Source organism: Malus sylvestris, chromosome 4 (genome assembly GCF_916048215.2).
Source record: "Malus sylvestris chromosome 4, drMalSylv7.2, whole genome shotgun sequence".
Lineage (NCBI taxonomy): Eukaryota > Viridiplantae > Streptophyta > Magnoliopsida > Rosales > Rosaceae > Malus > Malus sylvestris.
In genome coordinates, this window is record NC_062263.1 from 24,635,301 (window position 1) to 24,779,479 (window position 144,179).

The following is a 144,179-nucleotide window of genomic DNA, read 5'->3' on the forward strand; positions in this document are numbered from 1 at the left end:
TATATACCTTTCGTTTAAAACATAATTTCATTCTAATTCAATTTCTGGGAAAACGTCAAGTATATAGATATACGGAAAACAAAACTGCCCACTCACAGAATACATCGACGTGTCGAAGGTCCCTGAGCCTCCCTTAGTCATGCCCAACGTTCGTACAAGCCTCGCCTATACGAGAAATAACCGAATTAACGTTATTTAACGCATAATCTAATTCTTAGCTAATAACTCCTCAAATATTGCTCAAATTGGGTATATGAATATACCACCGTGACCTACATAACCTCAGGAACATCCCCATATTTTTAAAATAATTTTTGGAGTCCTCACGCGCCCCCACGCGCCTGACGTGGCACGGACCTACGCGCCCCCACGCGCGGCCACGTGCCAAGCACACTGACGGTGTCAATTGACGCCGTCAGGAATATTCCGTTAAAACCCCGGAATATGCCGTTAACTTAACCTTTTTCCGTTACTGCCGTTAGGAATATTCCGTTAAATATAACGGATTATTCCTTCTTCTTCTCCGGTCGTCCCTCGCCGGACTCCGGTCACCGGAAACTGGGAAATATTTCAAATCCACTATTCTCCTTCGTTTTTCATCCAAATTTCTCGAATTTTACACCAATTTGAAGCCCTAAACATCTACTTTCACGTTGGACTAGTTTTAGGGCCTAAAAACAACGGGATCAAACTTTCAAAAATTCAAGAAATCGGCCTACCTTCGAACTAGGTGATCCCGACGTCCAATTCATGCCAACGAAGCACTCCGAGCTTCCTTGTGACTTCCTAAAGCTCACTGTGAGTTTGGTTTCACCTAAAACAAAGCCAATTCGAAGTTCATGAACAATGCAATATCACGGGGTCCTTGAAAACTAGGGTTTTCCGAAGTAGAACTTACCTGAAATGGATACCATCGTGCTCGTGAAGTCTTCAGGGTTCCAATGGTGGTCTTAGATTCGTCGTTGGTATAGATTTAGGGTGGTTTTGTGGTTGGTCCGTGAGTTCGAAGGAGAGGGAGAGAGAACTGAGAGTTTCGTGAGGGAGGAGAGAGAGAGACAGTATGCAGAAAATAGGGAGAGGATTGAGGGATGTGGGGATCCCTCGTGGTCCTTTTCCAATCCCCAACTCCAAACCACAAAATTTTAACCTAAAAATCTAAGTTCCATCCTTAATAAATTCCATTTTATTTTCAAAACTTAGGAACCTAGATAATTAACAACTTGAGCTTCACATACTTAGTATTTCTTAAGGGCAATTTCGTCCATTCACAGCCACGAATGTAATATTTTGGAACGGGCTGTGACAGTTGTAGACATGTAAATTTCGATAAAATAAATATTTACTAACATATTAAAATTTTGATGTGTTAGGGCTTACATTATATGCATCATGTGTCTCACAAATCGTACACATGACATGTTGCCTCATCAAAATCAGACAAGTCATCAATTGTGACACACATCGACACTTGTTGGAAAGTAATTAAGGAATTATCTTAATTAATTCCATTTTAATTGATTTAAAATGTCAAATCAAGGATGGTCAAATAAAGGATGAAATGTGATTGATTTATTTGATTTAAATCAAAGATAATTAGATTAAATCAAAGATTTTTGATGAAGTGAAAATCACGAATCAAGCCTCAAATCAAATCTTGGTTCCTAAAATAGATTGTAACTCTACATGTACATTAATACAAAATTTATTTTGTACAAGTGTTCTTGTTTGATTGTCATATGAATTTCATGTTTACAAGTTCATTGAATAAATTAGAGGGTTGAAGTTTGAACTAATCAACTAATGGGCATCTATTAGGAATTGAAATTATGATTTCGCTAATTATAAATTGCACCTTTTAATCATTCGATTACAACTGTTTATCACAAGCATTTTTATACATACACGTTTCTCACCTTTTAAACTGGCTTTTGTGGTCAATCATGTTTTACGTATGCATACAAGAAGAAAAATGAGCAACAATTACCTCATATATTTGGTTACTGTTATTGGGGTAATAATGATATTGTCAATAAAAAAATATGTGATAAAAAGTCAAAAACTAAGTAATAGCTATACCGCAAAACCGACGACTGATGCATTAAAATATACTTTAACGTCATTGTATGTGATAAAAGAAAAAAAAAATTAAATAATAAGTACACCGCAACGATGACTAATACATGACAATATACTTTAGGGAACTTTAACGAAAAGCACCTCGTACTGTTCACTTTAACGAAAAACCACATTTTTATACTAAAAAGTCAATCCTGGTACTATTCACTTTACCCTTTATTTTGTCCTTATCATTAAAACTCAAAGTTTTCAAGCATTTTTCGTTAGTTTTCCTTATACTTTAACCTCATTGTTACCCAGCAGAAACACCCAAACAGCCACTATACGGGGTAGTTGTCGTGTCGCTCACTTTTCTTGCAGTGATGTATAGAGGCATCCTCGAGCCACTCGGTGAAGATAGAATGACTAATTTCATCGAAAATAAATTGAACTCTGATTTAAATTAATTTAATATGTTAGCGACCGTTGTTCAAATTAATTTAATATGTTAGCGACCGTTGTTCACGTATAGATTGATCACATGGTAATATTTTGCATGCGTCAACGATGAGGGGACAGACTGTCCGTACCTTGGTTTCTACAAAAACAATCATCATCGATCTTGGAATCATCTGGAACCATTGGCCTGCACCAGCAGCAGCTGTAGTCCTTATACAACCTGTCACCAAGGAAGGAAGTTAGTTAGTGACAATCGCCCGGCAGTCCACCAACTAATTATATATGTGTACCTGCCGTCCAATCACTCTGCCACGTCCTCCCATTTGCAAAGTTACCCCGATCACTCACGCGTTCTATTGGTTCTGTTGGGTGTGCGTGAGCGCAGTGATTCCCACACGGCACGCCAAAACTAAACGCTGCCCTGTCACTCGGCAAAACTCCCAATTCCTCAAAATCCTGTTGTCTTTCCTCCATTTCCAATTCATTCCCCGGCAGAGTCGATGAAGAATCAAGACGATGCACCACCGAAATTCGATGAACAAGAGGTCGGATCACCGCCCCCGGTTGTCCCAACGCGCCCACCGGCCGCTGACGTGGAGAACCAGACCCCGTCCCAGATCAGAACTGCTGGGACGGGGTTTGGGGTCGCGGGGATCCTGCGACGGTGGAAGAGGGAGGACTTGTTGAGGAGAGGGTCTCTGTCTCTGAGGGGACTTGCTCTGGTTTTTTCATTGCTGGCCTTCATCATCATGGCCAGCAACAAACACGGCTATGGGAAGAATTTCGATGAATATGAAGAATACAGGTGGGTGATAATTCAATTAAATTGATCAAGTTCGGTGATTATTTTGTTAATCTGAATATTCATTGTGATTAATAATTTGTTAAATCATTTTTGTGATTTAATTTGATAGGTATGTGTTGGCAATAGCGATTCTGGCGACGTTGTACACCGGGGCGCAAGCATTCCGGCATGCCCACGAGCTTTCCACCGGCACAGAAATGTTTCAGCAACGGACGTCGGCGTTGGCTGACTTTATCGGCGATCAGGTAATTTGTTTTCATATCCTTCATTTTTCAAAAATGCGTTTAGAATAAGCAATTTGTTTAGAATTTTTTTTTTTTGAGTCGAATTTGTTTAGAATTTTAAAAGAAAAGAAAAGAAGCTTCCAATCATGACGATTTAGTATTTAAGAAAAGAAGTTTCTCGTTATAGTCTGGCTATGAAACGGACGTTCGTAGATATATTTCTGATCATGAAATAAGACCATGACTTTTTTTTTATATGTGAGTGTCAACCATGGTCTAAAATATCTATAATATTCCGATATTTCAATTGAAATTTTCGTGTTTTTGGATTACCGATATTTTTTTGGACTACCTATATTTCCGATATCATCGATATTTTAGACCTTGCTAAGTCACTCATGTATCTTACCATGCAATGTATAGTGTAAAATATTGTACTAATTCATTATATATAAATGATTATGGTGTGTTTAAACTTCTTTCATTATGTTTTCCAGCTCGTTATATAATCAACTTAAATCAGTTATATCTATCATGCAATGCATTTCCTTCCAATTTTTTGTGATAAATTAATAGATAATTGACTAAATAAACATCCTGCAAAGTTTCAATAAAAATTTCCAAGTTTTTCTTACAATTTCCGTGGTTTTTATTTAATTTTTATCGATATTGATAATATCCTGATATTTCCATCAAAATTTCTGTGTTTTTAGATTACCGATATTTCCGATATCATCGATATTTTATACTTTGGTGCCAACCAGGCAAAAAGCTAAACCACTACTTAACAAAACTAGAGATAAACCACAAGGTGTGCGATTGGCAATATGCCACCTTCCCCGGTGCCTTTCTGGCAGTGTTTCGAAAGCTGAGGGCACTTTATGGTCAGAGACAAGTCGAATCTCGAGTGGAGATTAGTCCCACCCTCGGGTGTGGGTACATTCCGTGGTCTTTACTCTTTACAATAAAAAACAAAAAAAACAAAAAACTAGAAATACAAATGAAATAATTGACAAAAATTTGATTTGTGAGTTGATGGTGTGTTGCAGATTATGGCTTATCTACTGATATCATCGTCATCGTCAGCGATTCCATTGACGAATAGCATGAGAAATTATCAAGACAACCTATTCACAGACGCTGCAGCATCTGCCATTAGCATGGCCTTTTTTGCTTTCGTTGCTCTTGCAATATCAGCTCTAATTTCCGGTCACAAATTATCGACTCAATCTTACATTTGATAAATTATTACGGGCTTAATTTCTTCGATTTCAGGATTTATTGTTTGTGTGCGCCATATAGTTTCATTGATGGTCACAAATGTGTTGTAATTAGGAGGCACATTAATTCATCTTTGATTGGAGTTTAGATCATCAGGTGATTGTCTCAGGCATTTTCATTAGGGTTTGTAGTGTGAATAATATGATGAGATATGTGTCTTGTTTAACACATCAGTAGAAAGATGTATACTTTTCTTCTGTCAAATAAGAAAGTTTTAGAAAAGGGATTCTGCCATTCTTTTTTTTTTTTTATAATAATCAAAAGTTCTTTCCATTATAAAAGTTTAAAAGATTTGGGGGCTTCTCTACTTATTGACGATTGATTTTGAGTTGAATGCTTGTATTTTTTGTGAAAGTTCGACCAACCATGTAATCAGACTGCTCTACTGAACTTCCTTGTTAAGAGTGAGGTTGAAAGAAGTGGTGTATTTTGTATATGTAAAGAGTTCTTGAAAAACCAATTAGGAAAAAAGAGAGTTGGAATTACATATTGAGCAATGGGAAGCCTATTAGCGCAGAAACAATTTCACTTTTCCATTTATTTGGGCAGCCCTTTAGGTTTGTTTTTGCTTTTTCTAATGAAAAAAAGTGCTTTTGGAACTTGAACAATTCCTAATTCATATCATTCTACCTGTTATTTTCTCTTCAGCTTAGACTCACTATTACAACATGGTGCAAAAAGAATAAACAAATGCAATACTAATTACTCCTTAGACAACTACTTAGGAACTATACAACCACACACTAAAACCCTAATTAATCTTTCAAGCCTCCGGATTTGATCCCAAATTACAAAAATGCGTCGTCCTTCGGTTCCTTGGACCGGAAGACACATCCTCGTGTAACATTGTAACCGATTTGCAGAGCTATCAATTTGCTTTCAGAACTCAGAAAATCCATAACTTCCTTCACTCTGCAACATTTTGAGTGTATACGGCGGTTGGCTTTCAGTGGCTGCTGGCCGCCTTGTGTTCTGAAGAGAGTTGAGGTACCCCAAATTAGAATGGTTGGGCAATGCCAAGGGCCTCACAGCCATGGACACATTGTTGCTGCTATTATCGGCAGCGGGTCTACTTGCATTGCTGTAATTGCCGCTCCCACGAGCTGCGGGAACATCGTGGTTGTGTTTCCCTTCGTACGTGGTGATCACCGCCTTTGTGTCATGCGATGCTCGCTCCACATGCTTCCTCACCGGACAACCCACGGATGTGCATTTGTAGTAGCTCCTGAAGATTGGGAAAACAATTGAAAATGTTAATTAGCAGCTGATTTCGAAAGGGTTTGCTTGTAATTAAAGTAAACGCATTGATAAGGTTTCTACCTCGGATTCGGATTTCCCTTCACTACTTTCTGTCCATACTTCCTCCACCTATACCCGTCATCCAGAATATCGATTTCGCTTGTTGTTTGCACCACAATTCTTGGTTCTTTTACAATTCTACTACCAGAAGATACGTAGGCTTGATCATTTGCATTTTCTCCCTTCCTGCAAAATATAAATTAATAAGTCAAATAAAATTGAATTTATAAAGTTTTGGCTATGAACACATACAAAATTGGCAAATCCCAATCAGAAATTTTCATGAACTTACCATCTTTTCGCCTCAGGCTCATTTTCGTCTTCAGCTCCTCCTGAATTACTTATTGGAGAGTTTTGTTCAAACTCATCTTCTCCCATTGAGGTTGAAGAATCCTCCTGCAGTGTGATGGACTCAACTTTCGGATTGGATAACGTTGGAACGGATTGATCGGAGATTACATACGAAGAACCTTGAATTGCGTTCGAGCTTGATCTTCTTGTAGACTGAGGCTTAGGATGGTTGTGACTACCCTTGTACACAATTTGAGTAATCTGTCCATCCAATGATCTCTCAACCTTCTTCTTTGTCGGGCAATTCGGAAACGTGCACTTGTAATAACTCCGCGGATTTTCGCTACCCTTCACTTGTTTCTGCCCATACTTCCTCCAATTGAACCCATCATCCGATTTTTGTTCTCGACCATATTGCGAAGATTGAGTAGAATGCAAGTAATCGGACTTGGGAGCACCATTAAGTCCATTACTCTGCGTATTCGCTTCAATTGGCTCGAATTCCGACTTGACTCCTGTCTTCTCAGCTGAGGAATCAGCTTGCCTTGTTGTACTAAAGTCCCACGCTTGCCTTTCTCTTTTGAATGGTTCTTCCTGTTCAAACAAAAACAATCATCAAGCTTCTGATATCGCCTAATCGCGGTTGAAAAAACAGAACAAAAAAAAAAGCTTCAAACTTTACAGTTAAGTTGTAAATTTAAACAAAGTGTAGAACTCTTACCACTGAAACCATGCTAGAAGAAGATTGAAGATTAGTTGCAGGCCGCGATTCCGGTTGGAACGAGAAATCGGAGAACATTTTCGGCTCGCTCTCCCTAATTCCTTGCTGGGTGTCCTTGGTATTATTCATCCAATCGAAAACCTGACTCGAAAAAGCTCCAGTTGTTGGAGATTCAAGATTCTGCAGAAACAAAAAACCCATCTATAAACATACAAAAAATAAAATAAAAACCATTGAAATTTTAAGAGCATATGAATTTTGTAAAGCTTACATTTGAGGAGGAGAGGAACATGGGTGAGCTGAAAAAATCGGTGGGACTAAAAGCTGGCGTGGAAGCCAAGTAAGAAGAAGGGGAGACAGGGGGAGGAGAGAGAGGCAGAGAAGGAGGCTGGAGTGATCTGAACTTGGGGATTTCAGTCCCGTTTCTGTCCGTAAACCGGTTCGGATTAGACGAATAGTCCGAGAATTGTCCCCCCCAATTAGTCCTGTCCTGTCCGATCCCGTTGTTCTCCATGTTGCCTGTGAGGAGGTTCGTGAAGGAAGAAGTCATGTTTTTGGCTTCTGGGTGTGAGAGAGAAACGAGAGGGGTGAGGATGGCAATTTAAAGGGTTGAATGGAAGTCACAACCGTAGGAGAGAGAGAGGAGAGAGGGAGGGTATTTTGGTCACTTTGGGATGTTTCTGAGAAGCTCAGGGAAGTTTGACCGTGGAAATTGGGCAAAAGAATTCCGGTCAAAGCTTGTGGGTTTGACTTGACTTCGGAGAGTGCCCACGTAGACGTAATGGTAGGTGGCGGCTCATGATGCACAACCTCTGCAGTTAGAAGAGGCTGCTGGAGATCTTTTTGCTGTATGTGATAATGTATTTAAAATAAAAAACAAAAAATAAAAAGGCATTTTTCTTTTGTCAAAACTTCAAAAATTGAAAGCATGGCAATTGCTGGCACTCATCATAAGGGTTAATTTCACATTTTACACCCAAACTTTTGGGATGTTTTCGATTCGATCCTTTCGAAATTGATCCATAATCTTCAGAAGTGTGTTTAATAAGGATGTAAACTGACTTCGTTAGCTGAATAACACACGTGACTCCCTTTTCAAATAAGATTTTTGGTAACCCAACTATTTTGATCAAAATGGCCTCAATTATGAATGATTAGTTCAATTTACATGTATGTTTTTTAGATGTGTTTCAATTTGAGTGATTTTGTTTCAAGTTACATTGGTTTGAAAAAACATTTCATCAATCTAGAACCCTTGTCTCCTCTTCTTCTTTTCTCATTTAATTTGCACCCACCAATGTCACCCCCTTCTCTGTGTATTTTTTTTTTTTTTGAAAAAAAGAGACCAGCCGGTGGTTTCTCCATGGCAGACCACATTTTCAGTGACCGAGAAGACTTATAGAGACATTTCAGTCTCCCTTTGCACACCATCATGTGATTCACTAGCTTCAGAAGTCAAACCTAGAATGTGACGTGTCCCACTCTCTATGTATTTCATCTTTCTTTTGTGGTATGTAAATTTGTAACAATTTGGTGTTGGTCCGAAAAAATTTCATGAGCGACATAGTCAACACCAAGGTCCATTCCAACAAAAATTGGCCGAATTGAACTATATCCACCACTATTTCTGTTGTAACTGCTGACAGTGTTTATCTCATCTACCATATTTTTAGGGGTGTGCTATCCACACACCCTAAATTACTTCTCACACACCCCTTGTTAATTTCTGTTCGTTGATCTTCTTTAATTCATCCGATCCGACGGCCAAAAATTAGAAGGGTGTGTGAGAAGTAAAATGAGGTGTATGGATATCACACCCCTATTTTTAAAGATTAGGATCCAAAGAAAAGACATGAGGGGCTAACGTGGAACAAGCATAAAATTCAATGAGAAATTACTAAGGAACTCTTAAATATTTGTTTATGTTCTTTTGTTTAGGGGCTAACGTGGAACAAACGTAAAATTCAATGTGAAATTACTAATGAACTCTTATTAAAATATTTGTTTATGTTCTTTTGTTTTTTTTGGATATACTTAAAGATGTTTCGTATGGTAATAAAAGTCCCAAATGCTTGCAAATACTACAACGTAGAGATTTTATATCAATAATGTTATTCTTATCATATTTTTGTACCATAATTGTATACTGACACACCCCGACCTAAATCAAGGCATGTTAGCCGTCACATGAGGGTGACGTAGCCATATGCGCCGTGCAGAAGTGAAGGTGATAAGATAATGTGAGTAAATAAAAACCAAACTAATTAATTTACACTAGACTAGTATAAAAGTACGAGTGGAAGTGTTAGAGTGTAAATACACATAATCAGAGCATAGGTACCCAAGTGCAGTCCAGCAAGCTAAATACTAATTATACAAGATATGAAAGAAAAGCCCTACATTGATGGATGTCTGTCAGAACCGCCGTAGAATCATCATGAACCACCAACACGAACCTCTAACTAGATCCTGGAGGGGCGGAAAACAGAAAATGTGAGTGAGCAAAAATAAAACTTTTCAAAACCATTTCACTTTCAAAACATATAACCCCTCACCGTAAAACCCGTATAATTTCTCAGAAAATAACAATATATACGTATATAGAAATCAAGTTTGAGAGCAATGAAAACCACAGTATGTGCCATGTCAAGTATCTCAATAATAACTATGTAAGCCAGGTGATGTAAATCAATATAAAATGATATATCAGTCAAAGTCACCTAACGTGACATGTATGGCTGAACCTATAGCTCATAACCAATTCCCACACACGAGTCAGAACCACCTAATGTGGTATGTACGATAGGCTAGGTGTAAACAAATATGCTCAAGTGCTACTATCACGTGAAGGCTGTGTGAAGTATCGCAAGTCACCTATGAGTCGGACCACCTAATGTGGTTTGTAAGACAGGCTGACACCTGCCTTGGATCCAAGGTGAGTGTGTGGTGCGGGAGGTGAACGATCACGTGAAGGCTGACCCTAGCTCGGGGTAGAGCACTAACACCAGGGTGCAGGATAATGAGCACTATATGCATCTAAACATAACTATACACTCTGCAATCATTATCATCAGTATGTACTTACCTAAAGCTTACCTGGGCGTCCGCAACACCATGCAATAATATGCATATCTATACTAATGCATATACTAAAATGTAATGCAAATGACATGGCATTTAAAACATAATTTCATTTAAAACAATTTCTGGAAAAATGTAAATCATATATACGTGTATATATATATAACCAAAAGCCCACTCACTTGTCCTCCAGGAACGTCTCACCTATATGTGAAACCACTGATTTAACATTAATTTAAGCACACAATCAAAATCGTATAATAACTTCTCATACGTTGCTCAATTGAAGTGTTTGAATATACCATCGTGGCCTACTCAACACCACGAGCATCCCCATATTTTTAGAATAATTTTCCAACGTCCCACACGCCTTCACTTATTGGCCACGCGCAGGCACGTGCCTGGCACATTGGACGGAAACTTTAACGCAATTAGAGAATATTCCATTAAATAATAGAATATTCCGTTAAATATACCTGACGCCTGTAGTATATTCTGTCAAAGTTGACGGAATATTCTCATTTCTTCTCCGGTGGGTCGCCGGATTCTGGAAAAAATTTAAATTCGCTTTTCTCACTCACTTTTCAACCAAATTCCATAAATCTTATATGGATTTGAAGCCCTCAACAAGGAGAATAAAACCTTACCTATTTGGAGCCCTAAAACTGACTAGTAGTTGTCGGAAAATTCTTCAATATTCTGGCTAAGTCTGCAACTTAATAAACCTGAGTGTCCCGACGTCCAAAACGCTTCAAAATGACTCCAAAGTGCTAGGGAAACTAGAAGAGTACCTTCTTAAGCCTCAAAACCAATGAAATCTCCCACGATCACATCAGAGCAACATAACTCCTCGCCGGAGCTCGAAAATTCTCACGATTCCAGCGTCCTTCCCTCAAACAAAGGGTATGGTTAGGCTCGTGAGTTTGCAATGAACTCGAATGTGGTCTCCAACAGCTCAATCCGTGTTAGATGAGGATGGTTGGGTGTATGGGTGTACGGACGGTACGGACAAGAGAGATTTTAAGAAGGATGAGAAAGGAAGAAAGGTTACGTGTGGGTATGTGTGTGATTCAGCTATGGGATTGGCCAAAGGAAAATATCAAGGCTCCCTATTGGGCAGCCATGAGAGAGAAGAAGAAAGGAAAACCCAAATGGCCCAACATCTACTTCAACCAAATCCTAATTAGGCTCCAAGAAAACAGGAATGATCTCAATTGGTCTAAATTTTATTTTCCTATTTGATTCAATTGAATTCTAACATTCTTAACTTTTCCGTTACGAGCTTGATTCGGCCCTAACTCGTGTCAATGCTCTTTGGACGTCGAGTACAATTTAATTACGTCAGTGAGAAAATAATTTAAAATTATCTATGTACATCCACGTCACAAGGCCAATGAGGGCAAACTAGTCATTTCCATGCATTCGAGGATAAAATATATAATTATTGGGGACGGGTCGTCACATATACCATCTTAGGTGACATCTGATATGGACAGCCACATCATCTAAATTAATTAGCATTTAATTTCAAACTAGTAATCAATAATTAATAATAATATTGTTAATTAAATGATGATTATGATATACGCTAGTTCTTCTTCCTTCCCCTATCCATTATGCTTCTTCTTCCTTCCCTTTTCTTTTTCACGCTAGTTTTTTTATTGATTTCTGTTGATTTCCATGATTATGGTCAAGCTTTATAGACAATCACCATTGATTTCTATCTCCAGACTCATACCCCGTAGCCCCAATCCGCATTCCCCTTCAAGTATTTCTGTCTCCAATCTTCATTGGTATTCCATGGTTGTTCATCTCGTGATCTTTTTTTGTTTTATTTTCAAAATAATTTTTTAGTGGTTTAAAAGAAGGATTTCATCTAATTAGTTCATTTAGTAATGCCTATTAGCTTTCATGCGAATTAGGAGTCAAAATCAAATTTGTCTATCAGATTAAGGTTCATACCCAATTAAGTTACTAACGCCAGAGGGAGATCTTGAAGTATGCAATTTTCCTTATTTAAGTGTTTTAATAAATAAGAAACTTGAAATTAAATAATGTAGTTTGTCCAACTCATCTGTCATCTAAAATGGTAAAGAAATGTGGTATAAAATTATGGTAAGAACATCATTACTCGTTTTATATTGCTTTCTTTGGTTTATTTTTTAAATTTTGCACTTTTCTTTGCTAAGTGACAACATCACCAAGTTAAACTTTGATTATTATTGCCTTCATATAGAGGACAAAATCCCTCAAAAGCTAATTATTGTAGGCAAATCGAAAGAAACATTAATATTATTAAAAAAATGATGAATTCAATTTAATAGTAACTAATGATTGATTAGGTCAAAATATGAAATAATCTAAAGGGCAAATTCAGAAAACTGTTAATCTCTTCCAATTTTGTTTAATTTAGCCATAAATTGTGGTCAAATACAATTATTGCACATGACCCACATCCCATTTGTGCTAGTGCCAGAAAATTGTCATTAGTCATCGTCATTGTGGTCGAAATATTTTTCCGATCGCCGGAAAACTTCAAATCATTATTCAACATTAACTAAAAAAATAATATGTACAATTTTTCATCTTCAAATATGTTTTCATGTGAGTTTATTTTTCCTTTACATATATACACAATAAAATTAGAGAACTTATGAGAAAATTCATTACTCAACATGGTTTTTTAAGATCATTGTTGAACAGTATATTGAGACCGGAAAATTTGATCAACTGGTTGTAGAAAAAAGTTGCCTGGTCGAAAACGTGGTAGGATTGAGCAGCAATCAAGCAATTATTTTGAATTATAGTAGTATTTATATAATTATTTTGATTGACTTTTCCATTAGTACCTAAACAAAAACATGGTATTTAACTAAAATATCTCAGTCGACAATAAAAACACTAAAAGATCCCATAAATATAAATCTGTTTCACTCGAGAAGGGCGGGCAAATTGAATTAATAGGTGCGTCTTGAACGAAAAAGGTTCCGTAGTGTAGTGGTTAGCACTCTGGACTTTGAATCCAGCGACCTGGGTTCGACTCCCGCGGGTCCTTTTGTTTTTTTATCAAAAATTTTTGACAGCAAAAATGCTTCAACAAATTGGTTTCTTTTCACCATACCTTAATTACATGAGCTAAAAGAAATAAAGAATTATTTGGTCATGAGAAACCTTTATGGGAAACAGTTCGCAGTAAATGAATCGTGTTGGTAATGTGTTATAAAAAATAAAGTGAGAACAAACCTTTGTTAGATATTGAACTGCAACGAGAGTAATGAATCATTTTATTTATATTTTTTAACGGTATTAGTAGAGAGAAATGGGAGGTGAGGATGAGTATGAGTATTAATTTTTGGTTTTCATCTATGTATTCATCATGCGATGCACGTTGAAGAAGTCTACACTCTCCTTTAATGCATGTTGAGAAATTATGTACCAAAATAGTAAAAAAATCATACTTATACTATTTATGCTGTATATTTTTTTGTTGACATTTCTAGTTTCCCACTCTCCATCTTTAGCCATATGTGGGTCATGCACATTATCACAATAATAATAATAAGGATAGTATTTTGGGTAACGTTATGAAAAATCATTTTGTACAAAGACCGTATCTCAATGTCATGTCCAAAGTAAATGTCACAAGAAGAAGACATCTCAACCTACAAGAAAGGTGAGAAAGCCGATTGCATGAATCTTTGACTGTATTTTCCAACACTCAGGGTTGATAAACAATCACGAATCATGAGAAATTGAGAGAGAAGGAATCTAGGCACAAGAGATCAAAGATGTTGTGCTTTATTTTTCTTAAATAAGCAAATGATTACGGAGAGTATTTTATTTTTAATATGTGAAAGAAGTGTAGATTTAGTCCTTGAACTATTATCTCAGTGAAAATTAAGTCCCTGAATTTATTTTTCGGTAAAATAAGTTCCTAAATTTATTAAAAATTACTAATTTCATCCCTATTATTATATTCAAAGTTATTTTATCCAATTTTTATTCAACTTAAGTCACTTGACACATTTTAGAGTGTAATATTGTCATTTTCTCGCCTATAAGCCCTTCACATTTCATATAGGTTGCGAATCTAACATCTAATTTACCCTCCAAAGTTAACTCCATACACTATTTCTTTATGGAAAACTATCAATCTACCCTCTAATGTGTATCACATGCAAGTAACGTGAGTTAAATTGATGGAAAATTGAATATAGTAGTTTCGAATATAATATTCGAGATGTAATTGGCAGATTTTTATAATTCAAAGACTAATTTTTCTGAAAAAAAATAGTTTAAGGACCTAATTTTCACTGAGATGATAATTTAAAGACTAAATTGACAATTCACCCTAATATGTTTCACTTTAAACCTGTTTTATTGAAACTCGTTATTATACGATATGATCACCAATACTTATTTGAATGGGATGTCTGAGGTGTCAATAAGATCGTTGACGAGCGGCGATTACAACAAACATATGAGCATGTTGCTTCAAGAACAGATTCGCCAACATGGAGCAAGTAGGAGAAGAACTGAACATATACAAAAGTGGGTCAAGGCCACCCACCGTGGAAGGGTGGCTTAACGCCCTCAAGAGCTTCTTCGAGGTGTCAATACGGTCGGGGTTCACAAAATACGACACAAAATCTTTGTGACCGAAAAAGAGCGCGAACATGTGCAAACACTACAATAATATCCTAAAAACTCGCATTGACCAAATGCAACAATTTCCACCAACACATCACCTCAAGAAACAACTCTTGACCTGTGTCGTTAATTCACATTTATTACCGTAAACATTGGCCACATGACTTTTTAATCCCTTTTTCTAACTTAAACACGTCGTCTTCTTGTCTAATATCACATTGCCCCCCTTTTTCTAATTTAAACGAAAATAAGGAAGAAAGATTTTTCAATGTTCCAGAAATACGGGGTGAAGTGGAGTGACAATTGAAAACTAAAATTTCCCTGCACTTACATAATAATGACACGTAGTGTACTACTCCATAGCACGGGGTCGCTAAAAATTTCTCAAATAAGGAAAACGTTTTACTCACCACTTTCATACATGAATCTCATAAATCAAACTGGTCCAAAGTCGTGCTCCGAATATCACATTAACCAAACTCATTAGTTGATAACGTACGTTAGCTATAAGGAAAATGAACATTTAACATTGCATCCAAACCATCCATCCATTAAACTTTTCAACGGATTTGGTAAGATTGGTGGCAGAGTCAAGAGATTACATAGCAAAGCCCCCGTTTCTGGGTTTCGCAACTTCGAAAAACTTGTAAATGCATCCAGTAAGCTGTGACAACTAAAAGAAAAAACCAGTCCTACACATCGAGCAACCCGAGGACTTTTGCCTTCTTCACAACAGAGTCCAAAGAACCTAAACATCTCAACCGAAATTGTCGTGGGAAAACTCATTGCATGATGTCTTCTAACTGTATTTTCCAACATTGAGGGTCCAATTCTGCCTGTCAATCATACAAACTGAAGTCAATAAGATAGTCAAGTACAATCAACAAACAAATCATATAGTCATATATTATGACTTCTTTTGCGGTGATATTGGATCGAAAGCACGAATCTGAGTCCAAAGAACATGTAACTTGATTATTGTTTGGTATGAAAACACAAAATATTTGCAGTTACGTCCTACATCTTTAATGACATTAGACTAAACAAATTTGTTGGAAAAGTTAGCATCTTCGTGGATTTGATGATTGATAAGTAAAAACACTTACCCTGAAGAATTTATCTCTCCACTGAAACACACAACCGCGCGCTTCTAAATGTTCGAAAAGAGCATGGGGTAGCAATGACTTGAAGGTTGTTTGGAGCTTTACTTTAGTTAGCCCCCCGCAGGCCAATAAGGCAGCTGCCAGTCCATTAGGGCTCAAGCCCTTCAAGTGCAAGATGGTTAAGCTCTGTAGGCAACTGATACTGGCTAAGGATAACAGCCCCACATCTGTAACTGAGCTATATGACAAATTAATCTGCACAAAAATATGAACCGTCTGGTTGAAAACAAGTGTTCTCTATCAAACTGTAGGCTCACATGAAAGTAAGAAATGAGAAAGCGTACTTGTCTAAGGTTCTGAGAAAAGTGAGCAAGTGGGATCATCCCAGCATCATCAATATTTGAACACTTCTTTACGTCCAGCTTGGTCAGTTGCTTGCATCCCATAGCAATTGCTGCTAGACCCAAAGATGTGATAAGAGGACATCCTCGACTTTCAATGGTGTTCAAACTTGAGCATTTTGACAACGAGATTAACGAACTATCAGTAATGTCTTTGCAGTAGGCTATGTTAATCATCTCAAGTCCAGGACAACCTCTAGCAATAGCTGACATGCTTGAGTCTGAAATTCCTGTGCATCTAAACAAAAGAAACACATTCAGATTAATGCCTTGTTCTGTCAGTCTATGAATAGATGTTTACACAAACAAATATTCGAGCACAAACACAGAAGACCTTGTAGAGAAGTTGGGATTTGTTTCCTATAGAAATTAGTTAGACTTTTGAAGACATAGATCAGCATGATTCAAAATCAACGAGACCTTAGACTGAGATTAAGCATTCGGTACGTTTCTGTGCACAAGGGGGAAATGAAAAGGAAAAAAAAAATTACAACAAAGGTTCAAGTTTTGCAAGGATCATGAGTTACAAACCTGTATAGATCGAGCTCTAAGAGTTTCATACAGCGCATGCCAATGTTCACGACTCCTTTGTCAGTTATATTCAGGCAAATTCCTAGTTTTAAGCTGGAGAGTTCGGAACATCTAGAGATGGAATTCAGACCTGCACATAGAAGGTATATAAGTATGCAATTCAAACAGCAGTGCTTAGTAACACTGAGGTTGGACGAGGGAAAAACCTTCGTCGTCGACTTCATTATCTGTTATGTCAATCTCCTCAAGAGTTTGGCATCTCTGTCCAATGAGGACAAATGCTTCTCGAGGAACCAGGGTACATGACTCCATCTTAAGAGAAGTGAGTGCCGTACACGACTCAGAAATCTGGGCAATAGAAGCATAAGTTATCTTTCGGCAGCATGTGATGTCTAGCTTCCGCAAATCCTTGTGCTTTTTCAAAATGGAGGACAGACCCTCATCGGTCACCTCCACACATTTACTTAAGCTCAGCTCCCTTAGTGAAACACACCAGTTTCCGATGGATTTTAGTCCAGCGCAGGTAACCAGGCAACCGTCTAATTTGATTGACTGCAATGTTGGAAGCTTTTCCAAACTGTCAGCAAGAGCAAGAGTTACCTGACCACAAGTGCCACCACAGTGCAATGTGTGAGTTAAGAAATCACAATATTAACTATAAAAAGGACTCGAGGAAAGTCAGTACTTACAGGAGAGCCATATGACAACACGAGTTGCTCTAAACATCCTTCACTACAGCTTGCTAGGGCGGACAACCCAACATGACTAATGTTCTGACAGCTAGATATCTCAAGTTTCTGTCAATGGTAATACAACAGCATATGTCAAAATTTGTCGAAACAGTAATGTAAACTTGACAAGTAACTAGCACGAACTGTCTATTGTACCGACAAGCATCAAATTTAAATTTCGGCCCAACCAAATAATCTCGTGTAATAAGAAGAAATATAATCAAAAGTCGAATTGTTAAACATTTTAATCTCCCACAAGACTATCCAAATCCAATCGAAAGATTTCATGTTAAACCTCACTTAACAAAAGATGCTCAAGACAACAAGCAATCTCGAACCAGACAAGCTAAGCATAGGTACCTTAAGCGACTTGCACCCATGTTTGAAGGTAGAAAGGCTGTCATCGTCGATGCCGAAGCATCCTTCTAGAACCAAATCTTCAAGATATTGTAACTCGAAGATCGACGGCAAGCATTTATCTGTGATCTGCAAATCACCAAGAAAAAACAAATCACTATGCAGACACAGAAAATCATTAGCATACCAAAGTTCAAATTAAAAGTGTAAAAACAATATTAAATTTGACAATTACAATGCAAAAGCAGGGTGCTTTCAAAAACAAAACAACATTAAACCAAACAAAAACAACAATTACCATTCATGGTACAAAAGCTAACTACAAAATCACAAATCAAATCAACAAAAACATGAAGTAAATTAGTAAAAACAAGAATTTACCGGCAAGTAAGAGAGATCCAAACTTTGAAGATCTTTACACTTAACAGCAAGCAATCCGACCCCCAAGTCGGTAACACGGAGGCACCATTTCAAATTAATCAATCTCAGCTTTTTGCAACCAACTGCAATACACCCAACACCCATATCCGTAATCATCTTACACCTCCCCAGCCACAGCTTCTCCAAGTTCTTCGCCTCCGCCAGAGCCGCCGCCGCGGAGTCTCTGAGCTCGGTGGCGTTCGACAGGTTGATCTCCACCAGATTCTTGCAATTCGCAGTCAAACTCAGCAACCCAGTTCCGGAAAAGCAATTCGACCGCGAAAGATCTATCGAACGGAGGGTGGACCTGCAGGCATTTGAGACGGCGGCGAGGGAGGCGTCCGGGACTCGCGGGCAGAGCGTGAGATCAACGTGGGTGACATTTGGGTACCGGCGGAGGACTCTCGGGAGGTGGTCGGAGCGCAAAGGCTTGAGCTTCTTGCGGTGCTTGGATTCTGCGGCGTGGAAGGACTTGCAGACCAAAGAGAAGGACTTTTTGTCAATTGGGTTTTGCTCGAGGCAGTCGAGGATTATGAATATGATTTCATCGGACAGAACATGGAAGACGTTGTTGTTGCCATTGTTGCTGCCATTGTTGTTGTTCATGTTGTTGGTGTTGTTGGGTGGAATGGTCTTTTGCCTCTTCATGCTCTGAGCTTTTTTTCTGCGATTTGGATGAGGAAATGGGTGTTGGTTTTAGAGGTGGAAGAAGATGGAGAACAATGGTGTTTTTGGGAGAGAAATTTTGGTTTTATAGGTGGAAGAAGACGGAGATAACCATTGGGCAGAGGAATTCTGGTTTTCGGTTTTTGGGTAGGTCGTGGGCAGAGAGAGTCGTTGATGGGGGAGTGAAGATGGTGGAGGAAGGGTTTTTTCTCACCATAATGGCCTTGTGCTACCTCATAGTGGTACTTTCTATTCTTGCTTGTTTCCATATGCAATGACTATTTTATCCTTTGTTTCCTATAAGTATCCTTAAGTGACCCAAATGACTTAAACTAATCTAATCAAATGGGTTTTTCTTATTTGACCTTAAGAAAAGAAAAAAAAACTAACGAAAAGTCCGAAAAAACTTTAGTTTTAATAAAAAATTAAAAATAAAAGTGTAGTGAATAGTATCAAGGAAAGGTAAAAATGTGATTTTTTGTTAATATTGAACAGTACCATGAGTGTTTCGTTAAAACTCCCAAGAAAAAAAGGGTTTTTCTTAGGATACTGCTATCCACATACTCATTTTTATTTCTTCCACATCATCTCAATTTTCAACCGTCGGATTGATTGAATTGAAGAAAATCAATTGCCAAAAATTAATAAGAATGTGTGGGAAGTAAAAATGGGTGTGAGAATAACACTATCCTTTTTTTATTTGTATGAATTCTCGGATGGTGGATATGAGAAATTCTACTTTGACCAATATAATGATATGATCATTTCTTTTTAGGTATTGAGGAATGGACTAAGCCTCACAATGGACTAGCAATAATGTGGTTCAAATTCGTCTTTGACGAGAATCGAACTTGAGATATCTCACTTATTAGTCAAGAAAAATACTTTTAAATTGTAGTACTAAGTGACGCTTTTGTCTTAGTTTTTAAATTGAATGAATTAAGGGAGAATTAAAGAAATGTGCAAAGTGTGAAAAATCACTTAACAAAAAGAACCCAACGAAAAAGGCAAATTGGTAAAATGGAAAGTATCAAGGACGGGGTAGTTTGGTCATTTAAGATGGAAAAGGAGACTGTGTACGGGGAAGGACGGTAAGGACGGAAGTAATTAAGGGAAAGTAGGCGAGGGTACTTTCGGAATTGAAAAAGTCGTTTTCTTGTAGCAAAAAGTAGCTTATTTGGTGGAGGACCTATGTGAGGAAGGACAGATTCAAGTGCGGACAGTACGAACAACCTGACAAAACAAATATATAAAAATTATATTAAAAAAATAAAAATAAAAATAATTAAAAAATACAGCAAATAGAATTAAGATATTCGGAATTTCGGAGTAGATATTGCCGTACTTATATAGTCCCATTTAAGGGAAGTTTAATGAAAAGTTTCTGATACTGTTCACTTTAACGAAAAATCACATTTTTACACTAAAAAGTTAATTCTGGTACTATTCACTTTACCCTTTATTTTGTCCTTATCGTTAAAACTCAAAGTTTTCAAACCCTTTTCATTAGTTTTCCTCCCATTTAAGTAGTACCAACCTTACTCAAGTAGAACGGTTGGAGATACAAAAATCAGAATTATATGAAAATAATTAAATATATAATTAAAAAATAAAAAATAAAAAGTTCCAATTGGACGAGGAGCGTTTTTTCAGTTACTGTTCGGGAAGGTTGCGACTCATGCAGGGCTACCTGCGATTCGACATTTGTATTCCCAAAATACCCTTTCGAATTTCAGAATTTACCACCATCCCATTCTTCTTGGGGACACCGTTGGTTTTGTGCATGTAAAAGAGCTGTAGCTATTGCTAGTGCAATCACTATTTGACATTATTTTATGGTTAAAATTAAACGATAGGTGTGGTTCACTCTTAGAGTTGGTTTAGTATTGCTGTGCTATGAGAAAAAATTATTTCTGTTATGCTGGGAGAATAAGCTCATTTTTGTTGCTTCATGTTTTAAGTTTTTTTTTTTCACCCAAAACTATGAAAATAAGTTATTTTTAAGTGTTTATCAAACATCTTTTTAAGCTCAGTTTTTTTTTGTACCCACTTTTTATAATAGCACCTAATTACCAAATCAGTACTTAATCACTCATTATTAGGTATTTGATTTTATCACAAAAGGTTTCGGTTAATAAGAGTGGAATCATACACTTATATGTCGTATTTTATTTTCTCGATTCCTTGATGTGAGATTTATATTCCACAAACATTTGTTCATTCTGTTTATCATTTAAAAAAAATTACCTCTTAAAAATATTAAATTATTTTAATTGTTTAATCGTTCATATGTGTCGAATAAGTCTTAGACAATAATAACAAGTAACGTTGTGAAACGTTAATTTGTTTACTTCACATTGAGTTATTAATATCTTTAAGTTTTTCCAAATCAAATAAAACTATCGGAATGCAATCTTTATATAAAAAAAATGGTACGGATGATAACGTGAATAAAAAGTCACGATATGCAAGGAAGGTTGCTACTCATGCGGCGTTATGCAGGCATCTTCCAGCTTGTACAATACCTTGTGTTCACAAAAAAAACCCCTCTGTTTATCTGATATTACAATCATGCCATACTTCTAGGAAATGCTGTAAACTTTGGAGCATCTCCAGCAGTCTGCAGTCAGCAGTCACTCAATTGCAAAGAAGAAAATTAATAAAAATGATTTAAAATTTTTGAATTTTAATGAAAATGATAAAAATATATTGTAAGTGAATAGTATCAGGAGTGATTTTTTAGAGTAAAAATATAATTTTTCGTTAAAATAAACAGTATCAAAAATATTTCGTTAAAACTTTTATTGCAAGGGCAATTGGGTAACTGCCTTAGCCAAAAAAATCATCTCCAATGGGAAAAAAAATGGAACCAATTGCAAGGACGGGAGGAGCCCTTGTGACTACTCTGCCTCCTGAAGCTGGGACTTGCACTCGCATGAAGCCTATTAGACAAGGGGCCCCCCACGTGAAGCCCAACAAAGATGAATCAGCTAAAATTTGATTCTTTACAGCCGTTGGATTTCTAAAACTCTATTGATCAGGACCGTTGGTTAAAAAAATTGAAAATTTGGCTAATGCATCACGTGGCGCTTTGTGAAACCTCTGATTTTACAAAATTGAAAAATTGACCGTCAAGATTAATCTAACTCTAAAAAATCTAAAAACAATTACCAAAAAAAATTATTGAAAATTTTCAAAAAACTTACAAAGTTCACACTTAAAAATCTTACAAAATTCAACACACATGCCTTCCACAAACGCGTGGAAATGCTCTTAGAATGGCTGGATTGCGGCTGATCTGGTCTTACATTCCTGATCGATTCAGTCATGTTTATTCGGATCATATCTTGCACAACTTGTGTCTGATATGAGAGATCTAAGGAAAGTATTTAAGAAGAAAGAAAAGATACATTGAGGGTGGATTGGAGGAGAAGAAAGTATTATATGAATAAAGAAATAATACAGAATATTATTGTATGCTCTTTCAGATAACAAATAATATTGCAGGATGAATCATCTAGCTAACCTAATAACCCATCCATGTTTTGGTTGAGCTGGCCAAAATTGAATGCATTTGTTTATATTCTTGCCTTTATGAACGTGAAAGTTGATTTCAAAGTAGTTTCTCAAGTGATAGATTGTTTAGGTAATTAAGATTTTTCACTTACGTTTTACGTTCAAACTCATTCCCTTTTTACATTAGTTTATGGGCTCCTTTCTTGAAAAAAAACCAAGGTTGTTATCGGCACTCAAAAAACGTTATTAGGAAGTTTCTGAAGTAAAAAGCTCAATCGTTTTTCTTATGGAATAAGGAAAATGTGAATACCTAGTTAAGCATAGGGGTGTAACTCGAACAGCCTCAAAGCAATCCGAAATTTTTTAAATGTATGACATGAAAAACACTATGCTTAGAGTACATTGTTGGTACATGAAATGATTATCGTCCGTGACAAGTGCTGGTTGGCAATGTTTATATCATTATCAATCACTTCACCCATAATATTAATCTAAATTTATGCATTTATAGCAGCTGTGTGTCATTTAGGTATGTCTCTCTCTCCCCACCAGAAGCATAACAAGCTCTACTTGAATTAAACAAAATAATACAGACGAATTAAGAAGGGCAATAGATAATTCAAACTGTTTATGTCATAAATCTAAAAAATTAATTGGGTTGATTTTTGACATATTGATCTTCAAAAGGTGATTTGGAAAATTGACGAATTTCATCACTAAACAAAATGCAGGAGCGTAAAAAAAATGAGAAGGTCCAAACAAAAAAGTTACTAGCATGTCCGCTTAAAATCTACAAATTTACGTACTTTTCTACATTCAGAAATGAATGAATCGTCCAGTTTGTTATGTATTTGAGGCTGTATACTTTTCAAAACCCCTTTCTAATTAAGCTTGTTGCTGATTTGACTCCTAACATGTTCTTGAGCATATAGAACTTATCCTTTGGCAACACTTTTGTGAATATATCTGCCAATTTCTCCTCATATTTGCAATACATCAAATTAATGATGCTTGACTGCAAAACCTCTATAATGTAGTGATATCTTTTGCAAATGTGTTTTGATCTTTAAGGGTGCGTTTGGTACGTGGGACGGGACGAGACGGGACGGAACGGGACGAGGCATTCCGTCCCGCGTTTGGTACGTCAAAAATGGGTGGAACGCGCTATTCCACGGGACAGATATTGGGTGTTTTTGCGTCCCGCCTCCTCCCCCCGAAATGGGTTGTTCCACGTATGTGGAACACAAAAATTCCATTGTCTACCCTCCCTCTCTCTCCCGCAGCCTCCCTCTCCCGTACCTTCGTTACCCTTCCTCTCTCCTGTAGCCTCCTCCTCCACCACAAACCCAGCAACCCAAATGCTTCGTTACCCAGCAACCCAAATGAATTCGAGCTCGATTTCGGGCTTTCCGGGCTGAGTTGGCTCTCTCTTCCTCTTCTCTTCTATTTCTTTCGTCGGCTCTCTCTCTCTTAACTGAACAAAAATGGACAAGAAGCTCAGGAGCTTACCTCACGTGCCAAGGAAACATATTTTACAGGAACCCCATCAAGCATGCCCGTAGAAATCAAGCTCCTAACATTCGATGGGAAGCTGAAAGCTTGAAAGCCTGAAAGCAGCAGCTCCACGTCCACCTTCCAATGGCTTCCGTCAACCCCTGTTGCTCCTCAATGGCTCTTTCCCCTTCTCCGTAAGCCCCCACCCCCTCTCTCTCTCTCTGGGTTTAAAATTTGTATTATCCGTTTGTTGATTTGAATAATCACAGTGATCTGAAATGTTAATCTTGAAATTGTGAGAGATAAATCGAGGTTTTTCATGTTTTGGAATTGCGGCATTGTGTGTGTAATGTGTGTTTAATGTTAAATCTTCAAATGGAGGAGGTAAATTGATATTACGCTAAACCAGGTAGTGGATGGAAATTGGGAATCCACATTCACCTCCCTTAGCCTTTTCATATCGTTGGTTTTAAATTGGGGAAAAATAGTTTGATTTACTGGAATTGAAGAGAAAGATAATGAAATGAAGAGAAAGTATGGGTTTGATTTACTGGGTTTGATTTTTACTGGGAGATCTGAGCATGCGGGAGAGAGAGAGAGAGTCAAATGGAAGAAGAGAAAGCAGAGAAATGGGAGAGAGAGAGAGTCAAATAAAAAGGGTAAGTTAGTCATTTAATCCAGTTTCGTTCTGTTCCATCTTGCCAGTACCAAACATAACATGAATCTTTGTTCCGTTCCGTCCCGTCCCGTCCCGTCTGCGTACCAAACGCTACCTAATGGAACTGAATTCCTAGTCATGGCAATTGTAGAAGTATTATCACAATAAAGATAAGTAGCTTCAGCTTGTTCCTCTCAAAAAATTTAGAGATAGCCCACTAGTCCACTCTTAACCACACTGATACTATTTTAATTTATTTGCTCATTAAAAAGTGTTGTCTTGATGGTATTGAAAGTGAAACCGTACACTTGTATTGTATTTTCTCAATTTCTCGACGTGAGATTTATATTCAACAAAAATATTTATTTATTCTCTTTATCATCGTTAAAATACCTCTTAAAAAAATTCATTTATTTTAGTCGTTTAGTCTTATAACCAAAGTGTTTCCAAATAAAAATTTTAAAAAAAATTAAAAAAAAAACTTTGAATGCAATCTTTATACGGTAAGGTTGGTAAAGTGAATAAAGAGTTACGATATGTAAGGAAGGCTGCGACTCATACAGCGTTATGTAGGCCATCATCTTCCACTTTGTACAGTACTTTATTGTTCCCAAAATGCCCCTCTATTTTTTCTGATATTACAATCATGCCATTTTTCTAGGAAATGCTTTCATTTTGTACGGCATATTCGCGGCTAATCTGATCTTAAATTCCTGATCGATTCAGATTATATTTATTCGGATGTACAAACTCTTTCTGATATGACCTGAAAAAAGTATTTAAGAAAAAAAGAAAAGATAAAATTTAGGGTGGGGTGGGGTGGGGTGGGGTGGAGTGGAGTGGAGCACAAGAAAGTATTTATGAATTAAGAAATAATACATAATATTATTGTATGCTTTTTCTGGGTAAAATTATATTGCAGGATGATTCATACTGGTTAACCTAATAATCCATTCATGTGTTCAATTCTTAATGTTGATGAATCGCACGACGGTGATAAGGAGATTTTTATATGCCTTTGTGAGTTTTCAGCCCCTAAAAGAATGGATTGCCATGTCAAAACCCTAACTAATCTTTTCTTTTCTTTTTTCAAACTAAAGAATGAACAAATAACCCAACCATGTGTAGGTTGAGCTGGCCAGAACTTAAATTATTGAATTCCATTTGTTTATATTCTTGCCTTTAAATTTTTGGAAAACTAATGAAAATGTTTTGAAAACTTTGAGTTTTAATGATAATGACAAAATAAAGGGTAAAGTGAATAGTTCCATGATTGATTTTTTATTGTAAAAATATGGTTTTTCGTTAAAGTGAACAGTACCAAGAGATTTTCGTTAAAATTCCCTTAAATTTTGGTGAACATGGAAGTATTGGCGGAGGGACCAAGGCTCTAAGACTGCCTAGGTCCATCTTGACATTTTTTAAATAATGAAGTTATTGTCGAGCATCTTAGTTGGTTTTGCTCAAAATCATTTTTTCTCAAACTTCTTTATGTCTGCTTATTATTTTATTTTATTTGGTAAGGATAGAAAAATTAAATTTGTAGACGAAATTTGCAAATTAAATTATGTGTCATCAATAAAAATGAGCACATCTATCAATGCTTAGGTAAATGTAATGCTAGAGAGACAAAATTTATAGATAAAATTTACAAACTAAATTATTTGTCACCAATAAGAATGAGTACATTTATTAATGTTTAAGTAATAACTCAATCATTAATTTTTATGTCATTTAATTTACAAAATTATGCCCATCCAACAATTATAAAAATATTATTGATATCGCTAATACAAGTTCCAGGAGGATCCTCTCTGAATCCTCTTTGTCCTAGGGATCTTCAAATTGTGTCTGTTCACCTTATATCGTGCGGTTGGTTTTCGTCAGACACTATTCATATTTAATTTAAAATAATTTCTGATCGCACGATGTACGATGAACGGACACAATTTGAGAATCTCCATGATCTTCACAAAGAAGATCCGGAGAGGATCCTCATTCATACAAGTTAACAAGGAGTTAGTTTCACATTAAAAAAAAAAAGGATAAAAATGAAAAGTCTTGCACGGTGCTTGATGCAGAGCTTTCTTTCTTGAAATTTTATACATTTTATTATCCAAATTTTCAAATGTTAAAAAATAAAAAACTGCAAAGTCTTGTAAATCTCTTATGTTCTCTATAACTTTTATTGTTTGTTCTCTATCATACATCTTAGTGTTAAAGTTCGTAACTTATATTTTTAGAGAAGCAAATTTTGTTGCTGATGCTATTGCGCATGTCGGCCTTTTTATTTATAACCCTCACTTATGGGACTTCTGTTTGCCCCATGAGGCTTTGACCGTCCTTAGATTAGACACTTGGGCGTCTGGTTGTGCTAGAGGTTTTTGTCTTTAATAAATTATTTGTTTATTAAAAAACAAAAAGATAGGTAATATTATTAAGGGAACTTTAACGAAAACCTCTCGGTACTGTTCACTTTAACGAAAAACCACATTTTTACACTAAAAAGTCAATCCTGGTACTATTCACTTTACCCTTTATTTTGTCCTTATCGTTCAAACTCAAAGTTTTCAAGTCATTTTCATTAGTTTTCCTTATTATTAATGCATATATTATTTTGGATATATATATATATATATATATATATATATATATATATATATATATATATATATATAGGGTTGAGGTTATATATATATATATCTACACATATTATTGTTTGATTGGTTTTTTATTTTTAACATTGTGCAAGGTCCTTCCTAACCCTAAATTCTAGCTTTGCAAGTGATAGATTACCCAGGTAATTAAAGTTTCTCTCTTTAGCTCACTATGTTTTGTGTTCAAAACTCTCTTTCTCCTTGCATTTGTTTACGAGCTTCTTTCTGAGAATAAGAAAAATGTGAATACATAAGAAAAATGTGAATACATAGTTTTTACATAAGGATGTAACTCGAACAGGCTCAAAGCAATCAGAAAATTTTAGGGGATATTTTCATTTTCCAATTAAAAAAAAACTGAAAATAATTACAAAAGAAGTTTGTATTTCTCGTTTTTTTTAATCGAAAATTAAAAATTAAAAAGATTATGAATCTTTAATGTGCATGCCATGATGAACCCTAGAGAGTGATAAAAGGCAGGACTTTGGTGAGATGTTCAGTACGGTACCGTTTGGTACGCAGACGGGACGAAACGGGACGGGACGGGACGGGACGGAACAGAACGAAATGGAGGTTCGTGTTATGTTTGGTATGCATAGGATGAAACGGTTCGGATTTCGTGTTAAATGACTAACTTAGCCTTGTTTGTACACCTTCTTCCCTCCGACCCACCAAACTGTTTCACTCTCTCTCTCCCCAACCTCCCTCTCCAAATCGGGCGACTCCGTCCTAATCCAATGGTCCGGCGCCCTCCTGACTCGACTGGCTCGGCATCTACTCGGCCCCTTCCTCCCACCACGACAACTTTATAGACTATAAGTTCCTCTCCTCTGCCCCCACATGGAAATCTGGGTCGGGCTCCATTTCCCTCCCTCTGGTCAATCTCCGATTCAACTACTTCTTCCGGATTTTCAGCTGGAAAGAGTCCAAGGTCGACCCCAACCACCTCAACCAGGACCACAACCCCCTCCCCGGCATCGCCCACCTACTCGCCACCTCAGATGACGAGCTTAGCTTCGAATCGGGTCGTGTTCCGGATCAGATCCACCTCGCTTACATGGACGGAGATGACGAGATGCGGGTCATGTTTGTGACACCAGACGGCGCCGGAGAAGAAGAGGGTTTACTATGGTGACGTCGTCGTCGTCGGATGGGTTTGCTGGGATTGGGTTAGCAGTTGGGTTACTGGGTTTGTGGTGAAGGAAGAAGAGGGCTACAGGAGAGACAAGGGTAGAAGAGAGGGAGGTTACGGGAGAGAAAGGGAGGTAGACAATGTAATTAATGAAAAATAAGAGGGGTATTGTTGTCCAAAAAAATATAATTTTGTGTCCCACGGGATGGAAAAACCTGTTCCAGGGAGGGGAGGGGGAACCAAAATCTAACCCATTTTCATTATGTGGGACACGCGTTCCACATAATTTTAGCGCACCAACACGTCCGTCCCACTCTGTTCCGTCCTATCCCACGTACCAAACGCACCCTACAGTACATTGTCGGTACATGAAATGATTATCGTCCGTGACGAATGCTGGTTGACAATGTTATTATCACTATCAGTCACTTCCCATTAGCACCCCATAATAATTAATCTAAATTTATGGTTAGCAATTGTGTGAGATCATTTAGGTATGTGTCTTTTTCTCCACCAGAAGCATAACAAGCTCAACCTGAACCAAACAAAATAATAATGACCCGACGTTGAAGGACAAATTGGTGTGGCCTTTCGTGAAAAAAGAGAATCTATTCGGTCAAGTCTGAATATCATTGGGCTTAACCAGGACTCGGCAACAAAGAAATGGTCACCCTCATAGGTCTGCTTTCATCCCAAAACATTTATGGAAGTGTGTATGGAAGCTTAAGGTACCGCAAAAAATAAGATGCTTTATGTGGAAGACCTTACAGGAGGCAGTGGCAAATAAGGCTAATTTGTTTAAGCGCCGATCTTCTCCTTCACCAATCTGCCCTCTTTGCAACTCGAAGGAAGAATCAATGATACATCTTTTTCTTCAATGCCCGTGGGTGGAGAAGGTGTGGCACGGGAGAATGTTGACAAGAGGCTTACGCAGGGGGGAGGTTACATCTTGGGCGAATTGGTTGGGTGTTATGTAAGATAGGAGATATAAACTTATAGACTAACGCATCAGCCAAGAACATAAGGACTAATCAACTAAATCACAACCCTTTGATCGTGTATGTAATGTGAATGTGAAAACAGAAACAATTGCACCAGTACATACCTGAACAAGATCTGTTCTATAGGATCGTACCTTTGTAACCTTGATTTCTAAGGAGACAGGAACTCAAACCTGGTTCTGCATTGTTCGATACCGATGAAGAAGCCATTGCAGCCTCTGTGTTCAAAACCTTCTCCTCTTTTACGATCACAATAGCTTCTCTAATCAATAGGACTTAGAACAACATAAGCTAATATCGCAAGAGCAGTGGTTTGAACCATAAATATATAGTGCTCCTTCGTCCATTCCCTATCAGAATTGGACTAGGATTCAAAGACATACAAACCATAAAGATTCATGAGACTTTATAAAGTTCCAACACAAAGTTCTTTTCCAAAACCAATTGGAACTTCTCTCAAGACTGCATTCCTTATCAGATTTAGACTTCTTTATAATATCAATTATCCCAAGACTTGTAAGAATCATACTCATACTCTTACATTCTCCCACTTGAGTATGATTCATCACAACAGATAATCATCTCAAATTATTATAAAGGTGATCAGATAAGTCATTCACCATCACACTAGTACATAGACACAACCTGCTTACATAAACCAAAACAATGAATTTATAATTGCCTCTGCAACACAAAATACAGATTTAACTTACAAATCACAATGTCCAGTTTATGTTCATAGCAATGTATCTAAGCTCAAGAGTAAACCAAGACGTCTACTCCCACTCATATAGCCCAAATTGATATAAAAATTACCAAATGTTTTGGATAACAAAAGCTTATCCTCACATACAACTTACCTATGCATTTTAAAGTATTGAACTTAAGAATCTTTTCTGTTACATCGCAGAATTAACTCAAAAGTCACAACATACTTAATTTGCACTTTGTAATTATGTGAACCAATATAGCAAAACCAAACCAATTTGCTCTCACTTATGTAGGCTATACTTAACACAAACAAGTTAGGTATAAGTTAATATCAACTGTATTAACTAACAGTCATTGCAATACACTGAATGTCTTATCAATGTGATCAATTGCCATAACCAATATGCAAACAGATTCCATGATCACATGCATCCAATTTGTATTTACAACAATGTGATTTTACTTGACCAGAACAAACACATAAATTGGTTTGCTCCCACTATATCAAGTTTAAGTTTAGTTCCAGCAAATAGCACTAAACTTCTCATTACTTAAACAAGTTAAGTAACATAAATAATTCAACCAATTGCTTCAATAAAACCATAAACTGGTTTTCAAGCATCCAAATGAATTATAATGGCCGGCCTAAATAGCCTTATGCTTACAGTCAAACATATGATTCTCCCACTTAAGCATAAGCAGAATGTACTGCACAACCAATAAAGAAACCGGAGATATGAACCAATTAATTCCCGATTCCTCACCAATTGCATAATCTTAGTTTAGTTATATACACCTAAACCATTATGCAAACAGTCTATGTATCAAAAGATAGTCACAATCCATTCGAAAAAAAACTTATCTCACATAAACCCAAAATCACCAGTTTCAACAATGATCAAAATCAGAATAGCAAGCACAATATATTTGCATTCAATTTGATCTTAATTAGTTCAATATCTAGTTCAATATCCATCGAGCAAGATCAACCAAAATTTGATAATGTCTGGATATATATCACAACAATATGTCTTGATTAAAATGAGATAATCAAGACCACTATTTCTTCTGGAGAACTCAAGGTTCATCTTCCTCCGTATTTGTGATTTCAACCAAAATATAATAGCCGAAGCATGCATCATGAAATCACAAATATACATATACAATAAGCATGCATTGATATATACATGATAAGATTAGTCGACAATAATCCAAATTAAAAAATCTTCATGCCTTTAATTCATTGTCAACACCATCATCAATCATATACAGATTCGCAAGCAAGTCAATGGAGAAAATAATGATAGCCGCATATCATTAATCTTATGAATTTCCAATAAGATGACAAAATAATTATTTGCTTTCCGATTCATAATAGAATATACATTTTGTAAATGGCTAAAAGTTTATTGTCGCAAGACTCATTGTAGGCGGTCAATAAAACATCTACCTTATATATTCATTTGTTCATATATTTTCTTGTATGCATGCATCAATATACAAAGAAACTTATGCAAGTTCTTTTTGATATAGACAAAACCGCATGCCCATAATTACAACATTTATGCACAAACGCTATCTCCATATGCATACAAATTTCATTCATATATGCTATTATATATAAATTACAAAACAATTGACATCCACTTTATATATTCAGTCGAATCCATTCCAAACCAAACAAGCATATCTTGTATTCCATCTACTTAAACCTCCCACATTTAAAGTCCAACTTTGTAAAAATTAATCATGTAGTCGAAGATTTAAGGTTAATCTTGCTAAGAATTAAGAGGAGCAAGGAAATATTAAGAATTGCTTTGGAAGAAATGCTCTCATAATGAAGACGGTACTTACCATTAGCATGCACATAGGCTCTTTAATTAAATATAGAAGAGTATACCTAGACCTACACTAATTTATTTATGCAGCAAAGGATGATTCCTGACATCTCACATAAATCACAAGTTGGCATCTATAGGGATTTCGAGTTTAATCATGCCTTCACAATATATTTAAACAAGCATACTCGAAATAACAAAAGCCCTAATTCATTATGCTCCAACTCATCACACTATAATCATGCATGGAGGAGAACAATTAATCATGCATGAAATAGTGAAGTGGGTTACCTAAATGCATCATTGGACCCGTATTCGTCAACCCGATTGCAATTCCTTGGCTCCAAATCAACGAAATAAATTATCCATCAATGCTTGAGACCCATCCATATGGATTGCCATCACCAAAGTTATCAGCCAGAATCCTGTTAGCACCAATTCCCAGAAAAAATAGGCACACTGGCAAGTTTGAGCGTCTTAAGTGAAACCGAACAGATTCAAAATGAAATCTCAACAGAAGAACCAAAAGGTTCTTGATTTCCATCCATTTGCACTTAACACATAATGCTTATGAATCAATTTAGTCATATATATACAAATTTCTCATGAACATGAAAAACATATATAGATTAGTGGAAACAACCCATTTGTGTATACAGAAACTCAAACATCATGCCAATCATAATTCCAATTGTGACAAGACAACAAAAGAACAGCATGTCAATAACTTTAGATATGGAATCAAACGCATTGAATGAGATGAGGGAAAGGAACATTGAACCTGACAATGTCACATGTAACACATTGATTAATGCTTATTGTAAGATAGGAGATACAAGGTCTGCTGTCAAGGTGAAGAACCTTTGATTTCACGGAAAAGTAGCCTCCCTCATCCTACCTTCTCTACAAGACGCATACATAAGAGAATTATACGTCACCATATCAGGGCTAACTCCTGCTCTTTCCATTCTATCCTGAACAGACAAAGCTTAACAATGCAGGCCCCTCAATTTGCAGACATCATAATCAACGCAGCGGAAACAATACATATACAAGAAATTTGATTTTATGATGTTTTGGAAAGACGAAATTGCCATATCAGATTATGGATCTTTCCTTCAGAGATTGAAGATCGAGAGTTGTTTTCCTTCTTTGCTTCGACAATGGTCAAAAATTTTGAACGTAATTTTAAAAACCCAGTTTGGTTTTTCGAAGCCAACAATCATAATTTTTTATTTTTTTTTTAATAATACTATCAAAAACGACGTCGTATTCTGCAATTTGAATTTAAACAGACTTTATCCTTCAGGTTAGATTGTTTTGCAGATTTTAAAGAACGATTTTAAGATTGAATTTAGATGAAAAATCCATTGGCTCTGATACCACATGTAAGATAGGAGATATAAACTTATAGACTAACGCATCAGCCAAGAACATAAGGACTAATCAACTAAATCACAACCCTTTGATCGTGTATGTAATGTGAATGTGAAAACAGAAACAATTGCACCAGTACATACCTGAACAAGATCTGTTCTATAGGATCGTACCTTTATAACCTTGATTTCTAAGGAGACAGGAACTCAAACCTGGTTCTGCATTGTTCGATACCGATGAAGAAGCCATTGCAGCCTCTGTGTTCAAAACCTTCTCCTCTTTTACGATCACAATAGCTTCTCTAATCAATAGGACTTAGAACAACATAAGTTAATATCGCAAGAGCAGTGTTTTGAACCATAAATATATAGTGCTCCTTCGTCCATTCCCTATCAGAATTGGACTAGGATTCAAAGACATACAAACCATAAAGATTCATGAGTCTTTATAAAGTTCCAACACAAAGTTCTTTTCCAAAACCAATTGGAACTTCTCTCAAGACTGCATTCCTTATCAGATTTAGACTTCTTTATAATATCAATTATATCAAGACTTGTAAGAATCATACTCATACTCTTACATGTTATTCCTGATTCGGTAAATGGACAGACTAGTGCAAGGAGCAGCTTGCTTTCATATGTTGCTATCACTTGTTCGCACATATGGAAGGCAAGATGCAACTTCCTCTTCAATCAACAATCCATCTTTCCACGGCAGATTATTGCAGCTATCACCCATTCGGTGGTTGCTTTTAAGGAAACTAATCAGACCCTGTCCATTAGCTTGTCGATCTTTGTCCCAGGTACGGTTTCTGATGTCCTTTGGTCTCCACCTTGTACGGGATTCATTAAAATTAATGTGGATGCCAGCTGATTATGGAGCTGGGGTTCGGGTTTTGTGGGTGTGGTGGCTCAGGATGAAGTGGGCAGGTTTGTGGCAGCGGTCAGATATAAGGTGACAACCTATACTGCGGCGGCGGAAGCATTGGCTGTGCTACATGGGTGTGAGTTAGGAAGAAATATGGGATGGAATTATGTCATCGTGGAATCTGACTTTCTGAAATCTATTTCCTGTCTTCTAGATTTGGCTACGATGGGCAGTTGGGAAGCTTTCCCAATTCTAGCGCGGAGCAAAGGAATGGGGGAGGCTTTTAATGACTGCCGCTGGTGTTCAGTTTCAAGATCGGTCAATATGGCTGCAGATCTTTTGGCGTCGCGGCAAAGTAGGGAGGTATGTGATAATGTTTGGGTTTATAGACCCTCATGCTCCCTTGTGTATGTTTTGTGTAATGATGGTCTTCATTGTCCCCCTTAATCTCTTCTTGGTAGTACAAGGAGTGACACTTTTAGCATTAGATGCAGTGTCGTTTGTACCTCCTTGTACTACTTCTCTCTAGTTGCTGTTATTTGCTTTTGCCTCGGGGTAGGCTTCTTTGTATCTTTGGCATTTTTGCCTGAATAATATATTATCTCGTTCGCCAAAGCATCTTTGCCTTGATAATATATTATCTCATTCGCCAAAAAAAAAAAAACAAAATAATAATGATAGATGATTCAAACTGTTTATTTTCTGGGTCGGCTTTTAAATATCATTTATGTAAAAACTTAATTACATATGAAATCATTTTATCATCTGACAATTTTCAATAAATAAATGAATCCATGTTATTTAATTAAACACTAAAAACTCATACTGTTGAAGAACTTCTATGTAATTTGATTGATTTTTTACATGATTGATCTTCAAAAGGCAGTTTGGAAAATGGACGAACTCGATTACTAAACAAGATGCAGGAGGTTAAAAAAATGCAAGAGCGTAAAAATGAAATGAGAAGGTCCAAACAAGAAAGTTACTAACATCTCCGCTTAAAATATGCAAATTTGTCAGTACAGTACTACGACATAGTGATATTCATCTTTACTTTAGTAAGAGGTCTTAGATTTGATTATCGCCAAAGACGAATTTGAACCATATTACTGTTAGCCCATTGTGAGGCTAAGCACATCTATTTCTCTTAGTGTAGATAATATCGATTGTTCAAAAAAAAATCTGTAAATTTACATACTTATCTACACTCAAAAATGAAAGAATCCTTATTTAATTGGAAGTTTTAACGAAACATTCTCGGTATTGTTTACTTTTAACAAAAAAATCATATTTTTACATTTCCGTGGTACTATTCACTACATCTTCATTTGTCTTTTTTCATTAAAACTAAATTTTTTTTGAATTTTTCGTTAGTTTTCCTTATTTAATTAGCTTACCTAGAGAAAACGTGCGTTTTATCTCTCTACAAGTCTTTAACATTGATTTTGTTGGTGAAATATTCAATGTCACTTTCCAAGCTATGCTTTTTTCTTTTTTTTTTTCTTTATTATTATTATTATTATTTATGGACTTTCCATGCTATGCTAACAATGAATATATGCAAGTCCAAGCTTTCGGCGGAGAGAGGGGAAAAAGCGAACATCCCGTATGCTATCCCCTTCTCTCAGTTCTCGCTGTCCCTCCTCTCTTCCTCCCGTCCCCCGTATCATCATTTCCCACATCCTTTGCTACAACATCCCAGCCCCTCTCATTTATTCTTTTTTTTTTTTTGGCCTTGGACAACAAGTTCCGTCCATGCTTTTTTTACAACAACAACAACAACAACAACAAAGCCTTTTCCCACTAAGTGGGGTCGGCTATATGAATCCTAGAACGCCATTGCGCTAGGTTTTGTGTCATGCCCTCCGTTAGATCCAAGTACTCTAAGTCTTTTCTTAGAGTCTCTTCCAAAGTTTTCCTAGGTCTTCCTCTACCCCTTCGGCCCTGAACCTCTGTCCCGTAGTCACATCTTCGAACCGGAGCGTCAGTCGGCCTTCTTTGCACATGTCCAAATCACCAGAGCCGATTTTCTCTCATCTTTCCTACAATTTCGGCTACTCCTACTTTACCTCGGATATCCTCATTCCCAATCTTATCCTTTCTCGTGTGCCCACACATCCCACGAAGCATCCTCATCTCCGCTACACCCATTTTGTGTACGTGTTGATGCTTCCCACCCAACATTCTCTGCCATACAACATCGCTGGCCTTATTGCCGTCCTATAAAATTTTTCCTTGAGCTTCAGTGGCCTACGACGGTCACACAACACGCCGGATGCACTCTTTCCATCCAGCTCGTATTCTATGGTTGAGATCTCCATCTAATTCTCCGTTCTCTTGCAAGATAGATCCTAGGTAACGAAAACGGTCGCTTTTTGTGATCTTCGCTAGATTGCTCCGGTCATTAGTGTGGATAAGTATATAAATGGATAGAGATAGGAAAGCAAACACAAGATGTACGTGGTTCACCCAGATTGGCTACGTCCACGGAATAGAAGAGTTCTCATTAATTGTGAAGGGTTTACACAAGTACATAGGTTCAAGCTCTCCTTTAGTGAGTACGAGTGAATGATTTAGTACAAATGACATTAGGAAATATTGTGGGAGAATGATCTCGTAATCACGAAACTTCTAAGTATCGGAGTGTGGTGTCGTCTTGACTTGCCTTATCTGTCTCATAGGTAGATGTGGCATCTTCTCTGGAAGTACTCTTCCTCCATCCAGGGGTGGTATCTTTAACTGGTGGAGATGCACAAGGTAATGTATCAATTTCACTTGAAGCTTACTTGTAGTTTCAGGCTTGGTCAAGCGCGATACAAACCATGTAGTAGGAGTCCCCCAAGTCGCCGAGCTAGGGGGTCTGCTGAAAGAGGTGACAGACAAGGTAAGCAATCAGAGCTCCGATTGATTGTTCACCTTCTCCCCATCTTGCAGCAGCATGAAGGATAAAGAGAAGAAAAATGAGAAGAGATGATATGAGATACTTTTGCTTTTGAAGAAGTAACTTTCCACAGGCTTATTCTTGAACTGAGCTGGAGGGTTTTCTGGTTTCCTCCAGAGTATAAGGTCGACTGAAGAATTTGAGGGTCAAAACAAGTCCATCAAATCTAGAGTACGTTCCACCCTGCTGATATGGGATACTTTTGCTTTTGACAGAGTAATGGATGTATCGGCACGTGTGCTGTTACGCTTGTCTCCACATGCTTCCTTGTATCCTTCGCACTTGCCCTATCTGTTCCTCAAGCAGATGCGGAATCTTCCCTGGAAACATAAGATGATGAAGATGAGTACTCAAGAGCAATGCCAGGTAAGTAATCAGGTAAGGGGTTCCAGGCAGTCAGTTCCTGGCTGGAAGCTTGATTCCAAGTGCTGACTGATTGCTTTCTTTCTCCTTGTCTTGCAGGTAAAAACAAGGCCAAAAGAAAAAACAGGGAAAAAGCATGATATGGGATACTCTTGCTTTTAACCCTGATGATATGAGATATTCTTGCTCTAGTATAGCTTGTTTGCAGAGGTATTATCGGGGGGAAAGAAAACTGAATATTTCGAAAGGCTTTGTTGGGAGTGCCCTCTCAGATATGATGAAGGGTTGAGCATTTTTGCAGGTCTGCCTGTCCGTTGGGGATGGAGGTCGACATATATAGGAGTCTCCCTAACAACAAGTAGTAATGCTATTCCTTTACCCTGCTTGGTCATAGCACGGTAGTGGGAGCTGCCAGTTTCACATGTTTTAACTCTGTCAGAGCACTTTGAAAAAGTGGTCTGTGGTATCTGGCTCTCGAGATTCGGAGAACGATGCCTCTTCGATTTTTGAGAAAGCAATCATGCTGGGGGTCTGACTCTCGAGATTCGGAGAGCAGTGTCTCTTCGATTTTTGAGGAAGTAATCATGTTGGGAGTCTGGCTCTCGAGATTCGGAAGGCGGTGCCTCTTCGATTTTGGAGCAAGCAATCTTGTTGGGAGTGTTGTCTCGAATGTGAGTAAAGGTTGGACATGTTTGCTAGTCTACCTTGCCACGAAGCACAGAGGTTGACACACAGGGACTTTCCAATTATCCAGCAATGGTACTGTTCCTTTACCCTCTCTTCGATTTTGAGAAAGTAGTCATGTTGGGAGTCTGGCTCTCGAGATTCGGAGGACGGTGCCTCTTCGATTTTGGAGCAAGCAATCTTGTTGGGACTGTTTTCTCGAATGTGAGTAAAGGTTGGGCATGTTTGCTAGTCTACCTTGCCACGAAGCACAGAGGTTGACACACAGGGACTTTCCAATTATCCAGCAGTGGTACTGTTCCTTTACCCTTGTGGGTAATAATATGGTAGCTAGACCTTCAAAATTTATGTGTCTAAACTTTGTTAGTGCTGTTTCTTTGCTATTCTTTTACCTTTCTTGGTCAGAGCGATGTAGTGGGAGCTGCAAGCTTCACGTGCTCAACTTTGGCAGAGAACTTTGACAAAGTGATCTGTGGTACCCATGAGTTATTGTTGCGTGTGGGAAGTGGGTGATTAAACAGTAAGATTCATGTGCTTTCTACTTCACCAGAAGTCTTCGACATAATGCCCATAATTTCTGCAAAGCTGAGTGTGCGTGTGACAGGTGCTGACAAGGCTAGAAAAGTAGATGCCTCTTCGATTTCTGAGATCGGCCCTCGTGGTCTCTGAGCAGCCCAGCTTTTGAGAAAGCGAGCGCCTCTTCGATTGATTCGGAGAACGGTGCCTCACCGATTTTTGAGAAAGCAATCATGCTGGGGGTCTGGCTCTCGAGATTCGGGGAGCAGTGTCTCTTCGATTTTTGAGAAAGTAATCATGTTGGGAGAGTGGCTCTCGAGATTCGGAGGGCGGTGCCTCTTCGATTTTGGAGCAAGCAATCTTGTTGGGAGTGTTTTCTCGAATGTGAGTAAAGGTTGGGCATGTTTGCTAGTCTACCTTGCCACGAAGCACAGAGGTTGACACACAGGGACTTTCCAATTATCCAGCAATGGTACTGTTCCTTTACCCTCTCTTCGATTTTTAAGAAAGTAGTCATGTTGGGAGTCTGGCTCTTTAGATTCGGAGGACGGTGCCTCTTCGATTTTGGAGCAAGCAATCTTATTGGGAGTGTTTTCTCGAATGTGAGTAAAGGTTGGGCATGTTTGCTAGTCTACCTTGCCACGAAGCACAGAGGTTGACATACATGGACTTTCCAATTATCCAGCAGTGGTACTGTTCCTTTACCCTTGTGGGTAATAATATGGTAGCTAGACCTTCAAAATTTATGGGTCTAAACTTTGTTAGTGCTGTTTCTTTGCTATTCTTTTACCCTTCTTGGTCAGAGCGATGTAGTGGGAGCTGCAAGCTTCACGTGCTCAACTTTGGCAGAGAACTTTGGCAAAGTTATCTGTGGTACCCATGAGCTATTGTTGCGTGTGGGAAGTGGGTGATTGAACAGTAAGATTCCTGTGTTTTCTACTTCCCCAGAAGTCTTTGACAGAATGCCCATAATTTCCGCAAAGCTGAGTGTGCGTGTGACAGGTGCTGACAAGGCTGGGAAAATAGGTGCCTCTTCGATTTCTGAGATCGGCCCTCGTGGTCTCTAGGGAGCCCAGCTTTTGAGAAAGCGAGCGCCTCTTCGATTTCTGAGATCGGCCTTCGTGGTCTTTGAGCAGCCCAACTTTTGAGAAAGCAAACGGCTCTTCGATTTCTGAGATCAACCCTCGTGATCTCTAAGCAGCCCAACTTTTGAGAAAGCAAACGCCTCTTCGATTTCTGAGCAGGCGCCTCTTTGATTTCTGAAGCTCCGTCGAGTGCAGATTTTTATAGAGGCTGGCATTAAGTTCCAAAGCACACTTGAATCTCCACCAGTAGAAGCTTCATTCTTGCACTTCTAAGATCTTGATTTGTCCGACCTCTTCTCTCTTCAACACCTTTGAAAATGTCTGGCCCCTCCGACCGTCGTTTTGACTTGAACCTTGTTGAAGAGGCAGCCCCGCCTTCTCCAGACAACATATGGCGCCCATCCTTCGTCTCCCCAACTGGTCCTCTTACCGTTGGGGATTCCGTGATGAAGAATGATATGACTGCTGCGGTGGTGGCCAGGAACCTTCTCACTCCCAAAGATAACAGACTACTTTCCAAACGGTCTGATGAGTTAGCTGTTAAGGATTCGCTGGCTCTTAGTGTTCAGTGTGCAGGTTCTGTGTCTAATATGGCCCAACGCCTATTTGCTCGAACCCGCCAAGTTGAATCATTGGCGGCTGAAGTGATGAGTCTCAAACAGGAGATTAGAGGGCTCAAGCATGAGAATAAACAGTCGCACCGGCTCGCACATGACTATGCTACAAACATGAAGAGGAAGCTTGACCAGATGAAGGAAACTGATGGTCAGGTTTTACTTGATCATCAGAGATTTGTGGGTTTGTTCCAAAGGCATTTATTGCCTTCGTCTTCTGGGGCTGTACCGCGTAATGAAGCTCCAAATGATCAACCTCTGATGCCTCCTCCTTCTAGGGTTCTGTCCAGTACTGAGGCTCCAAATGATCCCCCTCCGGTGCCTTCTCTTTCTGGGGCTCTACCGACTGCTGAGACTTCTCCTAAGCAACCTTTGTGAAGGCTCCCTCTTGTGTGTTTATTTTGACTCATGTATATGTACATATTTGTAGCTTATCGGGGATATCAATAAATAAGCTTTCCTTCATTTCAACGTATTGTGTTAAATACACCAAAGCCTTCTTCGCTAAGTTCTTTGAATTTTCTTTTGTTGAAGCTTTCTGAGTGGAGCATGTAGGTTGGGGTAGTGTTCCCTTAATTTCCCGAGTGAGGAAAACTTCTTGGTTGGAGACTTGGAAAATCCAAGTCACTGAGTGGGATCGGCTATATGAATCTTAGAACGCCATTGTGCTCGATCTTGTGTCATGTCCTTCGTTAGATCCAAGTACTCTAAGTCTTTTCTTAGAGTCTCTTCCAAAGTTTTCCTAGGTCTTCCTCTACCCCTTCGGCCCTGAACCTCTGTCCCATAGTCGCATCTTCTAATCGGAGCGTCAGTAGGCCTTCTTTGCACATGTCCAAACCACCGTAACCGATTTTCTCTCATCTTTCCTTCAATTTCGGCTACTCCTACTTTACCCCGGATATCCTCATTCCTAATCTTATCCTTTCTCGTGTGCCCACACATCCAACGAAGCATCCTCATCTCCGCTACACCCATTTTGTGTACGTGTTGATGTTTCACCGCCCAACATTCTGTGCCATACAGCATCGCCGGCCTTATTGCCGTCCTATAAAATTTTCCCTTGAGCTTCAGTGGCATACGGCGGTCACACAACACGCCGGATGCACTCTTCCACTTCATCCATCCAGCTTGTATTCTATGGTTGAGATCTCCATCTAATTCTCCGTTCTTTTGTAAGATAGATCCTAGGTAACGAAAACGGTCCCTCTTTGGTATTTCTTGATCTCCGATCCTCACCCCTAACTCGTTTTGGCCTCCATTTGCACTGAACTTGCACTCCATATATTCTGTCTTTGATCGGCTTAGGCGAAGACCTTTAGATTCCAACACTTCTCTCCAAAGGTTAAGCTTTGCATTTACCCCTTCCTGAGTTTCATCTATCAACACTATATCGTCTGCGAAAAGCATACACCAAGGAATATCATCTTGAATATGTCCTGTTAACTCATCCATTACCAACGCAAAAAGGTAAGGACTTAAGGATGAGCCTTGATGTAATCCTACAGTTATGGGAAAGCTTTCGGTTTGTCCTTCATGAGTTCTTACGGCAGTCTTTGCTCCTTCATACATATCCTTTATAGCTTGGATATATGCTACTCGTACTCCTTTCTTCTCTAAAATCCTCCAAAGAATGTCTCTTGGGACCCTATCATACGCTTTTTCCAAATCTATAAAGACCATGTGTAAATCCTTTTTCCCATCTCTATATCTTTCCATCAATCTTCGTAAGAGATAGATTGCCTCCATGGTTGAGCGCCCTGGCATGAACCCGAATTGGTTGTCCGAAACCCGTGTCTCTTGCCTCAATCTATGCTCAATGACTCTCTCCCAGAGCTTCATTGTATGACTCATTAGCTTAATACCCCTATAGTTCATGCAATTTTGTACGTCGCCCTTATTCTTGTAGATAGGCACCAAAGTGCTCGTTCGCCACTCATTTGGCATCTTCTTCGTTTTCAAAATCCTATTGAAAAGGTCAGTGAGCCATGTTATACCTGTCTCTCCCAAAACTTTCCACACTTCGATTGGTATATCGTCTGGGCCTATTGCTTTTCTATGCTTCATCTTCTTCAAAGCTACAACCACTTCTTCCTTCCGGATTTGACGATAAAAGGAGTAGTTTCTACACTCTTCTGAGTTACTCAACTCCCCTAAAGAAGCACTCATTTCATGTCCTTCATTGAAAAGATTATGAAAATAACCTATCCATCTGTCTTTAACCGCGTTCTCTGTAGCAAGAACCTTTCCATCCTCATCCTTGATGCACCTCACTTGGTTTAGGTCCCTTGTCTTCTTTTCCCTTGCTCTAGCTAGTTTATAGATATCCAACTCTCCTTCTTTGGTATCTAGTCGTTTATACATATCGTCGTAAGCCGCTAACTTAGCTTCTCTGACAGCTTTCTTCGCCTCTTGCTTCGCTTTTCTATACCTTTCACCATTTTCATCGGTCCTCTCCTTGTATAAGGCTTTACAACATTCCTTCTTAGCCTTCACCTTTGTTTGTACCTCCTCATTCCACCACCAAGATTCCTTTTGGTGTGGGGCAAAGCCCTTGGACTCTCCTAATACCTCTTTTGCTACTTTTCGGATACAACTAGCCATGGAATCCCACATTTGGCTAGCTTCCCCCTCTCTATCCCACACACATTGGGTGATTACCTTCTCTTTGAAAATGGCTTGTTTTTCTTCTTTTAAATTCCACCATCTAGTTCTTGGGCACTTCCAAGTCTTGTTCTTTTGTCTTACTCTTTTGATATGTACATCCATCACCAACAAGCGATGTTGATTAGCCACGCTCTCTCCTGGTATAACTTTGCAATCCTTACAAGTTATACGATCCCCTTTCCTCATTAGAAGAAAATCTATTTGTGTTTTTGACGACCCACTCTTGTAGGTGATCACATGTTCTTCTCTCTTCTTAAAGAAGGTGTTGGCTAAGAAGAGATCATATGCCATTGCAAAATCCAAGATAGCTTCCCCATCCTCGTTTCTCTCCCCAAAACCATGGCCACCATGAAAACCTCCATAGTTGCCTGTCTCCCTGCCCACGTGTCCATTTAAATCTCCTCCTATAAATAACTTCTCCGTCTGAGCAATTCCTTGCACCAAGTCTCCAAGATCTTCCCAAAATTTCTCCTTCGAACTCGTATCCAACCCTACTTGAGGTGCGTACGCACTAATCACATTGATAAGTTCTTGTCCTATTACAATCTTGATTGCCATGATTCTATCTCCTACCCTCTTGACATCTACAACATCTTGTACCAAGGTCTTGTCCACGATGATGCCAACACCGTTTCTCGTTCTATTTGTGCCCGAATACCAAAGTTTAAACCCTGAGTTTTCTAGATCCTTTGCCTTACTACCAACCCACTTAGTTTCTTGTAGGCACATAATATTTATCCTTCTCCTCACCATAACTTCCACTACTTCCATAGATTTTCCCGTTAAGGTTCCTATATTCCACGTTCCTAAACGCATTTTGCTCTCTTGAACTCTACCCTTCTGTCCTAGCTTCTTCACCCTCCCCCGTCTAATAGGATCAAAGTACTTCTTTTGTGTGTCCCGGGTAAAGTTGATAGGAGCATATGCTCCCAAACAACTTTGAGTGGAGTCGTTCGAAAAGAAGTTTCTATGGCCCCCTTGCTCATTTAACACTGCATCCGGGTGCCGATGGAGATACAGCGACCCTTGCTCACTTATCACTGTGCTCGGGCCACACAGCGCGCCACTTACGGGTGACGCCCTAGCTTTAGCGCGATTTTGTTCTGGATTCATTTTCATAAGGATTCGACGTGATCATGGAGTGCCGGCTGTCGACTACCTGACACCCTCCCCCTCCTCCTTTATCCGGGCTTGGGACCGGCCATGTAAGACATAGGCGGAGTTGTCCATGCTTTTTTTAAATGCGAATTTTTCAGAAGAGAATTTTGAACTTCAGTTCGGGTCCTCGTACTGCCACCTTCCATCGCAATTGTTCCGCTGGTTACTGACTTTATCGGCATCAGAGCTCCATCCTGAAGCTCTTCGGGTGACGGCTATTTGATCAGACTTATGGTGTTCATCATGAAGGCTAGGGTTTTGAGAGAAATCTTTGGAGTCGGTTGTGGTATCTCATGTTTTCGTGTTCAAGGTCTGAAGCTCCCGTGGATTTGCAATTCTAGTGATGGTTTTGGCGACCTTGGTGTTGGCTGCTGGTTTCCAAACCGCATGTCTTTAATCTTAATCTTTTTAAACAAAAGTAAAAATCGTAGTCCGATATAGCTAGCAAGGTATCTTCTCCACGTCGATTTGTACTTCTGTGATACAGTCAGAGGCTTAGGGTCACAAAATCCATATATTTAATTAATTAAATCAAACGAAGATATATGGTTTGAAATTGCTTTCAGTATAATTTAATTAATTAAATCAAATGAAGATATATAGTTTGAATTGCTGACCAATTCGCTTTCAATATAATATTTCACCAGTTGAGAATGGAAAGCATACATTGAATGGAAACAACTGGAACAAACATTTCCAAATGAATCAACATATCATTAGCTACATGATTAGAAATTTTTAGAGATGATAGACTTGAATAAGATTATTCACTATACTAAAAACACTAACGGCATTAAGGAAAATGGATGAAAACTTCCTTATTTTGTTCAAATCGAAGGCTACTAATGAATAAAATATATCCTATTAATCCGTCTAAAGGGACAACTTTTCTTGGACAAAATAAGAAAATTGTCGTTCATTTTGTACTTCATAATACCTTTAATATAGCAAATAACCATACCCAAGTCAATTCTCTCTTATAAACGAAGCCATGAATACATTTCACCACCTATAATTCGTTAAGTATAATAAGGGGTTCATTACGAAAAACTTCAGTGCCATTAGAATAAAACTGTCACTATATATTGTGTATTCTTGAACAGATATATCTCCCCTGCCTCTATCGCACTATCCATTTGACATAAATTATTACGCAATAACCAAGAAGTGAGATAAGGACATGCATAGGTGTTTTTATTTGGCGATCAAAGAGGAAGACTTGGTTATATTGATTCCAATATATGAGATTTTATATGGAGATTAGGATTCAGAAGTGTTAAATACAAGTTTTTTTTAAAATAGAAACATAGCATCAAGCGCGCAAAAAAAAAAAAATCAGTAAATAACTTAGCCATTTGCTCAAACACTTGTGTTAATAGCTATCGAAATATGCTGAAGCCATCTGATGAGTGATAAAGAGAATTTGTAGAGTATTGTCGATGCAACCTGTCGAGATATGTCTATCATACATTACATCAAACACTTGGTAGGTACAAAAGAGACCTACCAAATATTCGGAGATTCCTTAAAAAGACCTTTACATGTATATTTCCCAAAACTTTGGATGATCCTGAGACCACCTTGATCCCAATGTCCATCCGCTCCAGATAAAAAGTTGGTTGTGTATGTACTCAATGTCATACACGACGTGATTGAATTGTTTTGGAAAAGTCTAGTTTACCATCAATTTCATATCCTTGAGCGTGAATCCATCAAATACTTTCAACTTTAGGGTTTAGGCTTTAAGGTTTGGGTCCAATGTTATACAAAAAAATTAATATAAGTTACGTGAACAATTCAGACATGCATCCATGCATTTTAATCATGCTTTGCGAAAAGGTCTGCTCTTCACTCCTTATTTCAGATGATTAAAATGGTTTTATTCTTTTATGTTAACTATTAGTCAAGCAACCTTTTTCCTTAAACTTTGAAGCCTCAAAGAAAAACGGTAAGGGTAGAAAATTCTCCTACAAAGTATATGATCATTTGTCAACGGTCACTTGCACTCGATAATTCTTTCTATTTTCCTTGAGGAAGTTCATTGCATGCTCAAACCCTAGTTTTTGTGGTGTCGTCCAAATAAATGTTTATTATGTGTTTAAAAAGTACAATATATCTATTTAACAGATGATCTACATGTGATTAAATTGTGTATGAAGAGAATCTCTCATTTTCAAGAAAGAAAACAATTTACATGACACAATTTCACGGTCATATGGTGTAAGAAAATGACATTTAAACCAAAATTTACACCTCTTTATTTTATTGGCACAACCACCGTACGATGTATCTATGCCATATAAGTTTATCCACAGTCAAATTGTACGGACAAAACCCCTGCATTTCCAAGTTTTGGCCAATACTGCATTTCCAAGTTTTGACCAATGCTGCATTTCCAAGTTTTGACCAATACCATGACAACCCAGCTACTGCAAATTGAAGCAGACTAGTTATATTCATAGCCCAAAAGATGGACCAAAAGGGCAAAATGAGAAGTTAGTTGTCATTATAATATATGGCATTTGAATATCTTTCGTACGGAAATTGGAATTAAGTTGAGAATTTTGGTGTTCAATGTGGAGTGACTAACTTCTTACAATATTTTTCACATGAGTAGAATTTGAGTCGCGTCGTATTCAAATTGTATCATTTCGCATGCATGATGATCCAAAATATCCCTATGAAAGCAGGTATAGCAAAAGGTCCCTTCATCATTTTTCCATCGCAGTTTGGGAAATTGTTGAGTGCAATCGGATGCATTTCATGTTAGGGTCATTCTGTGTCTGATCAGGTGAGTGGGACGTTCGCATAAAAATATATTCGGTAACATGATAAAATCTCTCCGCAAATAGGAATCATGACTCTGAAAAGATCGCTTTCCACAAATAATACTAGCTTCACTCGGTATTTGAATTTCTAAAACTAATTTACGATTTTAGTAGCATAAATGTGCTTTGTACAATGATATTTGGGAAAATAGAATTGAGTTAAGTCACACAATAAGTCTGTCATGATTAGGTAGTGGACTTGTCATCCAAATGTAAGTCGAGTGTCAGACCTTCATTTTATAAATGAATAAAAATATCATTAGATCGCAGTACCGATGACGAATGTCTATGAAGAAAATAAGAGGAAATTGTAGAAATGATTTCTCAACTAAAAATCCATAATTATTGGTCCCTTAACTTTGCAAATATGGTCCTTTTTGTCAACTTCATTAGATTTCCGTCAAAATAAGTCACGTGCCACACACATAAGGCTAAATCCAGAGGCAAATATAGAAAAACAAATGAGAAAAATTGTAGAAATGATTCCTCAACTTTAACCAAATTGTAGCAATGGTCCTTCTGACATGACTCATTTTGACGGAATTCTGACGGAGTTAATGAAAAGGAATAGTCGCACGTTTTGATGAGTTAAAGATTTTTAGTTGAGAGATCATTGCTCCAATTGAATTAAAATTAAGGGAACATTGCTATAATTTTCTCATAAAACAATATATATATATATATATATATATATATATATATATATAATGAAAGGTAGCGAGTTTTTACCAAGAATTAAGCAATGCGTACGTGTACGTGTAATTGTGTAGGTTTCAGATGCCGGAGACGTCGATGCCAAAGGACGCGGAGTTGTTCCAGACTAAGATTAGATTCTTAGGATACAATATCCATCGGTCAGCTACCATAGTCGTGTTCTTACATTCCATAAAAGCAATCTGTTCTGGCAGCCATGTATACAAAGTTGTAGACCGTACCTATTTCCAAGATCAACTAGGCTACGCTATTATTAGAACATAGAGTTGCAATCTGTATTTTGTTTGTCTGATTTATGAACTTCATGAGTAGATTATTTAAATCTAATTCAATGACCAGCACTCTCTAGATCCACTTTAGGTTAGCAGGTCCTTCATCGATCATCATTGAGTACTTTTACTTTATCAACATCATTATTATTCAAGCAGTATACCATTCATGATAGTTAACTTACTTTCATCAACAGGGAAACTGAACAGACAAAATGCAATCTCAGGGAAATAAGTTTCACACACCTCAATGTGCTCTTAAAACAAATACCACGTTAATAAATATATTTTGACAAACATGTGCTTTAGGTATTTCATATTTTAATTGCATTGGTGATTGGTTAGCAGCATTAAGTCTTATCTTTTTAAAAATTATAGCACATTGTTTTGGCTAGGTAATATTTAAAAAAGAAATAATAAGAAGAGCAACACTTTTTTGAGTCATTTTATCAAACAGTTGGAGGACATGTCTCGTTACTTGATCTCTGGATGTTTTTCTTTTTGCGATTTTTGGCGTATGCGATCTCGAAGCATATACAAACAAGTTTGACGGTTGGATCCTTGAAATTAGTTTTGTAGACTCTAACTTGGAGCACAAACCGACCAGCGGAGCCACCAGAGGAAGAGCTTATAAAACTTTCTTTAATGCGAAACCCAAAAATTTGCAAATGTTCAAAATTTGCATTCTTCACAAAAATTGTGAGTTATAAGTCACGATTCGAGATCACTTTTGCTAATTTCTAAATTAATGAAATTAAGCCTTATTTCGTGCTATTTTCGTCGACTGATAAGCTTCTCAATCATTTATGCAGGGCAATTTACTCCTTACACCAATAACACTCGAATTAATGTATGACACAATGAAATAGCCCTTGTAGTATTAATTTCTTTCTTGTTTTGACTGATGGAGTAATAAATTTTTGGATCACTTTGAAGTCTGCCTTTTGGCACTGCAAACAACACATTGTTAAACTTCCTTATATAAGGGAATTTAATGCATCAAAAATCCCAACTAAGGCTAGATCTATCCAAATGAGTCAAGAAGTCAAGGAATTCTGCAAAACAGAAATCCAAAAACTTCTTAATAAGAGAATTATTCAGTAAATCCAGTGACCAAAAGGTCGACAACTTGTATTTGGCTAAGATTATGATTGGTGATATAGCTATTCCTCATCCTGGGAAGTATAGAATCTTGAGGAGAGCTCAGGAAGACATGGTAATGATGCCAACACCAAGATAGAGCCTGGAACCAATATGTTTTGGCTCATTGGGCCAAACTGCCCTGGAATTATTAAGCCTGGTGAATGTGAAATTGGAAAGACGTCAGAACTAGTCAAGGTCTTCAAGGTCGTTGGAAAAAACTCAATGCATCCTTTACTTGATATATATATATGGATAGAGACCCAGCTTTAGAAGTTTAATATGAACAATTGCAGATTGTGATGATGTTGTAAAACATTTAACAAAGGCAGGCAACTTCTCAAAATCAATGAGGCGTTTTCTGATGCGAGTATAGAGCAATGCAGCCAATGTCAACGAGAGCAGAACAGAGCAAAAGTTAACTTCCAAAAGTCCTAAACAATATATAACAAATGCAATTAAACAAACAGCCAGATGAAGCTGAACTAGAAGAAACTGGCAAAAGTTGACTTTTAGGCTTTTGGTTTATAGCTTGACTGATTTAAACTAATGATATTGTGCCGATCAAACTAAGGATGCAACTCGAGAAAAATTTAAGCGCAACTAGTTGTATATTATTTTGTGTCTATTATCATTTTGGTATATCATTCTGCTTATGTAACACAATCACGTAAGAATGTAAGAAGAAAGTAATATAAAATGATATATTCTCGATTGCACCTTAAATTTTTCTGCAGGTAAGTTATGTGTCAACCTAACTCAAATTCATACTTGACAATTTGAGTTTTAAATTTAATTTTCATTTTCTGACAGGTTAAAAGCCGAGTAGGGTTTTGTCGGATTTGGATTGACTTCAACTAAGTCGCACCCCTCGCACCCCTACCAAGAACTCATCAAGCCATAAAGTAAAATATGATTACCTGTGGTTAGAGATGATTATTCCCATGACATAATCCATCAAATCCAACGATCCGATTTAGGAACTTGAACCTGTCCAAAATATGGATACATATTAATTGTAGGCATCAAACAAATAAACCCCGGGGGATGATTATAAATTAAGTGCAGGTTTGGTATTGTTGTGCTTTAAAAAAAAAAATTATGCTATGCTGTGAGAATAAGCAGCTGTGAAATAAAGCAGCAGAGTGTTTGATAAACTTTTTTGTAAAAGTGTTTTTGAAAAAAAAAACAGTATTATAATGTTTGATAAACTTTTATGTAAAACAGATGTGAAAAAAAGCTGGTTTTTCAAAGCTGAGTTTTACAGCTTTGTGTTTTTGGCTTTTTTCACCCAAAACTGTGAAAAAAAGTTGAAGCTGAATGTTTACCAAACATAAAAAAGCTCGATAGCCACTTTTTTCAGAATCACCTTAGTACCAAACTAGGGCTTGGTAAAAAGATAAAAGTTCTGCTTTACCTGCGTTTGTTGGATTACTGCTAAATCAAACATCCACAATCTCCAACTGCTAAATCAAACATCCACAATTCAAGCCTAGAAGCAGCCACTTCTGCCATCAGCATATTGAAGCAACAAACAAAAAGGAGGAAGGTCCACTGCATTAAGCAAATGAAAAGGGATTGACATTTGAAATTGTCACTTGGAGAAAATGAAATTCCAATTTAATTGAAATAGTCCAGTTTAGGCTGAGCCATCAATCGAGCCTGAAGTTTTTATCTGAGATCATATGGACCAGAGTCCAGTTCAGAATGTTAGAATATGAGATTTACGATAGGGTATTGCTACATCAATTCCAATTGCAGCACTAAGCCACGTGTTATTCCAATGGTGTGTGTAGTGATGAATGGCTGGCCCTGAGATTCCCAAGGCTTTACGAGCCATTGAAAACGGGTCCTTTATTTTTTAGGGCCTTCAATGCGTTTTACATTCAAGTAGTTTGTTTTCTTTGAAATTAGACTATTAAAACCATTGGGAGCATTTTTGCTCACCATCATAAACTCTCACTATACAACTTATCATCTGCCACTTGTTCTTTCACTTAAGCATGGTTAACTTTCACAATAAAATGCTTATTTTTATATTTCAAAAAAAATTTAACTATGATTAGGTGAAAGGACACATGGCAGATGATGAGGTGTACGATGAGCATATACCATAGTTATGGTGATGAGTAAAAATGCACCCAAAGCCATCGCCTCTGTTTTGTGGGAGTCGGCGAAATACTCGCCTAAGCTTTGTGAGGCACGCCTGAGGCGTCCCTTTTTCTTTTTTAAGCTGCAGAAATCTGGAATTTTTTGAGTTGCAAAGTCTGCCTAGCAAAGAAGATGAAGATAGCTAGTTTTTTTTTTTTTTTTTCAATACTTTTTATCACCCACTTTGCTAACATTTATTACCTCATTTTGCTAATATTTATTATCCCACTAATTTATTATCTCAAAGATTAAGGACCACTCAGAAGAGTTTGTCTAAAGCTATCCCTACTAATCCCCTTGAAAACGATGGGATTCCGAATTAGAAGACAACATCCATTTATTCTTCCGTGACTGCACCTCAACGGTAAATTTTTGGAAGTTTTAACGAAAAGCCCACGGTACTGTTCACTTTAACGAAAAACCACATTTTTACACTAAAAAGTCAAACCTGCTACTATTCACTTTACCATTTATTTTGTCCTTATCGTTAAAACTTAAAGTTTTCAAACCATTTTCATTAGTTTTTCTTAAATTTTAACGGAGCAAAGCAAAGTGAGGAGAATTGAGTTTCAGACGACGACGTAGGTGAGTCAAGCCTTTTCTTAAATTGGAAAAGTTTGGCCCAAATAATCTATTAACCTACACTTTGGGCCGGAGCCTGGACTGAGCTAAGGCAGAGATGAACATATCTCCTCCAAAGTATTAGGTCAAACCTGCGTGGTTATGTTGTACACATTGTCCATATAACTCAAAACGAAATTTTTGACATGAAATTGCAATTAACAAATGATTGTCTTCCCATGAAAATAAAGGCTTAGGTACATTGATACGTCCGGAAAATAAACAAAATTAACTGAAGAAAGTATAAATCTTGTTACAGGCACATCCATGACGGGCGAGGGTCAGCACGATTCCAAGCACAGCCTACGACATCCTACCACAAGAAACAAGACATTAGAGATCAATTTAGCCGGATATGCGCAATTGAAGAAGGAAAGCATCAATTATCTGGCAGAGGATACAGTTATTTGTACGTATCACAATATTGCTTACTATTCGGTTTCATATACCCAGTCTCGTACTGGAGAAAAACGAATAGCCATAAGGAACAAATATATGCACAATGCTGAATCTATTTTATGTTTCTTCTATGCAGCGACATATGCTAAACTATTCATCAGTAAAAAGGCACAACGAAAGATAAGTTGAAATCCTCTGGGATATGGCTGACACAGCAATCCACACAAACAGATATTAGCACTCAGAGCTTGAAAGATCAAGCTTAAGGAATAGTTTTAACTTTTTTCTCTTCAGATTTCAATTTGACCATATTACCTCAAAATTCTTTTACCAGACACATATAATGAAAATCTTAACAAAAGATAAGGATGGAGAAGTGGAAGGATGTAAAGGGTAAATCACGAACGATAATGGGAAGGAAATATGTTACATACTGTTGCTCCGTCCTCTTGCCTTAGTAGAAGGGAAGGAAATTGGGGAGGAGGGAGCAAATTCTAAGCTTGAAAATCTAGGAGAAACAGGCAATATTCTGTAAATTTGTTTGCATCAACAGTATAAATGAAGATAAACAAAAACGAAAGCATGTCAATTTCAGTCAATTGAGGATCAAGTACACGCACACACAAAATGCAGTTACCCCACCAAGCAAAAACAAAGAAAGCATGTAAATTGATAACCAGTTAAAGAACACAAATCCAACTTCTTTGGATTTCATATGATCATAAACTTTTGAGAATGGATAACATATTCATTGTTCACTCATTTTGCATGCTATGTTATTCTAAACATTGCAGGATGAAGAAGAACAAGCACAAGAAGGCCAAGAACAATAGCGATACCAGCTCAAAATTTGATCGGACACGAAGGCCAACTTCGTCGTGCTAAGAATCACCCTTCAGTTCATCTGAATCTGAGTCACTTGCATTATAACCTGCCACAGGTCCAGAAAACCAAACAGTGGCACATTTAGTTATGGTGAGGATGATTAGCACAATGACAATGATTACATGAATTTCAAAGACAGAAGTCAACCTGGCTGCTTATCACTAACTTTCCAAACCGAAGATCGCGTCCTCGAGGCTCTTGTAATCCATACTCTTCCCTGTACAATCCCGAAAACCGAAAAGCATTAGCACAAGCAAGAATCATAACACAATCACAACCAGAGCTCTAATTATGTACTAATCCTAACATTTAATCTACAATTTGCAGTGCCAAACACCAAGCTTGCAAATTTAGCTAATAAACTTGATCAAAAAACAAGTTTAGCCACTTAATCTAAACTAATTAGGATTAGAACACGAAAACAAGATCATAAAACAAAAAGCTCAGAACTTGAACCCTAAAACCCAAAACCCAAAACCCAAATGAAAAACCCCCAAAAAACCCAGAAATCAAACCAAACCTAGAAAGGCAATTACCATGTGGTCATCTCTGGGGACGCCATAGCCGTTGTAATACATCTGTCCCACCAAAACCTGCATGTTAATATCGCCAGCTTTGGCCTCCTTGAGCGTGTCCTTGAACCACCGCTTTATGCAGTCCGACACGACGGCGGAGAGCGGCACGCGATGTTCGTTGCTGCTGCTGCTCGCCTTCACTGAGCTGCTCTCAGTCTCCATCTCCTTCCTCTTCGACAACCTCGGCCGCTTCGACGATTTCTGGGTTGTCGGCGAGGCGGGCCTCGTTTGCTTTGGAGGAGAGGTCACCAGGTTCTGCGACGTCGTTTTGGCCACCTGGTACAGCCTGGCGGTGGAGCGAAGCGACTTTCCCATTTATTAAAAAATCGCAAAAGAAATAAAAAAGACTTGAAATTTCTGAATTTAAAAAATATTGGAAGAGATTCAAAAACGAGAAAACAGTTTTCAAGTTTGGATTTTTTTGGGTTTTTCAATTTTTCGCTTACCTTTTTGTGTTGTTTGGGTGCAAAAATGGGATTCGAAAACAGTTTTTGAGAAGTGGGGAGAGCGGAAATTACATCGCTGCCATGTCTACTGGCCGTAGGACGTCGTGTTCGTGGTCGACTTGGTGGTCTTCTTTCCTCGACTCTTCGTTTGCTTTGATGTCTGTATTTTTCGTTCTGTTTTTTTTTTTTTTTTTTTTTTGGAATTTTTCTATTATTTATTTATTTATTTATTCCTTTATAAATGGCGGTAATTGGCGCTATTGGACGAGGCTACTTTCTAATATTTATCACAATCGTCCGGATAATGCTTGGTAAATAGTAATATCAGCAGCTTTCCATGTCATTGTGGGCCCTCAGCTACAACTTTCCAGCAAGCTTATGTACTCCATGACGTGTGTGATGACTAATGATATACTAGGCTCAGCTAAAGCGACCATCTAATTAGTCTGATAGATAATGCTAGATAGATTAAATTTATAGATTAAATATGTAAATTAAATGATGTGTTATTAATAAAAATAAGTACATTAATCAACGCTTAAGTAATAATTCAACCATAAACTTTCATGTCATTGGTTTACAAGATTTAGTCTACAAATTTAGTCTCTCTAGCATTACCTTAGTCTGATTGTTGACCATTGATGCAAGAGAAACTCACAAGGCGTGCTCATGATTGTCATCTGTTGATCCAAGGAGACCTTACCAGGCTCGAGTGATTGTTGAGGGTTGATGCTAGTAAGTTTGATGGTCATTTGTCGATTTAGGTGAAACTCATTTAACACGCACGAATAACTGTCACGCGTTTATACTAGTAAATTTGATTGTCTTTCTCGTGGTACAATTGGATGTATCTCTGCCCACAAATCACGGCACGTGACCATTTGGCCCTTTCGAATCGACAAACCGTTCCTCTCCTTTGTGAGAGTTTCGTTATCTCCGCTGTGAGAGTGCTTCTGTGAGACTTTCTTCCAGACTCTTCGGTGGCACCGGCCTTAGCTTCGGTTGGGGTCGGGTGCTGCGTCCTCTTCTCCCCTTTCTCATTCTTTTCTCTCTGCATCTACTGTTAGTTCTCCCCAATTTTCAATTTGGCCTATCTAATTCCTTCAACTTTGTGGGTTTTCTTCTTCCTGATTCTTCCTTGCTTCGTTTTTCAACCATGTCCTCTGTCGAGTTCGTGTGTAGAGTTCCGGTGCTTGCACCGGCTCAAGTGTTTTCCACACCACCACGTTCTCCTTTATGTCAGCCGCTTGCGGTAGTGTTGCTCGGGACTTGTTTTGAGCTTCCACATGGTGATTGGCTTCTTTCGCTTGGATGCTAATTACCCCTAACTTATGGCTGTGCGCAGGAGATGTCAGTGAAGGAGATGATCGATGGTGGTCGAAGAATCGGCTGGCTGGCAGTTCCTTGGACCATCGGTGGAGAAAGCAGTGGGTGCTTCTTGGATGTTCTTTGGTTTTTGGCTTTTGAGCTCATTCTCTGTTTCTGTTGTTTTTTCTTTTTGTTTAGGCCCTTTTTGGTTGTTTATAAGTGTTGTTGGGTCTTTGTCTACTTGTATGTTTGTGTTTTGGTTGGAATAAAATATTCCCCTTGACTTAAAAAATAAAAAAAATAAAAAAACCATTTGGCCCTTTCTTTGTCTCACAAGCATCGTTTGTATATAAGCAAAATGGATAAAGAAGCCTCCTCAAGTGTTGTCATCAAAATTCAAAGGGACTGCTATGAAAAAATTGTATAAAATTAAGACATTTTAACCAAAATGATTTTTGAGATTTGCAGAACTTTCCACATCGATCCATAAGATTTGAAATCAATAGAAGTGGTCTCTGAGTTTGTCCACTATCATTCATTTTGGTCATTCGTTGAAAAATTTCTATTAAATAAGGATAAAATGACAAAAATACCCTCAAATTTTGTCAAATCATTTTGGCTCATTGTTTATTAAATTGAAAGTATTTTTGTCATTTGATTCTTAATTAACATAATTATTCAAGGAATGACCAAAATGATTGATGGTAAACAAACTCAGGGACCTCTCATGTTGATTTCAAATCTCAGGACCAAAGTGATGAATTATGCAAATCTCAAGGAACATTTTAACTAAAAAGCCTAAAATTATATATTACCAATAATCTTTACATGAACATGAACCATCAATGAAACAATGAAATCGGTTATTGTCCCGAACGATGATCTCTCTCCCTGAAATCTTCGAGATGAGCTTTATCGCCTCATGACAATCACCGCACACACGAAGGTTCTTCACAACTCGGATAGTATCTGTAGGAGCAGTGCTGATCAGACCAAATGCAACGGCCAGCTTCTCGCTATGACAGCCAAGGAAATGCTCCTTTTCTTCCTCTTCTATGTCAAACAACACAAAATCTGTGGTCGGAACATAACCTGCTGCTTTCAATTCCTTAGCCAACTCGTGAAGTTTTGCGTATATCTTATCTGACAATGTGTGGGACTTGTCTCCGACAAGGAATTCGTGAACAACCCCATTTACTTCGATCCAACTGCAACCCGGGATTTTCTTCATCCCTTGCTGACTCATTTGTGATCTGGTATCTGCTGCCTCATTCCATTTATGACTTGCAGAGTAAATATTTGACAGGAGAACATAGTGTGCTGAGTTCCACGGTTCTAGCCCTATGAGTTGTTTCAGTACAAGTTCAGCCAATTGGGTATTCCTATGTAGCCGGCATCCACCCAACAGTGCTCCCCAAACGATGGAATTCGCCTCCATTGGCATACTTTTTATTAACTCGTAAGCTTCATCCAACAAACCTGCACGGCCAAGAAGATCCACCATACATCCATAATGCTCAATTGTCGGAGTCAAGGAAAAGACACTCGTCATGTTATTAAAATACCTCCGGCCCTCATCAACTAGACCAGCATGACAGCATCCACAAAGCAGGCCCATGAAAGTGTTTCCATCAGGTCGAATTCCAATTTTTCCCACTTGTCCAAATAGTCCAAACACAGCTTTGACATGTCCATTCATAGCAAGCCCAGACATTGCAGCATTCCAAACAACATGGTCTTTTTTCTTCATCCCCTTAAAGACTTCCCAAGCAAGGACCATGTTCCCACATTTCGCATACATGTCAATTAGAGCTGTACCAAGAATTGGGTTAGTGAAAAATTCATCTTTATCCATCAAATTGCTAGCCCAGTCCCCTAATTCAAGCGCTCCTAATCTTGCACAAGCAGAAAGTACGCCGACCATGGCATAGCAATCGGGTTTCAAATTCTCCTTCTGCATTTGAAAGAAGAGGTCTATGGCTTCTTTAGGAAGCCCATTTGATGCATATCCCTGAATCATGCTGCTCCAAGAAACTATATCCTTCTCGGGCATCACATCAAAGACACGACGAGCTTTCTCCATATTTCCGCACTTGATAAACATATCAACTAAAGAGGTAGCAACAAACACATTCCTCCCCATACCAATATCCGTTATGTATCCATCAATCCATTCCCCACTGCCTATATCCCCTAACCTCCCACACGCAGATAAAACCCTAACAAGGCTAAAACTATCAGGCCTCAAACCCATCTCCAACAACCCGCGAAATGTATCAATAGCTTCTCTGTACAGGCGAGCTTCAATGTACCCACAAATCACGGCAGTCCAAGAAACAACATTTTTCTCCGGCATTTCATCAAATACCTGATGTGCATGTTCCAAATACCCACATTTCGCATATAAGCAGAGCAAACTGGTTTTAACATAAACATCGAAATCGAACCCAGTTTTCACCACAAGGGTATGAATGTTCAGCCCCAATTGGAAGTCCGATTGCCTTGCACACGCTTTCAGAACAAAAGGGTAAGTAAAGCTATTCGGTAAGAATCCATCTTTCCGCATCGAGCCGTAGAATTGGATCGCGTCGTCGAAGCAATCGTTGGAAACCAAGCCGCGGATCATGGTGTTCCAGAGGAAGATGTTGGGCTGCGCGGTTTGGCGGAAGACGTGGCGGGAGTAAGCGGTGTGACCGAAATCGAAGCCGGAGCGGAGGACCAGGTTGAGAAGATAGTTGTCTTGGTCGAGGCCGAGGCGGAGGAGCCGGGCGTGGGCGTGTTTGAGGTGGTTGAAGGAGGTGAAGCCTTGAAGGAGACATTGCTTGGTTTCTAAGGCTTTGGAAAATGCAGGGGAGGAGGCTCTGTTGGCTATGGCTGTCATAACCTGTTTGAGACTGGGCGAATTTTGGAGGCCAATGACTCAACGGTCGTTTTATATTGCTCATTTTCCCACCAATTTTAAAATTTTAATATCTTTTATGTTTTGTGCAAATTTTCTTTCGTTCTATGTACAGCTGAATGATCCAAAAATCAACGGTTAGATCTTGAATAGAGTGATTTAATGAATCTTTGTAATGATTAAATCTTACATAAAACTTGTACCACTAAGACATAACATTATAGCTGAACCTTGTTTTGTGTGCCACTTCAGCCCTAATGTTTCTTGCCAAAAATTTCTTCAAAACTGTTGATGTGGCTCGAAAACTTAGAGGGTTCGCTTAGGGGTCATGTCAACGATTTTGATGGAGTTGCTGGATTTGGTGATGATGAAAGTCCTCGGTCTAGACACTACACCATATAGTCCGGCTGTTTAGCCTAGACTGAATGAGTGGGACCAGAACAGAACGATGTAACCATGCCATATAAGTCATTGTCGTGGTTGGGACCCAGGTCTCCTGAAATCAAAACTGCAGACAAGAATTTGCTAGGAATAGATAAACACCTATGACCAGTACGCTGCGGAAGAAAAGAAAAGGTGAATTTAAGAATCTGTAGTCTTGAATAAGTTCCACACATCGACATTATATGAACACAAAAACAATGGCCGCTAAATATGAGCCAGAAATAGAGGAAAAGTATATAAAGGGATACGTATATGCACCGTAACATTTCAATTACATACAGGATTACAAAATTTCATTCTCGGTACGCTACGTACTACATTTATATCACTCAAACAATATACACCTACCAAGATCTTAAAAATGAGTATATCTGGACGTAGATTGGAACCGTGCTTGCGCGCAGAGCTGTAGCTGTCGTTCTTGTATAAAGCAGTTTGCCTCACACTAGATTCCCGCGGATAGAGCTGAGCGACATTTCAACAAGTAGATTTTGAGGCGAGAGGGGAGCTGTATAATACAAGAATTTTGAGTAAGGAGAAAGAATACACCAAACTACAGAAACGTCCAGCGTTCTGTAAGAAAGAGAAGTGACCAGCCATTTCAAGCCAAGAACAGCACTGGTTAAGAGGTTTAGTAGAATAAACCCCTTTAGTTATCACTCCAACCATCATCATCGTCATCTTCATCACTTCCTGCACATGCCTGTAACAAAATTCTTCTCGTATTATTATATTAACTAACAAAGAAATACTGGTAGCAGAGGGAGATAGAGTAACCTGGCGAATTGCACTCGCTTTCTCTAAGATAGCAGCAACCCTCAAGTTTCTTGCCGGGCCCTGAATGCTGGGTCTTGTCACCGTTGAAGATCTTGTCACCATTGCAGGCTTCAAGTTGAAGGACTAAGACAACAAAAGTTGGTTCAGTCTTTAACTTCGAAAATAGAGAGCCCAATTACAGCAAAAATAGACATATCTGACCTTAGTTCTTATCTGTTGCAGCAATGAATCTCTTTCATCTACCTCAGGTTCAACCTGAGGCCGAACTCGTTCAGTTACCTTTCTCAACTGCAAAATGTCAAAACGTTAGAAAGGTACTTTGTAAAGCATAAATATCAAGAAGAGCATATCCAGATAAATAAAAAAACAGATGCCATAAATGGATTATCATTTACCTTGCTTTGACCATGAGCAGCAACAGCATCGATGAGGGGATTTCTAGGACGAGGGAGCTTAGTAACTGGAACTCCATTAGACCTTCCAACTTCATAGTCTGACATTACAGCAGAATTATTGTATGACCATGATATTTCTCCCTCTGATGTTGGTAAGCAATGCTGAGGCTGCTCTACCATTTTTGGAGCTGTCGCGGATGTGGAAAGAGGTTCTTGTTCCGATTCTGAATTTTTCAGTGAATGTTGAAGCACCTTAGGCTCGATACCTGTCTCCGGTGTTATCTGCTGTACAGGCTGGATAATAGATCCATGAGAAGATTCAGGGTCATGTGTAGAAGTTGTACATTCAGAGCTTGGTCCAGTGAATGGATTTGAACCAGTGTGAATTTTTTCTCCCACTGAAGCAAAGTGATTAATTCCAGGCCTGTCATCAGAAACCTCTGGTAACGACAAAAATGGGTTTGAGAATTGTGTTCCCCCTAAGTCAGGGAAATTATATTGAAGATTAGCATCATTAACCATGGCTGGTAACTGCAATGAATACGGGGCAGGATGCACCATATTGCCAATTAAAGGTTCAGAAACATGTTGGAACTTCTCGCCTTCTTCAGACGTGGGAGGCAAAAATGGGTTCTGGGGCGGCAGCACACCTCTCTGTGGTGCTGGCATATCAAATTGAGCTTTCTCATCAGGTACCGACGGCTGTATTGGCAGTAAAGAATCCTGGCTAACTCCAACCGATTCTCTCTGTGAAAAAAGGGAAGAGTGTTGTTTTCCCATCCTCCATTGCATTGGTGGTAAAGGTGGCAATGGTGGCATGTCTTCCAGATTGACCACAGTACCTTCAGGGGGCAGGACTGATCTAGGAAGGGTAAATGGTTCCAATGCTTGCTTCGTAACATCAAGTTCCAGGCCTGATGATTCTGGTAAGAACTCTGATGTTAAAGCTTGGCTTGGGAGATATTCAGAATAAGATTCCAGGGAAGCATCCAAGTATACTTCCTGATTGATGTGCTCCGTAGATGGTAACTGGTTGGATTTCTCCGAATCCATGTGGTTTTGAGACCCTGCCTGTGCAGATTGAAGACTTGATAAGTTGATGCTTGCTTGATCTTCATCCGAACTTTCCACATCAAACTCATCAGATTGAACCTCCAGAGAATGCTTTAAGTCAGCTTCTGGCTGATCCCTTGCTCCATCTCTTGGCAAATATCTGATATCAACTTGGTTTGCTTGCAAATCCACTGAATTGTCCAAACTAGTTTCAGGCTCTGGGAGGTAGCAGGTAGGTGAAGACACAACTTCCGTATTTTCTAAAGTTGCTGACGCTATGGTCACATCACCAACAGCCAAACTGCTTTCAGTTTGTTCATCCAGAGAGAAATTATGACCATAATCAGATACTTTTGAACCGGAATGTTCATAAGTAGTTGATTCGCTTGGTTTTGATTCTGCAGGGACATCATGCACAGCCAAACTGTTCTCAGTCTGTTCATCCTGAGAGAAATTATGACCATCATCAGATGCTTTTGAACTGGAATGGTCATGAGTAACTGCTTGACTTGAGTTAGATTCTGAATCCGGAGAAACATCTTGTTTACTTGCTTCCATTTGCACTTCTGAGTCTATGACAGATTCTGGAGAAACTTCATTCAGTTCCGATTCATTCTCGTGGAAATCCCCAAATCCAGGAAGAGATTCATGCAAATTTATAAAGTTCCTTGGTGGAGAAGAAATTGCATTTGGAGATGAATAACTAACATCATTGACGTCATTATCAGGTTGGGCAACAGCAGCAGAGGGCACAGCTGCAGTTTCTACATTTAGTGTTTCAGGTACCAGATCATCTGAATTCACATGATCTTCATGGCCTGTGAAAGTTGGACAATTAGATGGAAGTTCCACAGAAACGGTATCACCTCCTACATCAGCATCGCTTGTGAATAATTGTAATTCATCATCATCCACGGTACTAAATCTCTCTTCTACATTGAATTTTTCTTCATAATGTGGAATACCCGCTTCTGCTTTGACGGATTCAAGTTGGGGAACATACTCATTTAAATCAGATAATTCATCGTCATCCACGGCACTAAATCTCTCTTCTACATTGAATTTTTCTTCATAATGTGGAATACCCGCTTCTTCTTTGACGGATTCAAGTTGGGGAACATCCTCATCTAAATCAGATAATTGCTGCTCTATTAGGCCATGCGTCTGGGGAGCATCCTGCTGCTCTGTTAGACCATGTGCCTGCCAAGCATCCTGCTGATCTATTAGGCCATGTGTCTGTGGAGCATCCACTACAGGCTCTTCTGAGATATGACTCCGTGCAGCATCCACCACAAACGGTACAACTTCAGAGTTGACTGCAGTTGGTGTAACAGGATTATCAAGTCTGGAAGCCATGTTATCAAGATTTATAACATCTCTATAATAAGGCAGTAATGTATTACCTGAAGATATTTGTTCTTCTGGCAGGGCTGAGGAAAGCTGCTCTTCAGTGGATGAAATACTTAAGCGTGGTGAATCAATCTTTCTGGCAAAGCTTTCTAGAGAATCTTCATCTGCACATTGTGTCTGAAGTATTTTATTCACATCATTATTTCTACTTTGATCTTCAGAAGCAGGCTCTTCAACGTTTGACAAATGTGGCGAAGCATCAGAACTGAAACCTAAATCTTCCATGTCTGGCTCATCAATGGGATGGCTTGGTGAAGCATCATTAGTCTGGGAGTCACGGACAACAGGCAGAGAATTATCCAGATTTGTCTCATTTTCGTCAATGTCTAATGGTTTACAATCAACTTTAATTTCGTCAGAGGTATTATCATCTAACACAGGTCCGGCCAATGATACCACTGGCGAGTTTGCTCCAGGGTCTGAGTGTAGCGTAGGACTCATATCCCTAACAAATGCACTGTAAGATGTATCTCCAGAATCAGGGATTATGTCTTCCACAATGCATGCATTATGAGACACCACCCGCTCCTTTGTTGTGGCTTCTAGAGACTCCACGAATTCAGATTTCTGGTTGGATGACATCTCAAAAATCTCAGCTCCACAGGTTTCAGTGGAAGGGAATTCTTTAGCTGCTCCGTCACACTCTGATGGTGAATTCTCAACCAAATTGCTTAGACTATCAGAGTGCGAAAAACTGGCTGTATCTTTTTCAAATGAATTCTTCCCATCATCCGATGTAGAGGAGTTTCCAATTGATTGAGAATCCGAAAATCGAGTTTGAAGCTCCAGATGTTCCTCCTCATTTGCATCAGAATCCGTCCCGTATGTTTCCATGTTCTGGAAGCGTAGATTGTTCTTAGGTTTAAATTCATTGTCAGTTTCCATTTCTGATTCCAAAGTTGCAAGAGCATCCATGTAATTGTCTACCTCACTGGTCCTATCATCAGAACTGGAGGGGGTGGACCCCTCCATGCTGCCTTCCGTTTTATGTTCTCCACCAACTGCTAATTGTTTATCAGCTGTCACCTGATGAAGGTTGGAATAATTTTCATTTGTCTCAACATCAGAGTTTGGTTCAGACCCCTCTGGAATTTCTCTATCGAAACCCCCCCTATTAAATCCATCCACGGATGGTTTAAATATATCTTCATGGATGTCAGGTGAAGAGCTAGCACTTTTCCTTTCTGGGGACATTTCAGCAGGACTTACTGTAGTGATGTCAAGTATTCTAAGGTCTGGCTCACTACTATCATCTAAGGTCAATCTCAAGAGTGGTGGACCAACAGAAGTTTCGCAAATAAGTTTGCGTTCTGGTGAAAGAGTCTCCAGAAATGTCTTCATGTAACTTTTCCCAGTTTTTGAGTCAACTGCTGATCCATTCAAATGCCTTTTCTTCAATTTCACACGATGTGCAGGATCACTAGAACGATTCTCAATACGCTCCTCCAGGAACAACTCATGCAGTCTGCATTGTTTGAAAAAACAATAAGTAGCCACTCAACCAGCTGTTCTTTAAACATGAACATTTACAATAGCGTGAATGAGAATAGTGTGGTAATATGAAAAAAGAGCTCTTACTTGGCATTTGACTTGGCATGTGATGTCAGTGAAACTTCTGGGGTTTCCCCATTCCTCCAGCGGGATCCTTTCTTCTGCTACACATAGAAGACCATAGTAAATATTGTAATGACATAAGGTGTATAGTATAGCAATGACTTGCCAACAGAAAAAGGAGAACCAAATTTGCAAATTTTTAGTAAAAAAAAGTAGCATTCCCCTGTTTCCACATAGGCCTGCATGCTGGCTCACACTCCAAATCAAGATTAGGAGATGCCTAGCACTTGCAGTCAGTCAGAAGGAGTGACATAAACAGAACTTAATCAAGGTCCATGCTTAAAATTAAATCTCAAAGAGAAGAACTAAACATCGATTGGGTGGCATCTGTGTAAGTAATATCTTGCTCATACTGAACTAGGCAGCACAAGACCAAGGAAAACAATCATGGTCGCCGCCCATGGGTGGCAGCGCTCCTCCCAGAGGAGCAATGCCATGTGTTTTTCCTTTTCTTTTCATGTTTATACCTTTTAAGTAATTTTGTGAGAGCTCAAATAGTAAATAAATTTGCAAGTAACTAAAGAATATGCAGTTAATGAGAAATGCTCATTCCATCGCAATACCTTCACTTTACGGGTTTTCTTTTCTCTCTGCATCTCTACTGTTATTGAAGATGTTGATTCAACTTTAAAGAATGACGGATCAGTGTACCGCTTCAAACATGCCCCAGCTCCAGCAACATCAAACCTGTTAGAATTGGATAAACATAATTATTTTAAAATTTTCCATAATCTTTTCATTTTACCATATAGGTTAAAGTAGCATAAGTGAACACGAATTGGGTCATCATACTTGTCCAAAAGGAACAGCTGAGGAGGACCACGGCATTCTTCATAAGAATCCATTACAAAGCGAGGTAAGTCTCCACGAGTGATCATATTCTGTTCAGAACGCAGATTAGGATGCCAGTCAACCCCTGCAATAGAATTGTGCACTTGCATAAATATGCTGTAATTAATTTCTATTATCAACATGGCCAAAAGGGAAGTGGTTTTACTAATGCATCAGATTTTTATAGCTTTAACAACGTGCACAAGTTACGAATAAAAATTACATAACATGTAGTCAAACCTGGATTGGAAAAGAAGGAAGAATGATTGGTTTGAGATAGAAGCGCCTTCTCAATTGGGGGAAAGTCCGCTTCAAGCTGTTGGACACGAACCACTAGACCATGGCCTCGTGTAGCGGTTGCCATTACTTCTTCGTGCAAGTCATGAAATATTTCAGCGGCAAACCTATAAGCAAAAATTGGCAACAAAATGCATTTCTCGTGAGTCCATTACCAACTAACTTAAAACCTACCACATAAACAATTTAAAATGCCATGATAAAAAATTCAGTTATGTAGTCGTATCAACAGGAAAACCCAAATTACATGTCAGCTGAAAAGGCTTTAAACATCAATTCTTGGACAGAGAAGTACTTATTTATCCATGCCACATTTGCATTAACCAAGTTAAATCCAAATTCTAGAACATTTGGATTTCTGTATGATCCTATAACCAAATTTTTAGTCCAACAGGTTCATTTCCAAAAAATATTCCCAATTACGCGCACTTCAATCGCCCTGATCAATTGGTAATCTCCAAAAATCGCATATTCAATCACCAGCATAGTTCAGTACCGGTGTCAACTAAGTCAACAGATTTCACTCGCCGTTAATCCAGTAATAAAGTCTAAATGTACACCAAAATTCCCAAAATAGTAATTATATCACATTAATCGAATTATCAACTCCAAGAGTCCAAATTTCAAGCCCTAAAGTCTCAGAATTTCTGGTAAAAGCAACAACTTTCAACAATTCGAATGAAAACCCACATAAAGTAAAACCAGTGGCAAAAGATACTCACTCAGCAAGGTCGCCGAGCTGCCGCAAAACACCGACGAGGCCGGCCATGGCGACGCCTTCCAGTAGAGCCTCCGGATCATCCCTATCGGCTGCTCTGTACAATTCCGGATCGGCCAAGCCGTACTCGTTCCTTATCTGGTACCTTGTCAACGGCATTCTTCAGGTCTCCACTCCGATAAACCCTAATCGCTCAGAAACTGCAAATTGTATATGTAACTCTGCTCTTCGATTTTACATTTGCAGGAGAGAGAGAGAGAGAGAGAGAGAGAATATGCGGTGGTGGTCAGAGGGAGAGACAGACGTGAAGGGAGTGAGACAGAGAGAGACAGAAGGGAGGAGAAGTAATTAATGATATTTTTTTTTAGTTTTTAACTGAGAATTTTGGAATGTAAGCAACGATGAAGAAAGGGAGCTCGGCGCCCAACTTGCCGCTTATATTGCGCCCGTTGTATTGGATCATGGTACGTATGATGTGACTGGCCCGGATACTTTTTTTGCACGATTTGTTAATCTATTAACTAGTCGAGTAGTTATTGTGTCATTCGTTAACGAGTTAGATTGTTATTAGCTTACCTATTAAGGATCCGTTAACGAGTCGAGACATTAGTCGTGTCATTTGGTAGAAACCCGATAAGATATTGTTTGTCATATCTAGACATTAGACAAGATAATTTCTTGAATAACCTGGCAATCTGACACGAAACGGCACAACCCGTTAACTAATCAAATCGTTTTGGGTCAACTGTTAAGAACAAGTAAGATTACAAGTTTGACACTATAAGAAATGACTCATTAAGATAACATGTATGACATAAAAACGACTCGAATACGACTCGTTTTCCGACCTACATGTAATATAAAACATAAATAATTTTCAAACGCTTTTTTTCATACACCAATGATTTTCACACGCTCATTTTTAATTTTTTACTTATGAATATCCTTTTGTACAAATAATAGTTTGAAAATAGAAAAAAACAAGTGTGCAGAAATCTTTATTTAATACGGTGTCTTGATGTGTTTGAGTTGGAATCGCTTGCCTTGAAGACTACAAGGTATTGGTGCTTAAAAACAATCCAAAGTTGAAAAAGAGGGGTAATGATGAAACAATTGGCTTGGAAATTACTCTTAGTACTAATTAGATTATTAGTTTATGTAGTAATATTGTAGTCGGAATATAGCTTCTGTAGTAAAAAAATAAAAAAGAATTTAAACCCTTTAGTGAAGTCTGTTATGATTTATGTCTAAAATTAATAGTTTTATCAACTATTCATTCATTGTTAACACGTGAGCCACACATATGAGGTTAAAACATAACTATCAGTTAATTGTTAGCACATGAGGCTCACATGTCACATGTGTGGCTAACTTTACCTTTTTAGCTCACGTGCTCACAATTAACAGAAAATCGACAAAACTTCTAATTTTGTACCTAAATCCTAAGGACTTTACCACAAAAGTTTAAATCTTAATTTTTACCACAGAGCTATTGTCACATCCCGGCCCGAGGCGAACCACTTCCCGGGCCCGCTCCACCACCGTAGCACGATATTGTCCGCTTTGGGGCCCGACCATGCCCTCACGGTTTTTGTTTCTGGGAACTCACGAGCAACTTCCCAGTGGGTCACCCATCATGGGAGTGCTCTAGCCCCCTTCTCGCTTAACTTCGGAGTTCCGATGGAACCCGAAGCCAGTGAGCTCCCAAAAGGCCTCGTGCTAGGTAGGGATGAGAATATACATTTAAGGATCGCTCCCCTGGGCGATGTGGGATGTTACAATCCACCCCCCTTAGGGGCCCGACGTCCTCGTCGACACACCACGGCTAGGGTTAGGCTCTGATACCAAACTGTCACATCCCGGCCCGGGGCGAACCACTTCCCGGGCCCGCTCCACCACCGTAGCACGATATTGTCCGCTTTGGGCCCCAACCATGCCCTCACAGTTTTTGTTTCTGGGAACTCACGAGAAACTTCCCAGTGGGTCACCCATCATGAGAGTGCTCTAACCCCCTTCTCGCTTAACTTCGGAGTTCCGACGGAACCCGAAGCCAGTGAGTTCCCAAAAGGCCTCGTGCTAGGTAGGGATGGGAATATACATTTAAGGATCTCTCCCCTGGGCGATGTGGGATGTTACAGCTATTTTTTGACTACCATATCATCATGGAAATTGTTGATCCAATTAAGCCTTACTCTTTTTATTTTTTGGGTGACTAGGTTGTTTAATATCTGATACTGAATTGGAATACCTATGAAGCATTTTATATACCAATCAAGTCAATCACATTCTTTCTTAAATAGTTATAAATGTTTGCTAACAACCGTAAACGCTTTCAATAAAAACACTTCTAGTATAAGTGTTTATGAGCAAAAATGTTTGCTACAAAAACAGTTGCAAATAAATCCTAAATCCAATCCCTAAAAATCAAATTAAAAGATTAACTAATGCAATGGCAACTCGAAGTCATTCGTGAGATCGTACCCAATTAATAATGAGATTCACCAACACGATGGAAGACAACAACACAATTCTTATATAAAAACTACATGAAACCAATGTTTTTAACTCCACTTAGTAACATTTCTTCGGTTTAAATCACATAAATACAAAGATAATATTGTAAGCATAATGAGTTCAATATTAATCGTTGTAGTGTATTGGTGCATTGTCACATTTGTAAATTGGTTGTCAAAAGAAAAATACAAACTAATATGATAAAATCTATATGTTAATTTGAAACTACTTTATTGGAAACCGTTTGAGTAATAAAATACATCAAGAACTTGTGTTAATCATGATGGTTTTTGTTGCTTAGTGCTTGCCAAACAAGTAGACCCTCATGTCCATTTGAGAAAAAGTGCAAGAGATATTGTCATCATATTATAGATCCCATCTGCGTCAATTAGACTCCAAGACATGATTAACAAAGAATGAACCCTAATTAGTTCTCACCAAGTCAAGGAGCTATGAATATTGTATATTGTCTATTTGATTCCTTTCACGAACATGTAAGATTATTAAATGTTCGAGAATAGAGTCTCACATCGAAGATATAGTAAAGTAATATGTAGTTTATATGCAACATGTTAACTACTAGTATCGTTAATATCTTTTGTGATAAAACTCTATACAGTCGGGACTATTGACTACAATATCGACATTGTTAATAGTTGGACATACTAGGCCTAATAACTAGATCATTAAATACCAATTGACAAATATGTTATCCGTTTTTTTCTTTGTTTGTCGACAGATGCAGTTCCGGGTTTCATATGTGAAAAGGAAACCTAAAAATAATAAAAGGAAAGGGAAAAATCTGGGGTTTTAGGTAAAAGCAGTTGGCCATCCGTTGATCGTATCATACCATGTTGACTGTTGAGCCAAATACAAACATCAAGGTAGGGTAAGGTCCAACAGAATGAGACCTACTGTTGTAGATGGGGATCGTTTCGTAAACACCTTGTTGAAAACATCTTGAAACTTATATTGAAAAAATAAACACTTTTTGAAAAAAACACAAGATAATGATTTAAGTAGTCCTCGAAGTTTATTCATGGCAATATAATGATCAAAACCAAGACCGTATTTTATTCCATTGTAAGTTTTTGATTTTCCTAGCATTACTTTTCTTAAAAAGTTAGTTGAGTTTCCTCAAAAACAATTCACGATTGATTATAATTTTTCTATAAAAAATTATCATAAGCGTTTTCTCTTCCTTCTAAACCGCTTTTTAACGAGACTTTGAAGTTAAAGGTATGAATGATAGATAGATATCCACTGGTTACTGGAGCCCAGGAAAGTCAGGACATTAATGCCAAATCACAATGGAATCAGAGTAACCAGAAAATCTAAATGCATGATGTGATAAAATGGCTGTCATTGATGTGACTCCCGGATTCCATTACTTTTGGATGCACCTAAATTTTTGAGTTCCTTTTTTACCAGTGTGAAATCTGAACGGGAATATGGAAGCTTCGTTGGAGCCTTTTTTATTTATGACTTCGTACAGAGGGTGAAAAGAAGAGAAAGGGTTGGTGGTGCGCAAGTGACTTTAGTGGGAGTAAAGGGGGTGTCTTTTTCAAGGTGTCCTTGCTTTCTGGTAACTCCTTTTACCATTTTTCCATGGAACGTAGTTGTACCAGATACCAGTAGTTGTTACCTTTTGCTTTCTATGGTTCTGTTTTGCCCTTTTGGTCTTCTTCTTGGGACTTGCTCGTGTAACTCTCTTTATGTTTAGCTTCAAGTATATGCAATGTACGCAATTTTTTAGTATGTATTTGTATTGTATGTTATGTAGTTGAATTCTTATTTATTGAATCTTTCATTGCATAACGAATTATTTATTGTTCTAGTACACGTCATTTCGATTGTTAAATTCTTGTCCATTGAATCTTTGATTGTATAATGAATCATTCATTACTCTATTAAAGTCATGTACCAAAGAATAATAAATTTTTTGCATATAGTGAACATTTATTTCTTTAAATTATATATGTTAACGCTCAAAACTGAGAGGTCAACAAAAACTAGTATAGTCTTGAAGTGGCTATACCTCCACTCTCGGCCACAAGATACAAAGTTTAGCTCCACCAAAGTCTAGCTCCACCAAAATACAAAGTCTAGCTCCGTCACTAGCTATGGGATTTACCTCTTCAAAATGTAATAAAAGTGTAAATCTAACCAAAATTTAACACCTCCAACCAAATATTATATGTACACCTTATTTGATCTTCCTTATTGAAGCACGAACAATGACAAAGATGGCTAAAAACGGTGATAACTTCTCGTTTATGCATCAATGAAGATGCTCATTTCACTGTAAAAATCATACATACATTCATATTTTGATGATGCAATATACTTAAATCTTGCATAATTAACAACTTAGTATAGTAGGCGAGAGTAGCTATAGCTTCAAACAATCAAGTAAGCTTTGCTTAAAAGCTTTGACACCTTAGTAGTGGAACGCATATGCTTCCAACTGTGTATATAATATATATGGTGTGTTGTGTAGCCGCAATTGAATTGGTTTTCCAGTTGCCAACAACTTCTTCTCCAACGACTGCATGGTATGTCCACCTTCTTTGTTAATGCCAATGCGAAAAGTAACTGCATTTTATGAAGGGGGAGACTGGAGAGTCCACCATTTTCTTACACAGCAAACCTTGTCAATCCTTTTGGGTTATTTCTATTAAGGGTAAAAATGTAATACAGTTAGTAATATAGTTAGGTAGTTAGTATTTGGTTAAAGTAGTTAGGATTTCTTTAAACACAGTATGTGTAATCTTCATTTTAAGTAAGTGAATACAAATCCTATTTCTCTCTCTAATATCTCTGTGTTCATCCTTCTCTTCATCCATTGTTCTTGATTTTCCTTTCAATTCCCAAACACTACAATGTAGTTAACATGGTATCAGAGCCACTCACGCCATTGATTCTGGTGGTTCAATTTCTCATTATTTTTCATCTGTTTATAGCTTAGTTTCTTTCTAAATTTCTATTAGATTTTAGGTGCTTCCGTGAGCTTGGGTTACTTTTATGCGATTGTTGGGTTGATTGTTCTGGTTTGGAGATTTCACCATCGAGAGCTTTTCTTTCTTGGCGTTGGGTTCGGTTACCTGCAGCGATTGGGTGGAGGATCGCCACTTCAATGTCCTCGTCGTTTTCGTCTCTCTTCTCTCGCTGCTCCGTCAGCCATAGAACTATGCTTCCCAATGACTCTACCTCTCGATCTACGCTCCTAATAGCGTCAAATGTGACATGCCGGAACCAATTAAATACGGAAATGGGAAGCCAATCATTTCGATTGTTAACGAACGAACACTACCTAAGTTCTTGGAATCGGCACACTTGGAGAAATCGGTGAACAGAGATTGTTCCCGGCTCAAACTGTTTTCTGGAACAGCAAATCCTGCTCTCTCTCAAGAAATTGCTTGTTCCCGGAGGTTCTTCTCGGAGGTGCTATTTCCACTATGCTATAGTGAATGGTTGCTGATCTCTGGTGTGTTTTCTGGCTTTTTCGCTCAAGAACTGCAGTTTTAGGTTGTCTTTCTTTATGCACTCCATCTGTTTGTGTAATTGTCTCAATGAAGAATTATGTGTTAATTCGTGTATTAAGGCCGATTGTCATTTACTGATTTAGAAGAATATGAAGGCCAATTGCCATTTCTTCTAAGAGAAAGATTGTTTAGTAGGATTTGAAGGCCGATTGCTATTGCTGAAAGATTGATTCTTTGATCCATTGTTGGGTATTGTTTGATTGTTTGCTGGTATTGCACACTGAAGAAGGCCGATGGCCAAGAGTGTCTTAGTTCAAGATTCTTTTCTAGTTCATATCTTTTCTAGTTCGGGTACAGATTCAAGGTTCGCAGAATTGTCAGGTTCGAAGAATTGTCGGGTTCGTTCATATCTTGCACTCTATGTGTTTGATGGAGTATCGCAGTCAAAATTCATATGTTGAAAGATGATGAAATATGAGTTCTTGTTAATTGAATGATAAGGCCGATGCCAATGGATTGATGTTCTGAAGATTCCAGTGTTGAATATTGTTAATCTTGAAGTTGAAATTGTTCATCAAGCTGTCTGATAAGTCTGTAAGAATTGAAAGTTGGATTTTAATTGCTTGAAGAACTGTGTGATTGGATTCTTTGATTGTACTCTGTTCTCTGCTATGAAAGAATGATTAGACCTATGCGCAATTCATGTGTCTGTCGAAATGCCCAGCTCAAAATTTTCATCTGAAGGTGCTTATTGAGGAGTTTGTGCAGTATGTTTCCCTTATCTTAGCCTATAATTTCAGAGTCTAACCAACTCAGTTGTTAGCATGAATCTATAGTAAGTCCGGTTACACGAAGGGTATAAGAAGTTGTTAACGGTAAATCCCACGAAGGGTAATCCCGTGTTTTGAGTAGGTAAATCCCACGAAGGGTAATCCTACATAAATGTTGATTTTCAGTTGTTGAAATTGTGAAGGCCGATGCCATTGTTCAAAGAAGTTGTTTTTGATAAAATCCACAAAGGGCGATCTCGTGGTGCTATAGTTAAGGCCGATGCCACACTATAGTTTGTTAATTTTCTGTTTTTGTAAATATTAAAGGCCGAAGCCAAGTTGAATGAGATTGTTGACGATGAATCCCACGAAGGGTAATCCCGTAAGAAGTTGTTATACCGGCATGAGGGTGTGCTACAACTACTTTATAGAAGGTTGTTCTTGTGTAAAACTCCTGATAGAGGCAGGGCATACAGGGTGTCTTTATTTGTAAGGCAGTGGAAGAAATTTGGACAGACAGACAGAGGTTTTTGGTCAACAGCTACAAAGAGGTTATGGAGTACACTTGTGTGTGTTATGTTATGATCAGGACGATGAACTTGATCTCGTTTCTGCCCGGATACAATTGGGCTGGGATTGTAACAGCCAACTTTGCACGTGTTGACCGCAACTTGTCCTGGGCATGCATAATCTCATTTTCCTGAAACTCTAAAGCATCATCAGCTTTAGACTTCACTGAGCGGAGTGTGGAGGAGAGCTCTGATTCAAGCAGCCTAATCCAAAGTGTTGACTCTAGTCAAAGTGCTACATGTGGACAGATGTTTGGGTATCAATCCAATGGCGGTTTTCCTAAAGCTACAGTTTCAGTGCTAACATGTCTCAATGCTTCCAATCTCAAACTGAGTTTCCCCAGTTGAGATTGAGGGGGAGTATTAAGGGTAAAAATGTAATACAGTTAGTAATATAGTTAGGTAGTTAGTATTTGGTTAAAGTAGTTAGGATTTCTATAAAAACAGTATGTGTAATCTTCATTTTAAGTAAGTGAATACAAATCCTATTTCTCTCTCTAATATTTCTGTGTTCATCCTTCTCTTCATCCATTGTTCTTGATTTTCCTTTCAATTCCCAAACACTACAATGTAGTTAACAATTTCCTCATAAATACTACTTGTTAAATTAGTGGTTGCTGTTATGGGGTACTTGAATCTTGACCCACCAAACCCTAGCTTATTTGTTACCTTAGTTATGTCTCATTATGGTAAAATACACATGATTCTTCTTATTCATTTATGGGAAAATAACATAGCAACCACAAGTTTTAGTGTAAACTATTTGACTTGCCCAACAAATGATGGTGTCTTTAGCCATTCCGTTTCCAAAAAAGATGAATACCCGAATCCTATAGCTTTGGATTCGCTACTCCGATCATGGTACCCCTAAGAGGAAATGCCCTTCCCCTTTTTTGTTGGTCGTGTGCAATGAGAGAGTGTACCCTCGACACCCTCGTTCGTGAGAGGTTCTTGGGTACGGCGCCCATTTTCAGGGTACCGGGGTTAGCATGGCAAAGCAAGGAGAGTGGGATATGAGAAGGTTTTTGTGCCTGTGTCCATAGGAATGATCTGGTCCGTTTTGCGGACCTTAGAATTTCTCCTAGTTCGCAGCTATGCGTTCGAATCTTTTGAGCTGGAAACTCCCCGTAGTCTTCATTATTTGATCTGGTGGATATATTCTTTTTCTCTGAAAATTTTGCAGTATATGTTATGTGATTACATAAAGAGAATCAAAATCTGAACTTATATTAATCCCTTAAGTTATTAATCCCCCTCAATAATCACTTGAGCTAATCTCAACCGGCTGTTTTGCGGTATATCTTCTAACAGCCAGAAGATATACCGTTCTTGCCTCTTAGAAAGGCCGTACAAAGTTTGGCCCAAAGTTGTGTGGTGGCCTGTACCCAAACTCTTCGAGCAATTCATAGTCCAGTCCATTTTTATTTGGGCATTAAGTAGACTCAGCCAGTTAATCTTATTTGGGCTTGAAATCTCCAAGATAATCGGAGAGAGATAAAATTAACTCATTAGGTTGCTAATGCGTAATTATTAAGACTCATTTAGTTTGATTTAACCATAGCACAAACATCACTATTACCAATTTCACCAGCATACTATAGTGAAACCAAACTAAGTGGGTTTTGATGATTGCACATTAATAACTTAATAGGTTGATTTGCCCATCCAAATAAAAGCTTGTGCAGAGGTTTTGGCTCCTCTCTCGTGCACATAGAATTGTAGTAAAAGACATACAAAAAGGAACATTAATGTTATGTTGTTTTAATAGGATAGTGCTATTTTCACACTCATTTTTATCTCCCACATACTCTTGTTAATATTTGACAATTGATTTTCTTCAATTCATTTGATCTGAATGTCAGAAATAGAGAGGGGTATGTGAACAGTAAAATGGGTGTATGTATAACACTACCCATACTAATATACAAATCATCATGCCTAAGAGTAAACAAATAAAAGAATTCTATAGTTGGTTAATATAATTAATAATAACGTGGAATTAAAAAAAAAACACATAACATTTCAAATGGAGTCAATGGTCCCCTTGCTCTTTTTTCCTTTTGGTTTTATGGGAACATGTACAAATCATGAGTGGTGGTCTATTAGTTGAAAAGTATATCATTAGGAGCAATTACTCGTAAAGTATTGCTCAAAGTACCCAACTAATCATGTACATTGTACATAATGCATACTCCTTCAAGATTTGATGCATTAATTAGAAAAAGAAATAGCAATAAGAACGATCATCGACGTTAGTCTTGTATATAAAAAATACAGAGTCAGGGCCGACCCTCAAGAGAGCGCAAATAAAAAATCATCGGGTGTGGTCTTGTATATAAAAATTGTAATACTAGGGCTGGCCTGACCTTAAAGAGAACGCAAATAAGAGATCACCGACTTTGGTTTTGTATATAAAAATACAGTGTTTGAATCAACTGGACTTTGAAAAGAACGCAAATAAGAGAGGCTACCCGCAGCATCTTATCTTGCTCTATTTATTTGCTACAGAAGTTCCATAAGTAAATGACGACCCACAACGTAATCATAATTAGGAATAACTATTCATTTGCGAATATGGTTTGTTTAATCCCTTGCTTTGGCTGCAAAACCATCATGGGAGTTTTCAGTATAATATGTATCAGGAGAAATGTAAGGAGGTCAAATCTTTAATCTCCGCCACAAACTTTAATCTCAGGAGAAATATATAATGGGGTGTAATATCCACACATTCCTTTTTACTTCTCTCATACTTTTTTAATTTTTGGCTATCGGATTGGATAAATTGAAGAAGATCAAAAGATATAAATTAATAAAGGTATGAGAGAAGTAAAAAGAGGTGTGCGAATAACACATTCCTATATAATATGTAACTTCATAGAATATAGAAGAAAATAATTTCATACGCTCATTGCATGAAACACGTGAAACTTTTTGTTTATATTTGTTATTTCAAATTTTTTATGGATCTTGTTAATTAATGGATTGTGAAGAGAGAGAAAATTTTAATTGTGATGGGAACACAAGTGGTACATCACGTGTTTTAAAAAATTTATTTTTTAATTATTAAATTTTTAGCACACATATCCCACAATTTGTATAGTGACACATAGTGTATCATCCCGTGTACCACTCCGTGTACTGATTACATTGAAAAATTCCTCGTGAAGAGAAAACACAAACAAGAACACATAATTCGTATGTTTTTGGTAAATGTGCCTCTCAACTCTCTGAAAATTTAAATAGAATTCAATAACTTCTTTGGACGGTAAGAAAACCTCTTTTGTTTAAACTTAAGATTACCACTCAAAGTATTTCCTTTGTAAGTGTTGTTTTGGTTCTAAAATTTTTAAAGTCCTTAAAATTTATATTGCAAAAGATAGACTTATTACTGTTTTGATATACTTCTACGTTACAGTATTGACAATTACTGAATTACGTAATCAATCAATAATCACCTTCTTAAATTCAAGTCAAACATGCGAATTCAAACCAATTTCAACGGAAGTATTTTTCATTTTTTCAATTTCTAACGTTTGACTTCAAGTCGTCTTGAATTGATCCAAAATCTCATGCATCTCGATATGGTATGGTGACTACTTACTGACTAGGTAGCATAGAAGCCATCAGTCAGACCTGCAATTGGACCCGGATCTATATATTTAAGTTTACGTAAACAATGATATGCAATATACGTATACGGACATAATTAAGGTTAATTTATCCAAATTAATTAAATACTAATTTAGTTGATCACTTTTGTTTTTTTCTTTCTTTCTGGTCAAAATTGATGACTTCTACCTTGAAAAAAGCTAGCTGCAGTCTTTGGTCATAAACTTGAGGCCTCTTCCGTGGTTACAAAATGTCATCGTGGCCACCACTTTTCAAATAATATAGTATTTGGGGTTGTTGGATTAAATACCCCATTTTCTAATGGAAGCGAGGAAAGCACTTGGACGTAAAAAAATGGATCAGATTAGGCACCCAAACCGAAATAGGAGCTTATTGGTTCTCTTCTCTTGTTAAAACTCGCAAATTTTGGTAGCTACATTACACGTACGTCATTATATTTTCAAATATTCCAAGGACTAAAAGTTAAAAAGCCTAGAGTACAGTCTGTATGGCATGGCTTTTTCATAAAAATACCAATTAGACCATTTCCAACCTAAGGGTCCAGAGAATCAGAGGGTCAAAAATAGCCTGAAAAAATTGTTGAGTGGTCGACTCTGGTACCGGTAGAATCTAAATCTTATTACTTAAATCATGAAATCTTCTCGGTTTTAATTTAACATAATTTACTGTCCTTTTGCGTACACAAAACCATTAATATTGGCTAAACTAGAATCTAAATCTTGTTACTTAAATCAGGATATCTTATACAGTTCTGCGTTTAAGTTTAATTTATTAGGCTTTAATCTTCATTTTCTCCCATTTAGTAGGCATCTTATCAGTCGTAACTACTAATTAATCACACGCCAGCACAGCTGGGGCCTCGTTGTATCTCATCTGCCAGCTGAAGCTATAAACAAATTCCCCAGTTCTTCACCTGCTCTGGTTCTTCTTCAATGCGATGTTTTCTTCTTTCAGCAGGCACTTACTTGCTTTCAATTCCACAAGGCAGAAAAATATAACACAATTATATGTAACCGGGACCAGAATTTTTCATTCAGAATGGAGTTTGAAATTTTATATTTAAAATAGCAGACATGCAGCTGCAGATTCACCTAACGAACACTATTAGCAGTTTGACATTTTGAACAAACGATAGCTGGTTTGTTTTGCATCACAAAATTAACAATGTATAAGAAGAAAAAATCATTAACTTCTCATAACAATATCTAAATTGAGTCTAGAATATTGGACTTGTGAGATTTATGGCGCCTCTCACATCCTGTAATGTGACTTCATTCCTTAGCCCTTTTTATGACCTTTGTATGCAGTCAAATTAAACAAATCTGAATTGGGATGAAGATTCGAACTTGAGATCTCTTCCAACATTAGGAAGAAAAATATCACTAATTCGACCTAAAAAATTTGGCTATGTACAAGAAAAGACACAAAAGATTATTTCATCACTATAGTATATGCTTTGCCATTATAATTGGCAGCTTAACTAGTAATAATTAGCTAGTTGTAATATTTATTTGTTGAGATAAATGTTTCTTAATTCATACAGATCTGCTACCACGGGCAAGGAATAGAGGTACAAAAGTAAGGTGCATATTTCTAAGGAAGTTACCTTGAAATAACACAAACAGACCTCTCTTGGAACCCACTCACCCTCATGCATATGTATGTCTCTACTGCCTATAAAACCCATTCTTTCTTCTCTCAACACCACATGCATATGTTTGTTTCTTTCTTCACAAACAGCCCTCTCTTGTTAAGCATCTCTCTCTCTCTCTCTCTCTCTCCCTGTGTTTATAGAGTTAGTTGCCAACCATGCCTGCCCAAGTTATGCCAGAAAAAGCCCTTCATGGAATTCATGGATTGGGAAGGGACAACATTACTACTACTCCTCTCCCTAAAAGGCACTTTTTCCTCGATTCATTTTCTCAATTGTTACTAAAAGATGCCCAAAATGCACATACTTTCAGAACATTTTAATCCAATATTTTGCATGGGAAGAGTGCCAAATTGAAAAGAAAACAATTTTATTCATTGTTAATTTACTTTTTATATAAATAAAATAGAGAACTAAGCGATATTAATTTCAATTTCTCAGGTTGGATGGAAAAGTTGCTATAGTGACAGGTGGTGCTAGAGGCATTGGAGAAGCAACAGTGAAACTTTTTGCAAGGCATGGCGCCAAAGTGGTCATTGCTGACGTGGAGGATGCAGTTGGCACAGCCCTAGCAAATTCCCTGAGCCCTTCAGTTACATATGTTCACTGTGATGTTAGCTTGGAAGAAGACATGGAAAACCTAATTGAATCAACAATCACCCGTTACGGGCAACTGGACATTATGTTCAACAATGCCGGGGTCCTCGGAAACCAGTCGAAACACAAGAGCATCATGAACTTCGATGTCGATGAATTTGATAGCGTAATGCGGGTGAATGTTAGAGGAGCTGCATTGGGGATGAAGCATGCTGCAAGAGTGATGGTTGCTAGAGGAATCGGCGGGTGCATAATTTCAACCGCAAGTGTAGCCGGAGTCACAGGCGGGCTGGGGCCACATGGTTACACAGCTTCAAAGCATGCCATTGTAGGGCTCACAAAGAACGCAGCTTGTGAATTGGGAAGGTACGGAATTAGGGTGAATTGCATTTCTCCGTTTGGGGTTGCCACGTCAATGCTGGTCAACGCTTGGAGGATGAGTGGTGGTGATGAAGAAGACGAAGAGGAATGCATGGATTTAGTGATGCCTTGTGAGCAAGAAGTGGAGAAAATGGAAGAGTTTGTGAGAGGGCTTGCAAATTTAAAAGGTCAAACTTTGAGGGCAAAAGACATAGCTGAGGCTGCTCTTTATCTTGCTAGTGATGAATCCAAGTATGTTAGTGGTCATAACTTGGTTGTGGATGGTGGAATCACCACTTCAAGGAATTGTGTTGGCTTGTAGCCTAGCTTGTGTTTTCATTTTGTTTTTCCCCATTTCATGGTGTGATTTTGTACAATCATAGATTAGGATCGAAAGGTTTGCCGTGTTTGGGTTTGTAGTAGGGTTCATTTGTCAATTCTATATTCATCGAAATTCAAGTGTAAATTTTTGGCGGTGACCAATTTGGTGGCTTGGTACTCAATCTCTTAATTTAGTAAGGTAATATGTAAAATGTAAAACTAGAAATTAGAACTTTGTTTAATGTATTTAATTATGAGATGGCATAATGTTTTAAGATGAAAAGCTATATTCAAATTGCATTGTCTTTTTCATTTGTCTTTTAGGGGGGAATGAGTCCATATACAACTACGACATCAGTTGTTCTCACGTATGCACATAACATTTACTAAATATTTTTATATTAATGTTAGTTATTCGCACAGTATGTTGATAATGACTATTGAGTAAATTTATGAAGTTATATCTTTTATCTCTGTTTGATTAGGTCAATTCAAAAGCGTAGCATTTTAAAATTTTGTGAACGACGTAGTCTTCATAAAAAACCTCAACCAAAGAGAATTAAGTATCATTAACCCTACCTTCCCTAATGCAGTAAGCACTACAGCCATCCACTAGTATAGCATTACTTTTTTGGATTTTGAATATATGAAGAATATGGGATAAAGCCTATAAGGGGTGAGAAGATGTGCATATTTATGTATCAAAGCTGTCATGGTCATGGTTTTGAATTTTTTGACATCTAAATACGAGCTGCACATGTGACCCATGAAGTTGAATGAATCAAAATTCAAACAAAGCCATTGATTCTGAAGAGGAATCGTAGGGGAAAAAGATAAGCTAATGACAGTCAGGAAAGTTTGACAAAGTAAGTACAAGCAAACTGTATTCCCTAAAAATACTTCGCCCATAGTTCGATATCAATTGTTTGTTTAAGAAAAGTTTGTCCCCACTGTTATTATAAATTTTTTGAGAGTTTTAATAAACATTTCCGGTACTGTTCACTTTTAACGAAAATTCATATTTATACATTTTTCTGATACTATTCACTATACCTTTAAAAAATGGAAATTTTTTTTGAACTTTTCGTTAGTTTTCCTAAATTTTTTTCCGTAGAAAAACTTTCATACATTTGTTACATGAGATGAGTGTTTTATATTTACTATACTGTATGAGTAGCACATGATTAAGAACGTGTTACGTTCATGACATTTAAATTAGTGTATGAAAGATTTTCTCCGACAAATCTAGTTTTTTAGAGAATTAATTACAAGTAAACGATCAATGAAAATCAATGGATGACTCGTACTACAAAGACAAAGTTCTCTATTGAAGAATATTATATTGCATGGAACTCCATTGCCGGATTCCCATTCTCACTCAAATTTCAAAAGCTATTCCATGATCCACGACTTTTTGCACCTTAAAACTTTTGACTCTCAGCGGAATATACGTGCACATATCAACCATTTCAGAAACAAATGCTGGCGGGCCCGTAACTGGATGACCAGGAATACGTTTGCTGTTGCGTTTAAACATGAATATCTAACCTACTTTGATATCATGATGAAAATTGAAGTTTTATTATAAAATCAATTGACGATACAAGAAGTATCCGAGTAAAACATTTCTTCACATTCTCAGTCTTCATGATAAAACATTTCTTTACATTCTCAGTCTTCAGCCTGGTACTAGAGAAATAATAAAATCCCGAAAGGTCATTTTGAACAGCTCAATCATTGATAAAAAAAATTAGATAGACTTGCAAGGTGTCAATGTTCAAACATAACCACATCATGAGTTGTAAGATTTCTGTCTTGTTCCATTGTTCATCGATCCAGGAGTAAGTTAAATTAAACACAGTGGGCTTCCCATTTTTTTAATACGGAAACATATGTTTAAAGAAAAAATTTAACGAGGGCTGGAATCACTCGAAGCTGGAGGAAAATGCGAGAAAATTACGAGAAATGTTGTGGTCCTTGTTGTAAGTGAAGCTACTGGATTTGTTGAAATTTTTTACATTGTTTTGGAGCTTTCGATTTTGCTTAACTTTTTTTGTTTTCTCAGGAGCCAAACAGAATGTTGAATTGTATAGGATAATAAAAATTCCCACTTTACCTGATTTAGTCCTTATAATCTGTACAGCACACCCAAATTCCCAGAAACCCTAGAATGACAATACAATTAAAAACAGGAACAGAAAATTAGGGAAATAAATTCGAAAAGTCGATTGAGGGTTTGCAAAGTGAAGCATACCTGATTCCCGAAGGTAACGAAAGACTAGGAAATTCAACTCGACGGAGGTGATGGAGGTCATCGTCGCAGAAGTCGCCGGCTTCAATGGCTGTGATGAGAGGTCTGCAAATCGTGCGGTCCAGTTTCAATGAGAGAGAGAGATTGCAATGGCAAACGCAGAAATTATACAATGATACTGCAGCCATGGGGGAAGAAGGAAGGCTGCGTTTGAGGATCATCCTTTTTCTCTAATTAATTCTCTAAATTAATTAGATAAAGAAATCGTTGAAGTTAGGGTTTGAGGATGAAGGAAAGCTGGGTACGGGGTAGAAGGAAGGTTGGGTTTTGGGAAGAAGGAATGGCTTGGGGTTTGGCCCGTTTGGGGAAGAAGGTAGGCTGGGTTTTTGGTGCCCCTTTGAATTTTGGGCCTGCTAACGGGGTGCAACCATGGTTCTTTGTTCTTACCAAGATGGCCAACAATTTAGTACAACTTGTAGAGCTATATATTAATTATTATTTATGTGACTCGGCATTGCCCCTAGCATCCTGGAGTAGCAGGTCAAGTAGAAAGTACTAAATTACTAATGGTCTATATAAAACTATAGATTAAACCCTTAAAATATACACAAATTGAACCGACGGCTGCCAGAGTTCTTTTGTTTTGTTGTAGTCTCCTAGTCCGTACTACTAATAGTATATTAAGGTCTCTAATTTAATCCAGTTCGATGTGAATAAACAGGAGAATATTAGCTTGCTATAAAAAAATAAGAATAAAACATTTTTTTTTACTGGTGGAGAACGTCTCTCAAGCAGCTTTTAGAATGTCACGTTAGAAAGTACATCGCGAACCAATTATACTTAAAACATGTGAGAGTTCCTGTAACAACATTACTGGCAACAGTTTTTGTTGGGAACTATTAAATACATCTTTAGGGACTTATGTGCCTATAGACTAGGTCTAGTTTGGAAGAAGAATTTTCAAACTGTTATTGTCATATTATGTGTCAATGATAAAATGAGTGGCATGTGTGAACTTCAGGCCATATAATATTGTATCATCAATATACAGAAAGTTTGACCTCAAATTTGCTGGTTTTGGGTCTGAAGTGAAATTATGGAGGACAACCTCATAGAGTGATACGACATGGACAAAAATCGGCCTTAGTATTGAGAGCCTGGCAGGGCTAGCATGAAGCGACTACCAAGGTTTAAATGGGCTGCCTGAGAAGGATAAATTCAGCTTTTGCATTTGGGGAGCTAATATTTTACACCTGACAAAAATGGTGAAACAAAAGAGAGGAGATCTCAACCAGCTGACTTGATGTTGAACCTGAAGAACTTGAAGATATTAAGGATAGTGAAGGACCACCAGATTGTAATGAGCATAAGGCACTAGATTAGTACTTAACTTAGCTATTAAGCTAAGGTTGATATAGTCGGTTATGTATTGCTGACTCAACATTGAGTAAGATATTTTTATTGATGTATATATCCTTGTGTAATCTGCAATCACAATGAATGAGAATCATTTTTCTTACAATCTGAATTAATTTCTCTCTCTCTCTCTCTCTCTTTCTCTCTTTCTCTCTCTCTCTCTCTCTTTCTCTTTCTCATCAACTGCACAGATTCATAACTTCAACATGGTATCTTCACCGGAGTCCACCGACGTCGATCCTTCGCCTCCTTCCTTTTCTTAATTTCTTGAATTTTCTGATCTCCCAAACAGATCTTACCTAAGTTCTTGACTTTTCTGATCTCCCAAACAGATTTTTCTTCTCTTTCGAGTAATCTTTCTGCAACAGCTATGACGCCTAATCAGCCCTCTTCTGATTCTTCTCCTCCAGCTACATCTTCTGGTCCTACTCCTCTTGGTGAGATTTCTACCAATGTACCTCCATCGATTGCAACAATTACTGTTCAAAACATTGCTAGAATGGTTCCGACGAAACTTAATTGGCACAATTACATCACCTGGCGTAGCTTATTCCTTCCCGTTCTGAAGGGATTCAAGCTTTTAGGGCTTCTTACTGGCAATGATCCTTGTCCTCCTCCGTTTGTTCATGATTCGTCTGGATCTCAAATCCCTAATTCTGTGTACGAATTGTGGTGTGAACGTGATCAAATCTTGATAATCTGGATCAACTCCACTCTTGCTGAAGATCTTCTTCCTCTGACTATTGGAATGGAAGATTCTCGTTCTCTGTGGCAGTTTCTTGAACGTCTTTCGTAGGAGCTTCGTGCATTTATGTTCACAGTCTCCGATCTAAAATCCAGACTATTCAGAAAGGTGATGCTTCCTTGACTGATTATCTCAACATTATTAAGGACATCTCCGATAAACTTGCTGCTGCCGGTGAATCGATTTCCAATTCAGATCTTGTGGCTTATATTCTTGCTGGTTTACCGGATGAGTATGAATCTTTTGTTGACTCAATCGAAACAAGAACTGAGTCTGTTAATGGTGATGAACTCCATGGTTTTCTACTCAGTAAGGAGATTTCTCTTAAAAAGCGCAAGACTCGAGTCTCTTCATCCTCAAGTTCTGCACCTTTCATGTTTATGCTGCTCAACAATGATCATCTGGTTCCACTTCTTTCTGAGGCAACTTCAGGGCCAAATATCAGAATCAAAATCACAATCAATACCACAATCATAATCGATTTCCTCAAAATCGCAACTTTGGTGCAAATCGCCAACATAATAACTCTGGAGGTATTCTTGGTCATGCTCCATCTCGTTCCTCATTTTCTGGAGCACATTCTAGTCACACTCCTGGACCATCCCACCCTGGACAATCCATTGCTTGTCAGCTTTGTAATCAATATGGTCACTCTGCTCTCTACTGTGGCTCTCTCTCCCAGTTTGCTTCTCAACGTTCCCCTCCAATAGGTTTTAATGCTCTGACTGGATCACATCCTCCAAGCTACTGGATTACTGACAGTGGAACGACTCATCATGTCACTCCTGATCCAGCCTCTCTAAACTCTGCAACACCATACACAGGCACATAACAACTTTTTGTTGGTGATGGAAAAAGTTTGTGTATTTCTCATACTGGACATGCTTTAGTGCGCACTCCTAATGCTGTGTTCAAACTTCATGATGTGTTATTAGTCCCTCAAGCCTATCATAATCTCCTGTCCGTATATAAATTTGTGTATGACAACTGGTGCTCGCTGACTTTTGATCCCTTTGGATTCTACATCAAGGATTAAGAATTGGGATGATGTTTTTCCAGGGGCCCAGTGAAGGAGGCTTGTACCCTTTCTACCGGAATGCTTCTAATGGTGTTTCTGACATTGCTATTTCACCTTGCTTTAATGATTGCTAAAGCTGATTTCACTACATGGCACAGACTGCTTGGTCATCCTTCAAGTCTAGTTTTAAATAAAGTAGTGAATAAAGATCACTTGTCTATTGCTGGTTCAAATTCTCAGAAGTCTGTTTGTTTTGATTGTCAATTTGGGAAGGCCTCAAGATTTCCATTTTCTGTTTTGCCTTGTAGTTCTACTCGGCCATTTCATCTTGTTCATGCTGATGTATGGGGTCCTTCCCCCACATCTTCTTGTACTGGATATCGATATTATCTAATACTAGTTGATGATTTCACTAAATATAGCTGGCTCTATCCACTGCATTATAAATCCGATGTGTGTTCTATTATTCAGACTTTTGTTCTCAAAGTTCAAACTCTATTTGACAGTAAAGTTCAATGTTTGAGGTCCAATTCATTGGGGGAGTTCTTAAGTGCTACTTTGCAAAGTTTCTTTAATATTCAAAGCATAACTCATCAATTGAGTTGTCCTCACACTCCTGAGCAGAATGGATGAGCGAAACACAAACATAGACATGTGGTTGAAATGGGTAGAACTTTATTATCTCACAATGACTTACCATCTCAGTACTGGATTGAGGCTTTTCAAACTACAGTATACCTCATCAATCGACTACCACCTCAGACTTCTTCTATTAGCCCTTGGGAATTACTCTTCAAAGCCACACCTAAATATCACACCTTGAAGACCTTTGGGTGTGCGTGCTATCCATGGCTACAACCCTACTCGTCCAGTAAGTTGGATCCAAAGAGTAAACTTTATGTGTTCATATAGCTTGAATCACAGTGGTTACCGTTGTCTTGATCTGGTTACTAACATGTTATATATTTTGAGACATGTGGTGTTTGATGAAACTCTTTTCCCTTTCAAGAAATCTCCAAGTTTAACTCTTCCTACTGTATCTTCTCATTTTATTTCTTCTCCTCCATTATCTCACCCTATTTCTCTTACTATACCTATTCATCATACTACAACCACTCATACCATTATAAATAATCCTTCCCCTTCACCTATATATGTCTCATCACTAGTACCCCTCAATCATCCCTCTTCTTCATCCTGTGTCCCACCTACTACAACTATTCCAGTCAACCAACATCCTATGATTACCCAAGCTAAAGCCGGTATTTCTAAACCTAAGATCTTTACAGCCACTAAGCATCATCTCTCCCCTTCTGTTGATCAACTCACCATCATCCCTCCTACCCTTACTACTTATCTTCAAGCCTAAAAAAATCCTAATTGGGTGAAAGCAATGACAAATGAATATCAAGCACTTCAAACCACTGATACTTGGGAATTAGTACCTTCACATCCAAGTTACAATCTCATTGGGTGCAAATGGGTATTCAAAATTAAAAACAAAGCTGATGGTTCCATAGAAAGATACAAGGCTGGATTGGTAGCCAAAGGGTTTCATTAACAAGAAGGACCAGATTTTTTTGAGACTTTTAGCCCCGTAGCAAAACCAACCACCATCAGAATTCTTTTGTCTATTGCTGTGAGTTATGATTGGTTTATACATCAGTTAGATGTAAGTAATGCTTTTCTGCATGGCTATCTTAAAGAAGATGTGTATATGATTCAACCTTCTGGTTTTGTGGATAAGTCTAAACCTCACCACGTTTGTAAACTCAAACGGTCTCTCCATGGTCTTAAATAGGCTCCAAGAGCTTGGTATGAAGCCTTCTACAGTGCAATTGTTTCTTTGGGTTTCTCATATTCTTCCTCGGATACTAGTCTCTTCATCAAGAAAAACTCTTACATCACCTTCATCTTAGTGTATGTGGATGGTATTATTATCACTGGAAGTTCCACTGCACTCTGTCAATCTATTATTTCCAAGCTTCAGTCAAAGACTTAGGTGATATCCATTATTTCTTAGGCATTGAAGTTCACCGATCTGCCAAAGGATTGTTTCTCCATCAATCCAAATATGCCTTGGATTTACTTAAGAAGATTGATATGCTTGGGCTAAAACCATGCACCATTCCATTTAGTTCCACGAAATTGGATCACTCTGGTACTCCTCTCACAGATCTTACCTCTTATCGCTCAATAGTTGGTGCTGTTCAATATCTTACTTGGACACGACTGGATTTGGCTTTTGCAGTCAACCAGGTTTGTCAGTACATGCATAATCCCCGAACTATTCATTTGCAGGCTATGAAAAGGATTCTCAGGTACTTGAAGGGTACCATTGACTCATGGTTGTGGTTTACCAAGGGTCGGCAAATTCTTACAGCATGGACTGATGCTAATTGGGCAGGTTGCCCTATGGACAGACGATCTACTAGTGGATACTGTGTGTTTCTTGGACCCAATCTCATCTCTTGGAGTGCCAAGAAACAAAGTACAATAGCTCGTTCTTCTACTGAAGTCGAGTATAGTTCTCTTGGTCATACTGCTGCAAAACTCAGTTGGGTTTGTAAAATTTTGTATGACATTTCATTCCCTCTTCTGAAAACCCCGAGTGTTTTATGTGATAACAAAAGTGCCATTGCTCTAGCTTTCAACCCAGTGTTTCATGCCCGAACTAAACATGTAGAGATCAATTATCACTACATCTGAGAAAAAGTTCTTTTGGATCATATAAGTGTTCATCATGTGGCTTTCTTACTCTAAATAGCTGATATTTTTACCAAATATCTACCTGCTGATAGATTTGCATAGCTCTGATCCAAGCTTTCAGTTTGATTTTCTTCCTTCCGTTTGATGGATTATATTAAGGATAGTGAAGGACCACCAGATTGTAATGATCATAAGGCACTAGATTAGTACTTAACTTAGCTATTAAGCTAAGGTTGATACAGTCGGTTATGTATTGCTGACTCAACATTGAGTAAGATATTTTTATTCATGTATATATCATTGTGTAATCTGCAATCACAATGAATGGGAATCATTTTTCTTACAATTTGAATCAATCTCTCTCTCTCTCTCTCTCTTTATTTCTCTTTCTCATCAACTGCACAGATTCATAACTTTAACAGAAGAATGTGATGGTTTATGAGCGTAGCCAGGAAAAACATGTCGAGAACCCTTAATTTATTTCCTTTTGATGCAAACGTCAAGTCAAACTTAGCTGACGCAGTTCGGTGAATTTATGCACCCCAAACACTTGCTTCTCAAATGACAAATCATCAATGAGGTAAAACTGTTGGTTCAGACACTCCAATATCTTGTTTAAAAATGAATTATGATAGTCAAAACAACCAAGCATCAAAGAAAACAGTAAACGACCAAATCACACGAGAACGTAAAACATTTACGAGGTTTGGCAATTTGTTCCTATGTCCCCGACGATCATCTTGAAATTTTTTACAAGTAGAGAGAAGTAGCTTTGGTTACGAAATCAACCTCCTTAATCTATTATTAATCGCTAGGTTCAATCTTTCTCTCACTTGCTCTATGTATCTCTTGTAGTTTTGGTTATGTTTAATAATCTCCATCCAATTTATACTTGAGACTTTAACTAAGAAAAGCAAAACCAAAAAAAAAAAAAAAAAACTAATGAAAAGAGCTTGAAAACTTTGAATTTTAACGATAAGGACAAAATAAAGGGTGAAGTGAATAATACTAGATTTGACTTTTTAGTGTAAAAATGTGATTTTTCATTAAAGTGAACAGTATCGCAGACTTTTAGTTAAAACTCCCTAAAAAAAAAGGAAAAATCCAACTACAAAAGTTGCATGATGAGCCCATGCCATACATGCTTATGCATTATTACGAGTTAGGGTTGACAATAGTATTTTTTACATATTAAACTAACAATTAACACATATCTATTCGTAAGTGAACAATTGTCTTACTATATATTACAATAATGACTAACAATCATTCACGCGTACGTGAACGACTATCTCTAACATTAGTTTAACCACACAAATCGCATTTCATGGTGGAATTGATACTAACTAAAGCCAAAAAAGAGTTCCAAACTGGGATCATACATGAATGCAACTGTACCAGTTAGTTGGAAGGATTTAGTTGGACAACTGTGCTTCCAGGTTGGATGGACCAGATATGAACAATGCAAAATTTTAAAATGGGGTTCACTTTGTTGTTTCTTAAGGTTCTCATCATCCCATCCTCACAAGTCTCGAAGCCACATACATCCACAGTGCTATGTAGCAATATTGCAATTTGATCCAAAAAAAAGGTTGTAGCTAGCAAAGGGATCACTGTTTTGCCTAGAGGAAAATCCACTATTTTAAAGTCCTTAGCAGGAAAGTACGTACAAAAGAAAATTGAGGGGCCGTACACTTGTGCAGAGTGACTGTGCGGTAGACAGCGACCTCTAAAAGCTTTCCAAACCCAAATTTGATGTGTATCGTTGAATCCACTACGCGCCAGTTTACATGTCATAGCTTCTGAACCATTTCTCTTTTCATTTGTTCTTTCGAGCGGAACTTCTATGACACAAAAATTATTGTAACATTATGTAAATTTTTTAAGGCCTAATTGGATAAATGGTTCCCGTGATCATAAGGTATTCGGATGATAGCCCTTGTAGTAAAAAAATTCGGATTTAAACCCCTGTGGTCACAGTCTGTTAGGATTTAAACCCCCGTGGTCTAAGTCTGTTAGGATTTATGCCCTTCTGTCATTCCTCCATTAGGTTTAGGTTGGCCAAATCAGATAAATGATCTCCGTGGTCATAAGGAATTCGGAAGATAGCCCCTGTGGTAGAAAAAATTCGAATTTAAACCCCTGTGGTCTAAGTCTATTAGGATTTATGTCTGAAATTAGAGGTTCTGTCATTCCTTCGTTAAGTTTACAGGTGGAACAGAGTTTCTATGAGTATCTATCATAAAGGTTTACGTAAAATTCTGGGAAAACGCCAACGATTACTGTCTTATTTGTCAAAGAAAAATAAAATATGTTATAAAGAATTAATTAATCAGTTGGATATTCAGAAGTCAAAAACTCGTTAATTTTATAAAGGCATTTTGAATTATTTGATTTATTAGATCTTGAATTTTAATCAATTATGTGATTTATTAGTTCCACCTCGTTCGTCGCGTCTCCTCAGAGAAACTCTGCTCCACCTGTAAGCTTAGCGGAGAAATGACAGAACCTCTAGTTTCGGGCATAAATCCTAACAAACTTAGACTACAGGGGTTTAAATCCGAATTTTTTTTACCACAGGGACTATCTTCCGAATACATTATGACCACGGAGACCATTTATCCGATTTTGCCAACCTAAACCTAATGGAGGAATGATAAAAGGGCATAAATCCTAACAGACTTAGACCACATGAGTTTAAATCATAACAGACTGTGACCACAGGGGTTTAAATCCAAATTTTTTTACCACAGGAGCTATCATCTGAATACCTTATGATCACGGATACCATTTATCCGATTAGGCAATTTTTTAAATTTTTTTTATACAAACTATTATATTATTAGCACGAGATATTATAATAACAGTATAATAGTGAAAGGTAGGTTTCTCTCTTGATCTCCGATTTCCATCAATTCAACTCATCAAACCCTTTCAACTTTAAACCTCCATGACAAAAAAAAAGAGCTCGTCCTCAGAGAAATGCAGTTCTTCAAGGAAGCCAGTAAGAAGAAGGTTTACCGCTAAAAGAGGTTCCAAAACACGTGACGTCGATGCTGCTGAAATCAGGATGGAGATTCTCCATGCCATACAACTCCATAGATCATCATCATCATCATCATCATCAGCGGCACCAGAAGCGTCGGCGCCACCACCACCTGTATTTGTGGGTCCACAGTTTGATTCATTGGCGGAGTCTATGCCTCTGCCTGGCCCAGTGTGGTCTACAACTACACCTTCAGTATTGCCTTATGCTCCTTCTTCAGCAGCCATGGAAGCCTTGGAATTTGAGTGGGGGGAGAGCCAAGCTGCTTCATATTCTTGGTGGCTAGGGTTTCTGAAGACTTTAGATGGCAAAAATGCTGACAAGTCAAACTATCCTTTGCCATTGGGGAGTTCTAATTGGTTGTTTGGTCAGAACCAGAATAGTAACTGTAAAGTAGATGATGATCAGGACACAGCTGCTTTGGTTGATGCAAATGATCAGAGCCTTTCACCAGATGAATGGTTGATGTTTCCAAATACAGAAGATGACGTGGGTGAGATTGTAATTCCCTAAGCTTGGAAACTTGGAATATATATGCTCTAGCTAGCCAGCTAATTGGATTTTAGATATAAATATATATAACTTAAGTTCTTAGTACTTCATCATCAAGGACCTCAACTATGTGTTTCATATTTTGCTTGAAATAGAGGTAGACAATGACGACGACGACGACGATGTTGTATTTGTTTCTTTTTAGTGCAATCTTCTACATGTAAGAGAAATGAATCACACACTCTCTTTTCTTGCACTCCTCTATTAGTTTTGGTACCTTAAATATTTTGTTAAAAAGGGCAAGTGCAAGAGGATAATAAGTGTGAGCTTCGTGAGAAAATTGAAATATTCTAATTTTTTCATGGTGTTAGAGCAGAGTAGGTTATCTCATATGTGAAGTCTGATGGTCACACACTACAAGAAAACATTGCTTCTATGATCTTCTGAAATTCGTCACATAATAGTATATGTGACGAATTTTGGTTGTCACAATTTGCGTCACCTTTTCACGCGTCATGAAAAGTATGTGTGATAAATTCTCTATGCTTCACAGATTTCTAGTATACGTGACGCGTGGTTCATCACGTACTGCTGCTATTTGTGATGAGCTGGTTGTCACCCAGTCCCAGAGTAAGTGAGGAATATAAGAATTCTTCTCATTTGAATTTTATTTTATTTATTGATTTTGTTATTTTCATAACCATAATGAAAACAAACTGTATAATAAGTAAATAAATAATATGAAACATCCTTCACACAAGACAATTTTATTTATAATTCAAATAGAGGTAAGTTTGTGTTGTCTACACATTTAAACTTGAAAATTCGTCACACGTGAGGTAGCGTGTTGATAATTTCACATTAATGGGAGAAAAGACTGTTGTATGGGCTTATAAGAATGTGATGATCTAGTATTCCTCTATAAATACAACAATTAACTGAGTTATAAATACTAATCAACTCCATAGAAAAGGTTATTAGTTGAGTGATATGATCATTTCCATTCTGGGTTTGAGTCGATCGAACTGTGAAAATTCTAAAAGGAACAGAACAGGTAAATGGTGCTTTTACATGCTTTAATCATAAATTCAGAATATAACTGTTTGGGTTGATATTTAACCCTTGGGCTTTCAGGAAGAGAAGCCTAAAGAGGAGCTCAAGAAGGAGATTTCAGCCGAAGCCCAGCACTTGAGCCCAGATCATCTATCCCAAAAGCCAGTTGGTACCCCCCAATTAATGCCAAGGCTAGTTGCTCACAAAAAGTGACAACCGATGGGAATTCACCAACTCTAGGCTTAAAAGCACTTTATGGATGGCATGGCATGTAAATACGAATGGTTCCCTACCTTCCTAATTACTTTTAGGCAAGAACAGGAACATCACAAATCAAGTTAACTCATCTATAAAAGGGGGAAGAGGGCCCAGAGACAAGGACACTCAACCAATCAAACAAACAGACATACAAATTGACTCTCAGCCAAGTTAATGCCTAGAAAGTCGTGCTTTGTCTAGACTTTGCACCTTTTTAGCCTTAGATTTCCTTAGAAAGACATCTTTTGTCTATGTAAAAGCTCTACTACATTTTCCTAAATGTTGTAGTATCGATCTCTAGTGTATAAACGTTTTTCCAGCCATCCCTTTTAATACTCAGTCCTTTGTAAACTACAAAGAGAAAAGACCGTAAGACGTTTAACCTTGCCCGACAAGGTGAAATCTTGCTCGACTCTCTTTGTTTTGTCTTTTAATTATTAGATTTGGAGCTATAATGTATTCCCTAGTTTATATTCAAGTTGTTTATAGTCTTTTTATGATTCAAAGCCCCATCAGTTCCCAGATGTAGTTCACTTAGTGGTTTTATCAAGATTGGAATGAATTAAACTGATGGCTTGATCAGATTTAGATCTTCACCCCTTGAGCATACAAGATAACTAAAAGTCCTTGATCTCAAGGCATAGAAAAGAACTTAATGTAGACTTAACCCATCTACGACAATCATTTGATAAACAAGAATTCAGAAATAACTTGGGGCGCAAGTAATCGGCTTAAAACACACATGTCCTACATCTGCCATACAGAGATGGCAATGGCACGCCTAAGCATTTAGTTGGTTTTGATTGTGAGCCTCAAAGCCTACACCTAAGGCCCCATAAAGACACATTTCAGAACTAACTTTATTCTCCTCTTGTAGTGCTGTGGCAAGTAGGAGCCTGACAATCAACCAAAGTGCCAACTCCTCGAGGAGCTGTGTGCTCGAGCCAGGAAAGCCCACTAGCCATATTTCCTGCTCGAACATTGCTAATTTAGCGGGCAAGATTCAACCGCTAACTCTTCTGCTAAGACTAAAAGACAAGGAAGAATTTGAATGGGGCCCACTACACCAAAAGGCTTTCGACAACATAAAAGTTTATTTAGCTTCTCTGCTAGTGCTCATGCTACCTCAGAGAGGAAAGCCATTGAAACTATATATCTCTGCCTCAGAGAGGTCAATTGGAAGCTTGCTGGCCCAAAATAATGAAGGTGGGAAACAGCAAGCCATATATTACCTCAGTAGAATCTTGACTGAGGTAGAGACAAGATATACTCCGGTGGAAAAATTATGTTTAGCTTTGTACTTTACTGCTTGCAAGCTAAGGCATTACATGTTGCCCTGCCACATCCACATCATTGCTAAAACCGACGTAATCAAGTATATGCTGTCAAAACCAATGCTAATTGGAAAGATTGGAAAATGGATCCTTGCACTCTCATAATACAGCTTCCAATATGTGCCTCAAAGGGCAATCAAGGGGCAGGCAATTGCAAACTTCTTAGCCGAGCACCAATAGTCTCAAGAAGAAATGGTTAACATCTTGGGAACTTTGGAAATGGCAAATGTATGGATCCTGCCAAACAAAGCCTGTTTGGACAAGGAAGAATGGGTCCAGCAAGAAGTGAAAAAAAATAACTAGCATCTGGATCTCTCATTGAAGCTAATATTTTGATGGATATTGTACTCGGAAAAATGTGGGGGCTAGGTTGTCATTATCAATCCCAAAGGTTCTCACCATTACTATTCATTTCTCTTGGATTACCAAGAGATTACCAACAATCGGGCAAAATATGAGGCACTGACAATTGGCTTAGAAATTCTAATAGAGTTGGGGGCAACCGAAGTTGAAGTTTTTGGTGATTCAGAATTGGTGATCAATCAACTAAATGGAGAATACAAATGCAGACACATTACTACGGCTGGTTATTACTTGGCGGCCACATAATTATTAAGGTATTGGGGGGATGGAATTTCAATCAGCCATATCCCCAGAGAATCAAATACAATAACCAATGAAATAGCTCACTTGGTTGATGGAGTGCAGATCCAAGAAAGAGAGTTCAAGATAGAAGTAGAGGTGCAGAAGAGGAATCTCTTTTCTATCTTTGATAGAGGATTCAACTTGGATATAATGACCTAAGAGTCCAAAATAGATGATTAGAGGTCACTCATTATTCAATACTTGGAAGATCCTTCTTTTCCCACAAGTAAGAAGAACAGACAACAAGCCACTAGATATGTGTTGTGGGAAAAGAATCTATTAAGAAAGACTCCGGATGGGTTATTGTTAAAATGTTTAGGCGAAAAAGAGTCTATGAGAGTCATGGCCGAAGTGCATGAAGGGATCTGTGGGGCACACCAAGCCAGAACCAAGATGAGGTGGTTACTAAAAAGATATGGTTATTTATGGCTCAAAATGGAGAATGATTGCAAAGCTTATGCCCGAGGATGTGAAGAATGCCAGAGACATGGGCCACTCCAGCATGTACCCTAAGTGCCCTTGAACCCCGTAGTTAAACCATGGCCCTTCAGAAGATGGGCAATGGACTTCATCGGGCAAGTTCATCCAGCTTCTAACAAGGGACACACTTTCATAATTGTGGCAATGGATTACTTCACCAAGTGGGTAGAAGCATCAGCAGTAAAAACCATAACCTCAGCTACTGTTAAAAAGTTCATTGAAACCAAGATCTTACACAGATTTGAAGTGCCCGAGATAATTGTCACAGACCGCGTGCTATCTTTTATTTCAAAAGAGGTAGAAGAGTTCGCAAGTAAGTTCAAAATAAAGATGATTCGGTCTATAGCCCTTACTACTCCCAGTCAAATGGTTAAGCAGAAGCCAGCAATAAGATATTGGTTAACATTATCAAAAGAATGGTGGCATATAGTCCAGAGAAATGGCACGAGAAGCTGGGAGATACATTGTGGGCCTGTAGAACTTCCAAGAAGGCAGGAACTGGGACTACACCTTACTCTCTGACTTTCGGGCAAGATGCTGTTATTCCCATGGAAATCAATGTAAGTTCGGTCAGAATTCAAAATCAATACGAGCTCCACAGTGAAGAGTATATTCAGGCTAAGTGTCAAGGAATTGAGGACCTTGATATAGCCCGAATTGAAGCTCTAAATAAAATTCAAGAAGGAAAGAGAGTTGTTGCCTGAGCCTACAACAAAAGGGTAAAATTGAAGACTTTTGAGGAATGAGGCTTAATGGGGAAGACGATCTTGCCATTGGGAGCCCAAGTAAGAGGCTTCGGCAAATGGAGTCCAACTTAGGAAGGTTTTTTCGTTATTCATCAAGCATTAGATAAAGGGGGTTATTATTTGGCCGATTTAAAGGGAAATTTACATAAACATCCAATTAATGCTAAATTTCTGAAGAATTATCATCCAACCTTATGGGATGTTAGGGATTGTTATGTCGAAGAGGTTTAAATAATTTGAGAGATCTAAAGATGATTGATATTCTCATCGCAGTTGAGTACAAGCTAAAGTGAAGAAAATAGGACATTTTTATTTGGGTAAAAGACAGTTTACTACTCTCATGTTTGGTGGTTTTCAACATTTAGTATATCAATTTTTTTTTCATCCCAGAGTCATACCTAAAGTGTAAATTTTGGGACAGTCTCATACATCTATTAGTCAAACCGTTAGTTCTCCCGTTAAGTGATGAAGTGGCACCCTTATGGACAATAATTGAGCACCACGTGTCATTTAAAATATTAAAATAATTAAAAAAAAAAAAACAAAAACCACCCTTTTCCCCTGCGCCCCCAACCCGGAAGAGGAAAAAGAAAAAAAAAACGCAGTTTCGACACCCCTTTCTTCATCTCCTTCTTCTTCTTCTTCTTCTTCTTCTTCTTCTTCTTCTTCTTCCTTCGTCTTCTTCTTTTTCTTCCCAGATTTCATTGTTTTTTCTTCTTCTTCCTTCCTCTTCTTCTCATTCTGCCCAGATTTCGTTTTTTTCTTTCTCTTTTCTTCTTCTTTTGCCCAGATTCCTTTTTTTTTTCTTTCCTTTCTCTTCTTCTTCTTCTGCCCAGATTTTGTTTGTTTTTTTTTTCTTTTCTTCTCTTCTTCTTCTTCTACCCAGCCTAGATTTCGTTTTTTTTCTTTTTTTTCTTTTCTTCTTTTTTTCTTCTTCTGCCCAAATTTCGTTTTTTTTTCTTTCTATTTTCTTCTTCTTCTTCTTCTTCTGCCCAAATTCCTTTTTTTTTCTTTTCTTTCCTTCTTCTTCTTTATTCTTCTTCCTTCCTCTACTTCTTCTGCCGAGATATTTTTTCTTTTCTACTTCTTCTTTTTCCTTCTTCTTCTTATTCTTCTGCCCAAATTCCTTTTTTTTTCTTTTTCTTTTTTTTTTCTTTTCTTCTTCTTCTTCTGCCCATATTTTGTTTTTTTTTCTTCTTCTTTTTCCTCTTATGGGTTGGGGGCGGGGGAAAATGGTGTTTTTTTATAAATTATTTTAATATTTTAATGACACGTGGTGTCCAGTCATTGTCCACATAGGCACCACATCATCACTTAACGGGAGAACTAACGGTTTGACTAAAAGATGTATGAGATTGTCCTAAAATTTACACTAGGTATGACTCTGTGTTGAAAAAAAATTGATGTACTAAATGTTGAAAACCACCAAACATGAGGGTAGTAAACTGTCTTTTACCCTTTTTATTTTATTAAAATATGAAATTACATGAAGATTCTACTAACTCCTCTGAAACAATTATCCTAGGATGATATGACGGCATAATCCTGAAGATTCTACTCAACCCTTCTGAAGCAATAAAACCCCTCTGCATCCACGCTTTAAAAACCCATGAAGGTACTTGGGTACACTAAAGTCTCTCTGTGGAACGGAAAAATTGGGAGCAGAGACTTGGGCTGGGACCTATTACCAATCTCATGATTGAACCCGTCATTCGAATCAATGAGAAGCTGATGGATACTTTGACACTTGAGGAGAAGAAGGCTCGGGCTGATAATAGTCCCCCCAAAACTTTGATATTGATCCCAAAGCATACACCTATGATGATAAAGTGACCAAGAATGCAGGGGTTAATATTTGCCTTACGTATGTTGCTTTTTGCGACTATTGAAGCCTGGGATACCCATGCAGGTCCCCAGGAAAGTACTTCGCCCTCATCAAAGAAAAACTCAGTGTGCAGGCCAGCCCGAAGGCCAGGGGGCTATAAAACAAGCTGCGCATGGTGGAAATCTCCTCACTAGTCCCATTAGAAGGCTGAGTTCGAAATTCTAGATGATATCAAGAATTGAGAAGGCCAGGGAAGATTTTCTGAAAATTCTGATAAGTCCAGAAAGTATTGAAAGCTTGAAGGTACTATGATGCTTAACTAAGTGGTAAGGGGGAATTTATAGTGAACAATTAACCTGGAGATAGGGTTCATGGGGTAGCGCAAGAGTCTAAAATGTGACAGTTGTTTTAATTAACGCAAGTCCGGAGCGAAGGCATGTGACGGTGGTTAATGAATGGTGACTGTTTAATCATTATTAACACCTCGATCTGCAGGCTTAACAACTATTGAAGGGGGCATTGTTTGGGTTGATATTTAAACTTTGGGCTTTCAGGAAGAGAAGCCCAAAGAGGAGCTTAAGAAGGAGATTTCGCCCAAAGCTAGCACTTGAGCCCAGATCATCCGTCCTAAAAGCCAGTTGGCACCCCTCATTAATGCAAAGGTTAGTTGCTTACAAGAAGTGACAACCGATGGGAATTCACTAACTCTAGGCCCAAAAGCACTTTATGGATGGCATGGCATGTAAATACCAATGGTTCCCTACCCTTCAAATTACTTTTGGGCAAGAACAGGAACATCACAAATCAAGTCAACTCATCTATAAAAGGGGGAAGAAGGCCCAGAGACAAGGACACTCAACCAATCAAACAAACAGACATACAACTTGACTTTCAGCCAAGCAAATGCCCAGAAAGCCGTGCTTTGTCTAGACTTTGCACCATTTTAGCCTTAGATTTCCTTAGAAAGACATCTTTTGTCTATGTAAATGCTCTGCTACACTTTCTTAAATGTTGTAGTATCAATCTCTAGTGTATAAACTCTATTCCAGCCATCCCCTTTAATACTCAGTCCTTTGTAAACTGCAAAGAGAAAAGACCGCAAGACGTTTTACCTTGCCCGACAAGGTGAAATCTTGCCCTACTCTCTTTGTTTTATCTTTTAATTATTAGATCTGGAGTTATAATGTATTCCCTAGTTTATATTCAAGTTGTTTCTAGTCTTTTTATGATTCAAAGACCCATCAGTTCCCAGATGTAGTTCACTTAGTGGTTTTATCAAGATTCGAATGAATTAAACTGATGACTTGATCAGATCTGGACCTTCACCCCTTGAGCATACAAGATAACTAAAAGTCCTTGATCTTAAGACATAGAAAGAACTTAATGTAGACTTAACCCATCTACGATAATCCTTTGATAAACAAGAATTTAGAAATAACTTGGTGCGCAAGTAATCGGCTTAAAACATACTTGTTCTACATCTGCCATACAGAGATGGCAGTGGCATGCCTAAGCATTTAGTTGGTTTTGATTGCGAACCTCAAGGTCTACACCTAAGGCCCCATAAAGGCACATTTCAGAACTAACTTTATTTTCATTTTGCAGTGTTGTGGCAAGTAGGAGCCCGATAATCAACCAAAGTGCCAACTCCTTGGGGAGCTGTGTGCTCAAGCCAGGAATGCCCACCAACCAGATTTCCTGCCCGCACTACTACAAAATGGTCTTATAGTGTCAGTGGGTGGTGTCGGTTTAATCTAATATAGTGGCGGACAAGACAGTTGCGACACTAACTGAACATGACGTCGGATTTAATATCGTTTATAAGCATCATAAAGTACTGGTGTCGCTTTAAAACCGACATAAATGTACATTTTAATATTTTTAAATACTGTTGTCGCTTTTAAACCGACATAAACATACATTTTAATATTTTTTAAATACTGATGTCGGTTATAAACCGACGTAAACATACATTTCAATATTTTTAAACACTGGTGTCGCTTTTAAGCGACATAAAGTATCAGTGTAGGGCATAACGTCGGTTTGAATTGACACAAACTTGTCCTATTTCGAGGTCGCTGATACAACTGTCGAGGCTGTCAGGGACACGTCGATTTTAACCGACACAAACTTGTCCTTATTTCGACGACACACAAACTTTTCCTTATTTTTTTAAATTTTTTAAAGTTTGTGTCGGTTATGAGCGACATAGATTTTAGTTTTTTAAATATTTTGAAACCTGGTGTCGGTTGTAAGCGACAACTTGATGGTATTTATAAACCCCCCGGGCCGTGTTTTCTCTCTTGCGCCTTTCTTATTTGTTCTTCCAACTTCATTTGATCTTTCTTCATAATAGTAAGTTTTTCTTGATTCTAATATTTTATTTTCTCCTTTTATGTTTAATTTTTATTTACAATTTATTTTTGTAGGGAATTTATTTGAGCTGGTTGAGTACATAAAGAGTTGATCGACGTCGGAATTCTTCCATAATACAGGTTTCTATCACTAAATCTTAAATTTTTAAATTGTATAATACACAAGTTTATTTATTTAAAAATTCTAATTTAAGTACTTAGATAATTTTCTACTATTTTTGTTAAATTAATAAATATTTAGTCGAATTGATTAATTTTATCACTTGAATTGTTATGAGAAAATGGAAATGAATAATATTTATAAGCATTTATGTTAAACTAACATAAGAATATATTATGTTAAATTAATTTGTTTTGCACTTTAATTGTTATTTTAATTTATTTTTGTTGTCATTTTGATAACTTTTGGTTGTTATTTATTAGAATGGATTAGATGAGCATAATTTTGATAACTTTTTGTTGTTATTTTAATTTTTTTTAACTATAATAGGCATTGAAAATTAAAAAATTGCAATCGTGATAGAGTTCGAGGGTTGAAAGATAGACATTGAAAATTCTAATAGTTATGCCTACATGATCGGGATTGAAAGATCGTAGGCATCTTAGTGTTCACGTAATATTTTGCGCTCATAAAGTGGTAAAGCATGGACAAGAGTTGGTTGACGATACCCCGAAATTTTGAAGCGTATACAGCTGGAATTAATTTGTTTTTGGATCAAGCAATTGCAAATGGTGTTGGTCCTAATAAGTTTAGATGTCTTTGCAAAAGATGTTGTAATCGATATACTTTTGTTAGGAACACTATTATTGAACATCTCATATTGTATGGTATGGATAAAGATTATAAAAACGCTTTGTGGTGACATCATGGCGAGCAAAACATTGGAGAACAAAATGTGGCAATTGGAGAAGAAGAAACAAGAGATGAGGTGATTGGCATGCATGATTTTCTTAATGATGTATTTGTCCAACCATTAACAGAAGAATGTGTTGGGCCGTCTACTGAACCCCCTATTGGGGAAGGGTGTCTATAAGAGGTGGATACCTTTTTTAGGTTGCTTGAAGAGGCAGATCAAGATTTGTGGCCAGGTTGTAAGGAGTTTAAGAAATTGGAAGCAATTGTAAGACTTTATCAGATCAAGTGTTTAGCGGGAATGCCAGACAAGATCTTCACCACTTTACTGAAGTTAATTAAAAGAATATTGCCTGAATGGGATTGTTTGCCTGAATCCTGTTACAAGGTAAAAAAAACTTATAAATGACTTAGTTCTGACATATGTGAAAATTGATGCATGTCCCAATGATTGCATGATCTATTGGAAAGATACTTCGGATTTGACCGTGTGCTTGGTTTGTGGTGAATCAAGATATAAAATTACCAACACAGAGGATAGGTCGAGAAAAAAGATCGCAACTAAGGTTATGTGGTATTTTCCTTTAAAACCACGATTTCAATGATTTTTTATGTCAAAACATACAGCTCAACATATGAGGTGGCACACAACTGAATGTCCTAAGGATGAGTTTATGAGGCATCCTTCAGATTCTCTAGCATGGAAGCATTTGGATAATTTATATCCGGATTTTGCGTCAGAAATTCGAAATGTCTGATTAGGGTTAGCCAGTGATGGATTTAATTCTTTTGGGAAAATGAAGAATGACCATAGCACATGGCCTGTGGTGCTTTCTGTTTACAATTTGTCGTCTTGGATGTGCATGAAGCAACCAAATTTGTTGTTGTCTTTATTAATACCAGGACCACGCAGTCTTGGTAAAAAGATTGATGTATACATGATGCGTCCACTGATTGACGAGTTGAATGAGTTGTGGGAGGTGGGCACTCCCACTTATGATGCGTATTCCAACCAAAGTTTTACGATGAAGGCTGCCGTCTTATGAACTATAAGTGATTTTCCGACTTATGGAATGTTGTCAAGATGGAGTACACATGGCTATAAAGCCTGTCCACATTGCATGCATGATAAATAATCTATTTACTTGCCGGCGAGTCGTAAGATTTGTTATATGGGGCATCGACGCTTTCTTGAAGATAATCATAGGTTTCGAAGGCAAACCACATCTTTTAATGGTCGTCGAGAGCATCGTAATGCACCAAGGTAGTGGACTGGTTTACAATGCCTCGAAAACTTTGTACATTAAGAAATACTTTTGGAAAACCAAAGAGATGCTTCAGTTGGGCAACGCAGAAAAAGAACTTCGAGCAGTACATGTAGTAACAGTCAGTGGAAGAAGAAATCTATTTTTAAGAACTACCTTATTGGAGGCATCTGTTAATTAGACACAATTTTGATGTTATGCATATCGAGAAGAATATATGTGACAGTATGGTGGGGACATCGCTAGATATAGAAAAGTCTAAAGATGGATTGGCTGCACGTGCAGATCTTGAAGTCTTAAACATAAGACGTAGTCAACACCCACGTAGGGAAGGAAATAGAACATTTCTACCTCCAGCTTTGTTCACGTTGAAAAGAGAAGAAAAAACTGCGTTTTGCAAAGTGCTGTCTACTATTCGGGTCCCCGATGGATATTCATCAAATTTATCGTGATGTGTGCACGTGAATGAACGAAAAATACATGGGTTGAAAAGTCATGATTGCCATGTTTTAATGCAGCAGTTACTTCCGCTTGCAATACGCCCGGTTTTGCCTAAAACTGTTACTATGATATTATTAGAGTTGAGTGCAATTTTCAGACAGTTATGTAGTAAGAAGAAGTTTGAGGAAGGATTCAAGCAACTGAATTCAAGAATTGCCTTGACATTATGTCAACTTGAAAAAATATTCCCTCCTGCATTTTTTGATATAATGGTGCACCTTCCAGTTCACTTGGCAGATGAAGCAGCTCTTGCAGGGTCTGTTCAATATAGATGGATGTATCTAATTGAACGGTAATTAATAAATTTTTTACAATTGTAGTCATAACTTTAATTTATAATTATAATAATTTGTGTTTCGTTTATAATTATAAGTATTTGCAAACGTTGAAGCGCTATGTTTGTAATAAGAGTCGTCCTGAAGGTTCTATTGTTGAAGCATATTTGGTGGATAAGTGCTTGTCCTTCTGTTCCATGTATCTTAGAGATGTCGAGTCTCGTCGCACCCGTAGAGGCCGAAATGAAGATGGTATTGGACGTGGAGTGTCTAGTGGGTTATCAAATTTTGACTCCAAATGATGTTATATGGGTTCAAGAGAAAATGTGGAGCTCGATCTAAATGTTATTGATCAGTGCCATAGATACATTCTAAATAATTGTGATGAAGTTAACCCATTTAGAAGGTAAGAACATTTAATCATATGTCTTAATGTTTTATTGGTTTGCTTAACTTTGAAAAATTAATTATCTAAATTTGGACATAAATGCCCAGGCAGCATAAGGAATTCTTGAAAACCAAACATCATCGAGAAAGGTTAACTATGCGACAAATCAAGGAGCTAAGCAAGAAAGAATTTCCAGAATGGTTCAAGCAACATGTGAGTTGATACAACAGTCACATTATTTATTTATATTTTTATAATTTAATTAATACATGTTTATAGTTATCATTTCAACTTTGATCTTCATTTTTATTACAGATGAATTCAAAATGTCATCCTAATGACACGTTGATATCTCAAGACTTGCATTGGTTGGCTAATTATCCTAGCAGGGTTGTGAGTAGATATAAAAGTCACATTGTTTATGGGTTCATATTTCGTATAAAATTTGTGGATGATAAGCATAGGAATCAAAATTGTGGTGTCTTTGTACCTACAAATGTTCCTGGTGCAATTGGGCAAGTGAATTGTTATGGCAAAGTTGTAGATATGTTTGAGGTTAAATATTATGGTCATGCTGAGGCAGGAGATAGGGGTCGAGCTGTGATGTTATTTAAGTGCGAATGGGTTAATAGTGAAAGTCCCCGAGGAGTGAAGACTGACCAATATGGATTTACAATGGTGAACTTCAATCAATTAGGATTTAAAAAGGATCATTTCATATTAGCATCACAAGCATTACAAGCATTTTAAGTCGATGACACAATTGAAAAAGATTGGCACATAGTTGTTCGAACGCAGCCAAGGGATTTGTTTGACGTATTAGAGGATAATGATGCAATTGATGATTATGCCATACCAAATTTGGATGAGATACTCGACCATGAAAATTTCCATACAAAGGTTGGCCTAGAAGAGACTTTTTTTCATGAATTATTACCATTGTCTACATAGTTCGCTAGTTATGCCAATGCCGATGACGACACAGCAGATGAAGATATGGAATAAATATATTAATTGTTTTATGTGTTTTAAGTATTAATTAGACTATTTTTTTGTTTTTTATTACGAATTTTATTTAAGTTTATTTTTATTTATTAAAATCTTAAAATGTTATATGAGATAACAAAAAAAAAAAAAAAATCGTTACTTTTTTATTTTGTCTGGGTTAAACTTTTTTTTTTGTATGGGTTAAAAAACAAATTTTTTTTGTATGGGTTAAACAAATTTTTTAAAAAAAACTATTTTCCTGTCGATTTTAGGCGACGGAATTGGGTGAATAATTTGAAATGCACTAGGCCGGAACTTTGCTTCTTGTTTTGCACGAGCCAGTGTCGGTTTTAACCGACGCCAATTACATTTAATTCGACGCAATGTGCATCGCAGGAAAGCTAAGCAGAACTTGGTGTCGGTTATAATCGACACCAAGGTCAACTAAACCGACGCCACGTGAGTTTGTGAAACTATGTTTGGTGGTATGATTGCGTCTGGTGGTTTGATTTAATGTGGCATATGTCAGTTTAGTATGTCAAACGCTAGTGTCGGTTTAAACCAACACTAAGTGAAATTAAACCGACGCCGCTTGCATTTTAATAAATTTTGTCAGAAGTAATTGGCTGAGGGGTATGTCAGTAAAGATATCAGATGTTGGTGTCGATATAAACCGACACCATATGCAATTAAAGCGACGTCTCCTTTAGTTTAATAAATTTTGTCAGAAGTTGTTGTCGGTTTAAACCGACACCAAGTGCAACTAAAGCGACACCTCTTTCAGTGTAATTAATTTTGCCAGAAGTAGTTGGATTAGATGTTTGTCAGTGGTTGGTGTCGATTTAAACCGACACTAAGTGCAAGTTATTTCGACGCCCGTGTTTTTTATTTCGACGTCAGTTAGTGAATGTCGGTTTTAACCGACGCCAACTTAGTACCCATATTAAACCCCTTGTTTCCCCATTTCATCCGTGCTCTCATTTCTTCCCAAATTCCTTTCTCCCCTTCTCCTTCACAATTTCATTTTTACTTCCATTTCTTCTCCTTTTTCAGTTTATGTGCTTCCCCTCCAGAAGTTGTTGCTATGGATTATCATTTTGAAGATGAACATGCTGACGAGGAAGAAGTTGAAGGTGGTCCATTTTTAATTTATTATGGTTATTATTTTTTGTTGTTGGTTTTGTATTGTAGCTACTATGATATCTTCATTGAAAAATGATTTTTGTTCCTTGCTATTTATAAGGAACAACTCATGGACGTCGAGGACCTTCAATACCCAATTGGAAGGAACATTGTTGTTCTTTTGGTGCTTCTGGGAAATGCATTAGTGAAAATTCTAGTGCTTTTTCAAAGCATGTAGCGGCAGAGGTTAGAGATTGTAGAACAATGTTATTGGTGAGTGATTGGTGTAAGATCAAGGAAGATGGCAGGGAAGCTTTTTGGAATAGAATAAAGGTATAATTTTTTTTTTGTTACTTGAAAAGAGTAGAATAAGTCAATATTTATAGTAATTGTTAATTTGTTTGAATTTTATGATGTGTGTAGGAAACTATTATTTTTTAAGAAGAAGATATTCCGAAAATGCTAATGATCCGTCATATGACACTTCATATTGCGGAGCATGCACATAAAGAATATATAAATAAATTTAAAAAAAAATTTATACTGATAAACCAGTTGAGGAGCAACGGAAGCCTCCTTCTAATGTGGATCCACAACAGTGGGCTGAATTGGTGACACATTGGAATAAGGAAAAAGCAAAGGTAAATGTTTATAAATTTTTTTTCTTCAGTAGATTGCTTCAAAGAATTTGGTGGCATAAAAATTTGTTTAATAAATTTGTTTTTTTTTTCTTTAGGAGATTGCCTCAAAATAAGCATAATCGACGATTGAAAACAATGAATCACACAATGGGTGCAAAATCTTATGCCAGAATACGGGCAGAACTTGTAAGGGTTGTACATTTTGAAGAATTGTAGATAATGTTAAATTTAGTATACAATTGGTAGAAATTTATTTTTAGTTTGATGGTTGCTGAAAATTGTTTTTTTTTAATTGACTTCTAATTATAGTGGAAAAAGCATGGGAAGGAGGCGGATCCTGTTTCGTTTTTTCGTTACTGTCATACTCGGAAGGATAACTCTTGGATTGATGAAACATCTGAGCTTACTGGGGTAATTGTTTTTTTTTTTTTTGTGGGAGTATATTATTGTTATTATCTGCAGTTGAATTTTTATTGCTAGGCAACTACGGAGGGGCATATTCAAACTATGATTGAGTCTAGACAAGAGGATAGTGATGACCTTAGGACCCGGGTTTATGTAGAGACTATGGGTCCTGAGCGTCATAATAGAGTATGAGGGTATGGACATGGTGTGACTTCGGATATGGTGTCGTATGCATCTTCTTCAGCTTCTAGTTCTAATTCTTCCAGAAGATCATCTAGGAGTTCCGTGGCAGTTTTGTTGACTGAGAATAATGAATTGAGAAGGAAGGAAAAAGTTAATGCTAAACGAGTGGTAGACCTAGAGGTTAAGCTTGAAGAAACACGCAGCCAGCAACAAGTAAACAATTAGTTGTTTGCGGCGTTTTTGCAAAAATTTCAACCGCCACCACCCTATAGCCCGGGAACCCAACAGTCAGGCCAATGTCAGCCTCCTCCATATTCATGCCCATAAGAAACCCAACAGTCAGCCCAAAGTCAGCCTTCTGCCGCACTTGTATATCCATATACAGGTTATTATCAGCAACCTCCTTCACATCCGATGTATCCGTGATCGGATCATATTTATATATATTTTTACTTCGAATTCACTCGTCTTTTCTTAGTTAGTTCCTTATATTTTTGAGCTATTTACGTTATTTTTATGTTTATAGGATTTGTTATGCAAAGAAAATAAAAATAGCACAAATGAGTTTTAAATAATAAACAGAAAGAATATTGGTTTTATTTTTGGATTGGGTTTTATTTTGGTTTATTTTGGTTTATTTTATATGCATTGAATTGATTGTTTCATAGAATATTGGTTGTGGATTTGTTACTTGAATTTGTTCTTAATTCCCAACTGCTACTAATTTAGAGTTTATGATACAAATTAGTTTTGTATTATTTTGTCAAGGAAGAATCCAAGGACAGCAAGAGGAATAAAATAAAGAAAGGGGATCCAAGAAAAAAGGAAAGACAGCGAGAATCCAAGGAGAGACTTGCGGAGCGCCAGGCATGAAAGCAGGCGGGACAGCTAAGGAAAGAAAAGGCTGTCTTGCAGCCTTGAGAAACAAAAGAAGAATATAGAGAAAGCTGCCTTTGCAGCGTGCAGAAAAGGAGAAGATGCGGGGAGTGTGAAGCATGGAAGAAAAATAATAGAAGAGAATCAAAGAGCTGCTTTTGGCAGCTAGAGAAAGTGACACGGGAGAGAGTAGCAGGTGAAAAGGAGAGGACAGTGCGCCAGGGAGCAGGTGAGAGGACAGCAGTGGGCTGTCTTGGCAGCCCAGAGGAGTGACACGGAGGCAGAAAACGTGAGCTGGAGAAGGGGTCAGTAGGAGAATAAAATGAGAAGTGGGAGGCTGCTTTGGAGGAGGGAGAACGGACAGGACGCTGCCTTTGGCAGCGTGAGAGCAGCGTAAGACACGGGGAATTGGAAAGAGGGCAAGTCAGGGACTTGCTAGGGGTAGAAATAAGCACAGGGAAGAAGAGGAGCACAGAGGCAGAGGGCTTCACTCCGTTCTTATTGGTGTTATCTTCTCAAACTCATGATTTACGTTTGGTTTAATTTGTTAATAATGTGTAACTAATTTATTTTGGCTAGAGGTTAATTCGAAACCATGAATATATTTGTAATATGAATTGATTACCTTCAGTTGTGATTTCTGAGTTGTGATTTAATTTGCTTAACTGCTTGATTGATAACTTATGTTTGTATGTCGATTAAGGATGCATACTTAATTTACATGCATGAATTTGATGCTAGAATATAAGTGAATTTCACCTAATCGTTATGAACTTATATTCACAAGTAGTGAAGGTTGTTATCCACAATCGTGTTAAGTGAATTCTTGGCAAGAGTATCATGTTTTTCATAGTTACGAATGCCTCGTCAATGCTTATAGTTTTCACAAAGTTTAATTATCTTTGATTGTATCTCTATTGTGCTTTTCACGTAGGGGACTTTTGAAGAATGTTTTGAATTGTTGTATGCGTTTTCCCGTCCAATTCAATAACTTAAGGAAAACTTGAAGATTAAAAAAGTGATGTTCACGGTTAATCTGAAGTGTTGAGTTTCACAACTTATTGAAAGAACAACTGAAAATCAATTTAGGTTGCATATATGTCATGTGTGGAGAAGAACCCTCTAGCTAATCCATCACCTATCCTTTCACCTTAATTTCATGTTTTTGTCAATTCTGTAATTTATTTAAGTTTAATTTACTTCTCGTCAAAACCAAAACCCCCCCCCCCATTATGAAATTATATTATTTAGTTAGTTTTCATTGTTGTTAGTCTTTTAATTCAATTTCCGTCCATTTCAGTTCCTAGTGTCTAATTTGATTGTTTTCATTATTTTGAGTCATTCTAAGTGTGTTTCGAGTTATTAGAGTTTTTAGCCTAGTTTTGTGTCCTTGAGTCTTGTTTAATATTTTTAAATTAATTTAGAATAGATTAGCAATCCCTCCTAATCCCCGGCCTAGAACGATACCCTACTTACATCTAAACTACAATTGTCAAAAAGAGAGTTTAATTTGTGTGTCAAGTAATTTTCGCATCAATCCGACACAGCCAATGCCATACATGCAGCAGCCACCCATGCCATACATGCAGCAGCTGCCATATGAAATGCTTGTATATCGACCTGAGATGCCTTCTTTTGATGATGTTCCAATTTGAGGGTTTTCTGGGATGCTCGATGGTGCTCCTTTAGATGTTGGCATGGGGATGGTTTTTGGATCACAAGGAGGATCTGAAGAAGGATCCAAGAAAGGAATTGGCTCACATTCGGGTATGTATGACACTTGTTATTCGCTTTCTTGTCGGATATGTATGACACTTGTGCTAGCATTTATAGTCTATTTCTTTTTTTTTGTATGTTGAATTTGTAATGTCAGATTTAATGTTTGTTATGACGGATAAGTTTTTGTATGTTATGTGCAATATAAAATATTTGTTATGAGTTTTTGTTAATGGTAGCCTTGGTTTATAAATGAAATAGTTGAAATTATTTTCCTATAATTTGGTGTATTTGTTATTAACTGAAAATTGAGGGAGAACGTCAATTTTTATTATTTTTAATATATGTGGTGTCGCTTTATGGACGACAGTACCTAGAGTATTTTATTTATTTATTTTACATGATGTCGGTTTGGACCGACAGTAAGTGTCATTTTTAATTATTTATTTATTAGGTAATGTCGGTTTTAACCGACATGATGTCCTATTTTAATGTCGCTTAAAAGCTACATAAGACTCTATGTCTCTTTTAAGCGACGCTAATGTTTATTTTATTTTATATTACATGTCTTCTTGGTGGCAGATTAAGGGGGTCTAAGCGACGTCATTACCTTTTTGTGACGGTAGTATTAGTGTCGGTTACTATATCCGACATTGCACGATTTAATGTTGGATTTTTGCCAAATATCCGACATTAACTGGTGTTTCTTGTCGGTTTTAAAGCACCAGTGATATCCCCTTTTGTAGTAGTGCCGAACAGTAACTTTACAGAGATGATCACACCTGTGACTGTGAGTCCCTTCAAATTGGAACTGATTGGCTCTGGAGGATCACGAGGGCCGGAACAGTGAAAGGATTTTAATGCCGTTCATAAGGCGCCGTTAAAACACTACCAGTTTCATACTTCATACCGTCTTTCCAACGCCATCGTTGATCATGGTGGCGTTTAGCAAACGTCAATGAAATTCAATTAATGCCATCGAAGCTAAATTCTATGACGTCATGGGTCTTTATTTTCATTTCCCGCTTTCTTTCTTGCAAAAATAAAAGTCTCAAAAAAAACGAAATCCTTTGTTCCCTCTCTGAGCTCCGAGCCTCCGACGCCCGATTCTCTCTCTCTAACCTCTAACTGCTACTCTCTCTCTCTCTCTCTCTCTCTCTCTCTCTCTCTCTCTCTCTCTCTCTCCAAAGGTCCCTCACGCCATTTCTCTTTCGCTCAATACCTCTACTGGATTTTGGGTTGAGTTTCTTTTCATTCTCTTCAACCGACTCTTAAATTTTCTGCTGGTGTTTGGTTTTCTGCTGGTCAAAGAAACAGATATTGAGGATTCATCTTATTTATCATCAAATCTTTGGGATGCTGCAAGTATTTGGCCTTTGCTTATAAGGACTATGAGCAAAATGTCTGAATTGAAATTGTTTAGGGAAAAAAAAAATTATTACCCGAATTTCCATCTATTTTTTGATATTTTTAGGTCAGATTTAGTGGTTTGTTTTTATCTTTTGCTAGATTGGTACTTATTGATTCACTAGTGTTCATAGCTTCACTTCACCTGTGCAGAAGATCGTTATTGGTTTTAGTTCTGCAGTGCAAGAGTTTCACTTGTTCAATGTAGTATAAAAACTTTTGTTTCCAGGTTGGATATGTCAGAGGTAAGCTGATCAATTTGTTCTAACTTTCATTTGACACATACACATACACACACATATTGTATAGTCTTTGAATCAATGGAAAAAGAAAGCTAACTGTGGTTTGTGGGAAGCAAATAACTGTTTGAATCAAGAGAAGTTTGAGGAAATATATGCTTAGTTCCTAATGAATTATTATTTTCATTAGCCCAGGGTAGAGGCCTTCGTTGTATACTTGTTTCATTTATTCCTATTCATCTTCTTTGACAACTAGTTTGAGTGCTTGACTTGTTGCCCGGCAGGGAGGTTCTAATTTTGGAAACACATTAGGCCAGCGAAGGTAATTAGCTTATCAAACAGTTATTGTCCTTCGTATATGAATCATCTTCCTCGTACTTGATTTCATGCTTATAGTGTGAAGCCAAGGAGTGATCGACGAGCAAAATTCAAACCCTATGAGAAAGAAAGCTGGTGACCGAAGTTAGCTTAGCCGAGTTTGGGCTTAAACATTGGTATGGGGTGCTTACAGTTTAGTTTCATCCCCGGTCTGCCAGGGCCTTCTGGTCGTGGTAGGCCTCAAGTTTCAAGCGCTCAATTCAAAAAACAAATATAACACAAAAAAGAACGGTTTTTTGTTCATTTCAAGTTAAGAGAAAAAAACTTGTCCATTAATGTTAAAAGAAAAGAAACTCTTACAACCATGTATAAAATGTTGGAATTTTTTGGATCGCAAGGAACATTCCATTCTAACGACACCGATACTGTTTTCAACTTTACCACCTGTCCAATCCGTCAGGCATGAAGTTTTACCACAAAAGACCTCGGTATTAGTTAGAGTGAGATAATCATATTTAAACCACTTGGTTTCCTTTCCCACCACAGATGTGGACTTTAACACTCTCCCTCATGTGTAATCTCATTTAGTGGATTCGAATTTCCACTAAGCTTTCTTTGCAAGTTTGGATGGTGTCCCAATCTACTCGTAGTTGGGTTAGAAGGATTTTTATTTTCATTGGAAATTTAGGCAGTTGAACCCCGCTTCTTGGTTTCGTATCATTGCTTCTGTTGCCCAGATGAAAAATGGGTCTCCAGAGAAAAATAAATTCATAAAAGGTAAAAGAAAGGCATCTTTAGAAGTTTAGTAAATAAATTGAGTGTTCAGAAAAACAAATGCGTCCAAACACAAAACTTGAATGTACACAAAATCATTCCACTAAAAAATACAGACTAATCAAAATATTAAAACCAAGCGAATACAGTCTGATTAATGAGGGTTCTAGTATCCAAATCATTAATGGGCCATGCATCACTCTGTCATATGCATGCAGCGAACTAACTTGTCATTGCCAACAAACAAGCAGCAGTTAAAATATTGGAGGCACAATTAAATGTGAAGGCCATCTGCATGAGGGTCTACAAGAATGACGGTGACAAATGCATGCGATCAATTTGACCATTCACCAAATGAACCTCAATGAATGGCCATAGCCTCTTTGACTTTGTGACTTAGCAACTACTATAGAGGTTTGTCACTTATCACCTAACACACTAGCAATGATCGGTCGATTACATAGCGGTCCCAATGCAAATTGAGGCCTAACACGAAAATGCAACGATCTCTTCTTAATATATACATATACATATATATATATATATATATGTATGTATGTATGTATGTATTTTAATAACGAAAAAAAAATTTACATCGTCTTGTTAGCATCTTACATACTTTTGTAATAATAAAGAAGGATGTATGAGAAGATAAAAATGATGTGTCAAAATCACTTCCCTTTTAATAAACCAATGTAAATAGAAAACTTTTCAGTTCAATCTACCAATCATCCACTATGAATTTGACGCGCATCAAGATGTAGGAGAATAAATCTTTGGTTTTTCTTTTCTTTCTTATTTGTCAAGAACCACGATGAATGATAAATTTTTTGAGATACATATAACATAAGTGTGTGAAAAAAATATAAGGTCTGATTCAAATTAAGGACAAAACAAAATGCCTTCTTCGTTCTTTCTCTAGGCTCACATGCATGTAGATAATTTCTAACCATTGATGTACGTGAGGGCTTCATAATCAACAAACAAGGGTTAGATTTCAATCATGCGCGCGGTGTCTGACGCTAGAAGATTCAAAACATCACTGGATCCGAATCGATCAATCAAATCCTCTTTGAGTTAGTTGTAGAATGTACATCATCTTAATGTTGATATATAGTGGTGGTACCCACATATACCATGCTACAAAATTGTGAAGCAAATCTAAGAAGCATGCGCACCACACAGCTTTAGCAGGCTAGCTGGCTCATTCAGTTTTTTTTATTTTATTTTATTTTTTTAAATTGTGAAGCAAAATCTATGAGGCATGCGCACCACACAGCTTTAGCAGGCTAGCTGGCCCATTCAGTTTTTTTTTTTTTTTTTTTTTTTTTTTCACCAAACTAGATAATTTTTTATGTTTAAACAAACTAATAATAAACCTAGTAAATAATATGGAAAGCCCAAAAGACAATCCAAATATAAGCATGGTTCAAATGGAAATGTACAATAGATGGTCCTTAAAAGAGCAACCTCACAACAACAAAAAATTCTAATATGAAAGACTGCTACTTCAACCACACCAGTTGCACTGTCATCACAAATCTGCCACCACCACCAAGAAGAAGAAACCACAAACAAACTATGGATGAACGGAAATTGGGGTGAGCGAGCCACCCGTGCAAAAAATGCTCCCATAATCTTAAATTGACACACCCCGACCCGGAATGTCCACTTGGACTTTGAAATCGAGTTGTGTTGGCCGACACCTGGAAGGTGACGAAGCCATGAAGTGTAGTGTGGTGGAATATGTAAATAAATTTCAACCTAAAAGTGCCTAAATATAAGAGTGTACTATGAGTGAGAATGAACCCATTTCACACGTGATGTCAAAGCATAAGTACAGTACAGTAAGATAGAGTGAGAATTATACCATCGAAGGTAATCGTCTACACTAAGATTTGTCAAGAATCATCGTCGATAAGAAAGCTCAGCTACTAAAAGCTGGAGGGGCAAAAAACAACGGTGAGTGAGCCTGAAAATAAAGTTTTAATAAAAACCCTTGAAAACGTTATAACCCCTCGCCGTAAAACATGTATAGTTTCCAAGGTATACATACTACATATAGTATGAAAATACTCACTGTAGCCTGCAAAATATCAAGATATCAATACAGCACAATAATTCATATATAAGTGCATGACGTCAGTAATCGTATACTCTCGTATAAGCAAACATATCAACCAAGTGCTCATCGACACATGTTGACACACGAGTTCATGCAGAGTTATTCTGACATGAACATGACTGGGTGTAATAATGATATATGCTCTAGTGCTACAATCACGTGAAGACTGGCGTCATTCATGGTTACATATGAGTCGGAGTTGCCTATTGCAACTTGTACGACATGATTGGCACCTACTTGGATCCAAGGTGAGTGTACGATGCGAATGTGAACATACATATGAAAGATTGGCCCTGCCCCTGGGTAACCATTAACACTGGTGCAGCAAATGATGAGCATAAAACATAAATATAGTCATGCCATAGTGGTTCGATAGTTCTAATCAACATAATATCATTCATAACTGTAGGAATAATCATGCATCAATAAACATACGCATACCTATGCATCCCGTAGGATTTATGATCACTTCGTAATTTTCCATTATTTCGCTAATTCTTATGAGCATTAGTCTAAGCTAGGCATATGTAGTAAATTCTTTTTCAATGTATAAATGGAAACTAACAAATATGTATATCCTATATAAAAGAAAAGACCCACTCACCTGAAGTCCGCACTACAACTCCCTAGCACGAATATCAAGGCATCACGAACGATCGTCGCCTAGAACAATTATCAAATCACGTCTCTGAATTCTTATCGATAGAACATCTAACTTACATAAAACACATCCTCAAGGATGTTCTAGAATGATTTGTAACCCATTGACCAAGAGTCAATCGTCGGTCAAGGGTCGACGGTAGGGTCCACAACCCTACGTAACACGATCTGGAAGATCCGCACCTCAACTTCCTAAGAGTTTTAATAAGCTTCTAGAACAATGTCCTAAAGTTTCAGAACGATCAAACGGTCGAATATCTGCCAATCGCTAAAATTAAGTGACGGCCGATGTTTAGATTTACAAACTTAGAAAACTCATCCGAGAAGATTCATATGTCAGATTCCCGATCCGTTAGTTCCTAATATCCTTAAATATTATGTACTATTACTCATTAAAGTTTGGTGACGATCCAGTGGTCGGATCGTCAAATCATATAATAACTAAGTGGCTGCCCTTAAAGGAAATATAACCAAACAACCAAATTCCGTCAATCGGATGTCTAATATGGAATTGGGGCACCCATTTTAGCCTAGGGAGGTCAAGTGGTGTCTCTACCCACGCGCTCCCGCACGTGGCCCCGACTCACCGGAAAATTCAACTATTTTAAAAAATTCTCAAAATTTACAGCAATGAAGATTTCAATGAGTATAGCAAGTTTTACACCTGTGGACAAGTCCAATTTGGCTGGGAAAAGCCTCAAATCACCACGAACTTGCCGGAACCCTAGAAATATATGCACTTCAATTCGTCTTCTCTAGTGTTCCACCGCCTCCAAACTTGTTTAGGGTTTGTTCTTGGCCTCAAGAGGATTCCAAAGGTGGTGATGATCGAAGAGAAATGCTTCAAAAATGGTGGATCGCCAACAAAGTTCCCTCGCACCCACCGGTGCAGTTCTCATGAAATTGAAACTAATGTCTTCGATTTTTTGCTGGAATATGGATGAGAGATTGATGCTAAGTTGTTTCCAAGTGGTCCCATGCCGTGAATCACCAGAGAAACGCTGGAGATGGTGTCAGAAATTGATGTAGAACCCGAATATTAAATCGGGTCACGCAGGTCAAACGGGTCGGGGAAGGTTTTGGCTGCCTTTCCTCTTTCCTCATTTCCTTTCTTTCTTCTCCTATTTGTCTTCTCCCTTTCTCTTCCTCTCTCCTCTTCCTTTTTTCTCCTAGTTCTCATTGGTCAGTCCTTCTCTCTTCTCCCCCGATTGGGCAGCTATACCCTCTCCTTCCTCCTCTGTTAAAGTTTAGTGACGATCTAGTGGTCAGATCGTCGAATCATATAATAACCAAGTGGCGGCCCTTAACGGAAATATAACCCAACAACATAATTTCGTCAATTGGAAATTGGGGAACCCATTTTAGCCTAGGGAGGTCAAGTGGTGTCTCTGCCCATGTGTTGCCGGCCGGCCGGCCCAACTAGTCGGAAAATTCAACTATTTTAAAAAATTCTCTAATTTTGCAGGAATGAAAATCTCAATGAGTAGAGCAAGTTTTATACCTGTGGCCAAGGTCAATTTGGTCGGGAAAAACCTCAAATCGCCACGAACTCGCCGGAACCCTAGAAATAGGTGGACTTCAATTCGTCTTTTCCGGGGTTCCGCCACCCCCAAACTTGTTTAGGGTTTGTTCCTAGCCTCAAGAGGATTCCAAATGTGGTGATGATCGAAGAGAAACGCTTCAGAAATGGTGGATCGCCAACAAAGTTCCCTCACACCCACCGGTGCGGTTATCATGAAATCGGAACTAATGTCTTCGATTTTTGGGTGAATATGGAGGAGAGATTGAAGCTAAGTTGTTTCCAAGTGGTTCCGCACCGTGAATCATTGGATAAACGCCGGAGATGGCGTTAGAAATTGATGTGGAACCCGGATAATCAACTGGGTCAAACGGGTTGGGGAAGGTTTTGGCTGCCTTTCCCCATCCCTCCTATCCCTTCTTTCTCTCTTCTCCTATTGGTACACTCATTTTCTCTTCCTCTCTCATTTTCCTTCTTTCTCCTGGTTCACATTGGTCAGTCGCCCTCTCTTTTCCCCTAATTGGGCAGCTCTGCCCTCTCTTTCCTCCTCTATTTCTCCTAATCTCCAATTCGTTCTTCCTTTTTTCCTCATTTCTCACAAAATAATCTTAAAATAATAATATAATAATTAGGAGAAATATATAAAATAATAAATAGTAATCTTTACAAAAGTACTTTTCGGATTCGTAGTTTCGTAAAACCCCTATCGTAACTTCGGTTTCGATTCAAGTTACGCTTACACAATCATCCCGTCGAGAACTTTGAGAGTACAGTAAAATAGTAACTTGCACGTGTCACTAAATGACGGTCAATGAAAATCAACAATCTCACCAGTAGGGCATTTTCGTCAATTCACTATTTTAAAAATTAATAAAATTGTAAAATTGGGGACAGGTTATCACATAAATAGAGCTAATAGCACTGTAGCAACTATCCAACACCAAAATGTCCCGCCAAAGAGAGACACCCGATGGGCCGAGTAGAGGTTGGCGATGAAAGACAAGAAATATATGAGGAAGAGAGGGACATAAAAGTCATGATCCGTGACAACAGAGAAGTTGAGATAAAAGCCTAAAGAACACTAGAAATTAAGGTCCAAAATGAAATAGAAATGCAGAGGCAAAAGAAATAGAAAGAAGTAGATGTGATTAGCAAGTAAGAGGAGTTGCCACCAACCCCACCCAAAAGTAGGAGAGATTTTTTAGTGTGACTGGTATACGGGGTGGTACACCACATGTCACTATACAAATTGTGGGATATGTGTGTTAAAAAGTTAATAACTTAAAAAATAAAATTTCCCATGACTTATATAAAAACACGTTGTGTACCATCCATATCCCCGTCACAATAAAAAATTTCTCCAAAAGTAGGAGTCAGCAGCTAAAGGGGGGTTAGGGTTTTTTATGGCTTTCAGAGAGAGAGAGAGAGAGAGTAACACCCAACTTGGGCCTGATTTTAGATGGAATCTAGCAGATGAAATCTCACTCAACCCTTTCTATTTTCTCATTTCTCTCTATCTGCATCAACTTAGGCACTTCAAGACGCTGGTTCTTTAGCTGGCTCGTCCAGCTATAACTATCATAACTCTACCACTCATAAAAATAGTATTAATTTCATTCATGTCGTAGAGAATAATGCCAGTCGACAAGACAATAAGCATTAATGTGGATTAATAATGATTAAGACAACAAACTTAACCCATCATAAGCCGTAATGAATCATTGATTATTCAACCAACAAAATCCTAAAACCAACTTTAAGTTGATCCACATTTTAGGTTTATAGACCCAAATTTGGGCCAATATCTGTTCAATGTCCATTTTCTAAGATAGTGCTCAGCCTAATATGATCTGAAAGCGGGCATAATATAATCATCTATGGCAAACTTTGTAGCCTAATTTAGTTTCCCAGTTTTGAATGCTGATTTGGTTAACCTTAATTAACAAGGAATTAGCTTAATTAAGTTTGGAAAATGGACCTCTTCCTACTAATTAAGATAAATATTTGCATCAGAGTTGGCGAGCAGATCACATTAAATTGATTTTGCAAACATTCCATGAAAGAGTCATCAGACAGAAAGAATCTAGAAAATTAGAAATGATGGATAGAAGACATATATTTGAGAAATAATGCTTCGTTGGCTCAATGGTTCCCGTCCATCCATATGAGTTTTCAGTTCATTGGACTCTCAATAATTTGCTACTGTGGGTCACTGGGATTAATTAGAAAGGAATGTCTATCCCCTTGCGCACGAGGGGTTCTGGTTTTAGGGTTGGATCCAACTGGTCTTCATAAATGTATGGGTCACTCAAATATCATTGTCATATTTTTGTTTTCCTTAAGTTATAGTTAGGTTTGGTCCAAAATTTAAGAGATAGTCTAAATGTAGGTTTGGTCACTCAAATATGGCCCATATTCACATTATTTTTTATGCAATCATATTGAGAATAGGACTGAGTTAAACCTCACATTGAGTCAGTAACAATTCGATATCAAATTCGTCATTCATTTAATAAAGAAATTTTTCAGTGTATCGGAGTACATTAAGTGTAATAATACAATTGAAACTTGAAGAAAAAAAAAATCAACCAATTAAATTATTATGCTTGAGGTACCGGTCGTATCCCGGCACACTAAAAAAATTTCTCGTTTCAACACCAAAATACTTTGTTATATAATTAAGATGGTAATGCGATATATGTAACCATGCAGATTACACCCCCTCGACTCCTCTTCGACTTACATAAAATAAGGTTATGCATTGCCAGCATGCACAAGAAAGAAACTAGTCAGGTGGGTGGGAGTGGGACTGTATAGGAAGGAAGAAAACAAAAAACACAGGAACTCCATTTTTGACTAGGTTAGGGGTCCACCAAAGAAAATTAAGACAGCTTGGAAGGACATTTTGGGTATCTCCACGTCCATGCACGCCGAAAGTGATGGCGAGGGAGGCTACCTTCACTGGTTAATGGAATCCTTAAAAAACGACGACACAATCGAATCCAGTCAAGGCCGTCTGACTCAGTTTCCAGCCACCGTCAATTATTTTACCATTTTCGGAAGCGAAATATGTTAAAATTTCACTATAAAACTAAATGAGAATATAAGAACTAAGCTTATTTTTTGTAAATGGACTGAAAGACATATGTGGGCCCATTTTTATTTTTCTCAACACATTCTCTTATTTGTGATAAAATTATCAAGTCTAAGACGTGAATAATACAAATTAAATGACATAAAACACTTATAGCCGTTGGACTTTACACGTTCGCCAACATGTTCTAATACAATGAAGTTTGAGGTTCCATAACAAAAATCATCAGCAATATGAAAAGTATAGTCCAAGTCCTTATAAGCACAAACAACGCTTATTCTTTTTTTATTGTTAAATTTACTATCGAAGATTTTGAACGCTCAACTTTACCCTTACCCATCATCCTACACCCACCTAACCTAATGGCTTGGCTAACCTTAGTAATATCTTCTCCTTCCATAATTCTTTCCACTCTATTTTGTTTTTCCTTAAGGTGCAAAACAAATAATTCGTTTTCAACACACTTAGAAATTAATTATTCCAAGGGAAAAGTTTGAAATTACTGACAAGCATTGCAACCTCTTCTTATTAGTCGATGTACGTTTAGGATAGGGATGTTACTATTGACGTGTCCCGGAGCTGTTTTTGGCTGCAATTCATTGTCTTCTGTATTACCTTCGAGACAAAGTAGGAATATACTTTCACATTATTTAGTAAGTTATGTTAAATTTGTGAGCGGTCTATCCCATGCACGTTGGGATGTAAGTTGGGTTTTTGGGAAAATGCTAATTCCATGAGCCTTTTTTCAACTAAAGAAGTTTAGGCAACTCTTATTTTGGTGACGTCGTCTGTAACACTTAATAAAAAGAGGTGTCTGAAATTACTGTCCACCTTAATTTATTATAGATTTTTTTCAGTGTGCTGGGAACACGACTCGGTACGTCAAATATAATGATATAATTGGTTGGAAATTTAAAATAAAAATTCAACTAATTGTATTATGATACTTGGTGTACCGAATCAAGTTCCCGACACACTAAAAAATTTATCTATTTATTAGGAGTGCTTCGCATAATAGTAAAGGTAACATGTATAGAAACTTAGAGTTCTTGAGAGAGAGAAGAGAGAGAATTTTCTTAGAGATGAAGAAAACAATATTTTCTCATTAATTGATAACTGAATAATACAATGACATATATATAGCCTTTGGCTGTTGATTGTCAACTAACTAAGACTAATTACATTTGTAACAAACTTATAACAACTAATAACAAACTATAGTCATGATGTGGCATCTTCATCTTTACACCCCCTCAAGCTAAACTTGGAAGAATCAAAGGTTCCAAGAGAAAGCTTGGACTGCAGAAACAGAAATCGATTTTTAGACAAGGATTTGGTATGAATATCTGCAATTTGATCCTGGCTACAAACATACTGAACTGCAACCAAGTTTGCAAGAACTAACTCACGGATATAATGATAATCAATCTCTACATGCTTAGTTTGAGCATGAAATATGGGATTTGATGCAAGTGAGATTGTTGAGATATTATCACACCAGAGAGCATGAATGAAAACCAAAGTCTTTGAGCACTTTGCATATCCAAGTAACCTCGACAACAGTGTGAGCCAAGGACCTATACTTTGCTTCAGTTGATGAACGAGCCACGGTGGATTGCTGCTTAGCACTCCAGCTAATTAAATTGGTTCCCATAAAAACACAAGAACCACTTGTAGACCTTCAATTGGTTCCCAGAAAAACACAAGAACCACTTGTAGACCTTCTATCATAAGGACAACCAGCCCAGTCTGCATCAAAGTAGGCTGACAAGTGCATAGAACCTTTCTTAAGCCAGAGGCCATGAGCAATTGTACCTTTGAGAAATCTTAGTATGCGTTTAGCTGCTTGCATATGAATGACAATAGGTGCATGCATGAATTGACAGACCTAGTTCACTACAAAGGAAATATCAAGCCTTATCCAAGTTAAGTATTGGAGAGCACCCACAAGAGATCTGTATTTAGTTGGTTTATCAAGTAATTCACCATTGTGATCTAACTTGGTAGAATTGAGAAGAATACAACATGGTTTAGCTCCAGCCATGTTTGTTTTCTGTAACAAATCAAACAGGTACTTGCTTTGATGAAGAAACAAAGCATCAGTGGTTCTTTGGACTTATAAACCCAGAAAGTAGTGCAGTGGCCCGATATCTTTGACATGAAATAGAGTACTTAATTTCTCTATAAACTGCTTGCAGATATTAATATCAGGTCCATTAACTAGAATATCATCAACATAGACTAGTATTATAACTAGAGTTGGAGCTTTAAGTACAAACAAAGATGCATTAGATGAAGATTGACTAAATCCCAAAGATTTGAGAGCTTGAAACAACTTGTCAAACCAAGCTCTTGGAGCTTGTTTAAGCCCATAGAAAGACTTTCTGAGCTTGTAGACATGATGTGGCTCGGTGGGATCTTGAAAACCAAGAGGTTGTGTCATGAAAACATCTTCCTTTAAGTCACCATGCAGAAATGCATTACTTATGTCCAGTTGATTGAGAAACCAGTTAAATTGGACAGTAAATGATAACAAAAGCCTAATAGTGACAAGCTTTGCAACTGGACTAAAGGTTTCTTGATAGTCAAGACCTTCATTTTGATGAAAACCCTTAGCAACAAGTCTTGCTTTATATCTCTCAATAAATCCATCATGATTCTTTTTAATTCTAAAGACCCACTTGCAACCAACTACATTTTGTGAGGGTGAGGAATGAACAAGGTTCCAAGTACCAATAGACAATAGGGCATTGCATTCATTTTGCATTGCCAATCTCCAATTTTCAAATTTAGAAGCTTGAAGATAAGTATGAGGAATGATATATGTAGAAAAAGAAAGGGGATGCCTGGTGGCAGTGAAGACTTTAGGTTTGTAAATGCCATTTTTGGATCTGGTAATCATAGAATGAACATTTGGTGCAGATTGAGAAAAATGCACAAGCACAGTTTGGGAAGATGAGTTTTGTTGAGGTTGCACAGTTTGGGAGGATGATCTTTGTTGTATAGAGGAGTCAGAATGCATAGACACATTAGGCATAGATATAGACATAGGTACATTAGGCATAGATGTAAAGGGCAGAGGAAAGTGAAGATCAATAGGGGATGACAGAGATGTGGAGTGATCAACAGATGCTGAAATAGGCTTAACATCTTCAAAAGGAAATGTAACTTCATCAAATTTAACATGTCGTGAGATATAAACCCTATTGGTGTCTAAATCCAAACATCTATAACCTTTGTGTTGTAAGTTATAGCCCAAGAAAGCACAGCTTTTGCTTTTCCCATCAAACTTAGCAGAAATATATGGTTTTAACCATGGATATCAACTGCAACCAAAGACCTTAAGCTTGGAGTAATCTGGATACTTATGAAACAACAACTCCCAAGGTGATTTAGTATTGCCAGATATAGCTAGCCTATTAATGAGATAAAGGGCAATGGTAAAAGCTTCAACCCAATAGTGATATGGGACACTGGATTCAACTAACAAAGTCCTAGTTGTCTCAACAAGGTGCCTGTGTTTCCTCTCAACACAACCATTTTGTTCTGGTGTATGTGTGGACAACTGAGTTAATGCACAATGCCATAAGTATGAAGAAATGATTTAAACAGTAAGCTTGTAAATTCACCCCCTGAGCCCGAACGCAAGATCTTGATTTTATTGCCAACAAGATTCTCAACATAAGCTTTGAACATTACAAAGGTAGAATACACATCTGATTTAGCCTTCAAAGAAAAACACCAGCTATATTTGCTAAAATCATCAACTATGAGAAAGTAATACCTAAAACCACTTACAGAAGTGATAGGGGTTGGTCCCTACAAATCACAGTGTAAGAGTTCAAGAGACTGAGATGTTGATGTAGTTGATGAACCAAATGGCAGTTTATGATTTTTAGCTATAGCACATTTGGAGCAAAAGAAATCAATAGATGTTGTACCTTGAATAGCAAGCTTATTACTAGATAATACTCTTCTGCCAAAATCGGAAACCGAACTGAAATTACTATTTGGTTTGGTTCGGTTTAATTTTCTGTCGGTTTGTGTTCGGTTTGGTTTTTTTTTTTTTTTTTCAATAGCAAAATAAATTCCTAAGAAAACAAAGCTTGCATCCATTTTGTAATACATCTTCTAGATTCAAAGTCCCATTTCAACGTAATCAATAAAATAAGCATTCCAAATTTCCAATAGAATCAAAGACAATGAAAATAAAAATTCAAAGTTCAATTACAATCAAGTCTTCCAAAGTCCAAAGTTAAATAAACATCAAAGTTTAACTGAGGGTACTAATGCGTTCACTAAGAAACAGAATTGGGTGTAATCTATAATTCTCAGATGTATGAATTTCTAAAAGTGAAGTCCTTGTGTCAAGTGAATGCAATGTATCTAATCTGATGAATTCTTGGGTGCAGATTCAAAGAGCTTACTGGTTCATGATATGTTTCAAATTGATTTTGTCTACTTACTGATATCCATTCTGCTCTCCTTGAATAACTATAAGTATGATAACAAGTTTAGGGTAGTGCTTCTATTTGCTTAACCTAGTTTTTCTCTTCCTTAAGGACTCCTGCAGACCTGCACATAGCAAACCAGTATTCACAATTTCACATCGGATGAAGTGTTCAGGAAGTTGTGTATTTTACCAACCCAAACACTTCCAAAAATTTCAGAGACAATGAAATGTGATCTGCATTAATATTCTAAACGTGATTTGTAAAACACATGGAAACCACAACCCATGGCTCCTATATCACAACTCAAAAATTTCAGAGACAATGAAAAGTGATATGCATCCATGTAAAACTCAGGTAAAGCTCATGAAAACCACAACCTGCGGCTCTAAAAGTGATCTACTTTTTTTCTTTCAAAGTGCTCCCAAACTAAACTGACCCAGAAAAATCTAAAATTACAATCTATTCAAAATTGAAAAATCTCAAATTCTCATGATCACACTACACATATAATATATTATTGCAGAAAGAAACCTAGAAAATCTACAGATTAATAGAAAATGCAAAGTATGAAGAGAGAGACTAACTTTTTGCTGTCGAGACTGACGACAAGAAGAAGAAAGAATGACGGCAAGGTCTGAGAGATAAGAGACTGATGGCGAGGTGTAAGAGATTGAGAGTGAGAAGGGTCGCGTCGTTGCGAGTCACCGCTAGGATTGAAGACTAAGATAGAGATGAGGCTCAAGGCCTCAGGCTGCGTGAAGGCTAAGGCTAGGGTTTCACGGGGTAAACGACGCCGTTTAGAATAGGATTATTAATTAATAAAATAATTACAAAACGACGTCGTTTTGAAGAACTTCGGTTTGGTTTAATAGATTCGGTTCTATTTTTTCTGCCTCGGTTCTGTTTTCGGTCTGATTTTTTTCGATTTTTTGTTTTTCCAACCCACCCCTAGTCCCAGTCGACTGTGCCAAAGTTTGGCCGAGCCTGTAACACTAACTAGAGCTTGAGAAAAGCTAGTAGATTGACCAGTGGAATGACAACTTTGTAAAGGGTAGAAACCATCTTTAACTGGACCCTGCAAAAGCGTCCTCCCCGTAGAACGATCCTTTAGAGCCATCAGAGTCAATAGTTAAGGCAAAATAGTTATCCTTAAGAAATTGATAGGCAGATAACAGATTATGTTTCATTTGAGGAGCATGAATGACATTGCTTAATTTAAAAGTAGCATTGGATGAATACAACGAAGAATAACCATTATGGTGTATAGAGAGACCTTTACCATCACTGATGTAAACTTTGTCCTCCCCAATGTAAGGAGTTGGTGAAGAAATGTTGGCAATGTCATTGGTAATGTGAGAGGTAGCCCCAGAATCCATAAGCCAAGATGGTGAGGGTTTAGAGCTATAATGAGCACACATTGCTACAAGCTTTGCAGGAGGAATCTTTCTAGAAATGTCAGGGTTCATACGATCAAAGCAATCAATGGCTTTATGACTTGTAGATCCACATATTTGACAAGTTACTGGATTTCCAGAAAAAGATGAATGTCAAAACCCTTGATTTTGACTGTGATTGAAGGAGGGGCCACGATAATTGCCTCTGTGACCACGATTGTTGTGGAAATGTCCAGTATTGTGATGTTGATTGCCCTGAGTAGTAGTCCTTCCACGATTAGAATTGGATCGAGAGAAATGTTGAGGTTGAGCAACATAAATTTAAGGCGGTGGAGTTGGAAGAAAAGGCGATTGAGATTGAACAAAAAACGCCTGAAAGGGTTTAGTGTTGGAAGAAGAAAGCTTCTTACGGCAAGACATTGAAAGCTCATTTGTAAGTAGAAGGCCATGTAACTCATCCAAAGATGTGGAAGAGATGTGTAACAGAATCAATGAATGATTCGAATTCATTAGGTAATCCAGCAAGAGTAACCACCATTAAATCACAATCAGAGATAAGTGCACCAGCAGCAGAGAGAGAATTTGAGATTTTCATTTGTAAGTAGAAGGCCATGTAACTCATCCAAAGATGTGGAAGAGATGTGTAACAGAATCAATGAATGATTCGAATTCATTAGGTAATCCAGCAAGAGTAACCACCATTAAATCACAATCAGAGATAAGTGCACCAGCAGCAAAGAGAGAATTTGAGATTTTTTTCAGTTGTTGAAGATAATCCGCCATAGATTGAATGCCTTTCTAAATTGCTTAAAGACGAGACTGAAGTTGGTGGAGCATCGGAGACACCACCGAAGTGCTGCTCAAGCTTGATCCAAAGATCTTGAGAAAAAGACACACCAACAATGAAAGGAATTACATCTTCCGAGAGTGTAGAATGGAGCCAAATCAAAAGATTATGATCCTTTCATATCAGATCTCGAAGGCTGGATTAATGGAGCGATCTGGAAGAAATGGCGGTGGACACGTCTCAGTGCCGTCAACAATGCCAAGAAGTTTGTAGCGCAGGAGAATTGGTGCAAACAGAGCACACCATGGAAGGTAGTTGGATCTCTTGAGCTTAATTGGAACCATGCTTTCGATGTTTTGATTGGTGAGAGAAGCATACGAATTCGACAAATTAGGGTTTGACGAAGGATTTAGGGTTGGATTATGAAGAGATTCATGAGGAGAAGAAGACTCAGATGGAGAAGCCTTTGCAATTAGAGACAAGAATTGCAAGAAGAGATCGAGAATCAGAGAAACGAAGCGGAAGAGAAGATCGAATTAGCCGTGAGGCAAAAGGCGAAGGATACCATATAGAAACTCAGAGTTCTTGAGAGAGAGAAGAGAGAAGAGAGAGTTTTCTTAGAGATGAAGAAAACAATATTTTCTCGTTAATTGATAACTAAATAATACAATCACATTTATATATTGACTGTCAACTAACTAAGACTAATTACATTTGTAACAAACTTATAACAACTAATAACAAACTATAGTCATGATGTGGCATCTTCATCTTTAACATGACAGTTCAAATACAGTAAAGATGTATAAATACTATGTCTAGTTTTATTTTGTGAAAAATGAATATATACTAGCTATATTTTTGTTTAGACCAAAAAAAAAAACATCTTCATACGAAGTTTCTGGTTCATCATGATGCAAAAATAAAACATGTCAGATTAGTTTGGAGTTATTAGAATGTGAAATTTAATTGAACATGTAGGTATGTATAACACAATTTCGAGCACAGAGATCTCAGAAAAAATAGAGAAAATTGTTCGATGATGATGCACAGGTAAAGTTACTTGAGCAACTTTTTAGTGTTCATCGGCAATTCTATAGCTAAAAAGAACTACAATCACCCCTTTCGTTTTAATGATAAAAATAAAATAAAGGGTAAAGTGAATATTACCATGATTGATTTTTTAATGTAAAATTTTGATTTTTCGTTAAAGTGAACAGTACCGGGAACTTTAACCTCATTAAAAAACATATTATCATTATCTAATAAGCCGGAAGGAGAATAATATCTCATTCTAAATAGTAAATACATCCATTGTTTTTGGAGCAATTCCTTACCATTGAATCATACATGTCATGAAAATAATCGTTCACCACAAATAGTATATTCTCAAGAAGGCTACTTACTTCTTTACTTGTAATGTATATCTTCTTATCTGTACGCTATGATTTGAATAAAAAAAATACAAACATGTTTACTTATAAGGAATGAATTTGTAAAAAATAATTAAGTGAGCATATCATTCTTATTTATGTGCTTAATAATAATTAAAAAGAAAAAAACAGGTACATGTTTTGATGAGTTAAGGAACTAATGATCATAAATTTTTAGTTGATGGATCATTACTCCAATTAAATTAAAGTTGAGATACTATTGCTACAATTTTCTCAAATAAATCACTAAAGCAGATAAAAATATATACAAATATAAAACTACGATGTATTTGTAAGAAGATAGACAATGACCAGTCACAAGTTAACAGGGATCTAAATATTTTTCTATTATTCTTAAACCATAGCCATGTAACTTTAGGCTCTTCGTTTCGCTATAAATAGTGGTCCAATAAAGCCATATTGTCATGCACCCAAATTAGAGAGCAAAAGCCAATAATATTCTCAGTTAATTCCGCTCCCCTCCTATCTCCCCTCTCTCTCTCTCTCTCTCTCTCTCTCTCTCTCTCTCTCTCTAACAATCTACCAAAAATGCAGAACAAGGCAATTGTTGAAGCTCTCTACAAGGCATTGGCACAGGGCAAAACAGACACAGTGGGAAAGCTTCTAGCCAGTGACCTAGAATGGTGGTTCCATGGCCCCCCAAAGAGCCAGCACATGATGCGCGTGCTCACAGGGAAGTCCAGCCACACTGACTTCAGGTTCGAGCCCAGAAGCATCACAGAGATTGGAGATGGTGTGATCATTGCCGAGGGATGGGAAGGGGCCAAGGCCTACTGGGTCCATGCGTGGACCCTTAAAGATGGGTTGATTACGCAGTTCAGGGAGTATTTTAACACGTGGCTGACTGTGAGGGATCTGAAGCTGGAGGGGTGGGAGAGCTTCACTGTGTGGGAGAGCATGCCGAATGACCTGTTCCACCGCTCCTTGCCAGCCCTATTGCTTGCTATTTAGAATTTTAATTAGAGGACTTGATGTTGTGAATTAGCAAGAAAAAAATATGGGATATGGAGAAAAATTAAATAAAGGGTGCTTGTGGTTTGGAGGTTTGAGTTCGAACAGTGCATGATTTGGATGTGTTAAAAAAATTTCAACTGTACTTTATCGGATGAAATGGAACAACTCATAAAAATGTTTTGGAAGATTTAACTTTCGTTCTTGATTAATGAAAACATCATTGGTAAAAAAAATTTCTAGTTTGTCATTAATAAATTCAAAATTTTACTTCTGAAAATGAAATGAATGCCTCTGATGAAATAATAATGATCCATATGATGGTGATTTCACATAAAAAGATATGCCTATTTGCTAAGATGCGTGACTCTAAAAAAATAGGTATTGTTTTATAGTGAAGAGATACGTCACTCCAATATTGAACTGGATATGATGAATGTATAAAGAGGTACAATCCTTGAATAGATGGTTACACTCTATAAGGATTACATCCATTCAACAAGAGTTACGTATATTGAATGGTAACATTTGGTTGTCTATAAATAGGTTTGTAGTCAAACCATTTCATTTTATCCCAACTCAATTGCCTGTTAGACTCTCGGAGAGAAATCTTCCAGTGTGATCCCCTTTATCCGACTCTCCCAACAAACTAATACGACCGAATTCTTAAGTTGTCATCCCATTTTAATTTTTCGAACATAAGCTTGGTTTAAGCACTTCAATTTCTTCAAAATGGAACCATTTATTTAATTGTTTGATGAATTGATGATGTCTTAGTTTGTACGATCTTTTTAATAATAAGAATGTCCTGTGTTGAGAATGAATCTCATATTGATGAGAGGAGGACTTTGTATGGGCTTATAAGTAAGTTAGGTTACTCCCTAAGTTGGGCTACTCCCCATATTGCTAATTGATTTATGGTGAAACCTCAACTTTCTTCATGACATCACATGTCATGTGTTGTCCACGTCTTAAGCTTAAAAATTGGTCACACGTGAGGGGACGTGTTGAGAATGAATCTCATATTGATGGGAAGAAGGACTTTGCATGAACTTATAAGTAAGTTGGGCATTACTCCTCATATCGCCAATTAATTTTATGATAGAACCTTAACTTTCTTCATCTTGCACCATAGGCTTGAACCTGAGTTTACTCCTCAGCAGCATCACGACCATTAATTAGTGGATTTTTCGAGTTGTCACCAAAATCATAGTGGTATTAGCTCTATGCATGCATATTTTGTGTGGTTAAAAAGAAATAAAGATGTAGTTCTCCTTTATTTACTGCAGTAAAAGCAAACATAGTAAAACTCCCATCTTTTTCACTTATTAGAAAAAGTCCGCCTCTCAAACTTTCTCTCCGAGGTGAGAGATTTTCTCTCCAAACTGAGTCATTCTCATTGTTTGTGTAAGATTTTTAAACCTATGTTTCTCCAGCGACACCAATCCTAGCTTCGGCTGGGGTCGGTTGTCGTGTCCTCTTCTCTCCCCTTTCCTTCTTCTCTCTTTGCTTTTACTGTTGTTTCTCCTTAAATCCAGTCTGCCCAACTCTTATATCCCTAAAGGTATTTCTCATCCCGGCTATCCCATGGTCCGATCTTCAGCCATGTTTCCTACTGAGATCGTGTGTAGAGTTTTGGAGTTTACTCTGGTTCGGGTGTTTCCAACACCACCACTTTCTCTTTGTTATCTGCTGGTTCCAGCTGTGTCACTTGTGGGTTTCCTCAAACTTCATACGGGTAGTTAGTTTCTCTCACTTTGTTGCCGACTATCCCCTGCTTATATGGTTGTGCTCGGGTAGCTTTTCGGGGTTGGAAATGGCTTCTGGTGAGGTATTACTCGGCAACGGTGGATTGGGTTTTGCTTGGATGGACTGGAATACTGATGGTGGAATGGCAGTGGAAGCTTCTTAATTTCTCAGCTACAGTGCAGTTCTTTGGGCTTTACTGTTTCTGTGGGCTCTTTCTCTGTTTGTTTGTTTTTATAGTCTTAGGCCCTCTTTTTGTTTGTTAATAGGTGTGTCTTGGGCCTTGTTTGCTTGTAATTATGTGGTTGTTGTTTAATAAAATCTCCTTTTGAGCAAAAAAAAAAAAAAAAAAAAAAAAGGGAAACTTTCATGAAAAAGGTTTATGCTAAGTTTATTTTGAATAAAAAAAAACCATGCTATAATTTTATTTAATTAAAAAGACTTAAATTTTAATGAAAAACCCTTAAATTTTAATAAAAATGACAAAAGAGGAAGCTTCTCAATTTCTCGACTGCAGTGCAATTATTTAGGCTTTATTGTTTCTGTGGGTTCTTTCTTTGTTTGTTTGTTTTTGTAGTCTTAGGCCCTCTTTTTGTTTGTTAATATGTGTGTCTTGGGCCTTGTTTGCTTGTAATTATGTGGTTGTTGTTTAATAAAATCTACTTTTGAGCAAAAAACAAAAAAGAAACTTTCATGAAAAATGTTTGTGCTAAGTTTATTTTAATAAAAAAACCATGTTATAATTTTATTTAATTAAAAAGACTTAAAATTTTAATGAAGTACCCTTAAATTTTAATACAAAGGACAAAAGAACTTAAATTTTAAAGAAAAAAGACATAATTTTAATATTAAAAAAAATATTTAAAAAATCTGACGCGCGGATCCACGTGTTCTCACACAAATTGTTTATAAAACTTAATGGTACTACCTTGTTTATAAAACTTATTACAATGTTTATGAAATCTACGACATTATTTATGAAATTTACTACACTGTTTATGAAACTTAACGATAATACACTATTTATGAAATTTAATGATGCTACACTGTTTATGAAACTTAACGGCACTACACTATTTATGAAATTTTACAATTCTACATTCTTCTCTTTCCTCTTCTTGAATTTTCTTGGCACATTCTCACATTCCAAACACATTTTCTTCTTCTAATTTTCTTCGATACTCATCAAATTTTCTCTGTATCTCTTCAATTTCCTAACTTTCTACACCAATTACTTAATATCTTCTATTGTCCGCCCATATTTTGCAGCTTCCTCTTCTCCTCCACCTACAATCTTAACTTTCTATTCCACGTGTTATTATATGTAAGTGGTAGAAATTTTTATTTTTAACACAATAATCTCACCACTTATATGTATCACTCCGTGTTCCGGTCACATTGAAAAATTTCTCGTCATCTTGACTACTATTGGGAAACAACACCACAAAATTAAAACTGGGAAAATGTAATTCAATTTGAAATCTTTCTCTTATTCTAAGCAAAAAAAATAAAAATAAAAAAAAATAAAAATAATAATGGCTTAATGTTAGCTGACAATGGAAAGAAAACTGAGTGGAAATGGGGTGGGGTGTATGCACGCCAGCGCATGTGGTGTTTTTTATGTTTTTTTTTTTTTATTTTGTCCTTTATCATTAAATAAAGTTAGTAGATGATTTTTTATTAAAATGCAAATATTTGAAGTCCTTTACATTAGTTTTTCTATAAAAAAAAAAATAAATAAAGATATCTTATTTCGATACACTTGCTGCGTTGCACCACCAACTATACCCTTAAAAATAAGGGTAGTGATTTCGACATTCCCAGTTTAATTTCACTTAGTACCTTATGTTCACTTCTTGATAAAATAAGGATAGTTATTTCGGTACTCCCAATTTATCTTTTGATACCTTTGATTCTCCCATGATAAAATAGGAATAGCGATTTCGGTATACCCAGTTTAGCTTTCAATACCTTAAGTTCTCTTCTGATAAAATAAGAGTAGCAATTTCGGCCCTCCAAATTGCGTTTTTCATAATTTTTCTACACACAACAGTAGTGCCAGAGGGTGAACTGATTGCCAAATTCTTCCAATATGTATTAAAGGTGCAGTATACTTTTATAGTTCATTGCAACATACTACAGGTAAAGTTGATTGAAGACATACCAGAGGATCTGATAGAACTGAGGAAGTATATATGAAGATTCAAAAACACATAATAGTGCCTGCACTCTTCTGAGAGCTTCATCAGTAGCTCCTTCCTCTTTATGTCTCCGGTTCAATATTTTCTTCTCTCTGTGTTTTGGAGGAAACAGGAGCTTCATCAAAGTCTGTTACTGCAGGCTTTCCACAGCATAAGTCATTCGCCGGCAATTTGAATCTCTTCCTCATTTGGATTCTCCAGAAGTCACCGTACAGCAAACCAAATATACAAAACGACAATGCCAGTTAAAATCAAGGCTTCTCTTGCAATTTCGTTGTTGATATGGGAGGCAGCCAAACTGAGGATCCAAATGGGGCTGTGCGGAAGAGGAGAAATGTTGCAATGTGCACATACATGTTGCCAAATCCAAGCCTATCGGTGTTCCACCCAAAAACACAAAAGGAGCAGAAAAAAGAAAGATGTGATGTTGCAATATCATCTTGTGAAAGTTCTCGGATGGGTACTAGTTTAACCTCGAGGGGGTGAATAGGTTCCAATTTAAAAATTCAATTCAATTTTCAATTTAATTTTCAGTTCTCAAATTAAATCCACATTCACATCACATATCAAACTATCATACTCATATGCAATTAAAAACAATAAATAAAAAGTGCATACATGATGTAGGATTTAACGAGGCAAAACCCACCACTGGGAAAATCCTCGGGCTCCCAAGCCAGGACAAACACTAAGAGAAATAAGTACAGAAAGACTTACAAAACTCATCAACTAGACACGCATACTAGTAGGCAGTTTTGTCTCCGCGCTTTGCTACTAGATCTCTCTTCAGCCTTTGCGTTGAAGTGGCACGACACTAACGCGGCCGTCAATCACTGTCGCCTCGAACTTTGCAGGATACTAACGCGATCATGCAGAATGTTTATATGATGAAGTGTTCATTTGAAAAACAATCAATTACGAAAATCACAAGGCACATTTTCATAATTGACATTCAATTAAAAACTTAAATGAAAGCAGCATGAAAACAATTCTCTTTTAAAAACCCATGCTATTGAAACCACAAGATGGCAGCCACTGAAAAATTAATTTGAGATTAATGCACTGAAAATAATGTTATTTTCTTTAAAAGCACAAAGTTGCTGCGAATCTATCTTCCAAGAAAAACATGCATATGCGGCTCACTTAAAACAATTTCAAAGCTTCCTTATAAATCCTCAATGCACGGGAACCAATTTGAACTGATAAAATTTCATAACTAATCATCGGTTTTAGCTAAATTGACAATCCTTTTAAAACCACAAATCCTAGATACACACGGCAACAACTTTTTCTTTTTTAAAACAATGACAACCATGCAATCCATTTAGTTGGATGCAATCAGATAAGTCTTTTGAAAACATGATTTAATAATTAATATAAATGGGATAAGTCATTCTAAAAAGATAAAACACACAATGAGTAAAAGTCCTATCCCAAATACAATACCATGTGATATAGATGTAGTTGGATGCATGCATGCAAACATACCTGAGTGGATGTCTCTGAAACGCTTGCCAGTTTTGTGATAGAGAGCCAAGAGACAAACTTAGACTAAAATAATTACAACGGAAAATATGTACGAGTTTAAGATTACAGACTCAGACGTTTTGTTTAGGAATAGCCAATTTTACCCTAACAATCTCCCCCTTTGGCATTTCCTAGACAAAACCCTCTATCACAGTATTACAAACAACTAATAAACTTAACGACCATGCATAACATTGAAGTCTGTAACCTGCACACACTCAAACAAGAACACCTGTGAGGTACAAAAGATATACGTTGCTGAAAATGAAAGCATTTATCTATAAAAGCAAGCAACAAAAAACAATCAGGTTTTCGAAATTCTACTTCTCCCCCTAAATTTAAGCTTCCTACTTCTCCCCCTTTTTGTCTAGAAAAGCAAGCAACAAAAAATAATCAGGTTTTCGAAATTCTACTTCTCCCCCTAAATATAAGCTTCCTACTTCTCCCCCTTTTTGTCTAGAAAGGTCAAAGGCTATAGAGGTAACCATCAGGTGCAGTCAGCGAAAGATAAGTGGAACATAACAAAATGTGATGGAGAAAGATTTCCTTTCTATGAACTAGAACCTCTTCAGAACAAGAAGTGGGGACAAAATTAGGAGGGAAAAGAATACAAGTGCAATAGTCGAAAAGAGAAACATGAAAAGAAATGCATCTTTCATATTGTTAAGCTCCCCCTAAACAAATGCTTTAAAAAAATAATAATGAAATGCAGCACACAAATGGGATGATTTTTTTTTTTGTATGAGAAGCATATAATTGTTCCAACAAGAACGAAAGAGGGCAAAAACACATGTAGTTATGAATCCTCATTCACAACCTAACATTGTCCCTAAAACATAACATGTATGAGTGTAGTTGCAAGTATAGCCAAAAGTTGATACTACACAAATGTAATTAAGTCTTACATGACCAACTTAACTTAAACCCTTAAGCTCACAAGATATACGCTCGAATTTTCATTTAAAGTGTTTGGGGGTAAGTGTATACGCTCAAAAGATCATTACATGAATGCTCTACCATAGGCTTGCAGATTGATCTCATCTCCACACATCAAAAATTAACTTCTTTGGATCAAGTAGGTCTTTGTTAAGGATGTAATGGGGCTTCAGGTACTCGGTTAAAGAAATGAAGGATATAGGAAACACAAAGTCTAAGAAACTAATAGAGTAGTTGGAAATGAAACTAAGAGAGAAATACAACAACGAACCAGGTAACTTAGCACTCAATTGAACGGTTGGATTTGAGACATGAACGACATACAACCGCACAATTCATTTCAGATGATTCTTGCTCTTCATTTATACCAACACACTTGATTTCTTATAATGTTGGCAGCTCACTCGTGATTCATAGTGATTTTTTTTTTCTCTTTTCTTCTTTTGCTCTTCATTTGTAGTTGGCGTTCTTCACAAAATTTGCATCTTCAACCTCTAAATAACCATGAACTCTCTCCTTTGAAAAACGTACTCTACTAGCTTCTTAGTAGGGTAGGGAATTTTTAATATAAGAGGCTAGGTAAGGAAAATGTAGGTTTAAGAACAAAAGGCTTACATATAGGCTCAAAATGGCTAACTAGGGGAAAACATGTAAGGCACTGGCATATATGGCAATGATGGTAAGTCCTAATGCCTACTATCGTCTCCAAAATAGAATAATATATGATACAAAGTTTTGAGAGGTCTCAAAGCAAGTTCTAGAGAAGCAAAACACATAAGATCGCACACATGAAAAAAATAAGAGTGTATGAAAATTGCACACACTATATTTAGGCACAAAAGCTCACATGGGTGCGGGTTTTACTCAAGTTAAACATGTTCAACTCATTAACATTGATATATTATCAACAAGAGGCTATTGTCCACAACAGAGTCAAACATATCATGCTAAGGTCATGTTATCAAGTGAACAAAGCTAGAACTCATATGAAATCATACTTTTCCATTTTTCCTCATACATTTTTTTTTTTTAATTTTTAACAAGAAGAAAGACAAAAAATGCAATATTTATGCTATATGAACATGCAAGCATACATTAATGAAAACATTTGCAAAGAGAGAGCTCAGTCAATATAAACAACTTGAAGGTGGAGATAAATTGACAAGTACACCACTTTGATTCTCTTTTCTTCTCCAAACTTGTCTCACTTTTGGAACTACCGTACTCGGAACAGATATAATTCTTGCAATCCGATTAATCTCTTTCAAATAAGTCACAAATTGTTCCTTAAGATTTGCTTTTTCAAAGTTCCTTGAAACTTTTTCTTGAGAAGAATTTTTCTTTCTAAGCTTATTGCACTTAGGCTGGATGTGACCAGGAATCCCACAAAGATGACATATAGGAATGAACTTCCTAGATTGTTTGGGTTTGTTAAGATTAATTGAAGTCTTGACAGGATTTGACACATGTGCAAAGATTGTAGATGTTTCGGGAGTAAGACCTAAACATTTATCGTCACCTACTTTCAAACTAGGAATATCAGAGGCTTTGACAAATCTGGTGACAGAAGAAGAACTTGTAGTCTTTGTAGACTCGAATCCTAGACCTCCTTTGTCTCCAAAACTTTTTCCATAGCTAAGCATCTTGTCAATTTTCCCTGAACCTATGCTCAACTCCTGAACTTTTCTTCTCATCTCAACCACTTCGTCCTCAAGAGCTTTCTTATCAGACGAGAGAGTGTTAATTATGGTTTGTAGAATGTGAATCTTCTCTAACAGCGACTCTCGTAGTTTCTCTCCATTGTCCAACTGAGATTGATGCTCAACTTCAGCTTCTTTCTTTTCACTTTCAACAAATGCAAGTTTCTTCTTCAAGTTAGAGTTATCCTTCTTTACTTGCACACTGATGTCATAGAGATCAGAATATTTTCTCAAGACTTCTTCCAAGTCAGGTTCTTCAACAAATGAACCTTCTGTGTCATATCCATCAACAGTTCCTATAAACGCAATCGTATCATTCTCAGATTCCAACGTAGATGCATCCCCTGAATCACTATCGCTCCAAGTGACCTTCATTGCCCTATTCTTCTTCTCTTTTCTCTTAATAATGTTTGCACACTCAGAAGCAATGTGTCCATAGCCTTGACACTCATGGCACTAAACCTTATTGTTAGAACTCCTATGTTCCCTAGTTCTAGATGATCTAGAGGCTTTGTCATGTGAGACATCTAGAGAACGAAAGTTTTTTGAATTCGAACCTGAGTTGGTTCATTGCTCACGACCCTTGGAATTTTGAGACGTGAGAAACCTTCTAATTTGCATGGTTAATTCAACCAATTCATCTTCGGACAAGTCTTCAATTGAGCCATCACTTTCTTCTTCTTTGACAGCTTTGAGAGCAATGCTTTTCATCTTCTTGGAATCAGGAAGCTCTATCTCATACGTTTGCAGAGACCCAATCAATTGCTCAAGCTTGTAGGTGTTTAGATCTTTCGATTCCTCAATTACTGTCCTCTTAGCATGAAACCTCATAGGAAGTGATCTTAAGATCTTTTTCACAATCCTATGCTCAGGAATACTGTCACCAAGATTGTGACAGCCATTGACAATTACGCTAAGTTTAGCATAAAAGTCAAAGAAACTTTCATCATCAGACATTGTGATATTTTCAAATTTTGTGATGAGATGTTGAAGTTTGGATTCTTTAACAGTTGAGTTACCCTCATAAGTAACTTCAAGAATGTCCCAAGTTTCTTTCGCCGTTGTACACTTACTTATGTAATTGAATTGTTCAGGCGAAACGGCTGTGAATAAAGCATTCAAAGCCCTTTGGTTAAAAGTGCTAAAGCTACGCTCATCATTGCTCCATTCTTTCCTAGGCTTAAGCTTAGATATAGACACAGAGGAATCTCTTTTACCTTTGGTTTCTTCAATCGTCGGAGGTTCCCAACCTTCTTCAACAACAAGCCACACCTTGCCATCTTGTGCCCACAAAAACGATTTCATTTTAGCCTTCCACGCAGCATAGTTGTCGCCATCAAAATGTGGTGGATGAGAAACTGAACCCATAGCACGATTCATCCTAGACTACCCACGGATCTCACTAGGTATTTTTAGTGACCTGCTCTGATACCAATTGAAAGTTCTCGGATGGGTACTAGTTTAACCTAGAGGGGGTGAATAGGTTCCAATTTAAAAATTCAATTCAATTTTCAATTTAATTTTCAGTTCTCAAATTAAATCCACATTCACATCACATATCAAACTATCATACTCATATGCAATTAAAAACAATAAATAAAAAGTGCACACATGATGTAGGATTTAACGAGGCAAAACCCACCACTGGGAAAATCCTCGGGCTCCCAAGCCAGGACAAACACTAAGAGAAATAAGTACAGAAAGACTTACAAAACTCATCAACTAGACACGCATACTAGTAGGCTGTTTTGTCTCCGCGCTTTGCTACTAGATCTCTCTTCAGCCTTTGAGTTGAAGTGGCACGACACTAACGCGGCCGTCAATCACTGTCGCCTCGAACTTTGCAGGATACTAACGCGATCATGCAGAATGTTTATATGATGAAGTGTTCATTTGAAAAACAATCAATTACGAAAATCACAAGGCACATTTTCATAATTGACATTCAATTAAAAACTTAAATGAAAGCAGCATGAAAACAATTCTCTTTTAAAAACCCATGCTATTGAAACCACAAGATGGCAGCCACTGAAAAATTAATTTGAGATTAATGCACTGAAAATAATGTTATTTTCTTTAAAAGCACAAAGCTGCTGCCAATCTATCTTCCAAGAAAAACATGCATATGCGGCTCACTTAAAACAATTTCAAAGCTTCCTTATAAATCCTCAATGCACGGGAACCAATTTGAACTGATAAAATTTCATAACTAATCATCGGTTTTAGCTAAATTGACAATCCTTTTAAAACCACAAATCCTAGATACACACGGCAACAACTTTTTCTTTTTTAAAACAATGACAACCATGCAATCCATTTAGTTGGATGCAATCAGATAAGTCTTTTGAAAACATGATTTAATAATTAATATAAATGGGATAAGTCATTCTAAAAAGATAAAACACACAATGAGTAAAAGTCCTATCCCAAATACAATACCATGTGATATAGATGTAGTTGGATGCATGCATGCAAACATACCTAAGTGGATGTCTCTGAAACGCTTGCCAGTTTTGTGATAGAGAGCCAAGAGACAAACTTAGACTAAAATAATTACAACGGAAAATATGTACGAGTCTAAGATTACAGACTCAGACGTTTTGTTTAGGAATAGCCAATTTTACCCTAACATCTTGAAAATCAAATAAACCCCCCTCTCCATTGGGGTTCAAATTCAGCAATCTTTTGCTCATTTCTAGATGCAAATGTTCGGTTTGTGAGAATATGATCCTGCGATTTGCTATCAACTTCATACTCCGTGCCAAGGGAGCTGACAATGCAGTACACACCTGCAATTGCAGGAGCAGCAATTGCAACTGAAGGGCAGACACCAACACCAATAGCCGGTCGCTCAGATCTTTTGTATCCCAAGTTAAGCGTACACAAGGAATACCGAGCAAAGCAATCCAGATGGAGTAACACAACAACGACCATAATGTTTAACTGTTCATGGGGCTTGTAAGTTCCGTTCTTACAGTATATCCTTTTCAGGTGATGGTAAAGACTCATGAGAGTGAAGAGAGCATTGAGAATTTGATTGTTAATCTCATGCCACTCATTTCTCTGTGACTGCGTCGGTAGGACATGGTTTAAGATTCCTGTCATCATGAGAAAAAGGATTGCTCCGGAGACAGCAACACAAACTATCCACAAAAGGAGTGCCATATTCAGATGATTCTTGATCCATTTTCTGCAGATTTTACTCGGGGGTGCCCTATCAATCTTCTGAGCAAGAATCCCATTGAAACGTTTTTGAAAACCTTGCCTATTTGAAGAAGGTGCAGTACCTGATATTTCATCTCTTCTGTGACCTTTTGTCACTACGTAAGCCGTCCCTTTTGTGATTTCGAAAAACAAAGCACATTGTTGTCATCAGCCTCGTAACCATCTTAGTGGTACTTCACTCTCAAGTTAAGTCTTTAATCAATCTCTTCTATGCTACTACCACAGCTGGAGTCACATTGCAGCCAAAACTGAAATTCATAGAATGAATCTCTTGCATTCGGAAAGAAACTGCAATTCAGAATGCTGAACCAGACTGTACCTCGATCAGTATCTTTTACAAGTTCATGGAATCACGTTCGATATCCTAGAATTACATCAGATGTTCAATGCCAGAGTCCCAAATTATAAACATAACACAAAAAACATGCTAATCATGGAAATTTGATTAGCCCAAGAAGCTGGTCATAAACATAACACGAAAAACAAGCTAATCATTGAAAGTTGGTTACCCCAAGACGCTGATGAAGAGTTCGAAACAAACAATTGACAAAACTCAAAAAAATTCCTTCATGTAAATGAAGATTACAAACTAAAAATTCATTCGCCATGGAAGTTGAATCACTACACTAGGCAAGGCTAAAGTAGACGTCACTAGGGCGAAAACCCATGATCAAATTCATTGAAATCCAGAAGAGAGAGAATTGTTACCTATCAATTGAAAAATCTTGCTGTGGCTACTGATGATCAGAGAGGAACAGTGGAACACATAGTCTTCTGTCTTTACCAAGTCCTTCACATGTTCCGGACTTTCAATTAGCGACATATGTCATCCTAGTTCCCACCAAAAAAGAAGGATAAAAAGATCTGCAGCTTACAGACAGCTAAAAAACGGTTTAATTTAACCAAGTTCTAGAGAAGTGTTTTGACAAACCTATTACCGGTTTGAAATGTCTTTGTGCATTGCAATTATCTGATGGGAAAGTACATCGAGGGAAAATGAAGTGAAGAAAGTTTTGGATTGTTTTGCAGGGTTTAAGAAAAACAGCACAAAAACTAAGCTGCATCGGTCTAATACCACGGTCACAACTGGCCTTTTGGTACCAACGGAACGCAGGGAATGGAGTGGAATATCAGTCGATATGCTCCCGCATTGCTATCTTTTGGTACCCGAGGAGAGGAGAAGATTAGAAGGTTTGAGGTTAATTCATGGCATGTCTTACGTTTGGTATTGATTAAGTAAGATGAAACTCCGATTCTTTCGAAACCAAAATCTTAACGTTGATTTAAGATTGCTTTTGCAGAAAGCACTTCTAACGATAACCATTTTTGCTAAAAGTGATTTTAGTATTAACTGATAGAAATATTTCATGAAAACATGCTTATCCAAGATGTGCGTTTAAAATTTTCTACCGAATGTAGTTAGAAGCACTTATGGTTGTCAAAAATCACTTTTAGCCCCTATAGGACCAATCTCAAACAGGGCATTAGTGGTTGCAATAGATCGGATCCTATAATAGCAGTGACGATATATCTGAAGTTTTAGGTAGTGATGATATCTCTTAGTCAAAAAGTAGCCCACAATCCAAATGTAGCCCAGAAAGTTCATCCACAATCCAAATGAAACAAAAAAGGCATTCTTTAATTACCACAACATTCGTCTTTTGAATGTAATCACAGCATGTTATTCATTAAAACAAACAAATATTTACATGAGAAAAAGAAATGAAAACGGCGTAAATGTGCCTGACAGCTGTGAAATTCTGATGCTTTTGCCTTGTTCAAGTTTGTTTGCCGGTTGACATTACTATATTACAAACATCTTCTCACTACATAAACTACAAACATGAACATTGAGTGAACAAATACATATGGTCATTCCGTAAGGTCACAGTTGAGAGGGATACCCTCCAACCCAAATAAAACGAGTTTATCAAGACGAAAACAACAGAAAGATGTCGACAGTAATTTACTAAGACGTATAAACTTTCACGTCCCTATTCCGACGTACATCCAAAATCAACACGTGAAGTCACCAATTACATGTATATCTAACATACCCCGCCTCCGGGATATGGCAGGATATCGCAAAGCATAACTCGAGAATCGAATCTCATAGTAATTTTCCATATACTTTATGGCTGTATCTAACCTCCTCGTTAGACTACCTACGTACTCTAAAAAGGGATCAAGCTATTTGTAGTTCACCCCTCGCTATAATTCGACATATATCACAGTCCGTTCAAGCCGAAAGGCATAACATTCCTCAATCAATCATTTGGACAAGCATGAATTATTGGATTCAAGCTACATAACGAACCCACATGACAATCAAGGTTTCTATTTCATCTATCATATAAATCACTATGTTTCAACATAAAATCACAATTCATAGCATGTAATATATCAAAGAATCAACAAAGCACAATAGTATCCTCTAGTCACATTGATCAACTAATCTAATTGTATTAATAACAATCATATCCAACGACACTCCACAATCGCGTCAATTAATCAAATCCATGAATCAAAGATGCACGATATTAACGTCTAACTACGTTAATCAATCAATGAAATAACATATCATTTCATGAATTTAATTAAAGAACTCTACATAATTCCCCACTTGGATTATAAGTAATAACATGGTGAATTTCATTTATATTCACAAGGTCTAATGTGGGTATTCCCCATTCACTTGAATCTAGGGTCGGACTAACCTTATGAAAATGAGCAAGAGTAAGGATTCCAGACCACTCAACGAAATTCAACTAAAATATAATCGCCTGTCGGAATGTACCAAGTACAACTAATCATCATCGTGCAAGTAATGATCACCCAACGCGGATATACCAAGTAGGACCACATCCAAACTCTAGGTAGTGATCACCCAACTCGAATATACCAAGCATGATCACTCCTAGAATGCGTATGGTCCCCCAAAGTGGATATACCAAGCAGAACCATATGCATAGTCTAATAACGTAGGCAGTGATCACCCAATGTGGATATACCAAGCATAATCACCCCTAACAGTCCCCCAACGCGGATATACCAAGCAGGACTGTATCATATAGCTTTAGGTAATGATCACCCAATGCGGATATACCAAGCATGATCACTCCTAGAATGCGTATGGTCCCCCAATGCGGATATACCAAGCCCATAGCATAATCTCATCGTGCAGGTAGTGATCACTCATCACGGATATACCAAGCATGATCACCCCTGAAATATGTATGGTCCCCCAACGCAGATATACCAAGCAGGACCATCCATGCACCACTGCTACATGGTGCAGTAAATTCAACACACAACCTACCCACAACTCAACCCCTATGAGTTACAACTTAGTCACCTACACCATCAACTTCTCATGGCCACCAGCTAATATGTCACACAAGTATATAAATTCTACCGAATACATCTAATAGGATTCTAGGATCACATTGTCATAACATTTATCATACTTATCATTTACATTATTAAGAAGATGAATGAACACATATATATTTCACAATATGACGTCCCATACATGTTAACTGATGTATACATTAACCAAGATAACTCACTAACCAATATAGGCCCACTAAACCCTCAATTCGCAACATATTGACCAAAGATCAACTTTCCGTCTATGGTGGGTCCATAACCCTATACAAGTCTATCTGGAACATCTGCCTATGGATTTCCGATCCGTAACTTCCCAAGGATCTCATTTGTCTTCTAGAACAATATTCTAAAATTTCGGAACAATCCAACAGTTGGATCTCCGTCAATTGCTAGAATTTAGGTTGCTATCAACGTTTGGTTTTAAAAACTTAGAAATTCAATTTGGGAAGATCCGTACATCAAATTTCCAATTCATCAGTTCCTATGGTCCTCAAAAGTTATGTACCATAACATATTAAGGTTTGGTGACGATCAAACGATCAGATCGTCAATTCATATAATGATCAAGTGATGTATCGTAATGAAACTAGGTTCAAACAATCAAACCACGCCATACAAATATCAAATCTGATATAAGGACATCAATTTAGC

At 37.5% G+C, this 144,179-nt stretch overlaps 10 protein-coding genes and 1 non-coding gene across 17 annotated transcripts; 5 read left to right on the plus strand and 6 right to left on the minus strand.

Moving 5' to 3' along the window:
* The first annotated feature begins 2,738 nt into the window (after positions 1–2,738).
* Positions 2,739–5,046, plus strand: LOC126619086 (CASP-like protein 4B1). Its single transcript, XM_050287353.1, has 3 exons — positions 2,739–3,319; positions 3,429–3,564; positions 4,593–5,046. Exons 1-3 carry the CDS (start codon positions 3,015–3,017, stop codon positions 4,782–4,784), a joined length of 633 nt encoding a protein of 210 aa, XP_050143310.1. The 5' UTR covers positions 2,739–3,014; the 3' UTR covers positions 4,785–5,046.
* A 286-nt stretch (positions 5,047–5,332) lies between these two features.
* Positions 5,333–7,719, minus strand: LOC126619085 (probable WRKY transcription factor 33). Its single transcript, XM_050287352.1, has 5 exons — positions 7,407–7,719; positions 7,136–7,315; positions 6,416–7,008; positions 6,145–6,309; positions 5,333–6,049 (listed from the first exon to the last, which is right to left on the minus strand). The coding sequence occupies exons 1-5, from the start codon at positions 7,683–7,685 to the stop codon at positions 5,704–5,706; spliced, it is 1,563 nt and encodes a 520-aa protein (XP_050143309.1). The 5' UTR covers positions 7,686–7,719; the 3' UTR covers positions 5,333–5,703.
* Positions 7,720–13,199: 5,480 nt separating this feature from the next.
* Positions 13,200–13,270, plus strand: TRNAQ-UUG (transfer RNA glutamine (anticodon UUG)). Its single transcript has one exon. It is a non-coding gene; the product is annotated as a tRNA-Gln (tRNA).
* A 1,976-nt stretch (positions 13,271–15,246) lies between these two features.
* On the minus strand, positions 15,247–19,298 carry LOC126619084 (F-box/LRR-repeat protein 3-like). The gene is made up of 8 exons (XM_050287351.1): positions 18,371–19,298; positions 17,993–18,118; positions 17,591–17,698; positions 17,108–17,501; positions 16,902–17,031; positions 16,314–16,608; positions 15,973–16,224; positions 15,247–15,702 (listed from the first exon to the last, which is right to left on the minus strand). The coding sequence occupies exons 1-8, from the start codon at positions 19,055–19,057 to the stop codon at positions 15,649–15,651; spliced, it is 2,046 nt and encodes a 681-aa protein (XP_050143308.1). The 5' UTR covers positions 19,058–19,298; the 3' UTR covers positions 15,247–15,648.
* A 9,742-nt stretch (positions 19,299–29,040) lies between these two features.
* On the plus strand, positions 29,041–34,941 carry LOC126617971 (uncharacterized). The gene is made up of 3 exons (XM_050286056.1): positions 29,041–29,505; positions 34,020–34,261; positions 34,541–34,941. Exons 1-3 carry the CDS (start codon positions 29,285–29,287, stop codon positions 34,771–34,773), a joined length of 696 nt encoding a protein of 231 aa, XP_050142013.1. The 5' UTR covers positions 29,041–29,284; the 3' UTR covers positions 34,774–34,941.
* A 17,256-nt stretch (positions 34,942–52,197) lies between these two features.
* On the minus strand, positions 52,198–54,581 carry LOC126618453 (uncharacterized). Of its 5 annotated transcripts, none has more exons than XM_050286528.1 (5): positions 54,452–54,581; positions 53,895–54,219; positions 53,506–53,575; positions 53,313–53,404; positions 52,198–52,387 (listed from the first exon to the last, which is right to left on the minus strand). In XM_050286528.1, exons 1-4 carry the CDS (start codon positions 54,460–54,462, stop codon positions 53,355–53,357), a joined length of 456 nt encoding a protein of 151 aa, XP_050142485.1. In that variant the 5' UTR covers positions 54,463–54,581; the 3' UTR covers positions 52,198–52,387; positions 53,313–53,354. The 5 variants fall into 5 exon arrangements, with proteins under 5 accessions (XP_050142485.1, XP_050142486.1, XP_050142487.1 ...); XM_050286529.1 differs by having other exon boundaries at positions 54,380–54,542; XM_050286530.1 differs by having other exon boundaries at positions 53,895–54,239; positions 54,380–54,534.
* Positions 54,582–56,470: 1,889 nt separating this feature from the next.
* Positions 56,471–59,525, minus strand: LOC126618452 (putative pentatricopeptide repeat-containing protein At3g08820). Its single transcript, XM_050286525.1, has 2 exons — positions 59,379–59,525; positions 56,471–59,143 (listed from the first exon to the last, which is right to left on the minus strand). The coding sequence occupies exon 2, from the start codon at positions 58,566–58,568 to the stop codon at positions 56,499–56,501; it is 2,070 nt and encodes a 689-aa protein (XP_050142482.1). The 5' UTR covers positions 58,569–59,143; positions 59,379–59,525; the 3' UTR covers positions 56,471–56,498.
* Positions 59,185–66,528, minus strand: LOC126618451 (protein SCAR2-like). Of its 3 annotated transcripts, XR_007621723.1 has the most exons (11): positions 66,130–66,528; positions 65,351–65,514; positions 65,072–65,195; positions 64,843–64,966; positions 64,244–64,320; positions 62,659–64,130; positions 60,203–62,571; positions 60,009–60,095; positions 59,808–59,930; positions 59,624–59,733; positions 59,185–59,538 (listed from the first exon to the last, which is right to left on the minus strand). XR_007621723.1 is itself a non-coding variant. In XM_050286522.1 (10 exons), exons 1-10 carry the CDS (start codon positions 66,282–66,284, stop codon positions 59,680–59,682), a joined length of 4,749 nt encoding a protein of 1,582 aa, XP_050142479.1. In that variant the 5' UTR covers positions 66,285–66,528; the 3' UTR covers positions 59,185–59,679. The 3 variants fall into 3 exon arrangements, 2 of the variants coding, with proteins under 2 accessions (XP_050142479.1, XP_050142480.1); XM_050286522.1 differs by having other exon boundaries at positions 59,185–59,733; XM_050286523.1 differs by having other exon boundaries at positions 59,185–59,733; positions 64,244–64,317; positions 66,130–66,527.
* A 12,229-nt stretch (positions 66,529–78,757) lies between these two features.
* LOC126617824 (short-chain dehydrogenase reductase 2a-like) lies at positions 78,758–80,184 on the plus strand. Its single transcript, XM_050285879.1, has 2 exons — positions 78,758–78,991; positions 79,186–80,184. The coding sequence occupies exons 1-2, from the start codon at positions 78,903–78,905 to the stop codon at positions 80,021–80,023; spliced, it is 927 nt and encodes a 308-aa protein (XP_050141836.1). The 5' UTR covers positions 78,758–78,902; the 3' UTR covers positions 80,024–80,184.
* A 48,067-nt stretch (positions 80,185–128,251) lies between these two features.
* On the plus strand, positions 128,252–128,998 carry LOC126617780 (wound-induced protein 1-like). The gene has a single exon (XM_050285833.1). It carries the CDS (start codon positions 128,381–128,383, stop codon positions 128,801–128,803), a length of 423 nt encoding a protein of 140 aa, XP_050141790.1. The 5' UTR covers positions 128,252–128,380; the 3' UTR covers positions 128,804–128,998.
* Positions 128,999–139,553: 10,555 nt separating this feature from the next.
* Positions 139,554–140,078, minus strand: LOC126618256 (uncharacterized). The gene has a single exon (XM_050286309.1). The coding sequence runs from the start codon at positions 140,076–140,078 to the stop codon at positions 139,554–139,556; it is 525 nt and encodes a 174-aa protein (XP_050142266.1).
* Positions 140,079–144,179: the final 4,101 nt, after the last annotated feature.

Coding starts and splice junctions, on each gene's coding strand:
- LOC126619086 (XM_050287353.1), top strand. CDS start 3,015: ATGAAGAATCAAGACGATGCACCACCGAAATTCGATGAACAAGAGGTC. Junction 3,320..3,428: donor GATGAATATGAAGAATACAG/GTGGGTGATAAT, acceptor TTAATTTGATAG/GTATGTGTTGGCAATAGCGA. Junction 3,565..4,592: donor CTGACTTTATCGGCGATCAG/GTAATTTGTTTT, acceptor GGTGTGTTGCAG/ATTATGGCTTATCTACTGAT.
- LOC126619085 (XM_050287352.1), bottom strand. CDS start 7,685: ATGACTTCTTCCTTCACGAACCTCCTCACAGGCAACATGGAGAACAAC. Junction 7,009..7,135: donor CTTCTAGCATGGTTTCAGTG/GTAAGAGTTCTA, acceptor TTGTTTGAACAG/GAAGAACCATTCAAAAGAGA. Junction 6,050..6,144: donor AAGGGAAATCCGAATCCGAG/GTAGAAACCTTA, acceptor CCCAATCTTCAG/GAGCTACTACAAATGCACAT.
- LOC126619084 (XM_050287351.1), bottom strand. CDS start 19,057: ATGAAGAGGCAAAAGACCATTCCACCCAACAACACCAACAACATGAAC. Junction 17,032..17,107: donor TAATGAAGTCGACGACGAAG/GTTTTTCCCTCG, acceptor TTCTATGTGCAG/GTCTGAATTCCATCTCTAGA. Junction 15,703..15,972: donor GGAGAGATAAATTCTTCAGG/GTAAGTGTTTTT, acceptor TATGATTGACAG/GCAGAATTGGACCCTCAATG.
- LOC126617971 (XM_050286056.1), top strand. CDS start 29,285: ATGTGGAAGACCTTACAGGAGGCAGTGGCAAATAAGGCTAATTTGTTT. Junction 29,506..34,019: donor GCGAATTGGTTGGGTGTTAT/GTAAGATAGGAG, acceptor AAGACTTGTAAG/AATCATACTCATACTCTTAC. Junction 34,262..34,540: donor CTTGTCGATCTTTGTCCCAG/GTACGGTTTCTG, acceptor CCTGTCTTCTAG/ATTTGGCTACGATGGGCAGT.
- LOC126618453 (XM_050286527.1), bottom strand. CDS start 54,248: ATGGGAAAGTCGCTTCGCTCCACCGCCAGGCTGTACCAGGTGGCCAAA. Junction 53,576..53,894: donor TCCCCAGAGATGACCACATG/GTAATTGCCTTT, acceptor GGGATTGTACAG/GGAAGAGTATGGATTACAAG. Junction 53,405..53,505: donor AGTTAGTGATAAGCAGCCAG/GTTGACTTCTGT, acceptor GACCTGTGGCAG/GTTATAATGCAAGTGACTCA.
- LOC126618452 (XM_050286525.1), bottom strand. CDS start 58,568: ATGACAGCCATAGCCAACAGAGCCTCCTCCCCTGCATTTTCCAAAGCC.
- LOC126618451 (XM_050286522.1), bottom strand. CDS start 66,284: ATGCCGTTGACAAGGTACCAGATAAGGAACGAGTACGGCTTGGCCGAT. Junction 60,096..60,202: donor CTGCTCATGGTCAAAGCAAG/GTAAATGATAAT, acceptor GACATTTTGCAG/TTGAGAAAGGTAACTGAACG. Junction 59,931..60,008: donor TGCAACAGATAAGAACTAAG/GTCAGATATGTC, acceptor TTGTTGTCTTAG/TCCTTCAACTTGAAGCCTGC.
- LOC126617824 (XM_050285879.1), top strand. CDS start 78,903: ATGCCTGCCCAAGTTATGCCAGAAAAAGCCCTTCATGGAATTCATGGA. Junction 78,992..79,185: donor ACTACTCCTCTCCCTAAAAG/GCACTTTTTCCT, acceptor TCAATTTCTCAG/GTTGGATGGAAAAGTTGCTA.
- LOC126617780 (XM_050285833.1), top strand. CDS start 128,381: ATGCAGAACAAGGCAATTGTTGAAGCTCTCTACAAGGCATTGGCACAG.
- LOC126618256 (XM_050286309.1), bottom strand. CDS start 140,078: ATGGCACTCCTTTTGTGGATAGTTTGTGTTGCTGTCTCCGGAGCAATC.